Raw genomic sequence first — 109,476 nt, forward strand, 5'->3', positions numbered from 1 at the left:
ACCCAAGTAAAGGGTGAAAGAAAGGCAGAGAAAGTTCTCGGCCTGTCGGGGCGGCCAGAGCGCAGGTCCTCTCAGACAGGCCACTGGGGCTGGCAGAACTGCAGCAGAGAGCCAGACTTACCTGAGGGAGGGGCCGCTCTACCTCCCGAATATGTCCGAAGTCCTGACAGCAGCACTGTACAGTTGGTCACAGAACTGGAAAGGTAAACAGAGCACCTGGAATACTCACCACCCCCTTCATTCTTCCCTCCCTCACAGCAGTCAAACTGCCCTAACCTTTTCTTGGAGTAGAAATCGTTCTAGGGATATGAATATTTATCCAAATAATATTGAAATTCTTTCCTAAACAAGTCCATAGAAAAACAAAGAACAAGCCGGTGTAGTGGCGCATGCCACTCGGGAGGCAGAGGCAGGTGGATTTCTTGAATGTGAGGCCAGCCTGGTCTACAAAGTGAGATCCAGGACAGCCAGGGCTACATAAGAGAGAAACCCTGTCTCAAAAACCCAAAACTAAAACCAAAGAAAAGAAAAAAAAAAGTGTTCAAGCTAAGCTAAACATAAAAAGAAAAGAATAGAACAAGGTTGTGAGGTTGAGGTTCAACCACATGTGTAAGTTGATCAACAAGGTCACACTTTTGGGCTGTGGTGTATTTGCCTAGCACATGTAACACCCTGGGTTTGATCTCAGTATAGAAAGGAGGGGGGCGGGCAGTGGTGGCACACACCTGTAATCCCAGCACTTGGGAGGCAGAGGCAGGTGGATCTCTGTGAGTTCGAGGCCAGCCTGGTCTACAAAGAGAGTTCCAGGACAGCCTCCAAAGCTACAGAGAAACCCTATCTTGAAAAACCAAAAAGAAAGAAAGGAGGTGGGGGTAAAACTTTTATTTCCTACATGTTTTCTCACATGGAAAACAAAAGGAATATCATATTCATGGTGTTGTTTGGTAAGTGAAATGTGAATAGAAACATCAAGAAAAATATAAGGGCTGGACAGATATCTCACTGAGTAAGAGTGGCTTTCTGCAAATATACAAGGATCTGAATTCCCATCTCAGCACCATCTAAAAATCCAGATGTGGTCACTCAGATTGCTGTAAATCCAGTACTGTGGGACAGGAGGACCCCTGGGGGTTGCTGCCGCCTGCAGGTTCAGTGAGAGACCCTGTCTCAAAGGAATAAAATGGAGGGGGATCAAACACAATACAGACATCTTCCTCTGACTTCTGTATCTGCACACATGTGTGTATACACCACATACATACACACAATACAGACATCTTCCTCTGACTTCTACATCTGCACACATGTGTGTATACACCACATACATACACACAATACAGACATCTTCCTCTGACTTCTGTATCTGCACACATGTGTGTATACACCACATACATACACACAATACAGACATCTTCCTCTGACTTCTGTATCTGCACACATGTGTGTATACACCACATAAATACACACAAGTTAATTAATATGAAAAATATAACAGTAAAAATCTGACAAGATAGGGATCAAATTTAGCATTTTTCCATACCCTTTGACTCAGTAGTTGCGCTTTCGGAATTGACCCTAAAAAGTCAATGGGCGAGCCACAACACTGGCATTGTTTCCCATGGAGAAAATCAGAGATGTATCACACAGAACGTGTCAGTCCCATGCTCAAGACTCCTCCTCTAACAGAAACCACCCTGGCTACACAGTCCCTTGCTGAGTGGAGAAGGGCATTGAAAGGATCAGGAAAAGGGTCCTGAACCATAGGCTGACCAGCCTGGACTTTACCTGACCCAGAAAGCCTAGCTAAATGGTTGGTACTGGTTTGTTCAGCCAACCAGACTTTCTCTTTATGACCTAATCTCTCCTTTCTTTCTCTACTCGTGTATATGTTCATATGAGTCCGTACTCTTGTGGGTACACGTGTGAGTGTCTGCACATGGAGGCCGGAGCCCACTTCAGCATCATTCTTCAAGAGCTATCCACCAGATCTCCCTGGACCCTGGCTACCGGATTAAACAGGGCTTGCTGCCCAGGAAGCCCAAGGGACCCACCTGTATAGTCTCCCATGGTGAGATTACAAGTCCTGACGTTTTTATATGAGTGCTGCGGCTTGACCTCAGACCTCATGCTAGTTTAAGAACACTGTACCCATGGAGGCATCTCCCTAGCCTGAAGTACATCTTTTTAATAAATAACATAAGTTTACTAATATACAAGTAAAATACTTACCCAGGTAGTAAAATAGTTACTTGTAAGTGTGCTAATATATGATAAAGCTTATCAAGGAAGGTATTAGCAGCACTGTGCTTTTACCCATCAGCCCTTCCATCTCTTATTAAGAAGGTATTAGCAGCCCTGTGGTTTTACCCGTCAGGCCCTCCATCTCTTATTAGGAAGGTATTAGCAGCCCTGTGGTTTTACCCATCAGCCCCTCCATCTCTTATTAGCAGTGGTGGTGCTCAGCATATGCTTTTGATGGACAGCTTGGGAAATATGTGTGGGACAATGAAGTCTTCTACTCATGAAGTCCACTGTCCTGGATTTTTACACACTCTCAAATTGCCCTCTGTAGGAAATTGATGTTGGTTCTGTACTCAAATCAGAAGCTCAGTTTCTAATGAATAGACTTCTTTACATAGGTAATATAGATTTTTAAGAAACCACATGGGCTCATTAAAAGTTAATAAAAATGTGAAGTTAATATCCTGAATTTCCCTCAGCCACTTCGTTGATTTTGAAACAAGTCAGTCTGTAAAATAAAGCTCTATATAATGTTTATCTCGTGTGCTTTGGTCTCCTTCTCTTGGAGGGACAAGGGACAGGTATTCAGTATTCAATATTTAAATGTCTAACATGTTCAAAAATAGATAGATAAACACTACATAATTTTAATAACATGGAGAACTTGCTAATAGATGTTAATATTTACTCAGCTATAAGCAGTTGTCTGTGCTGAGGCACACTCCTAGGGCCATCCATGAAATATACACAGTAGATATCACACCTAGCCAAAGTAAATAGAAAAGAAGTGTCCAGTCCCCAACAGGCCTCTGTGACCTCACCAGCAGTGCCACGCATGCTCCGTGTCCCTTGAGAGTGCTCCCTAACTTGAAGCTCCTCTGCTGTCCCCTCTCCAAGTTCACCTTCTGCTTCCCGAAAATAACAGCTACCAGAAATGAGACCGCCAATGGTCAGCTGCGTCAAGCTTCTGCCCTTCAGGCTTGATGTGTGTGTGGGGGGGGGGGGCAAAATCAATATCAAATATTTTCCTCAATCACTTCTCCAAGATGTGTTTGTTTGTTTTTCAGACAGGGTCTCACTGTGTAGCCCTTGCTGGTAGAACTCTCTCTGTAGACCAAGCTGGCTTCCAATGCATGAAGATCCTCTTGCTTCTACCTCCATGTAGAGTAAAATGTCCAAGTCCACTTCCAGGTTTGAAAATCTACCAAAACCCACCAATCCCTGAGCACAAAATCCCATCAGTCCCCAGATTTGGATTGACACCTTACCAATCCCGACCCTGGAAAACTCGTCCCCACAAGAAACCCCATATAAGCCCACCTCCTGCTCAGTTCTCACAGATACCCTGCTGTGTCTCTCCCAATCAATCTCTTGTGTGAGGTTTGGTGTGCGGTGTGACTTTGTGGTACTCCTTGGTTCCTGACCGCCAGGATACCTTTCCCCTCAGAGCTGCAACACTTACACTTCTGAGTGTTATGATTAAAGATGTGTGCCTGAATGGATTCTCTCTGAAGGATTTCTCCATCAGATCAACGTTTAGGATGTAAATATGACATGTCTCCTTACAGCTTTCATGTTTGCCGTACATGATGATCCACGCCTGTAATCCCAGCACTCAGGAGGCAGAGCCAGGCGGATCTCTGTGAGTTCAAGGCCAGCCTGGGCTACAGAGCCAGATCCAGGACACCCAGGGGCTACACAGAGAAACCCTGTCTTGAAAAACCAAAAAAAAAAAAAAAAGAAAGAAAGAAAAAAAAAGAAAGCTTTCGTGTTTTAAGCCAGATAGGTTATTATTTTATAGTTAGTTAAGGGCCTAAAGATGCGGCTCAGTGGGTACAGTGCTTTCCTAGCATATACAAGGCCCTGGCTTCCATCACATAAACAGGGCATGGTGATATACATCTATAATCCTAGCATTTAGGAAGTGGAAGCTGGAAGATCAGAAGTTCAAGGTAATCTTCAGCTATGACACAAGGATTTAAGGTCAACCTGGGCTACATGAGACCCTATCTCAGAATATCAGCAACAACAAAGTATATATAATGCTGGTAAAAATACAGCAAAGTCATAAACCCAGTAACAAGGGCTGGGGTGTAGCTCAGTAGTTGAATGCTCATCTAATGTATGCAAGGCCCTGAGTATCACACGCAGCACTGAGTGACATTCAGACTAGGATAGAAAATACCTAGCTTTCTCTTTTTCTTCTATACCTGTGCTTAAATTGTCTTCAAACATTTGATACCATGTTTAAAAGAAGAAAAACCAAGGTAGGCTTGATGGCACAAGCCTTTGATACCAGCATTTGGGAGGCAGAGGCGGAAGATCTCTCTATGGTTTACATAGTAAGGTCCAGGACAGTTAGGGTACACAGTGAGACTCTGTTTCAAAATAAATGAATAAATTAAAAGAAAGGAAAAGAAGAAAAAGCAAATTTTTCATACTCTTACATACAGTTAATACGGTACTCAACACAGATCCTCTCTGGGCACCAACAAGTGTAGTCCTTGCCAGTAAGGGACCAATCAGTTCTTCATACACCCACTCAGTTACTTACGGTTTATTTCAATCCTGACAGGATCTGCTTGGGATTAGGGTTCAGTCCCACAGGATTAGAACTCAATCTCATAAGTCTGCTCCTGTGTCAAATGCCAGTAGCAAACTCCAGGCTGCGGACCAGGCTTCTGAAGAAGTGGACATAAACTGCCCGTTAGTTAACTAGGGTAAGTCATATGTTATTCCAAACTCAGGCTAACACTTTGCTTCCCTATTTATCAGAAGGGACATTCTAGGTGCCAGGGATGTGGCTCAGTTGGTGCAATGCTTGCTCAGCACACACAAAGCTTTGCATCTTGTCTCCAGTACTGCATAAACCCTGGCATGGTGGGACAGTGGTCTCGACACTCCAGAAGCAGAGCCCGGAAGATAAGATGTTCAGAGTTCTTTTTGGCTAAACACTAGTTTGAAGTCAATCTGGAATATATAAAACCCTGTCTCAAATCAATAAATATATAGGAAAATAAATAAATAAATAAATAAATAAATAAATAAATAAATAGAATGGCAATCGCAAGGAATACAGATAAAAGCCAGGAGAGAGTGGTGCACAGGGCGGGGTCTCTCTTGTGAGCTGGGAAGCATGGGAAGGCAGGCGGTCGGGCATGTTGCCGATGACATCCTAGATGTCTTTGGGCGTTCAGCTCCTTAGATGCTCCCTGAACCATGGGATCTTCTTGGAGGCTCCAACATCTTCAGCAAGATTGGTTCCCTCCTTGGACATTGGTGACCAGCTCAAGGCTGAGGACTAGGCTGAAAGCCCTCCGAACATGTTGCAGGAGTCTGTGCCGTGACATAGTATAGAAGGGGAATTCATAATGAACAGAAACTGGTTCCTTGCAGTTCCCAAAGAGGCCTTGGGTGGGGTGTTCCTGTTACATCATCTGTGGTGGAAGGGTGGGAAGAGGCCAAGAGAGGCCTGAAAAGATCTGTGAAAAGGAACTTGAGCTGCTGGTAGTGGCCATACCTAATCCCAGCACTTGGGAGGCAGAGCCAGGCGGATCTCTGTGAGTTCGAGGCCAGCCTGGTCTACAGAGCAAGATCCAGGACAGGCTCCAAAGCTACACAGAGAAACCCTGTCTTGAAAAAAACAAAAAAAAAAAAAGAAAAGAAAGAAAGAAGAAAGGACAAAGAAAGAAAGAAAGAAAGAAAGAAAGAAAGAAAGAAAGAAAGAAAGAAAGAAAAGGAAGTTGATGTAGTCATTCGATAAGCCTTCTTCCTCGATAATGTCAAGAATTCAGTCCTACTGAACCAAGGAGGAGTTCCTGCCTTTTGGGAGGATGCATTCAAACCATACCATACATCTTGGTCTTTTTGTTAGCTAGCCCCAAATCTCTGCCATGCCATTAGCATCTGTTAAGTTTCAGAACTGAAATGACTCGTAAACAACTTGTGTTGATATTGGTCACCAGCCTGTGTGACTGGGTCCTGGAGCCTGTGAGAAGTAGGGCCTGGGAAGGAAGGGCTTTGGGAGAGTGCCCTTGAAAAGGATATTGGGACCCTGCCCCAAGGTCTCCTGCCTAGGTGACCAGACCTCCTCTCCCGCATACTCATTATCATGATATTTTATCTTGCCACAGACCCAAAGGCAGCAGAGCTCTGCGTGGGGAGTGAGACCTGTAATTGTAAGCCTAATAAACCTCCTTTTAAATTGACTTTGAGGCATTTCGTCATCAAGAGGGCCTGGGGAGATGGCTCAGTGGTTAAAGCGTTGGCCAGGCAACCGTGAGAAATGGAGTTTGGATCCCCAGATCCACAAAACCGCCAGGTGGGCATGGAGACCTGTCTCTAGTTCTAGCTTCAGAACTAGAGATCCCCTGAGCAGGGTGGCTGGCGAGGTTTGGGTGAGAGGCCCTGCCTCAGAGGATTAGGGAGAGAAGTAATAAGAACTGACTCCTGGCACCAACCTCAGGCCGGCATAGCACATGCACCATGTCACCCTTCACTGGTGTGCCCACTCACACGCATGCACATGTGTGCATGCACACACTTGTACACACACAAAAATGGGGGAGAAAAGAAGGCTTGAGGATGTAACTCAATGACCAAGAGCTTACCTAGCATTTACAGGCCCTGAGTTCAATCCTTCACATCCTAAAATTTAAATTAAAAAAAAACAAATTTAAAGCCAATCAAATGCCAGGCAGAAAGAAGGTCGGACGGAGGTGAGAGAAGCAGATGTTGTTCTGGAGGAGGCTCTACAGAGGCAGGGGCGTGGACAGCAGGACAAGGACTCAGGCTCCGAGTGCTGCTGTGGAAAGGCAGACATGTGAGCCAAGAGTCAGGAGGTCATGGTGGCTGAATCGAAGGCCTGGAGATGCTGGTGAGGTGGGGCCGGGCTCAACAGGCCAAGGAAGGAGCTGAAGAAGGAAGTCAGAGAGGGACCTGGGGTCTGAAGTGTGGTGCAGTGGCCTCCTGGGTTGTGACTTTCAAGGCTGTCCACCCAGGGTTGTATTCTTACCTGGTCAGTGAAAGGCTTCTGCCTAACTCCACTCAGGTGGAAGACTGTTCCAGTATGCCGCTGCTTTGGTGTGCTGCTGCTGCTGCAGGACACCAAATCTATGCGCTCTCCACACCTGGCTGACATTCTCGGCCTCTCTTGCTTAGGAGAAGCCAAAACCTAGGTGAAGCCAGTTAGTTCCAGGCCTAGATTGTAAAGCCTTCTTCGTGTATGCATTCCAGCCTTTCCACTCTGGAAACCATACGCTGACAGGCACTATTGGTCTCAATTCATGGCTGTCAGTGGAACCAGGCATCTGTCCTGGACTCTGAGGAGAAGAGGAACCAAGCCTGCATCCCTTATGGATCTGCGTGTCCGTCTAAGACCAGGGCTACCCACCCGAGGTCACTCTCACAGCGCCTGCAGGTTTTCCAGGGCCACAAGAGGGTTGTCATAGAGAGAAATGCCACAAGGCACTATCTTATGTGTCTTACATATATGAGCCCTCACAGACACAGAGACTGTTTCCATGGTAATATTGTTTGTCTCTTATTTATTAATTTAATTATTGTATGGTGGGAGGCCCATAAGTGCCATGATACAAATGTGCAGGCCAGAGACTAACAGGAGGAAGTCGGTTCTCTTCTTCCAGCATTCAGGTCCATGGTCAACTCAAGGCAGGGGTGGCAGCAACCTTTCACCCATGTGTCTGGCTGGCCTGTGCTCGACGCTTGTTTGGAACATTGACTATGTAGATGGGTAGAAACGAGGGCTCTATACTCTTGTTTCTGTAACAGCAGCAGCCCCTCAGTGTGCTCTCTGCACCCGTGTGTGTGTGTGTGTGTGTGTGTGTGTGTGTGTGTGTGTGTGTGTGTGTGCCAGGCCCCTGTAAGGAAAGAATGAAAACAAGAAGTGGGAAGCGACAATCAGAAGTGACTTCTGTGTAGTCACCATTAATGCAAGGGAGCTTGCACGTCTCTCCATGTTTAAAAGGAGGCAGCAGGCCATTTAGGTCCCAAAGCCCAAGAATCATGCAAGTGTGGAGAACCTAAATTGTAAACACAGCCATGGGATGAGAGCATAGGATGTTAGTCTCAATGATGCAAGATGGGGTTTGTTGGGGTTTTTTGTTTGTTGGTTGGTTGGTTGGTTGGTTGGTTGGTTGGTTGGGTTTTTTGAGACAGGGTTTCTCTGTATAGTTTTGGTGCCTGTCCTGGAACTCACTCTGTAGACCAGGCTGGCCTGGAACTCACAGAGATCCGCCTGGCTCTGCCTCTTGCATGCTGGAATTAAAGGCATGCGCCACCACCACCCGGCTGCAAGATGGTTTTTAAAGGAATTCAGAAGTGACAAAATTAAAAGAAAATTCACAAATAAAATTAAGGCAATTATATTTTTCCCCTCCTTCTCAACCTGACAGTTTACCCCGCTGTCATGGCGGCAGAGGTGTGGGTTGTGGAAGATTGGACAGTTTGCAATGCCAGAATTCTAGGAGACTGAGGCAGGCAATCTCAAGCTCAGGGCCAGAACAGGATACCAGGAAGGCCCGGAAAAGAAGGAAAGGTGTGGATAGGGAAAACCGTGAAGGCAGGGCATATGGGAGTGTGGGTATGGGGGGTTCTGGGTTGGAAAGTCTAGGCTGTATTAGATGTCACCCATGTGAGAACCCCTAAGTCCTGGATGCTGAGCCAAGGTGCAAAGACTCCATTTCCAACCCCATGACTCCAGCCCTGGAGTAGATGAAACTTTTTTGGACTCTGTGAACATTGGCCTGGAAGAACTACAGTCCCCCCTACCTTCCTCGTGCAGCAAGGTATTCAGTGGGCTGATGGAAAGACAAACACACTGCTTTTGAGAATAACTGCTGGAGGAAACAGATGTCTTCTGGGTTAACAGAAATGAAGTCTGGAGGCCAAGGCCAAAGAGCAGGAAGGCTCCTTTGCCTCCAGAAGTCCTCTCAAGAAGTCACTGGATGGTGGAGGCAGAAAGATGGCTCAGTGTTTAAGAGCACTGGCTGCTCTTCTGGAGGACCTGGGTTCAATCCCAGCACCCACATGACCACTCACAACTGTCTCTAACTCCAGGGATCTGATGACCTCTTCTGCCCTCTACAAGCACTGCACACACATTGTGCACAGAAGGACATGCAGGCAAAACGCTCATACACAAAATAAAATGAGAATTAAACACTGAAAAAAGAAAGATATATTTTCAAAAGAAGTCACACAGAAGGGAGTACCCAGAAAGAGGAGGACTTCCCAGAGCCAGGATTCCCCATATGTTCCACCTGCATCAGGTTCCAGTCCAAAATCCTGAGCCAGTGTTCCCCAGATGTTCTACCCGAATCAGATTCCAGTCCAAGAGGCCTTGCAGCATTTCTGAGAACCGTATGACGAAGGAAGCATCTGCCATTGAGGGTTTTCAAGTGTATTGATCTGGTAATGTAGCAAAGGCAATCTGTATCCTGAAATAGCTCTGCTCCAAGACTCATAAACAAAACAAAACAAAAACAAAACAAAAACTAACACATCCGAAGGTCACAGCACAAGGCAAAACAGAACACTGACAAGGAGTGAGAATCGGCTACAGTTTTTCAGGCATCTCCTTTCCCTGGATTTCCACGATTTCACCCGGGACACCAGGGCCTTGGCTGAGGTACTTCAGTGCTGGGGAATGCCACAGAAACCCGCAGTGACTCACTTTCCTGGCAGAGGCAGGTCCAGCCTAGGTCAGCATTTACTGTGTGGGTGAAGGCTTTTCCTTTGTGTGGTTTTTCCCCCAAGCATTATCAGAGTATCCAAGCCGTCTGGGTGGTCTGCTGATACTGCAGTGTCCACAGCTCAGCGCAGCTGAGCACGGAAGGTTTCCTGCCATGCTCTGTCCATGGGGAGGCCTGAGACAGTGGGGCCTCTTTGCAAACCCAGCAAAGACATTTGTCGTCCACTTGTTTGTTTATTCATGTGGAGGTAATTAGGGAGTGTCTCTGTGCCAAGCATTATTCTAGGTTCTGGGACAGCAAGAGGAAAGAATAGACAGGCCAGTGAGATGGTTCAGCAGGTGCTTGCAGCCAAGGCTGCTGGCCTGAGTTTGAGCCCCAGAATCGCACATGGTGGAAGGAAAAAGCCAGCCCCCTCAATTATCCTCTAACCACACACACACACACACACACACACACACACACACACACACATAAAAAATAAGATAGAATAAGGAAGTTTTAAGTAGATGAGTAAATAAAATGGCATAGTTGCCAGGTGTTGGTGGCACATGCCTTTAATCCCAGCACTCGGGAGGCAGAGCCAGGTGGATCTCTGTGGGTTCGAGGCCAGCCTGGTCTACAAAGCTAGTTCCAGGAAAGGCGCAAAGCTACACAGAGAGACCCTGTCTTGAAAACCAAAAAACAAAACCAAACAAACAAATAAACAAAAAGGCATAGTTGCTGTTCTGTGTGAAGGTGACAATACAGAATTACACACAGAGATGCTATGAAGAAAAGATGCCTTGATCATACAATGACAGAAAACAATGGAGGGAACCCTAAGGACTATCACAGGGAGGGTTCTCTGGGGACATGACTCACCTGAACACTAGAAATTGTGTTCCTGAGGAAGGGTAAAGAGGGTGACAGTGTGTGGTAAGGTACTTTGGTGTCAATGAATGTGGCTGGAGGGAATGTGGACTTTGCTGTTTGGATGGTTTGTGTGTGTCCTGTTTAGGCACTAAAGTTGTCAGGAGTGGTAATCCGTGGAGGAGAGCAGTGTGAATTAGGTCCCAAATCTTCCTCAAATGAGAGGAAACAGGCCGGAGTGGTGTTTAGGAAAGGGCAGAACCATGTAGTAGAAGATGTAAAGGTGTTCCACACACAGGTGGGTTAACACCAGTATGCTGGGGGAAGCATGTTGAACCCTGGGAAACATCCTGAAGATAAACGGCCTCTCTAGAGAGACAGTGGCAAGAAAAGAACACCCTCAGAACACGCTCAGGGACCAGGAAAGGGCAACAGAGGGATAAGCTGGGGAGGCAGGCTCCCATTTGCCCAAAAGAGGGGCCTGCTGGCTATAGGGGAAGTGGTAGGGAGGAGGGAGGAGGAAAGTTAAGCTTGGGAAGGCCTGAGCAGAAAAGAGGCCTCAGGGCGGCAAGGCCACTGAGGGCACATCTCAGATGGACAGACGGACAACACAGATAATCTGCATATGGGCATGACTTCTCCAAGCTACGGAAGAGCAACTAGCACTCACCCACGTGGCGCCCTGGTTTCTCAGAGGCCAGTAGCCACCTCTAGTCAAGGGAGCCAGGGTCAGGTGAGGCAGCCAGTAACAGGGCTGTTGTGTTGAGTGTGCTCAGGCCCGGTGTGGGACATGAAAACCACGGGCTGTCCAAGGTCTGTTTCGTAGGACTCTGACACAGGAGGCTCACACTGCTTCAAGAGCCAGTGTGGGCCAAGACTGGCAGGACTGAGGCCATGCGGACTCAGAGGAAGGGACAGACATGCAGGAGTGGGCATCCGGGAGTAAACAAGGTTAAGACTGTGCCTTGGTGCTGTGCATGCACTCTTGAAGAGAAAGACAAAAACTTACAGAAAATTTGAGGTGCTCTTTTGAGAGTTAATGGCCATAACTGGAGCCATATTGACCCCCAAGTCAGTTACAACTGCCTGCTTGTCCACGTGTACAAGGGGATAACAGTATATGCTAATGTCTGAGATACTAGGCCTAGTACTCACTCCAAGATTCAGTGGTCCTGGGCTGCCGATACTTGTCAGTCTCTTCGGGATTAAATGAGAAGTGTGCAGAATGTTTAAGAAGTTATACGGCACCACAAATGCACGTGGGCTAGCCTGCTTCAGAAGGTAAACAGAATCTGGCCTGGTTAGTACTTGGGTGGGAGGAAGAAGTAATGTGGAATGGAACGGAAGTTACAGTGTCTGTGAGGGCAAAGTAATTCTACTGAAACCAGACTTCCTGATGAGGTATAGAGGATTCCTTCTGAAGGGCATTTCAAATGGTATCTTGATCTGAAGTATTCATTTTTAATATATCTCAGCATCCTGGTCATTACTGTAGCTCACAGGGTTCACAGCTGAGTTAGACTGTTGGTGCTCCCCCGCCCCAGTACGCTACAAAACACCTTCCATTACCTGAGAGCTAGCCAGCAGGTAGGAAGCTTCCTGGTCAGTCCCAACTTGATTTCTTCATGTCCTGTAACCAAAGTGTGTGGTGTCTTCAGCAACAAGATCTTACCTCTACTGTCAAGTTCTGGTGGGCAGCCAACACCAGTGGTAATAGTGTGGATTGTTTGGGGGTCTCCGGGATACTGTTACCCAACAACTCAAGGAGGAATGTCCCTACACCTGGCTTTTCATTTGTCAACCATGACTTCTGGGGGAAGATAACCCATGTATGGTAACTCCAATTCAACTCTTTGATGTGCATGCGTCCTTAGTGTTAGTTATCTCCCCCACCCCCCTTCTGCCTACCTGTTATCACTCTTGTGTGAATCCTAGTGTCAGATCTTCAGGTCTGTGTCTGTAACTTGGAGTAGCTGTATAATGCAGGACACTAGAAAGGGACCACTGGTGGGCCAGAGAGGAAAGATCGTGGAGGGGCAGTAGCAGGACACATGTGACATGAAGGGGAACAGAGGATAGTGAGGAGGAGGAGGTTTAGAATTAAAATTCTCCCTATTATACTGGATTACAAAAGGCCGTTTTCTCTGTTCCTGGCTCACACTGGTTTTTAACAGCTCTATAGAATGCTTACAAATGTTTAACACATGCCAGACCCTGATCCGCTGTACCCATCTGTAGTGATATTTCTACTTGGGTGGCCCTAGCATGAGGAATGATGTCCTTTGGGGAAAGTTGTGAGTCTGCAGCAGCTCTGCAAGTCAAATACAGGTCCAAACCCACCAGGCCTTGCTAATGAAATACAAGTGCTGCCCTCTGTTTTAAAAGAGAAAACCCACACTCCGTTTGGGAATCCTCTGTAAGTGGATCTAGTTTATATTTACCACTCAATCTTCTCACAAAGTGCAGATCATAAGGTGCTGTCAACAACACAACAAACCTAAAAATTTGTTGATGAAAAGCCTGTGAAGGAGAAGGTAGGAAGCTGTTCATTTATTTTATTTTTATTTTTTTCAAGACGGGGTTTCTCTGTGTAGCTTTGCGTCTTTCCTGGAACTCACTCTGTAGCCCAGGCTGGCCTGGAACTTACAGAGATCCGCCTGCCTCTGCCTCCCGAGTGCTGGAATTAAAGGTGTGCGCCACCCCCGCCCAGCTGGAAGCTGTTCAAAGTAGTTTATGGCCCATTTTACTATCCGTTCTTTTGGGCAATGAAGGAAATAACCGCTTTGAACTGAGGAGTGGCAGGAACGATTGTCAACGGGGTTAGGAAGACAAAGATCATTTCTTGGCAGCTGGTTTAAACTGTTCTACCACACAAGCATCTCACAGACTATTAACCCAGGGCCAGCATGGTAGCCTAGTCGGTAGGGCACCAGCCAAGCAGCCTGGCAGTTCCATCCCTGAACCGTACAGTGGAAGCGGAGAACCATCTCCTGGAAGTTGACCTCTGACCGTAGCATGCACACTGACATGCTCACACCCCAACACACGCACATACAATAATGGTAAAGTAAAAATTAAAAACTCCAGGCAATGCTTCTGAAATCATGTGGTGGTTTTTTGTTGTTGTTGTTGTTGTTTTTTGGGGGGGGTAGGGTTTTGTTGTTTTGTTTTATGAAAAGCATGTACATATGTTCACTCATGAGTGCCTGGTGCAGAGGTGAGACCAGAGAACCAGATCCCCTGGAATTGGACTTGTAAATGGTTGTGGCCTCCATGTGAGTGCTGGGAACTGAACCCAGGTCCTCTGTAGAGCGGGAGCACTCTTAATACTGTCATTTCTCTGGCTCAAATTGAATTGCTTTTTTGGTTGGTTGGGTCTTTTCCTTCCAGTCCCAGGGATTAAAACTAGGGCCTTGCTGGGCAGTGGTGGCACATGCCTTTAATCCAGAGGCAGAGCCAGGTGGATCTTGGTGAGTTTGAGGCTAGCCTGGTCCAGGACAGGCACCAAAATTACTCAGAGAAACCCTGTCTCAAAACAACAACAACAAAAACTAGGCCCTCGTGTAAGCTATACGCCAAGCTAAAATCATGTTCATAACTGACAATCTGAGTGACTGAATTTATGGGTTAAATCTGTACAGGACACCACTTTAATGTCATGTGACATTTATAGATATGAGGTAGATCATTGAATCTCCTCTGAGAAGGAAGATAAGAAATAATAGGATAAATGGGTAGATCATTGAATCTACCCTAAAAAGAAAAAGGGGAAGATATGAAAATGACAGAAGGTAGATTATTGACTATTATAAACAGAAAAAGAGAGAATATGGATATAATAAGATAAAAAGGGAGATTATTGATTCTACTTTAAAAAAGGAACTACTTGTTTTAAATAGGTTAAGTAATAAAATTTTTTGTCTGAATTTGTCAAATGTTAATGGACTGGATATTGTTATATATTAATGGAGTTTTTTATCTGAATCTGTAAATGTTAATGGACTAGACATCATTAATGTAATTCTTGACTGTATATATTGTATATACTTATTGGATATAGTTTTTCTTTTATTATTTATAAGCTTTTTAAAATTTTAGACAAAAAAAGGGGAAATGTGGTGATATTGTGTTCCCCAAAATATTGTGCACTAAATAAACTTATCTGTGGTCAGAGAACAGAAAAGCCACTAGATATAGAGGCCAGAAAAAGGTGGCACTACACCTTTAATCCTATCACTTGGGAGGCAGAGATCCATTTGGATCTCTGTGAGTTCAAGGCCACACTGGAAATGGCTAGGCATGGTGACTCAGGCCTTTAATCCCAGGAAGTGATGGCAGAAACCAGAAAGGTATTTAAGGCGTGAGGACCAGGAACGAGGCAGCTTAAGCTTTTAGGCTTTTGAGCAGCAGTTCAGCTAAGATCCATTTGGGTGAAGACTCACAGGTTTCCAGTCTGAGGAAACAGGATCATCTGAGGAACTGGTGAAGTGAGGAAGCTGTGGCTTATTCTGCATGTCTGATCTTCCAACATTCACCACAATACCTGGCTCCAGGTTTGTTTTTTATTAATAAGACCTGTTAAGATTGTGTAGTGCCCTGGAATTCCCAAGTTGGGTAACTGCGCCTTGTTGGTCGACCTTGACCTTGATGTCCTCCCTATGCTGATTCTCAGCCGGTCTCCACCCTCCTTAATGCTCACCAGAGGTTCTTTGTCTGTGTATCCTACATTTGGTGTAAACAGCTTAGATGCAAGAATGTAGAACATTCAGTAGCGAACTTCTGCCCTCCGGGGTTCCTCCATTGTGCTGTAAGCCTGTATTTAAGGTTTCCTCCCTTCTTCAATAAACAGCATTCAGCATCCTCTGGCATGAGTGACTCGCTGTCTCTTGTCTCTTTTTTTTGATCCACAGCCCCTCGCTCGCTCGGACATGATAAATGGATGGTGGTAGCAGCACGGGCGTTACTGCAACAAGATTTGTGCTACAGACATTTGATACAGAAACTTCACAATACAATTCCTTGGACTATTTTAAACTGAATTTCCTGTGCATATCAATAACCAAAGTCAGCTCTAGTTTATCTATTCTCTCTCTCTCTCTCTCCCTCCCTCCCTCCCCATCCATCCATCCATCCATCCAATCTATCTGTCTATCGAGACAGGATCTCATGTAATCCAGGCTGGGCTAGAGGTATCTGCCATGGCTGCCTCAGCTCTCCCTGGTTTTATTATCAACTAGAAGTATTCTTCATAGAGAAACATGGTGTAATTAAATCTTTATATATATATATATATTTCCTCATTGCCTAACACAGAGGAGGTTCTCATTCACAGTCAATTACAATTAATATAGACATTATACAATATCTAGATTAAAGACGGCAAAAAAATCATATTAAAGCCAGACTTCCAAATAACACAGACTTCACTCTGAAGAGTAATTTGATTAGTATGTTGACTTTCAATAAAATCGAGACACGGATAAACACCAATAAATCCAGAATTTATCGGCCACTGGTCTGCCAGCGGGTTTGAAACACTTCGCGGAGTAAACTCTGACCATCATCAGGCGAGAGACTGACCCCTAGTGGTGGTGAAGCACAACGTCACCGTCCAGCCAACCAGGCCCAAGGCTCTCAGCCCCATTTTCTATCTCACGCGGGCCCCAAACCACACTGCTGGAGAAAGAACATTTTAATTCAGGAAATATCTGCTACATAAACATATGCGTATGCTTTAAAGAAACAAAGCTTTAAGCCAATTTTCCCGCAACACAGTTGTTCATAATATCAAACGAAAAATCCCTTAAGATTGCACCTCCACTCCCGTGAACGAGCCTCAGGATTTGCAGGACCACGGTGGAGGGCCAGGTCGGAAGGAACTACCAGATAAGGATTTACACACCCTTCCCCCCAACACGTACCAGAACCCCAGGAACCCTGAGGCTGCAAAACATGTTTTCACTCAGCACCACCAGGAACCTGCTAAGAGCAGGAGGGATCCGAGAGGCCTCACCTTCCAACTCAGAGCAGCCGTGCCAGCAACACTCTCCATAAATGTGTGCTGCTCTCCACCTTGACTGAGAGGCTGTTGCAGTGGGCATCAGTTAATGTGAACTCAAAACTCAGCGTGCTAACAATAGACGATTGGTGTGCTCGGCCACACACGTTTGACCTCGGTATGAATACCCCAACCCTATCCCAAGATCAGCAAACGCCTTAGATGAGCAGGCGTGCTTCAAAATGCTCTTCTGGACGTGACGTGGCTACTGTGCTCTTGAACTCAGAGCTGTAACTCACCTGCCCGTAAGACTTGTACAAGATCAAGCCAGTCAAAATTCCAAAACGGATGCGCAGGAGCGGGTGGGGGGTCAGGGAGGGCGGCTCGCAAGGCCTCACCCCAGCTGAGGAGCTACTGGCGGCTGGTGGGTGCTCAGGGAGGGCCGGGAGTCATTTTTCTTTAGGGGTGTGGTTCTTGGTAGGTTGCTCTGTGCTACCTTGGATGGCTCCACAGCCCTATGCATATAGGCCGCACTAAAATGGCTTATGAAACGGCAGGAAGGCAATTAGGAAGCCGTACCTGCGGGGAGGGTCTAGGTGGAGGTGGAATGGAGAGTGCAGAGTGGTGTTAGAAATACATTGTACACATGCATGAAAGTCTAATAAAAATACATTTAAAATCTCCCAATCAGCCGGGCGGCGGTGGCGCACACCTTTAATCACAGCACTCGGGAGGCAGAGGCAGGCGGATCTCTGAGTTCGAGGCCAGCCTGGTCTACAGAGCGAGATCCAGGACAGGCACCAAAACTACACAGAGAAACCCTGTCTTGAAAAACAAAACAAAACAAAATCTCTCAATCAATGTGTAAGTTATATTTTACGCTTAACAAAATAAGGAAAGTTTAGAAAAACTTCAAGGTTGACAGGGACTCTGCCTTCAGTGCTGAGTGTTTCTCAGCACTTGTCTAGTATGTATGAAGCTGTGGGTTAAAACAGTCAAAGTGAGTCAAACTATTCACAAATACATACCCTTCTGTACATCGAAACATCTGCTTTAAGTAAAACTCCAGTGACAAGAAAAAGTTTTGCATCAGATTTCTCCAGGCTAGGTAGGATAGAGCTCAGAGTTAGGGGTGCCTGCCTAAAATGATCAAAGCCCCCAGCATGAGACAGCCTAGCTACGGGAGTCCACTAAAATTTAAAGGTAGGTTAGGTTAGGGAGCTGGGGAAGAAAGCCATAAAGTGATGCCTTACAAATGTGAGTACCTGAGTCTGATGCCTTGCAAGAGAGGTGGTATGTGTCCGGAGTCCCAGCACGGGGAGACGAGGACAGTGAGGATCCGTGGGGCTCACTGGCCACCTAGACTAGCCTATTGGCCAAACTCTAGCTTAAAAACAAAAAAACAACAAACAAAAAGATGACCCTGAGAACCACCTGAGACTTCTATGTTGATGCCGTGTGTGCCCACAAGTACACTCAAAATTTTAAAGTTAAATTTCTGCAATATACGTTATTCCTAGACAATAAGATAAAGTCACAAAACTACTCACAAGCACAAACTTCCTAAAAAAGCTTTTCCAAATTTTATTGATCAGGATCAGACAATGATACCCAGCACTCCTATGGAGGTCAAAAAACAACTTTCAGGAGCGGATTCTCTACTTCCACCACGGGGACCCCAGGGATCCAATTTTGGTTGTCAGGCTTGTTGGCAAGGGCCTGTAGGACTGAACCATCTCCCCCTCAACTCTCCTTCAAGGTCTTCTATACCAGGTTGATCCAGAACCCTCAATACAGCCAACGAGGATCCTAAATGCTGTGATTACAGGGGGTTGCCACCATGCCCAGCGTGTGATAAGTTTTAAATCTAGCCATTGGTTCCACTGCTAGAAACCTGGCACTTCCCTTTTTAAAATTTAAACTATATTATAGAAAACACTGCAAATAAAAATACATCACACACTGAGACTAACCAGACCCAGACCACATAACTCAAGTGAACTTCTGTATTTAGAATAGCCACTTAGAACAGAAATGGTGGTATTTTAAATTGGATTTTGTTCACCATGGAGTATATTTTAGGCACTTATCCACCACCAAAAATGAAAAACCCATGACAAGAGTAAGAACTAGAAAACCAAGATTTATATCCACGCGTAGCTTGTCCTCATCACCTCCAGTCCTTCATCCCCTAGTAGAAGCCTCTCTTGTTCTCTTCATTCATGTTGTGATTGCATTTTTCTTTAGAGCTGACTAGAATTCACCACTATTCTCAGATTTTCACTATCCATTCATTCATCTGTTGATGGACAAACAGGTTGACTCCAAATCTTTGCTAGAGTGAATAGGGCAGCAATGAACACGGAGGTGCAAATATCTATGGTTGAGTATGGTGTTCTATGCACCATATACACGGATATACACCAGGGGGGAAATGGTGGGGTCATAGGGTAATTCCACTTTTTATTACTCGAATCTCAAAACCGATTTCCACAATGGCTCTATTACTTTTCACCCCCACTGCAGTGAATAAGGGTTCCTTCCTCTCAACCTCCTCTCCATATCTGTTGTCACTTACTGGGAACAGTCATTCTGATTGATATCTTAAAGTAGTTTTAATTTGCATTTCCCTGACAGTTAGGGATATTGAAAGCTTCTTAAAATAGCTACTGGCTATTTGTTTCTTTCTCAAAAGACTATCCAGGCAGTTGATTTCCCCATTTGTTGATTGGCACAAAAACATGGCATCCAACTATTCCAAGGATGCTGCTAAATGAAGTTTCTACTGACCATCTACTGTGGGTGTAAATGAGCTAACAAACTCTCCTGTTTAGCAGATGCATCTGATAGTTTTAAATTTCCTATACCCTAGAAAATATACCAAATATCTCTTAGATAAGTATAATAAATTCAGTTTCTCCAATACTAAAAATAGCAATTGGAGTAAATACATGACAGTGTCAGCAGAGCCTAATGTGAGAACTCACTGTCACAGCTCACATCCCGAAATCTTTCATTCTGTGCTGAAAAAAACCGATCCAATCAGAAGCACCTGTCAGCTTGCTCTTCCATCCCACTGGTGAAAGCCAATTGCCCTTTTTTAGAACAAAGTGTTGGGAGAGAGCACCCTTCCTTCTGTGGATATCCAAGCTCTGTGGAGCTTGCTCTAAGTCTACAAAGTGTCTGCCACAGAGCAACAAGAAAGTCAACTCATGAGCTTCATTATGTTATGTGACAGCAATCACAGCCACACCATGTGTATTTACTTCATTTCCTTGGCCTTTCTCATTGGACTAGAGAACACTGCGAGTCTGTCTGTTTCCTATCAGTGCCAATGACAGGTCCATGACTCAATGTGGTGCAGCAGACTAGTGGCTCCGCCTCCTGGGACTAAGTGGACTCATGTCTCTGATTCCATTCTTTCCTAGAACAAGTCTAGGAAAGACCCCAGCCACCACATGCCACACTGCTTGGTGTTGTTCAGAAACAAGCTATCCAAGTTTCAGGGACTGTCACCTTTCAGGGGACAGCTGGCTGCTCCAGTGACTCAATGTTTCATGCAAAATTCCCCTAAAAGTCCAAGGTCCTGGTTGGACTGCCTGGAAATCTCACTAGCACTGAGTGTTAGCGACGTCACCAGATGTGATGCAGGGAGCTGCCAGATGGCACCCCACTAGCACTGTCTCCAACTGTTATAAACAAGGGCTGCAATCAGGATGAACTCAAGGGAAGGGCTTTCTCCGTAGTGCTTTCTGTGGATAAAGGCACTGAAGATGTAATTTCCACAGGAGAAGGGAGAGTTAGGTGGAGACTTCTCATGGGACACCAGCTATTACTCCCAGAGTGGAAGGGCCAGCCTTTTGGAACACAATAGATCAGCATGAAGCCTAATTAATACAGGAATGACCCTCTCTGAATGTTTGGGCAAGCTTCAGTTCTGTGTTCAGCTGATTTCTTGCTTTTCACATGAAAAGACCTACTGAGGAACAGGTTTATAACGTACTAGAATCTTTCAATCCCCCCAATAGAATGTTGTCTGAATTATAGAAATTCTGGAACAAATGTTGATAGTCTAGTTCAGCAACTTTTTTTTTTTTTTTTTTAAATGTGGCACTTGTTAAAAATGGTGCACTCCTTATAGGTATTAAACATTTAAAGGTTTTAATGTAAAAAATTATACAAATACAGATTACATTATAGTGAACAAGGCAGTATTCCACATGACAAAAATTAAAACAAATTTCTAAACTAAATGTACCGGCATTGAGGACACATGGAACTAGACATCTAATCCAGCTGCATGTAATAAAACTACCTGACCACAGCTTATGCAAAATAAATGATTTCTAAGACACCAAATGCTAACCACTCCGCTCGTCCATACCTTCATTCCCCTGATGAGTATTCTGAGAACTTTTACATGACATACAAAGAGCTGGCATGGCACTTTAGGACTGAAAACCAGAACTCAATTAAAAACATTTGCAATAATTCTGTATAAAATACACACAGTAAATATTATTAAAACAAAGATTTAAAGACAAAGACCACCATTAATAATGGTTAAAACCTCACCATAGAAAAATGCTCATCATTTGTACAGTATTGGCAGAAAACAGACAGGTTTTATTGGGGGTAGGGAAGATATGTAACTTGAATTAATCCATCTAAACTTGTTGACAAATGTGCATGGTAATTCACTGATTATCCCTCTTAAACTCTTTCCCCACAAAAACAGACTCACAGTCCAGTAAGAAGTAAGGATACATACATAAAAAGAACAACTTGAAGAAAATGTTTCTCAAAATGAAATACAAAATCTCAAGAGTCTTAAGGTAGGTCCAATGATGTGCATTTTTAAACAAACTCTCAGTGATTATTCTATATTCCAAAATGCCCCAAGGAAAACAGCACCACTTAAAAGGTCATAAACATACTGACACCAGAATTCTCTACAAGTTTATGATGCGAACACTGCCTTTTGATTTAAACTAAGTTCTAAGTATTAGGGAAACATATATACCTCTCAAACATGAAAATGCACATAAGCAATTGCTTTCTGAAGTGCATTTTACTACATTATTTGGCTGCTCCCCACCCCTACACATTTACTTATTGCAGGGGAGGGGTTTGCATGTGCCATGTATACCAACTTGTGGGATCTGGTTCTTTCCTTCAGCATTTGAGTTTCAGGCATCAAACTCAGGTCATGAGGCTTGGCAGCAAGCGCCTTTCCCTGCTGAGCCACCTCACTGGTCCCTTATTTGACCTCAATCAATGGAGGTTTTCATTGTTCTCAGCCTTAAGTTATTTGAAGAAAAGAAAATACATGACACAAACCTGGGAAAACTTACACTTCTAATAAAATGTAGCATCCCCCAAAAGATAGTTTTTAAATGCCTACATGTTTTAAATCATTATAAGCAGAACACTAGAGAGCATTCCTAAAATTAAATTTTACTGATTTGATAACTGTAGTTTATTTAGATAATTATTTTAAAGTTCTTTATATAAAAATATTTAAAATAAACAGCAGAATGATGCTAAAAATGGTATTTTTAAATAAAATGTTGCTAAATACTACTATTAATAAAAATATTGTGGAGAACTAAATAACTCTGCCCCTGAAATGCATTCTATTATGTATTACATTTGTTACCTAAGACATAAAAACTCAGGAAGAGCTAGAACGGTGATGTGAGTACATGTGTTATACTCAAGTTCTTTTACTACTGTTCTTGATTTCATTGCAGACACCATTCGCAGGTCTCAAAAGTACAAGAAATGTACTTTGAGGAAGGAATCAAAAGTAGTTCAGACATTCCACTTAGAAGATAAATTATTTTCCTGTACACTAAATAATAAAATGTGCATGTACACTCTGCCTGCCCTGACTGAATGGAGTGCTCTTCTAACTGGGTAAGAAGTGAGCGTCTCCTCGCTGTTTAAACCAAAGTCCAACCATAGGGTTCATTCCCAGTAAGAGAGAACACATCACCCCTGCTCTTTCTGCAGCTGCTTTAAATGTCTGTTTTTTCCTTTAAATGTACTGAGCAACTGTCCATTCATATGCCTTCTGGAAGGCAAGCTCAGAAGCTAACCCCTTAGTCTGAAAAAAAGAATTTTAAAACACAAAATAAATAAATCATCATGCCAGTTTTTCAAACATGGCTACTAATTTATAACCCAATTCTTAGTAAAACTAGTCAATTGTGTATCAATTTGATAACTGCTCCTTTAAATAGCAATAATTATCCAAGTAATGAGAAAATTTCTAGGAGGACTCTTAAACTCTAGGAACTCTGAAACTAGGAATACAGGATGTATTGTGAATTTCCCTCCATTACACAATCAAGCCTTCAATTGACTTAACACAAGATGACATCAACTGTGGGAGACTGATGATGTTATCCCACCATGTGTCTCAACACAACAGAGACTCTGTTTGAGAAGCTGTGGTATTTCCTTTAAGCAAAAGACAACTTCCTCACTTGTTCCTAGGCCTCTGGAGAGCAAGAATAACTGAAGTCTGACCTGACTGTCGGGAAGTTAGTTTCATTTTTTTTTTCTTAGCTCTACTTAGCTCTATGATTCCTGTCGTCTCTAACAGGATAGTGAGAGATCTGTAGGTGATGACACAGAATGTCAACTGTGACCAGGCTAACAGGTAGATCCATGCACTAAATGACGGTAAGCAAATGAGAGCTGAAAGGGAGGATCAGACACATTCTTCTGCAGACATCAAAAGAGGGTTGATATACTCAAAACCTTCAAATTCAGACTGGTCAATCTTCCTCACGATGTCACTGTTGAAAGAAAAATAAATTCATTGTCATCATAATCAGGACTCTGTCAGCCTTTAAACAGTGAGATACAAGTACAAAGAAAACACAAGGCTAAATGATCTTAACTGGAAAGAAAACAAGCCCTTAGATTAATCACGAAGTCACTTCTAGAAGAAGTCAGCCAAAGGAAAGCACAGCAGAGACAGGAGACTTGGAGCAGGGGAGGTCTGGCACTGTGGCACACCTAGCTTGACACACAGTGAGCACAGAACTGCCAACACTCCAGTACCAAAGGGACATGCCATACTGCTGAGCACAAAGTAGAGCTAGCTCTCTCCTTGAAGGAGCAGCAGATACTGGACAGCCCTAAGAGAAAGCAGTATCTGCTATATTCGTGTGTGTGTGTGTGTGTGTGTGTGTGTGTGTGTGTGTGTGTGTGTATGTGTGTGTGTGTGTGTGTACACGTGGTTGATGGCTTCCTTGGTCACTGCCCACCTTACGTTTTGAGCAGGATTTCTCACTGGACCTGGAGCTCACTGGTCTGGATGGATGGGTAACGAGCTCCAGGTCCCCAGCATCTCTGCATCTTCAGTACTAGGATTGTAGATATGTGCTGTCACACTTGGCTCTTTATGCAGGTGCTGGAGATTAGAACTCAGGTCTACATGCTTGCATGGCAAGCACTTTCCTAAGTGAGTCATCTCCCAAACCCCACTGTCTGCTAAATTTCCTACAGTGTAGGCTAAGTCCTGTTCTACCACACAATAAAGGGAGGGCAATATGGAGCTGGAGAAATCCTAATAGGTTCATCATACAAGCATGTGGAATTGGAAAGTGGTAGGTCTGGAGAAATGAAGGAACCATGGAGTTGGAGGCCGGGAACAGTAGGGTGCTAAGTGAGAGGTGCTACATCTAAGACTCTAACGATCATCTCCACTGATCAAAGATCTAGTCTGAAAAAATGAGAGAATTTCAATCAGTGAAAATGACAGAGGAAATTAGAGACACAGCAAGGAGAGGGGGAGAGAGAGAGAGAGAGAGAGAGAGAGAGAGAGAGAGAGAGAGAGAGAGGGAGGGAGGGAGGGAGGGAGGGGGAGCATGACACCCACCATCAGGGAGTGGGGCGTGGACAGCTGTTACTGGGCAGTTTCTGATTAGGGCTGAAGAACTGAGCAGCCCTTCATGAAGTACACTGAATAGGATGAACAGTAAAGGGGTGAAGGAATCAACCAGTAGGCTGGTCCTATATCCTTGGTACAATGTGAATGAGACAGGATCTAGGATTAAGACAACAGGAAGGGGTTGGGGATATAGCTCAGTGGTAGAGCACTTGCCTAGCAAGCACAAGGCCCTGGGTTCAATCCTCAACCCCCCCCCCCCCAAAAAAAAGACCATAGAAGAAGAAAAGAAAGTTCAGATCCAACTGCTAAAGGAGAAACAGGTAAAGCCGCCTGAGCGTGGGCACTGTAGAACGTGGTGGGGGAGGAAAGATATCCACAAGTATGGCTGAATCTGGCCCACAGGATGGGTGGTGGTGTGACAGGCAGACACAAGGTGTGACATAAACCGAGGGGCAGCACAGAGAAACTACAAAGGTCATCACTTTGGTTTTAGACTCCAGTTACTGAGGTGTTTTCTGACAAAGTTAAACAGATGGAGGTGCTCAGGAGCACCACGGAGGGGCAGTGAGATGCTCGGAAAGCAGCCCTCACTTATCTTCATAGAACCTTGTGAGGCAGACAACATGAGAAGGAACAGGCGCAGAGAGAAGTTAGCATTTCTACAGAGCTGCTCAGCTGGTGAGAAGGACATGGACTTGAGTGTCTCTCTACTGATTAACCCCATGCTCTTTCTGACACAGTTCTGTCAGGAGCGACTGGTACAGCTCTCCCCTAGTAGACAGTGAGCTTTTTGTGAAATCAGGCTATTTTGACCATCCATGAATGTCTAGCACTTAGCATAGCCTTTTGCTCCACAGCCATCTGCCTATTTGGTTAGTAGTCACTTAAATAACTAGCATCCACCATACAGGGCCAGCTGAAGTCTCCAAGGTACAAACTGAAGACAGCAAACAGAAGGTTGCCGGGTAGAGAACCACACAGCATCCAGGTCTCAGGATGACACTGTTCTGAATCCATACCTTTCAGACACCGGGGATGAGGACTAACCAAACAACGCTTTGAAGCCTAGAAACGAAGAGATCAGCCTGACCTGCCAAAGTTATTTTTTTTGTATGTGGAGCTGAGGATCGAACCCAGGGCCTTGTGCTTGCTAGGCAAGCGCTCTACCACTGAGCTAAATCCCCAACCCCGACCTGCCAAACTTTAAGAAGCAAGTTACTCTACAAATGTCTGGGAAGAAAAGAGAAGGCAGTTACCGCTGGCCACGCCGACCGGAGTCTGGTCGACACCGCTTCTTCCTTTACCAAGAACATGACTAGCACTTCTCAGAACAGCCGAAGACGGAAAGAATGAAGTGACAGAGAATGTGGGGCCTCACGGAGGCGGAGATCCGAGGACCAGCGAACTAAGTGTGTCTTAGGCAGGAAGAAAGTGTTGGAAAACCAAGGCAGTGAAGCAAGGGGAGCTGGAGCCTCGAAGGGCGGGACACAGGCCAGGGCTAGAAAGACAGAGGGTAGCCCTCCAGGAATGCGGGCTTTCCCAGCGGGAGGAGAGAGGCACAGTCCCGAGACACAAGTTGCCTGAGGTCATCAGCACCTGAAGTTCTGGTTCCTGCAGTCAGAGTCAAGGCTCTAAGAACAGCTGCAAAGAATGCTCGTCTGAGAGATAAGAGAAGGGCAAAGGCCCCATAGGTGAGAGAATAAATAATCTTCGGAGAGAGAGAATATCAAAATAATCTCCAATTACGCTGTTTTATTTTGAAAAGATGTGACACCAACAACTATTCTGATCCCTGCTGGCTAGACTAGAGACTCGGGTCACTTTTACAAGGACCACCCAGAAACTCAGAGAGGTGCTCATATCAGAACGGGGCAGTGTTGCCCAGTGTTAAGTACAGGCCCTGGGAGTCAGCCCGCGTTCGAATGCTGACACCTGTGTACCTCATCTGTAAAGTGAAGTCACACACTTTACAAGGCTGCTGGGAGGACGGGATCATGCACACAGAGCAAGTAGATATGACCATCGCCAGAGTGCTAAACAGCATAATGGGTCCAAATACCCAGCAATGGAATGGCTACATATAAATTATATAGTATTTTCATCAACAACTAAATAGCTTTGAGATTTAGACTTCAAAAGAAGTTTAAAAACATTCTAGTGTGTGGAATTACTTACTCATCATCTGGAGTGAGTTGGACTGGTTCATTAGTAAACTGGGAGTCAAAGTTATCCAAACCAAACTCTCCAGAAATGTTTGGTTTAAAGGGCGGCACCACCTGCTTTTGCTCCATCTAAAAGGACACACAGATGAAAGCTCAGGTCTGCATTCATGAGCACTGACTGCGCCTCTACGTTAGACGCTGTTCTCCATGTCTCACCAGGTATGCTGCTGTACAATTCCAGCAACCACGGCCACATCTTATTAATCTGAACATTGGTGTGGGCCTCCATAATATTACATACTTCTCCAGTACATTAATATTCTATCTTGTTTCTAGAGTTTTTTGTTTGTTGTCTGTTTGTTTTTCAAGACAGGGTTTTTCTGTGTAGCCCTGGCTATCCTGGAACTCACTCAGTAGACTAGGCTGGCCTCAAACTCACAGAGATCCGTCTGCCTCTGTCTCCTGAGTGCTGGGGTTAAAGCTGTATGCCACCACCGACCGGCTCTCTAAGGCTCTCTTAAAATTTTTTATAAGTACCACTGAGTAGTTTTAAGTTATTAAGCTATCATATCTTAGCTTTTCAATAACTTACTAATGTAATAAAAGTTGGTCCTTAGTTACAATAAAACCCAAGCAAGGAAAAAATTTACATACCATGTCCCAGTCCACGTTTCGGAAGAATGGGTGTCCTTGGATGTCAGCAAATCCAGTTTGAGGGTGACAACCCAATCGTTCCTTTGGGTCCTATGGCAGAAGCAGTGTTTCAAGAGGTAGATGAGTGAGCTTCCTACCTAATGATGCCTTTCTTTGAGAAACTGAAATGTCTAGCTGTTTTTAGAAAGCCCCCCACCAGAGCCAAGTGAGTCATCTAGAGTTCACAACAGGGAAAGGTTCCTCCCAGCTCTTCATCAGCTTATCAAGGCAGTAAGTGGAAATCCTGACACCAGACATAATCCCAGCACTTAGGAGGCAGAAGCAGGCGGATCTATGTGAGTTCAAGGCCAGCCTGGTCTACAAAGCGAGTTTCAGGACAGGCTTCAAAGTTACACAGAGATATCCAGTCTCAACCCCCCTCCCTCACTAACCCCCCCAAATATATATATATATATCAGTTCAAGACCATCCTCTGTTTCAAAGAATGCAAGATCAGCCTGGGCTACATGAGATTGTTTGTTAAATGGTAGTATACTATTGCTGATCTTTGCTAATGAAAGATGTGAGGAAAAATAAGGCCAGCATTTAGCTATGTCTTCCTCATGAGCCAGAGTTCAGTCATTATTAAGAAACCTCTGAGCATTACTACACTTACGTTTAGCTCAGTGTTATAGCCTATGCTCAACTACAGCAATAAACCCTATCTGTCTAAAACAATGACACAGCAATGATCTGACCTCTGACTGAGGTGGGGGCTGGACCTCACAAACCTCGGCTTTTATTCCTGCCGTGAATATATATAAGGCATTTTATTTTATACATTAGCATCTCTCTACTTCATTTCTCACTGTGTGAAACATAAGCTTTCCAGTTGAAATCTTCCCTCACATCAAACAGCCATCCAGGGATCAGAGAGATGGCTCAGTGGTTAAGAGCACACTAACTGCTCTTCCAGAGGATCCGGGTTGGATTCCCAACCCTCACATGGCAGCTCACAACCATCTCTAACTCCAGTTCCAGGAGATGTGATGCCCTCTTCTGGCTTCCTTGTGCAACAGTAGTGCATGTGATACACAGATATACATGCAGGTAAAACACGGGACACATAAAATAAAAAAAAAATAGCCTTCTAAACTAAGTGCCAATTTCCAATTTTATTAAAGTTCAATCTTATCTGCTCAAGGAGGTAAATATAACCCTTTTCTACCTTCACTTATTTGAAATAAAATTTATGAATCCCAAGTTCACAATCTTAGCTCCTAAACTCTTCTGGCATACCAACTACTATAAGCAATCAAGTGATGCTACATTTTAAGATGTCATTTCATTTCCTCTGAATTTTATCTAAATATTGAGTTCTTAATATGAAATGGATAGCGAACACTACTGACCACATGCTCAAAAAAAAAAATACATGGTGATAAATGGGTTTCATGGATAATGATACACAGAAATAGAACTGAAAATGCAATTACAGCTAATCCTAAAGACTCCATTTTTCCTCCACTAATATATTATGTATCACTTACATTAAAAGCATCAAATGCAGTATCTAGCTAGAGGCAAATTAAATTGGCCATGTGGCAAGGATAAAAACAGGTCAGTATTTGATAGTGTCTCATTGGTTATGAAATAAAATTCCATCATAACTGAAAAGTTACATAATCACATTGCCTGAGCCTCCACTCACCAGGCTGCACATCCACTTACCAAGTCTGAGCTTCCAATTACCAAGCCTGAGCCTCCATGTTCCAGGCAGAGCCTCCATGTCTCAGGCTGAGCCTCCTCTCACCAGGCTGATTTACACAGGTAAAGAAATCACATTAGATTTTACACATAATTCTTACCTTGTTGAGAAAACTCTTCAGCACACTTGCTGCTTTTACAGACAGAGAACGTGGTATGCGAATTTGCTTTTCCAAAATCACTAGAAAGATAAGAACGACAGTACAATTTTCAGCTTTTTATGCAGCCTGAATGTTTAAGTTTTTCTTTAGATTCTGAGCTATTTAAGGTGTTGCAGCAGAAAACCACTATTTACATAACGAAACACTGCATGTATTTTCCTAGTCTCTTGACCCTCCTCACAGCTGGCCCCTTACCTGAACATTTACCATTTACAAACATGTTTCACTTCTCACTGTCTAATTGTGCCCCAGTTTCTCCTCTGTAAATGGGAACAGAAACAATACCTCTTCACAGTGTTCTTACATGTGGAACACAGAATTGCACCAGGAAGTGTGAACCACCGACCAGCAGTCCTGAGAGGTCCCGCTGCTCATGCCTTCATGAGCATGAACCAGTTACTATCAGACTAAAGTCTCTGTCAAATGCACAGGCATCAAACTGTAGCTCATCAGCACTTAGAGTGCATTTTTCTAATTCCTAGTGAGCCCGAGGGGCTTTTCATAGTCTTAATGGCCCTTTGGTTCCCTATAACAGTAAAGACATCTTTGTATTCTGTGAGGGTTTTAGCTACTAAATGCAAAATTGTGTGGCCACTGTCACACTTTGTGGTAAAGGTCCCCGGGCTTGGCCTCCTGCTTCTGTTCCCTTTGACTTTTAGCACTGTGAGCACCCCGAGTCCTTAACAGCGCTCTGATATCTTCACACTCTACCTTTCTTGAACCTGGGCACTAAGCCGAGGGCTCCTGCACAAAGACTAGCCTCCCCAGGCAGTAGACTCCCTGCTTCGGCATCTATGACAGACAGGCTGAGCTGCGTTGTTAGGAGTCTGATGTGGGAAGGGAACTGTAAATGGAAGTACAGACTAGAGAAGCGGGAGGGCGCATTTAAAAATTATCCAAACTATCATAAGTCAGGAGTGCATGTCCACATTATTCTTTTTCTTACTCAGAATTATAATTTGAAAGCTGTAATTTTGCTCTGGGTTATTCACAGAGAATCTCTACAAAATACTGCAAATTACCTTGGAATAGATAATCCTCTGTATTTTGATCAGGGTTATCGGAGCTCCCAACAATATCAAATGGAGACCTTCCCGCCATCATCTCAAACATGAGCACTCCAAGAGCCCACCAGTCAACACTGAAGCCTTTGGAAAGAAATTTTAAATAATAAATCTTCTCTGTATTCAAGAAAAGCCAGCAATCAGAAATTTATCATGAGATGAAAATGTAAACATGATGAAAAGGTAAATTCTAGTTATATTATAAACAGAGTGGTAGGCACTAAGAACTACAGAAATACTTGGCCCAAGTTGAAAAGGAACATCTACGTAAGAATCCCTCCTCCCAAGAGAGGGATCTTTGTGAAAGAGGGTGAAGAGGTGCTAGACCAATACAAGGGACAACAGCTTCCAGACACAGCAGGGCAGCTATGAGCTCATGGCGCCAGTCAGACTAACTAAACCAGCCCGTAAGGCAGGCAGACACGAGGAGGCAGCACAAACTGGACATGAAGAGTGAAAAAGAGAAAGACACAAAGTTGGATGAAGGTGGATTTGGGAGAAATGGGAAATGGGAAGACATGATCAAAACATATTGTGTGAAATTCTCAAAGCACTAATAAAAATAATAAATATAGCTGTAAAAAAATTAATGGAAGCCAAATGTGACGATGCACTTTAATTCCAGCACTCGGGAGGCAGAGGCAGTCAGATCTCTGTGAGTTCAAGACCAGCCTGGTCTACATAGCAAGTTCCAGGACAGCCAGGGTTATATAGCGAGACCCTGGCTCAGGGGGAAAAAAAAAAAAAAAAAAGAATGTAATGTCTGATGCCTGACAAGCACCCAGCTTTTACTATCTTTTAGACTCCTAGGGGAAATATCCAGGAACCTGAACAATCTTCTGGAAGTTCAAGACACTGGCTTTACACAGCTGATGATTTAAAACCTATGTGGTCACTTCCTGGCTACTGTGATCTAGGCATACTATTTAAACTGTTCTGTCCATCAGCTCCCTCATTTGTAAAACGGGTCAGTAATGCTGACCTCAGGTTTATAAGGGAACTTGGAGTTAACTGTTTATAGCAGTTCTGGCCGTGCTCAGTGTTCATCACTAGTAAAGTATTTAAATGTATACTTCCCCAAATACCAAACTCTTTCTGGCTCTGGTTTCAGAATCTGAGGGTTTCCATGCAGGTTAACAGAATCAATAAAGTTTCTATTAATGAGTAATAAAATGCTATAGCACATTATAGTGTCATTGGTACCATATTAAACCACCGATACAGTAATAGCTAAAAGACCACCTATTTATTCATTACCATAGTCTTCTCCTCTTAGAATCTCAGGAGCAATGTAATTGGGGGTTCCACAGAAAGTGCTAGTCGTATCTCCAGGCCGCAATCCTTCCTTTCATAGGGGAAAAGCAGGACAAGAGGAAAGAAAAAAAGATACAAAACTATTTTACATTTACCTCTTCCATTTCATCCGTCTAAATTCAGCATGTATGTGCAATACATTAAGCCTAAACAACATCACTAGAAACAGTTACCTTATTATGAAAATTGCCACTGCTACTAAAAATCGTAAAGAAAACTTATTCACCCTAGATGCTGTTAAAGTTAGTTTAGCAAGAGGCAGGTGGATCTCTGAGACTTTGAGGCCAGCCTGGTTGACAGAGTGAGTTCCAGAACAGCCAGGCCTACACACAGAAAGCCTGCCTCAAAAAACAAAAAAACAATAAGCAAACAAAACCCCCAAACAACAACAACAACAAACTCAAAGCAAACCAAACGAAAACCTGCTTTTAAAATATTATTTGTTGGGCTGGAGAGAGGGCTCAGTTGTTAAGAGCACTGGCTGCTCTTCCAGAAGTCCTGAGTTCAATTCCCAGCAACCACATGGTGGCTCACAACCTTTTGTAATGAGATCTGGTGCCCTCTTCTGGCATGCAGACAGAACACTGTATGCATAACAAATAAACAAACAAATATAACAAAACATTTGTTAAAATTCAGTACAAAATCGAGATCACATGTCTAAAATTAATCATCTTACACAACTGTTGATATGACAATGCTCTGCTTCTTGTCACTTTTCCTGTGGAGTGTTTCTTCTGCTTTGGTGAACAATTAAAGCACAAGACACACACAAGCCAAGTAGAGAAAACACTCAATAATAAATGGAACAACCATTAAGAACTGTAACAAATATAAATTTCTGTATACCTACTAACATATTCCTTAAGAATAAAAATGAACATGTTAAGAAAATGTCATGGTCTTCAATCATGAGATCCTAACATTTCTATATCAGAAAATATATCCTACACACCAATAACTAATAAACAGAGAAAATTCTAGATTAAAAACTGAAACTAAAAAGAAGAACACTAAGCATGGTGTTATACACATAATCCCAGCCTTTGGAAGACTAAAGCAGGGGGATTATTAACTCAGGGACAACCTCAACTACATAGGCTTTGAGACCTTGTCTCAAAAGAACAAAACAAAACCCACCCAAACAAATAGGAAATACAATCAATCCAACAACCAAATATGTTACATGTGCCCATCTACACATGGTATAAATATGGTCAAATTCATTTGGAAAAGGGAAGGACAGAGAGTCATAAAAGAAAGACTCCTTGCAGGCTAGGGAGATGGCTGGAGGTAAATTCTTGCCAGGCTGGCCTTGAACTCAGGACCATCCTGTTCCAGCCTTGCAGAGGTGAATCATGTCCCTGCCTCCTCGGGCAATTGGTAATTCTAACTAATATTCAAGTAGTGACTCAAAAAAAAAAAAAAAAAAAAAAAAAGAAAAAAGAAAAGAAACCACTGTCCTAATTTGCATATTAATACTTTTCATATTTTTATTTGCTCTTGAAACTTATAAAAATCCACTATTATTGTGATTAGTTAGTTAGTTAGTGTTTTTCGAGACAGGATTTTTCTGTGTAATAGTCCTGGCTGTCCTGGAACTCACTCTGTAGCCCAGGCTGGCCTCGAACTCAGAGATCCACCTGCCTCTGCCTCCCAAGCACTGGGATTAAAGGTGTTCACCTTTTAATTTTTTTTTTTTTTAAACCAGGGGGGAAAAACACTCTAGGGGAAAAAATGGCAGAACAAAGCAGTATCCTGAATGTAAGTGAAGGATACACGATACACAGGAGTCTACTGATTAAACTTTTTCATTATTTACAAACAAAAATTTATGATAGAGAATAATTTAAGGTGTATCATAGGAAAAAAGATCTTGAGTTTTATACATAATGTGAAAACTTTATTTTCTAATACAGATGTGCAGATGTACTGTTAAAGCCTCAATACCATTTGAGTGTTTATGAATGTACGAATGTAGAATTCTGCTCTGGTGCACTCCTCCAGGTGGGTGAATGCAATGCACACTCACACACCTGGGGTGTCTTGTTGGAGCAGTGTACTAAGTAGAATAGTTCTCTGGACACATCGTGGGAAAAGATCAGACCTCCAAATGGAACAGTGCTGCCAAAGAATAAAACACCAACACAGGCATATTCTGAGACAAAGAAAAATGCTTACTTGACTTTTATCATACTTTATGTCAGAGATTTGAAGTTTAAGTATAAAAACATTATCATACTTTATGTCAGAGATTTGAAGTTTAAGTATAAAAACAGACTCCTAAGGAAGATCTGCAAGTAGGTTCTGGGTCTACTAAATGGCGAAAGATTGGAAACTGACGTGAAAGTACTGGGTCAACATAACGAGGACTGCAGGCAGTTTCTATTCCCAGTTTCTTCAAAAGCATAACAGCTTCCAAGACAAAAAGTTACAATCAATTAAAAAACTAACCCTATGTAACACCCATATCACAGATGACATGGAATTCTGTGATGGCTGAACGGCCAGGGTGTACACTCATCCTCATCAAGGTGGCGATCATTTCCCGTCTAAACATGAAGTTCCTTAACTGACAGTCACAGCTGTCTGGAAGGTCTCTCACCTTACACATGCCATAGTCAGTGAGTTTAATGTGTCCTTCAGAGTCCAGCAGTACATTGTCCAACTTCAAATCTCTATAAATGATCCCTCGCTCATGAAGATAATTTAGAGCTAGACTGATTTCTGCAGAGTAAAACCTTGAATTGAAAAAGAAGTATGATTTTGTTATGAACAGTCACCACTTGAAAACCCTAAATATACAATGAACACAAATAGCAGATTATAATATGTAATAGGCATATTGCAATCTACTATGTAAATTAACCTAGTTCAGTCTCCTCATGACTTACACAGAATAAACTAGCAACAAGGTAATTTGTTGATGGACTGTTTTTGACTAGTAGACCCGAAAGGTCAGGCAACTCTAAGGAAGAAATCCAGCTCAAACAAAGAGCTTACCTGGCATGCTCTTCAGGAAGCTTTCTTTGTCGCTGCATGTGGAACATTAGGTCCCCTCCATTGACATACTCTATGACAAAGAACAACCTGAAACAGGCAAACCGCAGAGCCACAGTCAAAGCAAGTCAGCCAGGCATTTCCAATACAACAGTGATGGCGACAGCAGAAAGGCATTCCGAATGATTCAGTCCTTGCCTAGAACTCGGTGGGAACAAGAGGTGTGGACACAAGAAAATAGCCCAGCACAGCACAACTACACCGATTCCACTCTGGGCTAAGGAGCTACTTACTAGGTGAGTCATGTTTGAATGTTACTGAGGTAAAGAAGACATTATGTCATAGATGGGAATGTGCAGGTCATCAAGGGCTGGCTAGCTACTGCTGTTTCTTAGGGGCCTCTTCTCCCTCTCCTTCTCTCTCCTTGTTTCCTATTAGTGACTGGTGTCAGATTCGTACTGCTGATTGAAGCAGGAAGTTCTTAAGTGCTCTTACAGGAATTACAGGAAGCACATGAAATGAAGCCCAGTAACATTCTGTCACCTTTTAACCTTACCTGCTTTCTGTCTGGAAACAAGAATGCAGCCCAACAAGAAAAGGGTGATTGGACGCCTGCTCGAAAACATGCTTCTCTGTCTGCACCCAGTCAATATCCTATTTCAAAGTTCAAGGAAATCTATGTCAAATGAAATGTCCAAAACTTATTGATAAATTTGTTCTTAGTAAGTCAATGATCACAAATGTTAACCAATTAGACTAAATATCAAAACCACTCACTGTCATGAAACAAAACTTATACAAAGAGAAAATATCATTAACAAAATGCCCAGTATTATGAAATAGTCTTGAACTCTTAGAAAGCTCAAGTACTTCCCTTGACAATAATATGCCTTTGTCTTGACTTTATTTTTACCTAAGGCTTGTTCTTAGAAAAGTAGACCAAAATAATAAGACAGAGATGCTGAAGTGGTGTGCTTTGGTTATGTCTGTGTATGTGTGGCACTCTGCGTTAACCCAGGGCCACCTGCACACCCGGGTTTGTCTAGAAGGAGAAAAACCATCACCACTTACCTCATCATCATTGACAAGCTCTTTTTTCACAACTTTCATTGCATAAATGCGATCTGTTTTTTTTAACCGAACCAACAGTACTTTGGCATAGCTTCCTCTCCCTATAACTCGAAGCAAATCAAAATCCTGGAGACCCAGACTTGATGATGCTTTACCACTTTCCCTGGTGTTGGTCGCCTGTTGAAGACATTTAACCAGCAAAGTTTCACCTGTAAATGTTTTGCTCAGTACTTTATATTTCTAACAAACTGTTCTAACTACCATGATTTTAAAGTGTTTTCATAACGTAAGATATTTTGAGTTCTTAACTCTTTTCTTATCTCTCCTAAAACCTTCGATCTTTAAGAGACAGGGTGAGCTTGTGAGTTAAGAAGGAGTAAGAATGGACTTGAAATCTAAGCAATGCTAAAGGACGCTTTAAAGGACCTGACACATTTTAAGGACAATTGTGTGTATCTGTTTGGTTTTCCAAACAGAATTAAAGTTAAACAGAATATCAAGATGGAAGAGTCTGCTAAGAATCTGGTAAAAGCTAGTAACTGTAACCGGAGCTGTGAGAGGATGCGCTCCAAGGTACAGGAGACCTACAGGAAGGACATGCGCATGAAGCAACACAGTTAACAGTAGATTTGGTATTAAAGGGACAGCAAAGTAACCCTTACAATTCAGTCAAACTAGAAATGTAAACTTCTGTCAATTTATGCAGATTAGTAAAGATAATCTTTTATAAGATATCTGCAAATCCAAAAAGAACACCTTCAGGGACCATGCCGATAGCTCAATACTGCAAAGTCATCAACATGTAACCACAAATGTCCCACAAGAATAAAGCAGGAATCCTCTGGTGAAAAGTGTCAAGGAAAGAAAAGGAAGCTAGGAGAGGGAAGTGGGGGGATGAAAGCACCAGATCTGACTCCTAGGCTTCTGAAGGCACCTGCACTCATGCACACATACCAACATAGACACACACATACAAATAATTAAAAACAATAAAAATTTAAAAAGAATGGCCATGGGGTTGGAGAGCTGGTTCAGAGGTTAAGAGCTCTGTCTGCTCTTCTAGAGGATCCTGGTTCAATTCCCAGCACCCACATGGCAGCTCACAGCTGTGTGTAACTCCAGTGCCAGGGGATCCGATGCCCTCTTTTGAACTCCACAGGCACCAGGCAAACATGTGGTGCACAGACATATATACATGCAAAACACTGATACACATAAAATAAATATATCTAAACCTCAAGAGCTCAGTTTAATTTAAAATGCATCTTCTCGAAAATGATCAAAGTATCAACAGCTTATATTAAATCTTAAGGCTACAAGGTATATAAACCAATAATAGCATGACAATCTTTAAAAAAAGTGTAGAAAAATCATACATGGCCACGATCTCCACTCAAAGGACTAACTTAGGACACTGACTACACCAAGCAGACAAGAATGAGGAGCAGCTAGAGTTCTCACACACTGCTGATGGGCTGTGACCATTGTCTCTTGCAGTGGAATGTACTTACTACTCATGCACCAAACTTGTTGATTTACTTATATAATTAATTCTTTGGGGAGTGAAAATTTTATTTTATTTTATTTTATGTAGTACTAGTAAGAACTGAATCCAGGACCTCACATATGCTAGGTAAGTGTTCTACAACTCTACACTTTTCCAATCTTTTCTTTCATTTTTATTTTGAAACAGGTCTTCACTAAGTTGCCTAGGCTGGCTCTGTGTTCAGTAGCCAGGCAACTCTTTAACTTACCCTCCTACCTCAGCCTCCTGAACAGCTGGGATGACATACATGCCTCCATCAGCAGGGCCAGTTGCCAAATCATATTTATAAGATTGTTTCATCCTAACTTAGCATAATAACTCCAACTGAAAGGGAAAACTGGAGTGGGACAAATAAACCAAAATGATAAAATAACTGAAGTACTGCTCTGTGTAACATGCATCTATTTTACATGAAAGAAGTCAGAGACACAAATATTGTAGGAGGCTGTTTACAGCTGGAACAAGAGCAAATCAAGGTAAAGCTAATATGAGGGGCATAGATAGTGGCTACTTTAGCAGAGGGGGAGGGGGACTGCCAGTGAACAGAAGGTTCATTCAAGACAGGCCTCTGCAGTGCTGGGGGATCTTCCTTCGGAGAGGCCATCGCACAGTGCTCACTGTGTTGAAAGTTCATCTACTCATGTCTCATCGTCTATCACTTAAAAGGCATCACAACCAAAGCAGTTATAATGAAGACAACGATAAAATGCCAACGACCGTTTCTAAAAGGAACAAAAAGGAATCCAAGAGCACCGAAGAGCAGATTAATACAGGTCCAGAAGAACAGAGGACTCATTCTTTATTACTAGGGTGTTCTTACTTTGTCTGACTCATTCAGTCTATAAACAAAACAAGGAAGATGTGGTCACAGTGGCAGGTGGGTTATAAATGTTAACCACCTTGGTAATGTAGAAATAAATATACAGCCTTAAAAAACAAAACTGAAGGAACAAGGTAGATAAAGCAAAGTGGAGACATGGGCGCAGCTGGGCTGGGCAGTGAACACATCTGGAAGGGGGACCAAGAAGGATCCTCAGATATGCAAGGAGTTCTAGGATAGCCTGGGCTACATGAGAACTTGACTCCAAAGAACAGAAAAAACAAACAAACAAAAGATAACTGACTAAATCAGAGCAAGACTCTAAGATGACATATTAAAAACATGGGACCAACAGATGCACTTCAGAACTCTGCCGGAGTAAAGCAAGGGAGTGACAAGATCATCCACTACATGTTCATAGTTACTTCAAATGGGTAGTGCATCTGGGGGGCTTTGCTACAATGAATGTTCTGTCTGCCACTTCTGTTTCAAATTTCCATGATAAAAAGGTGGAAGATAAACAAGATAAGCCTAAAATAACATACCCATCAAACACTAGAAAGAGAAAAGAAAAAAGGCAAGGACTAATCTTCCATGGCCAGAAACAAACATGTGAAAAACAGAGATTTAGGTACTATTCACACAACTGGAAGAGGCTGAAAGGGGCTATCTCCAAGACAACACACGGAACAGGTAAGACTGAAGTTTTTTTTTACCAAAAGCTTTTCTAAAACTACTTATTGTTTTAATTTATTTCTGTTTTAGAAACAAGTAAACTTCGGCTGGAGAAATGGCCCAGCAGTTAAGAGCACTTGACGCTATTATAGCAGATCCGAGTTTAGCCCCCATACCAGGCAGCACACAGCAGCCTGTAAACGCTGCTCCAATCGACTTGACACACCCTTCTGGCATCCATGACCACCTGCACATCTGTGGCATTTTCTTACAAAGATACACATAAAAATAACTATTAAATAAATTTTAAGTATTACAGAAAGGGTTTGCCACCCAGGCCTAGCACCCTAAGTTGGATCCCCAAAAGCCATATACAGGTAGAAGGAGAGTGTCAACTCCATGGAGTTGTCTTGACCCCCAAAGCACATGGCGGCATGCTATCCTATTTCTATTCATCACACACACAATAGTAATAATTGTATTTTTAAATGACAGTGAAAACATTTAATCATTTATACTTTAAGCAAAATGCAAGTCTACAAAATGCAAGTGTTTATAATGTGTTTCAAATAATATTTTCAAGTACCAAATGCTATTCCTATATATAATTTTTGCTTATCGATCTAAAGTGAAAATAAATTTTCAAATTATTTCATAATTAAAATTACTTAATTAAGCAGTTAAATCAAAATAATACTGTAAACTCACTAAATGTCTTCCTTGTATTTTACTGTTACAATATAATATGTAATCAGGTCAAATTGTTATATATCTAAAAGATTATGTCTTTCTAAAAAGCTAAGTGATGCTGTACACAGTAGGACAAATTATCTTACCTCCTTTTCTTCACCAACTTGGTCCAAACTTTCATGACTTGAAGGATTATATGGAATTACTAAAAATTCAAAACCAAATATAAAAAAGGAAAATAACCAATAATTAATTTGATAAACATTTTTCTTTTCATGTTTTTTCTTAGTTTTACATGAGTAAGTAATTAATTAAAGCTTAACATTTGTCCCAAATTATATATTAAGAATAGTGAAGGGGGCTGGAGAGGGGCTCAGCAGTTAAGAGCACTGGCTGCTCTTCCACAGGTCCTGGGTTCAGTTCCCAGCACCACACGGTGGCTCACGGCCATCTATAGTGGGATCCAATGCCCTCTTGTGGTGTAAAGTCATACATGCAGATATAGCACTCACATAAAGTAAGCAGTTAATCTTTAAAAAGTGTGGTAAAAAAGATTACTTTTTAAACATAAGAGTGGTGAAGGCGGAAAGAAAGCGCCACTTGGCAGCCAACTCCTGCTTTTTCTCTTCGCTGTGAAGAACTGTTCTCTGGAGAGGACTATAACTACTACTGCAATGCTTTGCTACAAGACAGACGGCAGGCAGGCCTGGGTTTATCTCCGTCTCATCTTAAAAATGCCTGACTATCATCACAGACATAAGAAACGACAAGGCCGGGGAGTAACAGCCCAGAGCTCACACTTTCCAAGCTTCTTTTAGGACCAAGCGACCAGTCTGACCTTCCAGAAAAATGCTTTTATGGCTTCAGAATTCCCCAAATACACGCTTAAGATTTGTTCCTGTTTAACACTTAAATCACCCCACATAGTCAGTTTGCTATGCTGTATCTCTACATTTCAAGAATAAGGATCTGAATAGAACCAAGTTGCTTCAACAGTCAACACGGCTCCAAGTTCAGCTTTGTACTTTCTCCCTGTGGAAAAGAAACTAGACTTGCTGAATTTAAAGGATCCTCAGAAAAATTTATTTGAACTAAAAAAGTCAATTGTTAGTTTACACAGTTGTTTTTCCAAATGCTAAATATGCATATGAAAATGATGTGACAAGTTTTACTATCACCAAATACGCTTAGGTACATTGTGTTTTTAAACTTAGGCTTTAAAAAAGTTACCACAGTGGAAAGGAGGCTCCTGGGGTCAGAGGGCTCAGGGTGGGGGAAATGTGGGAGAAATCAGGGGAAGGAAGTAACAAAAGTTTTATTTGAAAATGCTACAAGGAAATCTAATACTCTGTATGATATTTCAAAAAATAAAAAAAGAAATGAAGTCTAATATGAGAAATTACACTAAAAAAGCACCCCAAAGCAGTCTCCAACTGCTCCTCACCCTTACCTGTCTGTGCATGGTCCGGATGCATGGAGGACTGGTCCATTGGCAGCATTGGTTCCTACAAACATTTCCAAAGACACAGTAATTTTTTTCTTTTTAAATCCCTAAACCTCTATAAATCCAGAAACGACAGTATCAATAAGATATATCATACTAAAACTTAAATGTGAAAAACTCTAAGTGATGCAAATTACATTATTATGATACGTAACTATATAAAGCTGCACAATACTCCTATGAATGACATAATAACACATTTTTACAGAATAAAAGAAGAAAATACGCAAGTGATTTCAGGTCAGTTGGAAATAAAACTATCTACTGTGATTCCCTTCTACATTACTTTTTCTCCCCGAGCTCCCTCTGAAACCTAAGAACAATCTCCCAAGTTACTCTCTGACCTCCAGATGCTGTGGCACATATGCATATCACGTGCACAAAAGAACACTCACACGTACAATAACAATGAATAAAAAAAGAAAAACAGATAACTAAGGGGACCAGAGAGACTGCTCGGCAATGCCTCAGCTCAGTTCCCAGCAGCCACACTGGGCAGCTTATAACACTTGGAACTCCAAGGGATCTGACACCCTCTTCTGGCCTCCAAGGACAGAGTACACAGAGCAAATGCTCAAATAGACACACACACACACACACACACACACACACACACACACACACACACACACATAAATACAAATAAATATGAAAAAGATGACCAAATCATGGGAAAAACTACTTAGAAAAGGATGTACATCAATGACATCACTTTTACTAAAAGTATGTAAAAAAGAGACACACTCAAAGTAATGAACAAAATTATTAAATACTTTAAATGACTAAAAAGCAATTGTTTGCCCTACAATAAAATTCTAAGGAGAAAAACAGGTGGGAGGAAGGAGGAACCAGGAATTTGAAAAGTATAGAAGAAACATCGATCAAGAAGAGTTAGAATCCTGATTCCGAATAAAAAATTCTAACTTTTATCAGACAACTAAAATCGTGAATATTGCCTGGATGGCATTTGATATTGGCTATTTCAAGACTTCCAAAGCGTATCTTAAGTGGAATGTGAAGAACTCCTACACATTGTATTTCCCAAGATGTGGTTCTATAATACCTTCCTGCTTTAACTCTGTTAAATGAAGCATGCTACACACATACATAACAAACAAAACCCGATGCCTTACCGGTGGCAAAGAATGCCGCCCACATTCAATTGTGACAAGCTTGTGGCACTTCTTATGAACCAAAAGTTTGCAATTGATGCACTTGTATCCTTGTCGTCCAAGCCCCCAGATTCTGTCTGTGCAGATGGCACAGTGAGCACGCTGCAAAGAGGAAATTCAAGAACATTTTATCACAGCCAGGCAGTGGTGGTGCAGCACACCTTTAATCCCAGCACTCAGGATGCAGAGGCAAGTGGATCGCTGGGAGTTCCAGGCCAGCCTGGTCTACAGAGTAAGTTCCAGGACAGCCAAAGCTACACAACCTGTCTCAAAATACAAACAAAAAGACAAACAAACAAACAAAAACAAAACAAAACAAAATAGTTATTTCCCAACAGCTTGCTCATTATGCCTTCAACCTCAGCATTCATAAGGCATAGGCATAATGATCTGTAAGTTCAAAGCCAGCCTGGTCTACATAGTGCCAGGCCAGTAAAGGCTACATAGTGAGACTCTGTCTCAAAAAAGCAAAACAGGGCAAAATCAAAAGAAACAAAATTTTCTCATACATGATTTTTCTTCAAAGGCTACTGAAGATCAGTAGGGGGAAAAAAAACGAAAAACAGAAGACAGTAGGTTTCAAAGAGACATGAATATCTTCACAAAAATTTCATAGTAATGAACACAGGAAAAATGGCTAATAAGCCACACAGCCTTCCAGACTATGCAGAGGGCAAACCCTGCTTTCCTAGAGAACTCAGTGTCCAAAGTCTTGGTGATGCCAGGGTCACTGGCAATAAGAGTTTGGGGATCTTGGGCATTCATTTATATTGATGAATTCAGGAAATAATGTTAATTGTAAAAATGAAATCCATAAAAGTACAGTTAACAAAAGAAGTTAAACCAGGCACTCCCACACTCCCACACTTAGGCAGACAAAAGGGACTCCATGGGTTCTTGGCTAACTTCAGCTATACCAAGTACCAGGCCAACTGTAGCAACACAGTTAGAATCTGTGTTGAAAAAGGGGTGGGGGTGTTTCTAAACACAGGCTCACACCAACAAACTGCCTGCTCTCAAACTCCAGCTTTGTACTTACTGGCTGCACCTTAACTTCATTTTTTCTTATCTATAAAATGGAAATATAGTACCTGTTTCACAAGGCTGTTGTAAGGATTTATTTAGTGCATCAGCACAGGGAAAGTACTTAGGAAACTGCCTCGTACCTAGTAAAGCTAGCCAAGTGTTTGCTACTATTACTGCTTTCTAAATAGTGAATTAGAAAGGATATGGCTACCTTTTGTTAAATCTGCACTTTCTGAATATATGTATAGAAAAGGAAATGGAGCCGTGTAAATCAGCTTTTGTCTAATCTGTCTGAAGCCTGAGTTCCATTTGCTCACTCTTAGGGCTCTGTCCTTCTGTAATCTCCGGGGTCTTGTGCAGGCGCTGTTCTCACCGAACACCGACGGTTCAGTCCGTCCTCTGGTACTAGCTACAAATTCGGTTTCATACTCTACTTAACAATTTAAATCAAAATCAACTGAAGTATTTCTAGATGGTCTACTTCTGTTCATATAAAAACAAAACTTGATTAAGAAAAAATAATAGGGAAAAAATAGTGAATTAAAGGGCTTACACAATAAACTGATAATTTCTGCCTGCTTTGAATTATACTTAAACATAATTTCCTCTAACTCTACAAATCTGTATTTTTCAGACTCATTTGGAAGTAAGGTGCAAACATGAGGAGTTTAACCTAGGACTGACGGCATTCATTCACCTCTAATGAGAACCGTTCAAAACTGGGACCATCCGAGTGGAAGGCTGGGGTGAAGCAGGGTGCTGGGTGGTGAGAGCGAGTGCCGTCTATGCCGAGGAGGCACAGCCGCAGACCCAAGGCCTTCCTGCTTACTGACCTCCTTAGGAGACTCACGAGACTTAATAACAAACCATCTTTCTCTCACAGGAAGGGAAAACAAATATAAACAGATGTCTCAGAGCATTAGAATCCAACCGAGTTAAGTTACCCTGTTGAACCGTTTGGCTTGGAAAGTGTGGCCGTTTGCACAGTACAGCTTTCTCCACCGGCGTGCCCCTCTTCGGTAAATGGATTCTGAAGAGAGATCCAAAGTTTAAAGAGGGTAAGTTTGAATAAAAGCTACTTAACTACACCTGACTTTTCCATGACATTTATTGCTGGAAAAACCAGTTACACATACTAGAAACTGAAAATGTAAAATGGGTTCGCTAAAGTACTAGCTAGAAACACACACCAGGGCTACCAATTTGGAATAATTAGTACTGCTTTATTTTAAAGAGATTTCCCCCCTAACATCTGAGAAAAACCGAAGTTCTTGGACAAGCTAAAGAAGTAAATACTTGCATCCTTTACCTGCTTTACGAGCTACCACTTACTCTTTTGTTAAATGTTTTATATATATATATATATATATATATATATATATATATATATATATATATATATAAAATATATATTTATATAATATTATAATAAATATAATATATAGGGGTTGGGGATTTAGCTCAGTGGTAGAGTGCTTGCCTAGCTAGCAAGCGCAAGGCCCTGGGTTCGATCCTCAGCTTAAAAAAAAAACAAAAACCAAACAAAATATAATACATAGTAAATATATATATGGGATCAGATGCTCTCTACTCCTCAGGCATCTACACCGATATGAACACACACAATTAAAAATAAAATAACAAAATAGACATTGTTATTTTTCCTCATGACATTACATCAAAGAGGCACACATGGCAGAGTGACAGTGCTCACGACTGATAACCACCTTGTCACTTACAAGTAGTGACTGTGAGCATCTCTTCTTCACTGTAAAGGTGCGCTTTACTTCATGGAAGTGATGTGTAAGTGATAGTTCACAGAACTCCATCTACGATAAACTTGTCCTTTTTGGTTTGTTTTTGGTATAATACTGTATGTTGAACCCAGGACCCCACACGTTACATAAGCATTCTACCACACAGCTAGACCCTGGTCTAGCACTCCAAAAAGTTTTATATATCTATTATCCTTTTTAATTTTTTAAACATTTATTAGAGTTTTGTGTGCATGTATGTATGCATACCATGTGTGTGCCTAGTACTCTGGAAGTGAGACAGGGGAGTTGGATCACCTGGAACTGGAGTTACAGATGGTTGTGAGCCACCATGAGTGCTGGAAACCAAACCCAGATCCTCTTAAAGCTCTTAACCTTTGAGCCATGTCTCCAGCTCCTAGAAACACTTTTTTTTGGGGGGGGGGGGGGGGGTCTTTTGAAACAGGGTTCTCTATATTAACAGTCCTAGCTGTCCTGGAACTCCCTTAGACCAGGCTGGCCTCGAACTCACAGAGATCCTCCTGCCTCTGCCTTCTGAGTGCTGGGATTAAAGGTGAGTGCCATCACTATTTCTAAAACACATCGGAAGACGTTCTAAATTATCAAACCTAATCCATTTGTAATTTTGGCTATCTATCACTATGACATGCACTGTCTAGTAAGGAACATTTCTAAACTACTTTAAAGCAGAAGGAGCACTGAATTCACTATTTCAAGTTAAGGTAGAAAGTACCAGCTGCCATGCTCTTAGAGTCTTTTTTCTGCTTGCAGAGCTGGGGACACAGCCAGGGCCGTCACCACACTGGAAGCCTTGTGGCGTGACTCCTGACACTAACACAGGTGCTTCTGCCTGGGTCTACACTCTCTAGAGAGCCAGCACATTACTGGATGCTCTTATAAACGAGCTTATATATATACCCACATTTAAATAGTTTACTGCTGTCTAAGAATTTAAAGGGCCAACAGACCACAGTCATGGTTATCAATTTTCCTCTATACTCTAGTTCAACATTTACTTTCCTGGGGAAAAGGTGGTGTCAGACCTCCACCACTCATTTTAAAAGGTAAATAAGCATGCATTGTATGGGAAGCCTAGAAACGGCATTTCACCCGGAGAGCGTGTTGCCATAAACCTACAATGGATATCCACAGGCATGGAGCTCTGCACAGGGTGTGCTACAGTGTCAACTCTTTCACCATTCTGGCTCTAGGCAGAGAAGACAGCCCCTCTCCCCAGCAGCCCTGTAAAGACAGCCGGCGTGGCTTCAACTCTGGTATCGCCAGCTGACTACAAACCCAGGTCTTCACTACCGCCTGCCTGCTGTCCCGCCATTTCTTCTATCCCACCTTCCTGTGTAACACATTACATCATTCTAACTTTACAACTCTGCTTTCCTTGCTCACTAAAGAGTATTAAGTCACAAAACTAGAAGCTTAGACTTGGAAATTTCACATAAGTCAAAGCAAAACATTCGCTTCTTCTTTACTCCTAAAGTCATGGATACATGCATGCAGAAGCCATAAATGAAAAGGAGATTCTATAACAATTCCTAAGAATGTGACATCTACAACGCTACCTAGAAGGGAAGTGTCAAGGCAATTTTTCTCACATTATATAGTAAGCACAAGCAAACAAACACATGAATGTAACAAGTGGGTTATTAGATTTAGAAGTCATGCATATGTGTACACACAAGCAAGTACAGAGGTAAACAGAAAATGCTAAGTACTGTTAAATCTGGGCAAGTGATATGTAAGTATCTTTTTTTCAAAGATGTTTCAGAATTTCTACAGATTTGAAAATATCCAAAATTAAAAAACACGAAGCCACATGACTTAATTGTCCTTTTATATGCACAACAGATAATTATGTAAGATGTAGCTAGATGAATTCCATTTGGCAAAAGCAGAGCTCAGGCAGCTGCTAATATGTTCTAAATTAGACTGAGGAAACAGAATAAATCAAACAAATTAAAAGTTCTATCTCTTAAGGGAAGCATGGTGCCACACGCCTTTAATCCCAGCACTCAGGAGGCAGAGGCAGGCAGATCTGAGTGGAGGCCAGCCTGGGCTACACAGTGAGTTCCAAGATGGCCAGAGACCTTGTCTAGGAAACAAACAAAACAAAAAGTTCTGTTTCTTTTCATTTTGAGTAACTCTTTCAAATGTACAGAGTACTAAAAACACTCACTGTCTTCTCCTGGGCAAGGCATTCCAGGACGTTCTGGTACACAAGGAAATACTGAAAGAAAATTCACTAAAATTAATTAACAGCATAATCACAAAATACAAATTAAGCAGAATTAAAATTGATCCAAAATTCAAAGTGACTTATAATACTCAAGACAGAATTTTATCACATGGCCAAAATTAGTCTACTGAAGGCTCTCACTTTTACCAAGCCTATATATAAAGCAATTTCCTGTGAAAACAAATACGTCTATAGGTAACATATTAGAAGCCTGAATTACTAATTCTAGTCCCTTGTCAATAATTATTTTTTCTTCTTCTGGTCCTTAAAGAAACTACTACTTTTTAAAATCCTTGTTTTAGAGAACTTAGTTACAACAAAGAATTAAATGACAAAAATCAGAATTTTTAAAAGATGTGTATTCAATTTAGAAATGAGTGAATATCAGAAACAGTACCAAAACTCCCAAAATATTAGCTTATATTCCAGGCTATATGTTTATAAACATACCCCCGGGCAGTGGTGACGCATGCCTTTAATCCCAGCACTCGGGAGGCAGAGGCAGGTGGATCTCTGTGAGTTCGAGGCCAGTCTGGTCTACAAAGTGAGATCCAGGAAAGGTGCAAAGCTACACAGAGAAACCCTGTCTTGAAAAACCAAAAAGTCTATAAACATACCAAACAAAGCATGTTTATAATGAGGAACATCTTGTTCACTGACTGTACTTTGGTGAATTAGGGCCACAACTGAGTAAGAGCACCTGGAACAGGAAATAGTTTATCAAACCCAGGACTCTGCTAGGCAAGTACTCTAAAACTGAATTCTCTCTCTCTTTTCTCTCTCTCTCTCTAAAGATGTGATCTCACCATATAGCTTGGGCTGCCCTGGAACACAAGATCCTCCTGCCTCTGCCTCCCAAGTTGTAGGGCAACAGACAACTGCTACCTGCCTGCCTGAATTGTTCCTCTAACAGTTTAAACTAGGAAAGGGTGGTCCTTGCCCCCCCCCAACACCCCCCCCCCCCACACACACACACTTGTAAAGCTGTGCAGGAATGCCTAAGTTATGAAACAATGGGAGATTAGGAGATCACATTTTAATATCCTGGAAGACTATATACAGATAATGCATTTCTCCTAGACGATAAAAAGCAGAATCATTTTAGCTGCTCTAGCACAGGAAAAAGAAACGGAAGGACAAGTACCTAGGGATGAGGGCACACATAATAAATGACACCTACATTGTCTTTAGTCATGTTTATACTGCAGCTTTGGGAGCATCCGTGAGGGCTCTTACCATGGATCAAGAGTTCAGAATCCTTGTTCAGCTCATAAAGCCGGAAAGCTTCTTCTAATTCCAACTGAGAAGACACTGTACACGGATCTCCTAAAAACACAAAAGTACAGCTCGACCTTCACCCTCTGAGTATGATAACTGTAAGCAAATTCTATAACTAATAAGGGAGGGATATTTATAAGGACAGATGTTTAGATACTTCCTTAGACATCCCATTCTCTGAAGTAGATGACATCACATACATTTTTAGTTGTACAGAATGAAACACGGGGCCCAGACACCAAATTTTCTACACATAAAACCACTCTGTTCTGCACACAGGCACACATGCACGCACACACCAGCAAACCCATTCTGACACCTTCAGGCTGGCACAGCTCATTGGATGGGTTAACAGCCAGTCTGCGGCCTCCTCTTTGTCCCCAGTATTGTGGATAGAGCCCAGGACCAGGCCTGGCACGCACTCTAACACCAAAGTATGGAGCCAGCTTCACTCACGTTTTATTCTGTTTGGGGATGGGGTCTCGGTAAATTACTCAGGCTGGCCTCAAACACAATTCTCCTGCCTCAGTCTCCCAAATGCTGGGACAACAGGCCTACATCATCAGCCCTTGATACTAGTTTACTCAAAAGAGGAGCAAAGGCAGCCCCGCTGCGCATGGCTGGAATCTCTCCATGGAGTGACTTGTCATAGATTTCTTTCACATTACGACCTTGCTCAACTAACTCAAAGGGAGGAGACCACTAAAGCACTCTGGACTAAATCCAGCTTGAGCCACTTAAATTTTTTCTAAGACACATTTATTTGATAAGTGTCTTGCTCGCACATATGTAGGTGCACCACATGTGTGCCTGCGGCAGTCAGTAGAAGGCATCAAATCCCCTGGGACTGGAGTTCCAGACAGTTGTCCACTGCCTTGTGGGTGCTGGGACTTGAATCCAGTACTCTGCAAGAGCAGCGAGTGCTCTGGACGACCGAGCCACCTCTCCAGCCTCTACTTTTTCTTTCCTTCCTTCTATACAACATCTTTTATTCTTTGACAATGGCACACATCTAAACAATGCATCCTGATCATGTGCACTCCAAGTCCACTTCCCCCAAGGAGCCTCCAACGCTTCCAAACTCCGTTCTTCCCAGCCACCCCAACATGTCTCTCCCTCGAATGTCTTCTTTCTGTTAGGAGCCCCCTGAGACTGCTGGAATGATGACTGATCCTGCTGACTTTCTCCTGTGTATGTATTCATAGCTGCGGTGAGTTTATGGGTGCAAAGGCCGTGTCACATCCCAAAGACGGCATTCCACAGTACTCCTCCCCATCCTGAATCTCTTAATGCGGTCTTTGCACCCCTATTCTGAGATGTCCCTCCTCTGACATGCTCCCTGAGCCTTTGGTGAGAAGGATGTTACAAATATCCTACTTAGGGCTGGACACCAGCATGAGCTACTCTTAAATGTAAGTGCTGAATTTCAGTAACACACAGACGACAAGGACACACCTCTCTGACTAACCAGCCAAAGTGCTGAGTCACTCCTGGAAGTCAAGAGGTGACATACATAGGGGACAATGACATTCCTCAATGAACAAGTCACTTGGAGCAACGCTGGGGCCTGAAGTGGGCCCTCCACTATTACAGTGCTCCATCCTTTGCTTATAGGAAACTCCCTCCATCTGTCTAATCTTCAATCCCGTGCTGCAGAGAACCCAGTTTACCATCTACCTCACAGACAAGAGTGTCTCCATTCTTCTCTCAACCCAGCTGCTAAAGGTTTACCCCCTTTTATCTTCTCTGGACATTTGCAACATTAGCCCTGATTACTCACAGAGCTGTGAAAAGGAAGATTTCAACTCACTAAGTTGTAAGGAAGGTAGTCTTACACAGAAACAGAAACTGGTACAAAAGGAAGAGGAATCACATGGCCTTTTCCATCTACTGACAGACAGAAGATGGCAGTCATGGACTGCTGGTGAGGCCCGAGAGCAGAGGAAATGACTTGGGAAATGGACAATGACCAGTGGACCAACTGTGGCAGCACTGTCACTGAGGGCAATATAGAAAGCAGACCTAAAGGAACATGGCTGCAAATAAAGACATAAAGACTAGGTAGGAGGTTGAAAGCATCAAATGGTTTCTTTTAAAAAAAATAATTTATTATTTTTATCTTATGTGCATTGGCATTTTGCCTGCATGTATGTCTGTGTGACGGTGTCTGTGTGAGGGTGTCAGATGCCCTGGAACTGGAATTACAGACAGTTGTGAGCTGCCATGTGGGTGCTGGGAATTGAACCTGGGTCCTCTGGAAGAGCAGCCAGGTGCCCTCAACTGCTAAGTCATCTCCCAAAATGGTTTCTTTCAACATCCTATGTAGATATGGATACAGAGAAATGTCAAGAATGAATTTTGGGTAAAAAAATTTCCCTGTCTTGCTTGGTTGAAAATATAAAAGTTTAAAAATAAAACTGCCCCTCTCTTCCATTTCTACCTATAAGTCATACAAATAAGAAACACTCTCAGGGCAAAGATCAGATGCACGCAGCACCAAGACTTCCTAATAAATTATGTTTCTGGGGGGCTGGGTGCCGAGGACTGGGTCTCAGCTGGACCACCAGACCGAGGGAGAACGGGGTGAAGGTACTCAGGATAAGTGAAATTCGGCGAGTGACAGACAGCCACAGACACGAGAGTATGCTGTGAAGCTGCTGCAATTTTACTCAGACACGAGAGTATGCTGTGAAGCTGCTGCAATTTTACTCAGACCAAACAGTGAATTTTATACAGTTACTTGAGGAAACATGGCAATCGGCCAGTAGGGTGATAGACATAGAATCAACAATGTAGTCACACACTTTTCTCAGAATGATTAGCAGATCTCATGAGTATAGCCTTTATTTCCCCTTTTGTGGTTTCTCATCCAGACAGAGAACATTACGGCCCTAGCTGTAGTTTTCCTTCTACATAATTATTAAACCTTTGTTCTGTATCAAAATTAAACCCTTCCCATCATTGTTCTAACCATGGTCTCATTTGTGTGAGAATATTTTAACCTTTGCCTGGTGAGAAGGCACCAGGGGGATCGGGACCTAACTAACCTTTCCATGAGCTGTAACTTATGCCATTCTGTTTTCATACCATTATGATTCACCCATTGGTTCCCATGTTTATCATAAGCTCCCATAAAAGGTAGTGGTTTTAAGTAATTATTATGTCTAGGATTAAAGTTAGGGGGTTGCCACCATAGACCCTTGATGAGAAACTCTATTTGTCTCTGGATAATTCTTGTAGAAATGGCTAGTTCCTGTAACTGCTTCCTCGCAGCTGCTGTCGGCTGCGCGTGTGGATTGCCTATGAGTCGCTGAACCTTTACTTTCATTCTCTCTTCGCTAGAGTCTTCATCCTTCTGAATCATAAGTTCTTTTTGTTCTAAATCAGTCATGAATTCCCCCAAACTTTTGGGACCCTCTTGAACTGTTTGCCTAAGAGCTTGAATCATAGGTGGGGGTATTGAAGCCACTTTTGAGGAATCATAACTCTCTTTATGGGGCACATCAGGAACATTAAGAGTTAACTTCCTGGAATTAATACACAAGGAAACAGCAATAATCACAGAGGCAAAGAGAAGAAGGCAGAGTGCCAGCCAGCCTCTGCAAGCAGATCTGTGTGGTTCCGTGTAGCCTGGCACCATGATTCGGGCAGATTGATAAGGAGTCGCCGGGGCATAGACCCGAAGGCTGCGAGCCCCCCTTTCCCACCTAACTACCTCATCCAAGGCATTTTGTCACATGGGCGACACCGTCGTGGGCGTGGCAGTTAAGCATCTGGCTGGTTTAGCATTCAGGCTTTGGAGCAGCACAGTTCAGCTGAGAGCCATTGGGATGAGGACTCAGAAGCTTGCAGTCTGAGGAAACAAGACCAGCTGAGGAACTGGCGAGGTGAGGTAGCTGTGGCTTGTTCTGCTTCTCTGATTTTCCAGCGTTCACGCCAATAACTGGCCTCAGGTTTGATTTCATTAATAAGAACTTTTAAGATTCCTACTACAATACTGGATTTTGAATGTATTAGCTGTTTCCTGCAGTAAATTTCTTGTGTGCTATTACAGCTTTCCCAATTGATTCTTTTCCCAAGAACTTCTAACAGCGTGGCTGATCATTTATTGGGCACAATTTCCCTACAAGTTTGGGGCATATGGATGACATATGTGTGAAAACAGGGACACAAACAAAGACCCTTTCCTCACAGTCAGGCCTTTGTTCCTCTCATTATAGCATGGAATCTGCTTTTCTGTAATTGTTTTCTTTAGCAGACATCTGGCCAGGGACATCTCCAGACAAAAGAATTTCATCTGAGATACTTCTCAAACATCCAAGGACAGACTGCTGAAGATCAGCACTAGCGTGCCCTGAACTCACCTTTCCAACAGATAAGAGAAGCTAACCTCACTAACCTTAAATCCTTACTTTCACCCCAGTTTATTAACACAAGACCCTAACTTAAGTGATTTACTGCTTGCAATTACTGGGATGGTGATCGACCCTCTGCTAGTTACTGATATAGGTAAATATTCCCACTGACTTGCTGCAAGCCGCAAAAATATACATAGTAGGATTTCAGCTGATTATGACAAGCTAATACCTGAAAGAAGCCAAGGGCCTTCCAGAGGTCAAGCTGACGCTCAAGGAGCCTTGGTGATATTTGGCTTTTGATTATCAGTCGTTTTCTATGAATTTCTTGTGTGCTATTGTAGCTTTTCCATCATTTATTGGGCACCATTTCCCCTCTACTGAAGGAATATTTAGATAACCTTCTGTGCTGACAGCTATGCATAGCCAGAACCCCAGTTCAAGCCTCCCTGTAATTATCATCATTGGCAGCATTTGGCCAGGTCCATCCCCAGATGGAGGAAAGTACCTTATCAGTCTATAAGAACAGACTTAAGCATCCAGACTACCTGTCTGAGAAGGCCTGGCGGATGTACCAATTAAGCTTAACTTCCTCCTTTCCCAAATCTTACCTCTAGTTCCAAATCTCCCTTTAACTATCACTAGAGGTATCTAGATGTTCATAGGTTACCTAGCAACCAAGCACACCTTCCCCCACTGTAGTGGGCAGCCATTTTTCACCAATACCCCACCCTGCAGAAAAACAGCAGATAGCTTGGACAGACAGGAGCCACAGGAAAAAAGAAGACAGTTTTATTTTCTCCCATTGACCTAGCAACTTATAGAGTCTTAACATTTTCTACCAATCACGTTTAAGATTAGTTATGTACATAAGATCCCTCTTCTTAGATATTACCGGAATTTAGCCTTTAGCTAATTCATTAGTCACTTCTCTTTTGGGTTGCAAATGACAATTAACAATTACTGCCCCTCTACGTGATTTTTCCTCCGTTTGACCCTGGAAGCCTGGTGGTCACTGCCTGAGGATAATTCTTAGCTGCCTTTATGACCCTGTAGAATTCAAGTCTGGTGACCTTGCTTGACCAGGGGATTGCTCTTGCTTGGGTTTATAACTAAACTACTAAGAGACTTGGGGAGGAACATGGAGAACTTAGAGAAGAGAACAGAGAGGAATAAGGAGGATTTTGACCAGAGAGACCGTGTGGACGAGATGGAAATGAGGAAGAGCCAGATGGGGAAGTCCTAGCTGGGTAAGAACAAGCTGAGAAGGACCTAGATGAGGCAGAATTAAGAAGAGAGAATTAAGATAGAACTTAGAGGGAGCAGTACATAAATGGAGAGAAGTCAGGCAAAAAAGGAGCTAGGCACGAGAACAGAACTGGAGCTGTGTGGAGAGGATGTTATCCCCGAGGAATTAAAGCAAGCAGACTATGGAGCTCGGTGTGCTGAGATCCTATTTCCCGAAAACAGTCCTCGCCACCATTCCCAGTTCTCTCCTGAGCCCCCGGAAGTAGAATATTAGGCTGCTCCCTCTAATATTTCACAAGACCGACCCAATGAGACAACCACCAAGGCCAGGCGGATGATAGATTGTTTCTTGTGCAAATTAAGCTTAAATCCTCCTCTTTTATCCCATAGCCCAGGTGTTATCATTAGATCTAAAGGTTCCCTTTAGCAACTGACTCAGAGTGAAAGTGCTTTTGCAAACCAAAAGCTACCTGCTGTTACCCAGGTTGCCTAGTAACTGAAAATACTCCCCCACCCCCCACCCCGTCCTGCTGGAAACCAGGGCTGCCGAGGTAGCTGACAAAGGAAACAAGACAGTTTTACTTTACTCCTGCCTTATACTGACATACAAAGTCCTAACCTTTGACCTGGCCACTTCTAAGATTATAGTCTGAGCACATAAATTCCTCTTTAGATCCCCTGATTGATTTTAGCCCTTACTTGACCTTACCAGAGAACTTCCATTAGTCATTCCCCCTTTGGATTGTACATGAAAGCTGACAATTACACGTGTGAATCTTATCACCTCTCTCTATGACCCTGAAAACTTGAAGCCTCACATTGCATTGCCAAAGAATTACTGCTTGTAAGTGTATATAGCTGGTGTCCCAGTGACACTTGTAGAATTGATTTAGAATAGAGTGAATGGACTGAAAGAGCTCCACGTGTGCATATTCTTTCAGTACTCTTAAAATCAGAGTCTCAGCTAGTTGTAGAGTCCTTCCACAGACCCTGGGAAAGGGGTATCTAGGGTATCTGGGGTTGGACCCCAACAGCTCTTGTTAATTCAAATGTAACTTTTCTAGTCCAAAATCCCAAAGTCTTCTAAAATTCTTCAAAAAACAGGTCAGGTCTGTCACAGCAACAGTCCCATTCTAAAAGACCTGGGTTCTATTCCCAGTAACCACATGGCTAACAGCTGTCCGTAACTTCAGTTCCACAGGACCCAACACCCTCTTCTGGCCTGTTCAGACACTGTATGCACATGGTGCATAGAGATACATGTAAGCAAAACACATATACACATTAAACACACACTCACAACAGACACAAAGAAAAAAATGTAACACTGCAACTCATAATCATATATACTGTCAGTTAAAAATAAAAACGTAAAACTACACAGAGAACTAAAAATAAAGTAAAATAAAATCCTACCTGTCATTCCCTGCCCTGTGCAAGAGTACATGGCAATGATGGTTACAAAATTACTAGCTACCTAAAATATTTTGCTACTGAGGCCTGATAGCTCACATTAGGAGACCAAAGAAGGGGGGGTCATTGCAAGTTTCCTGCCAGCCAGGGCCACTAACAAAACCTGCCTTATTTTTAAAAAAAAGAAAAAAAAAAGCCAATTAGGGGCTGGAGAAGCGGCTCAGCAGTTAGAAGTACTTGTGGTTCTTGCAGAGGGTTAGGTCCTGGCATCCACACGACAAACCACAACCTTCTGTGACCAGTATCTCCAGGGGGATCGGATAGCCTCTTCTGGTCTCCCTAGGCACCAGGTACACATGTAGGCAGTAGATGGTGAGAAGCCTTGATTCAATGTCTTCAAACTGAGGAAGCCGTCCATTCTATCATTCTATCAGCCCTGGTCCTTAAGAGCTTCTTTTTTCTCATGGCGGCGGCTGGCGGTTTCTTTCCCCCCAGCCTTCTTTAATATTGTAACTGTAATTCTTGCTTGATAATTGTTTTGTTATCTAAAATTTTACTATATAAAAGTTAAAACCTTGCTTTTTTTAAAAAAAGGGACAATGCTGTGGGATGTTCTGTATGTCAAATGTGTTGCTCTGATTGGTTAAAATAAATAAAGTGCTGACTGGCCAGTAGCCAGGCAGGAAGGATAGGGTAGGCGGGACAAGGAGGAGGAGAACTGTGGGAAGTGGAAGGCTGGGTGGAGATACTGCCAGCCGCCGCCATGACAAGCAACATGTAAAGACACCAGTAAGCCACAAGCCACGTGGCAAAGTACAGATTAATAGAAATGGGTTAATTTAAGATAGAAGAAGTAGATAACAAGAAGCCTGCCACGGCCATACAGTTTGTAAACAGTGTAAGTTTCTGTGTGTTTACTTGGTTGGGTCTGAGCGTCTATGGGCCTGGCAGATGAGAGAGATTTGTCCTGACTGTGGGCCAGGCAGGAAAACTCTAACTACAAGCATCCTGACTAACACACATGCCCAACTGTGATAAGCCTCTGCATGTGAGGACAGGCAATGTCTCTCCTCAAGACAGTTCACAATGCTTTGTGAGTACAAGTCACTAACATCATCCTGAAGTAAAATGATCACAATCACTATGACTGCTTCTGTAACATTTTCTTTAAGGTATATTCAGTTAATAACAGGTAAGCTCTTATATTAAAATATAAAACATTTATATTAAAAAAAGACACACTAGTAAAACATTGTTTGCCTTACTTCATTTGAAGAGGGAAAGACAAAGATTGTGTACTTTGACTTAAATCTTTTCTGTTAATCTAAGTACTCAAACATGGCATTAAATTTCTGCTTTATCTTTCCCTCTTGAATTTTTTAGGGCTCTTATTCATCTTAAGGCAAATGTTCACACAGGCGCATCCCTTCTCCCAATCACTCACCTTCCTCATCTATCCATTTCATGGTGAATGGCTGTTCATTGTCAAAAGAACACATATCTCGAACCTCACTGCAGAGTCCCTCGAAGGAGATGGAAGGCTCAAAGTGTGTTATCATAATGTCTCTGCAAAAGAAAAAGTTTCATGCTTTAAAAGTTTTATGTTTAAAGCCATACTGATCTACATGAGACGGAATGCCTGATGACAGAGTTACTCTGTGTACATGGAACGTTAAAACATTACTGAAATAAGGTTACAACATGAAAACAACAGTGCGCTGTCACGGAGAACCGCCCTCGCTGCTCTAGCACTTACCGAAGGCCTTCCAACTCCACAGCCTCTCTACAAGCATGCACCTTACATCCATCTAGAATCTGCTTCAAACTCCACCCCCAGATTTTCCTACCCCAGAAAGTCTACCATTCACCCCTCAGCTTGTCTTTCTGTTACCTCGGCTCCCTTTACCTTGACTTACAAAATAACCCACCATAAATCTGTCAGTCATTCTTTGTATGGCATGATTTCTACATCTCTTACCTCATTTTCAGCTTTTCCCCAAAGAACATGTTTTCTAAAAATAGGTTTAAAGCAACTTCCTTTAGTATAGGTAACCTTCTTCTCCAATCACAGGAATTTATGTTTATTAATGAAAGTATTAATATAAAATAGTAAATGATATATATTAATTATATTAGCACTAGATGAACAATTTAAATAAATCCAGTAAGCAGCTATTCCCTGTAACTTTACACTTGTTAGGTGTTTTCTAGCAGAGGCCTGGTACTCCCTCTAGGCAGTCCTGGAGAGACCTTCAGAGCTCTAACCTCTACCCAGCAGCAACTTTCACACAACACTCTGTGGGGGACTAGGTTTTTATAAAATTAACGCAGTCCACGTCCTTCCTGCTAAAAATCCAAGTGTGTCTATCATGCGGTCAAAGTTAACGTCCCTAGGCAGGTGGGTGATCAGACACTGGCTGGAGTCACCTGGGAAGGGAGCGGCATGAGGACCAGTCTAGCTAGGCTAGTCCATGGACAGGCTGTGAGGAATTCATGGCTGAACTAACTGAGGTGAGGAACAGAGGCGGGACGGACTGTACCCTGAAGCAGTAAGCTGAAACAACTCTTTTGCCTCTAGCTTGCTTCATCAGGGTATTTTATCACAGTAACTGGAAAGAAAACTAGGACATCAGGGTCTACAGGCCCACAGGAGCTGTCCCAGGCTCCCTCCCGAGCTACTTCTCCAGAACTGGTAAGTCAGCATGTGCTTCTTCTATTCTACCCTCTGTCCAAAGTGGAGTACCATCAAACTTGGGAAAGGGAACGCAGAGACATTTCTGCACTATACTCCCAGAGGGCAATGCAGATCCGGGGACAGGATGACTACTTAACTGTCAAAACAGCTCTGACCTCAGAGTAGGGGAGAGATAGATTATTCTGGAGCCAAATATGAGTGCCACGGCCAGGGGACACAGATTAGAGCTACCCCAAATTCCATGTTCCAACATGGTGGTAATTCTCACAGCAACAGAACAAAGGAAATCTTCAATCCAATGCACTTTTCAAACACACCAGTGGAACATCAGAGGTGGCTTACAGCAAAGAGGGACCATCTCTGTTATCAGCCTTGATGATAGCTGATGATGTTCTTAGCTTTCTGGATGATGAACATCAGTTCAGTTAATATATTCCAAAACATTTCACCCATTAGACACAAGGATGTTAAGTCAGACACAGAGATGGGCAAGGAATGGCTATTTAGGGAGCGAAAACAGCCCAAGATAAACTGTTCTTGGGTTCTGGGCCTGCAACATCACCATCTCTCCAGTCACAGAAGTTTTCATTGGGTGAACAGGCTTGTAGAAGATTTGGTGGAAGGTACTGTTCTTTCCAGGAATGTTCACTCACACAATAAATAAAAGGAAATGACAATAAACAGGAACTGTGAATAGATATGGGTAGCTGAACACAGAAAGCATAGGATCTTTTTTAATTGACACAGCAGCCATGTGTTATCTGCCAAAAGAAGTGATAGCTACAGTCTTAAGGAGCTAGAGAAGGAAGCAGAGACCCAGGCAGACACAAAATCCAACGGCTCTCAGGACTTGACATTCTAAGTATTCCACATGCTCTGCCTGTCTCCTGCCATCATAACAATACGCTTCCTGGCACTCCACCTAGTATTCTGAACACTTAAAGTCTCCTTTTGTCTTCAATCCTAAGACACAGGGCATTATTTCTACTGAGAGAGGACACCAGGAGAACATGGCCCACAGAATCAACTAAGCAGGGCTCACAGAGGCTCAGAGAATCTGAAGAGACAAACACGAGCCCTGTACCAGCTTGCGCTAGGTCCTCTGCATAGACCTTACGGTTGTGTAGCTTGGTGTGCTTGTGGGACCCCCAACACGGGAGGAGGGTTTGTGCCCAGGCTTATTAGGCCTTGTTTGGTGGATCTCCCTGGGCGGCCTGCTCTTTTTTTTTTTTTTTTCCTTTTTTTTTTTTTTAAGGGAAACAGAGGTGGAGTGGATCTGGGGGAAGGACTGGGAGGAGTGGAGGGAGGAAACTGAAGTTAGGGTGTAATGTACAAGAGAAGAATAAAAAGTTTAATTTTTTTCAAATATTTTGATCATATTCTCCCTTCCCCTCAACTCCTCCTAGATCTGTGCCTTGCTCAGCCATCAGAGAAGCTTCCTCCCGCAGCAGATGGGAACAAATACAGAGACCCACAGCCAGGCATTAGGCAGAGAGACCTTGGAGCACTCAGCTCTAAATGGGATGTCTCCATCAAATCCCTCCCATCAGAGCTAGGGAATGAGGAAAGGGAGACCAAGAGTGGAGGAGCCAGAGAGGCATCAAGAGAGCAAAGCCTTATAGATACAACAGGGCTGGTGCACATTTGAACTCAGAGACTGCGGCAGCATGCACAGGACCTGCATGGGTCTGCACCAGATGGGGTCCTAGAGCTGAGAGAAGTGGACACATGCCCCATCCCTAACCCAGAAGTGAGCTCTGATAGCCACTTGCAGATGAAAAATGAGTCTGCTCCAGGGAGTCTCCCTGGGGAAACCACACTTAGGGGTAGGTCCCACACCCAACAATAGATGGCTAACACAAAACGAACTCAATGGCACTCTGGAGGTTTGAAGTCGGGGCACTGTTTTTTAATTACAGGTCCTTTGTGTATATATTATGGCTTTGGTTTGGGGTTTTTATGGGATTCCTGTATCTGCCAACACCAGTGTCTCTGCATCTATGCATTTCTTGTGCTTTTTCATATTTGCTTTATCATATTTGATTTGTTTATCTTATTATATTTTATGATTATTCTTTAGATTCTGTTTTCTTTTTCCTTTTTTCCTTTTTTTCCCCCAAGACAGGGTTTCTCTGTGTAGCTTTGGAGCCTGTCCTGGAACTCACTCTGTAGCCCAGGCTGACCTACAACTCAGAGATCCGCCTGCCTCTGCCTCTCAAATTCTGGGATTAAAGGCGTGGGCCACCACTTGGCTAGATGGCTACTTTCTAAGGAGAGACAGAAAGAGTGTGGATCTGATGGGAGCTGGGGGGGGGGGGCTGGGAGGAGTCAGGGAGGGGAAACCATAATCAAAATATACTGTATGAAAAAAATCTATTTTCAATCAGAGAAAAATAAAATGTTTTCATATACATTTTAATGTTTCCCCTCCCCCAACACTTGCCAGATCCTCCCCACCTAACGCCACGTTTTCTCAAATCAAAGCAAAACCCAAATCAAAACAAAACAAGAAAAACAATAAGATGAAATATCAAAACAAAAAGTCCACAAAAACCAGTCATGGCATACATTTTGTTTGTCCAGCTACTCCTAGGCACGGGACCTGCCCTGGAGTGTGGCTGATATATCCCATGGCAATACTTCATTGGAGAAAACGAATTTTCCCTTTCCCAAAAGTTACCCACTGCAAACAGCTTTTTGGTTAGGGCTGGGGCTTTGTGTCCACTCCCCTTCTCAGTGCTGAGACTCTGTGTGTCTCTATCAGTCCTCCTGTATATGAAAACATGAGTTCCTTGGAGTCACCCAGCACCTCTGGCTCTTACAACCTTCCCACCTCCTCTTCCACACAGATCCCTGAACCTTGAAGGAAGAGTTGATAAAGACATCCTCCCATCTTGGAACTGAGTGTTCCAAAGTCCCCTCCTCTCTGCATTTTGACACAAGACATTCTCGGTGATATTCCAAAAGTCGTGACCTTCCTATGCTTCACTTTATCTCCACGTACATATCTCCTGTGGTTACAACTGGACGTTAAGAGTCTAGATCTTGTTCTAACTTCCTTCCCCACTGGTTCATACTGCCCCATGTGCGTATCTACTAACCCACATACTTCAGATCTTGGTGACACAGTCTAATCCTGACAGCCCTCAATTTAAGGCTCAGTCTACATAGAAAGAAAGAAGCACTATCAACATCACAGTCTATTTCATTTGCCAACCACACAGTACCTTAAAATTGTAAATCTGTCTTACATTCTTCTTATTTAATTCGCATATTGCTAACACATCTACAAATAAGTAATGAACAACTAAAAGCTAAACTTCTTGGATGAGTAAATATATTCCTATTACTATTTGGGTTTTTGTTTGTTTTTGGAGACAGGGTATTTCTGTGTAACATTCCTGGCTGTCCTGAAACTTGATTTATATACCAGGTTGGCCTTAAACTCATAGAAATCCACCTGCCTCCGCCGCCTGAGTGCTGGGATTAAAGGTGTGCACCACTGCCACCACATGTTACTACTAACACAACAGGGGTCAAGTATTTTGTACTGTAAGAATGTAGGTAATTTTAAAAGTTCCTAGCCGGGCGGTGGTGGTGCACGCCTGTAATCCCAGCACTTGGGAGGCAGAGGCAGGCGGATCTGTGTGAGTTCGAGGCCAGCCTGGTCTCCAAAGCGAGTTCCAGGAAAGGCGCAAAGAGCTACACAGAGAAACCCTGTCTCGAAAAACCAAAAAGTTCCTATAGAAAATCATTTTCCATCAAATACACACCTTTGACAAAAGAATATATTTTTAAATATAAATATTCACAGAGCATTTTGTATTCTCTCTCTCTCTCTCTCTCTCTCTCTCTCTCTCTCTCTCTGTTTTTCGGAGACAGGGTTTCTCTTTGTAGCTTTGGTGCCTTTTCTGGAACTCACTCTAGACCAGGCTGGCCTCGAACTCACAGAGCTCCGCCTGGCTCTGCCTCCTGAGTGCTGGGATTATAGGTGTGGGCCACCACCTCTGGCTTTATAAGACAATGTGCACACATTTAAACAATCATATCTTATTCAAACTTTATAATTGTCAATCTAAATGTTAAGTCCCGTCTGACAGATTTTAAAAGACAAAACACAGGGTCAGGACACTATGGGAATCCTAATCCAAAGGATGCTGTAACTGATGCTGTGCTCCCAGCTGCTCTCCTCAACTCAGCACTAGCACACCCTGCAGTGATGGGAAACTGACGGTCTCTGTGGCTGTCATTAGACCATCTCCTGTATCAGCCCCTCAAAGATCTGACTCCTTGCCTACAGACACACAGATACACCCCATTCCTAGTTGCACAACTCATCCTGTGAAGGTCTGGGGATGCTGAGATTCAGTGTCAATGTCAGGGCAGCTTGATTTTTTTTTCTACCTAAGCCTGTGCTCTGTCTAGACTGTGTGTCCTCTCGAAAATTCATGGTGTAACTTAATATCTCCACTGTGGTGATAGTAATAAGAGGGGCTGTGCTGGGCATGGTGGTGCAGGCCTTTAATCTCACTAAGTAAAGGCAGGTGAATCTCTTGTGAGTTCAAGGCCAGCCTGGTCTACATATCGAGTTCCAAGCAAACCAGAGCTATATAGTGAAAACTTGCCCAAAAAAGGGGATGGGAGGAGAAGTGGGCCTTTAGGAAAAGTGATTAAGTTATGCAGGATTTCCTGGCCCTTTTCTGTGCCCTACTTCGTTGGAAAACAGAGCCAAATGAAACCATCCTGGATAGAGCAGTCAGACCTTTGACTAGACACCACATTTCTTTGTGCCATACCTTCCAGCTTCTGGACTGAGCCATGACTGCTCTCTGTAGACTGTGCTATCTAGAACATTGTTCCAGAAGCACAGATTCCTAGAGCCTCCTTCTCCCTTCTCTTCCATAACTGTTATCCTGAATAAACCTCACCCATGCTCAGACAGACCCTGAACTATGGCTTTCCATAGCAGATGCCAGACAATGTATGTCTTGTTTCTTCCAGTTTGATTTAATAAATTCCACACCTGAGAGACCTTACACACACAGGAATGAATTTATGTCTATTTGTCCATCCCAGAGACAGTAGTCCAAGATGAAGGCACTGTAGATATACTGCCTGCTCAGCCTCAACTTCTCTTTCAAAGACTTGCAACTTCTACTTGTGTCCTCAGAAAGGGCCAGTCCAGGGCCACCTCAACAAGGTACTAATCCCTTTCACCAGAGGCAAAGCAGCTTCCAGTAGACCCCCACCTCCTAAAACATGTGGATTCTGGGGGGCACAAATATCCAGACCACTGCAGTATATTACCCTAAAAACTCCACCAAGAACTTTCACAGTTGATAAACATTTTCAACAAAGTGCAAGATACAAAATTAACACACATAAATCAGTAGCTTTCCAATATACAAATGGCAAACTGACTGAAAAAGAAATACCTTCCACAATAGCCTCAAAAAATATTTGCACTCCTGTATTCACAGCAGCATTATTCATAACAACCAAGAGCTGGAAGGACACATGCATCTATCCACAGGGTGTGGGTAAGTGTGGTATACACATACACATAGTATATAACATGGACAAGCCCTGAGGACATTACGTACAGCAAAATAAACAAGTCAAGCACAATTCTAGGGCTATAGCTTGGTAGGTCTGGGTTTGTCTAGCCCACAGGATGTCTGAATCTGATCCCCAGCACTGTGTAAACCAGGCTTGGTGGTGCACACCTGTAATCTAAGCACTCAAGAGGCAAAGGCAGGAGAGTCAGAAGTTCAAGTGGGAACCTATCTTAAAATAATAGCATGCTAGGCAGCAGTCAGTGGTGCATGCCTTTAATCCCAGCACTCTGGAGGCAGAGCCAGACGGAGCTCTGTGAGTTCAAGGCCAGCCTGGTCTACAGAGTGAGATCCAGGACAGGTACCAAAATGACACAGAGAAACCCTATCTGGGGGGAGGGGGGAGTAATAGTGGTCCTTCTTCTAATGACATTAACAGAGAGCTGCTTGCCTCAAAACACTCTGTTTCAAAGTACCTTACAGGTTACTAGTCGGCCATAATGGCCAGGAAATGTAGTTCAGAATTAAATTAGAAGAGAAAAAAAGGTGTCTAAAGAATTTTTGTGGCAAAGAAAAAAACTAAAGTTATCTTCACTAAAAGAAAATTATCTTTATTGAAAAAATACTATCAGCAACAAAATACGACTTCCTAAGCTGCAGAGATGGCTCAGTGGTTAAATACTAGCTCTGGGTTCAATTTCCAGAACCCACACGGTGGTAAACAACGGTCTGTAACTCATTTCTAGGGGATCCAACACCCTTTTCTGATCTCCAAGGGCATAGTACACATGTAGTGCACAGACATGTATGTATGTAAGACATACATATAGGTAAAACACTCATACACAGAAAATAAAAATAAATCTTTAAAATGGCTTCTTCATTAAATTCCACATAGAATTAAAGTCAATAGATACAAGCACACACATACACACACACACACACACACACACACACACACACACACACAGAGTTTTCTGAAACTTTACTTGAGTTTTAAAAAAAAAGAACAGTAGAACATTAAAACTGAAACTTATTTTCTGGCTTTTGAAAGAAAATCTTGCCCTACATACAACCCAGGCTGGCTTTGGATTCTTTAACCTCCTGCCTTAGCCTCCCAAGTGAGAGGGTTATGTCTAGGGATCATGACACCTGGGGAAATATTGGTGTAATATTTAAAAAGCCCAAGTACATGTTTCCTCAAGAGACTAAGAGAAGGGGTGGTTTATCAACTGCCATTCCTTAAGTTCCAGGAGTGAAAGCATTTGAGGAATGCTTGTGAAAACACTTGTCTACTCTCCCTTTTAAACACTGCACAATTACCAGACCCCAATTACAAAACCAAGTTCAAAACGAGCCAAGGATAGCATGCACTCAGAAGGTGGAAACAGTACACACACAGGATTTTTCTGGTTTTGCTCTGTCCTTAGCATAAATTATTTTATTGATGGTCAACAGATCAGTGTTTTACCGCAGAGTCCCTAAGTGGCAAATTTAGATACAGTTTTACTTAATTTTTAAAGAAAAAAAGGGGGAGGGCATCATTAATTTTTTAGTGGGCTCCAGAAGACAACTGCTTAGTAATCCAATGATCTTGTTTTCTGAAATATAAAATCTAAAGCTTCCTCAGGGATGATTTTAAAAGTAAAGCCAAGAAGCAACACTGAGTTCTGCTATTTAAACATAAACTTTTCTTCTGAAATACACAGATTATTTAGAAAATATTTTATTTGAACCTTATTTAATTTATAATAATTGCCTGGGTAGGATTACCCACAGATGGTAGAACCACTGGACAGAGAAGAGTCATGTAATCTCACAGTTAGTAATTATTCAAAAGCCCATCGATGCCTTCCAAGTAAGGCAACAGACTAGGGGAGATGACTCATAAGACCCAAGTTCAAATCCCCAGACCCACCTAAAGCAGGTCATGATAACACATGGGAGGGGAGATGGGAACTCCTCGAAGCTGACAGGATCCAGGGTACATAGTGATCAAGAGACTCGGCCTTTCTAGGCATGGTAAAGCATGCCTTTAATCCCAGCACTTGAGAGTTCAAAACCAGCCAGGTCTACATAGTGAGTTCCAAGATGGGCTACACACACACACACACACACACACACACACACACACACACAGAGAGAGAGAGAGAGAGAGAGAGAGAGAGAGAGAGAGAGAGAGAGAAGGGGGGGCACCTGTCACCAATGAGGTTGAAGGTTACTACTGACACCCAATGTTGTCCACAGATGTACTGTGGCACTTGCCCACATATAGGCACACACACAGAAGTACATATGCACTAAATACCAGGGCTACCAATTAAAAAAAAACAACCCAAAACCCTATTGTACATAAAAGGTCCCAGAAATCCTGATACAATAATAGAGGGTGACTTCAGTACCCTAATCTCATCTTTAGAGAGGTCATCCAAATTAAAAGCAACCAATAAACTTCAGTTAAACTAGACTACAGAACAATGGACTTCACAGATGTCCAGACTAGCCCGTCCAACAGAAAAGAAACATATTCTCAGCAGTCTGCACACCTTCCCTAAAATGTACCATAATCTAGACCACAGCAAGTCTTAGAAAGGACAAAAGTATTTATCTTTTCATATCATATGGAAGAAACCAGGAATTAGTAGCAAGAGAAATTACAAAATCTACTCAATTACTTGAAGACTGAACAATATACTCTTGTATGATCAGTGAGATACCGAGGAAATCTAGGTGATGTTTAAAAATTCCTCCAATCAAATGAAACTGAAAGCACAATTTACCAGAACCTCCAGAAAACACCTAAGGCAGTCTGCAGCCATGAAAACTTACATCATAAATCAGAACAATGTGGCCCTATAGCAGCATGGTCTGTGCTGATATCCAAGGTGCCTGATACCATCGAGGACTGGGTGGGAGGCCAGGGTCTGGGCCCTCACATGAGGTCCAAGGGCCACCCTGCAGCAGGGTGATGTTGATCTGAGTGGCCTATGCTGCCATCCAGGTATATAGTGGCATTGGGCGGGACCTGGGATGCTGCTGAGGGCCATGTCTGGGTGTGTAGTTCCATTGCAGTGGGGTCTGTGTTGATGTCCTATGGCCCTAGTTACCACCAGAGCCGGCCATATGGATGTCTGGCTCTGGGCTGCCACCCGTGCCCAGGGTGTCGACTGGGACTGAGCTGCTGCCAGGGTCCATGTCTGGATCCATGGCTCTCCCACAACCAGGGTCTGTGTTGATGTCAGTGGCTCCTGTTACTACTGAGGGTGGTGCAGATGCCCAGACTACTGGAAGCCGTACTGGTACCTGAGGGTCACGCTGCCACCAGGGCCATACAAATTGGGGTAAACTGGGCTGCCACCTGGGGCCACAGTAGCATTCATACCCAGGCATGGGCTGCAGCAGTGGGCCATGTCTGGGTCCATGGCCCTACTGCATCAGGGTCTGTGCTGATATTCATGGCTCCTGGTACCATTGAAGGCCAAGTGGATGCACAAGGTCTGGGCAGTCACCTGGGTCCATGTTGTCCAAGGGCCACCTTGCAGCCAGGGTGATGCAAATCTGAGGGGCCTGTGCAGTCACCCAGGGCCACAGGCTCAAGAGGCTGATATCTAGGCTCAAGAGGCTGATGAAGACCGTGTCTGGGTTCTACCACAGCTGGGGTGTATGTTGATGTCCATGGCCCAGGTTCTCATGAAAGATCAAAAGGGTGGCTGGCTTCTGGGTAACCACCTGTAACAATGTTGGGGGTTCAAGGGCAGCTTCCAGGGCCTTGCCAATCTGAGTGGCCTGTGCTGCCCCCTGTAGCCATGAAGGGTTACTGCGCAGGGCCACCTCTTGGTCTATGGCCCCACGGCAACTGGGGTCTGTGTTGATGTCCTTTACCACTGAAGGCAATGCAAATGCCTGGGATATGGGTCAACACCTGAGGCCATTTGGTTCCCAAGGATCATGCTGCCGTAGGGGCCAAACAGATCAGTACATCCGGGGGGCCATATTGACACCCGGCCAAGCTGTAGCTAGCTGGAACCATGACTGGATCCATGGCCCTACAGCAGCCAGGGTCTGTGCCGAGGTCCGTGGTTCCAGTTACCATTGACTGCTGGGGGCTCTACTACCACCTGGGACCATGACAATCTGGGGACCATGCTGTTGCTGGATCCATGCTTATCTAAGAGGCCTACATCTGGGCCCAAACTGCTGCTGGGGCCATGTCTGGCTCTGTGGTCCTGCCACAGTTGTATTGATGTCCACTGCCTGTGCTACCACAGGGGGCCCATGTGATCCATGTATTGAACTGTGAGTTGAAGTATGAAGGCCTTGCTGAGCGGGCCCCGCCCCTCACTGGCCCAGGGAAAGTTGATCCCATCTCTTACCAGCCCTGGGATAATGGACTCCAATGACTCTGGCATGGGAAAGCTGGCCCCACCCCTCATAAGAGATCTGCCGCTCTCTCAACCCTCACCCTCACACTTGGAAAGGCTGACCCTACCCCTCACCATGAGCCTAGGAGTTGGCCCCGCCCCTCACCGGAGGGGGTGGTCCCAGCGGTCTGGACTGATCAATTAAGCAGCCACCCAGGGTTTGAGGTAGTAGTATACCCCAATACCTACCATTGCCATCTATGACTTGCTGGAGTGTGTGAAGGGACTGGGCCTGCAGAGCCATGACCTAGGGTCTATATGGCTTGAGGCAACAGTAGGGTGTCCAGGGAGTTTCTGTGGGGTCCAGTGTTGATGGTGTGCCTGTGGGGTCCAGTGTTGATGGTGTGCCCGAGGCCGAGGCCTTGAACTTGACCAACAACACATTACACAAGGAACATTTGCAAGAAAAGCTGTCTGGACAAAAGGATGTACTGCACGATCACTCCCAGGGCCACTAAGACGAATGAAGAGGTGATGGACAGGCAAAGATGGAGGAGCCAAGTGTCTGGGGGTTTTGTTTGTTTGTTTGCTTATCTGTTTCTTGTTGACTTTTTTGTTTTTTTTTTTTTGAGGCAGGGTTTCTCTGTGTAACTTTGGAGCCTGTCCTGGAACTACCTCCGTAGCCCAGGCTGGCCTCGAACTCACAGAGATCCGCCTGCCTCTGCCTCCCAAGCACTGGGATTAAAAGCATGTGCCACCACTGTCCAGCTTGTTGGTTTGTTTTAATAGAAGTTGATATTCTTATTTGCATTTTTTATTTTTATTTTTCTTGTATTTTTAAAAATCTTTATCTTATTTTTATCATTTCTTTTTTAGTTTGCCTGTGGGGGGTAAGTGTGAGGAGTGGATGTGGAGGGATGGGGAGATGGGTGAGATTGGGGTGCATGATATGAAATTCCCAAAGAACCAACTAAAAAAATAAGTTAAAAAAATCAGAACAATCTCAAATATATACCCTAATGTACTCAGGGCTTTTGAAGGGGAAAAAAACCACAGCAAACATAAAAGCAGAGAGCAATAAATAATAAAGATCCAGACATAAATTAATAAAACCCAAAAATAATACATAGAATCAACTGAACAAAAAGTTGATTCTCGGAAAAAATAAAGAGGATTGACGACCTATAGCCAAACTAACCAAAAGACTCAAATTAATAAAGCTGAGATAGAAGGAAGCATTGTTTTTTAAAGACTCCAGCAGAAATCCAGAGGATAATTAGAGAATATTTTGAAACACACACTCAAAACGTTGGAAAACCTAGAAGAAATGGCTAGCTAGACACATCTGACCTAACCAAATGAAATCAAGAAGACATAACAACTTCACCACCAGACTGGAGCAGTGATAAAAGTTCTCCACAGAGAAGGGCCTAGGACTGGACAGACTCACTGTCTCTCAAACCTCTAAGGAAGGGCTACCCTCCGCTCTTGAAGTCTGTTCAGAGTAGAGGGGGAGCCAGTGCTACCCTGATAAACACACCAGAGAAGAACACAACAATGGAAGGCTACAGACCGCTTTCCCTGATGAACACAGACACAAAAATTCCAACAAAACATATGTACACCAAACTAAGGACACATCAGGTCAGATACCATCACCAAGCTGGTTCCATGCCAAGGATGCAATATTGGTTCAACACACACAAATTATTAACTATAATACAATATATAAGTAGAATTAAGGGCAGAAATCACATGATTATCTCAATAGATGCAAAAAAGGACTTCATGTAAGTTCAACACACCTTAAAGATAAAAGCCTTAAGGAGACAAGGAACAGAAGAAACGTATCTCAACATAAAGCCTGTAAACGGGGTCTGTGAAGACGGCTCAGTGGATGTTTGCCATGAGGACCTGAATTTTAGGACCCAGCACCTACATTAAGAAAATAAACAAGGGCTAAACAGATGGTCCAGTAGTTAAGAGCACTGGCTATTCTTCCAAGAGACCCAGGTTCAATTCCCAGCACTCCACATGGCAGCTCACAAGTGTCTAGTAACTCCAGTTTCAGGGGATCCAACACCCTCATACAGACATAAAGGCAGCTAAAACACCAATGCTAATGAAATAAAAATAAATAAATATTAAAAGAAAAGACAAACAAACAAACAAAAAAAGCCAGGCAGTGGAGGTGCACACCTTTAATCCCAACACTCAGGAGGCAGAGGCAGGTGGATCTCTTGGGTTTGAGGCCAGCCTGGTCTACAGAGTGAGTTCAGGACAGCCAGGGCTACAGAGAAATACTATATTGAGAAGAAAAACAAAAAACCTGAGCATGGCAGCAAGCACCTGTAACTGCAGCGTCGTGGAGATGGGGACCAAGGAGAGAGAGGCAGGAGAGTCCAAGGGTTCGCTGTCTAGCCAAAATGGCAAGCCCCAGGTTCAGTAAGACCCAGTCTCAAAAATGAGGAGAGCAATCAAGGAAGATAATCAACATCATCAGCTCCACGTGCACATACATAGGTGAGCACACCCTCACATACGAACACTTACACATATATCTATAAGAAAAGATGGAGGGTTGTATATGACTAACCTATAGCCAATATATACTAAATGGGAGAAAACAGAGAGCATTTTCTAAAAGGAGAAGCATGACAAACACGCCCACTCTCACGGTTCCCACTCAACAGTATTCAATCTTTAAGTCAGAGCCTAAGAGGGAAGAAGTGGCCAACAGGAAAGCAGAGTCAAAATCCTATCATGATAGCATTCTCACAGCAAAGCAGGAGGACTGAAAAAACAACCAGCAGTTTTTCCATATACCAGTGAACTTGCCCAGAAATAAACCTGTAGGAAAAAAAAAAAAAATCCCATCCACAGTAGCTTTTAAATAAATACTAAATAATCCTGAGAAAAATTTAAGTGAAAGACTTTACAGCAAAAAGCGAAGGCCCTGAAGATGATGTGAGAAGATAGAAAGAAAGGCCTTCCATTTTCATGGGTTGGCAGAATTAATAAAGAGAAGATGGCTATATTACCAAAAATAATCTCCAGATTCAACAGAATTCCCACCAATTCCAGTTACATGTCTTCATACAACTAGAAATAACAACCCTGAAACTCCTATGGAAAGACAAAGTCCCCGACAGGCAAAGCAGACACTGCTAAGCAGACAGAGTGACGATGGAGAGATGGCAGAACCTGTCTGTCTCTAAGTTAATACACAGAGCCACGGTGGTGACAAAACCAGACAGCAGATGAGCAGGACACCACAGAGAAAACAAAGCAGCTCACACACCAACTGCCACCTAGTTCTTGAGAAAAGGGTCAAATCACACAGTAGGAAAGGATAGCCCCTTTAACAAGTGGTGCTGGGCCTAAGGCTCAAGAAACACCACAGGAGGAGGCAGAGAGGGGGAGATACTAAGACCCAGAGGACCAGGAGCTGCTGTAGACTGTTTCCTAGAAATGGCAGGGAAGCTCTGCCCATCACACTTGAAATGGCTGACCAAACAAGTCCTAAGGACACCAACAGACATGCTGATGTGGAGGAGGGGCACCTTGCCCCAACCCACTCAAGACAAAGAACTACAGTAGGCAATGAAGGACTGCTGAGAAGGTAAAATTAAGTCTTCCCAAGGATGAGCTCCTAACTGGTCATCCAAGCCTTGAGCCCATATACATACAAGGAACGCTAAACAGATTCCTCAGGCTCTATTTACATATTTAGGCATTTATATACACTGAGACCTGCATATGTGTGTGTGAGTGTGTGTGTGTGTGTGTGTGTGTGTGTGTGTGTGTGTGTGTAACAGCAAGGAAGAAAAACAGATCGTGGATTTAAGAAGGAGCAAGAGGTGAGGGAAACAGTAGTGGTTGGAAGGAGTAAAGAGAAGGGGGATAGATGATGTAATTATACTTTAATTTAAGAATAAAATTTTAAAAATGGTGCTGGGAAAATTGGTTTCCACATTTAGCATACAATAATATATAGTACATAGTAGAAAGCTAAAATAAGATCCCTATCTGTAATTCTGCCTAAAAATCAATTGAAAATGGAGACCAGTGAGATGGTTCAGCAAGTAAAAGGGCTTGCTGAAAGCCTGAGGGCCTGAACTCCATCCTCAGAACCCACATGGTAAAGAGAACTAACTCCTAAAAGTTGTCTGACCTCCACACATCCACCAAAGCATGTGTGCCCCCTACACACACACACACACACACACACACACACACACACACACGCAGCATAGACAAAAAATAAATGTAATCATTTTGAAATTAATTCAAAATGGATCAAATACCTTAATGGCAGACCTGAAACTCTGAAAATGCTATAGAAGAAGACTTCAAACTATAGGCAAAGGCAAGGACTTTCTGAAACAGACTCCAATAACACAGGAATAATCCCAAGAAATGATAGACAGGAATACATGAAATTAAAAACCTCCTCTTCAGCAAAGGAAACAACCGCCAGAGTAAAGAGCCCACAGAATGGGAAAAACAACTTTGCTGTTTGTTGACAACACATCAGTCAGAAGAGTAATATCTAGAATACGGAAGTAACAACAAAAATTAAACTTTAAGAAAATCACCCCATCAATAAATGGGCTAATGAACTGAACAGACAGCTCTCAGAAGAAATCAGAATGACCAATAAATTCATGGAAAGTGTGCAACATGCTCAGCCATCAGGGAAATGAAAACTACTTTGAGATCCCAGGCACCCCAGTCAGCATGGCCACCATCAAGAAAACAAGCACAGGGTGGGAGAGATGCTCAGTGGTGAAAAGCACTTGTTGATCTTGCAGAGGTCCTGGGTTTGGGTCTCAGCACCCACATGGTGGCTCACAACCATCCTCAACTCCAGTTCCAGGGGATCTGACAACCTCTTCCGACCTCCATGGGCTCATGCAGGCAAAACACTCACACACATAAAATACAAATAAATAAATTAACTAGCAATCAGCAGGCAGAGGAAGGTGGATCTCTGTGAATTCAAAGCCAGCCTGAGCTACAGAGCAAGTTCCAGGACAGCCACAGATACCTGTCTCAAAAAACAAAACAAAACAACAACAACAAATTAATTAATTAAAAAAACAAAACAGGCAACAACAACACACTCTGTCAGGGTGTGGGAAAAGAAGCCAGCTTTTACACTGCCAGTGACTGACTGTCCACTGGTGTGCTACCATGGATATCCATGGTGTGCTCCTCAACAACTCAAAAGCAAACTACCACAAGTGGGTAAAGGAGTGTAAATCAGCACACCACAGGAAGCAGCACATACATGTTCACTAGTGCAATACTTACAATAGTTGTGAGTCAGAAAAGGAAGGGAAAAAGGGAGGGAGGGAGGGAACCAGCCCGGTGTCCACTGTCTTAGTGTTCTATTGCTGTGAAGAGACACCATGGTCATGGCAACTCTTATAAAGAAAACATTTAATTGGGGCTGGCTTACAGTTTCAGAGGTTTAGTCCATCAGCATCATGGTGGAAAGCAAGACAACATGTAGGCAGACATGGTGCTGGAGGAGGAGCTGAGAATTCTATATCCTAATCCACAGGCAGCAGGAAGAAATGGATATTGGGCCTGGTTTGAGCTTTTGAAACCCCAAAGCCCACCCCCAGTGACACACTTCCTCCAACAAAGCCACACCAACCTTTCAAGTAGTGCCACACCCTAATGACAGAACATTTAAATATTTGAACCTATGGGGCCAATTTTATTTAAACCACAACATCTATCAACAGATGAATGAATAAAGAAAACATGGTACATAGACAAAATGGAATTTTACTCAGCCATACAGAAAAAGGAAGACATAACACCTGCAGGAAAACAGAACTAGAAATCACTGTTGAGCGACTTAAATACCTCATCACTTCTCTCATATGAAGATTGTTTTTCAATTTATTTATGTCTATGGAGCTGTGTGTATCATGAAAGTAGGGAGCGGACCATGAGAGAGAAGGCAGTGACTTGGGGAGGGGACAGGAGGGGAGGGGAGGGGAGAGCAGGGGAGGGGAGGGGACAGCAGAGGAGGGGAGGGGACAGCAGCAGAGGGGAGGGGAGGGGACAGCAGCGGAGGGGAGGGGAGAGCAGGGGAGGGGAGGGGGCAGCAGGGAAGGGGAGGGGACAGCAGGGGAGGGGAGGGGAGAGCAGGGGAGGGGACAGCAGGGGAGGGGACAGGAGAAGAGGGGACAGCAGGGGAGGGGAGGGGACAGCAGGGGAGGGGAGGGGACGGCAGGGGAGGGGAGGGAACAGCAGGGGAGGGGAGGGGACAGCAGGGGAGGGGACAGCAGGGGAGGGGAGAGCAGGGGAGGGGAGGGGACAGCAGGGGAGGGGACAGCAGGGAAGGGGAGGGGACAGCAGGGGAGGGGAGGGGACAGCAGGGGAGGGGAGGGGACAGCAGGGGAGGGGAGGGGACAGGAGAGGAGGGGACAGCAAGGAAGGGGAGGGGACAGCAGGGGAGGGGAGGGGACAGCAGGGGAGTGAGGGGACAGCAGAGGAGGGGAGGGGACAGCAGGGAAGGGGAGGGGACAGCAGGGGAGGGGAGGGGACAGCAGGGGAGGGGAGGGGACAGCAAGGGAGGGGAGGGGACAGCAAGGGAGGGGAGGGGAGAGCAGGGGAGTGAGGGGACAGCAGCAAAGGAGAAGGGGAACGGCAGAGGGCAGTGGGGGAAGCAATGAGGAAGAATGACATATTTATAGAAAAATGCCATAATGGGTCAATTCTATTAAATCTTAATTTTAAAAATTAAGCAAAAAATCTGGAGAAAAGGCTTGGTGGTTAAGAGTACCAAGTACTCTTTTCTAAAGGTCCAGGATTCAGTTTCTAGCACCCACATGGTGGCTTACAACCTCTAACTCCAATGCCAGGGGGTCTAACAAACTCTCCTGACTTCCACGGGCACCAGACATGAACATGAGACATATATATACATAGAGGCATACATCATGCACATAAAATAAAAATAAATAAATCTTAAAACTAAATAGCCAGGCGGTGGTAGCGCATGCCTTTAATCCCGGCACTTGGGAGGCAGAGGCAGGTGGATCTTTGTGAGTTCAAGGTCAGCCTGGTCTACAGAGTGAGATCCAGGAAAGGCGCAAAACTACAGAGAAACCCTGTCTCAAAAAAACAAAACAAAACAAAAACCTAAATAAAAATTAAGTAAAAGTCACAAAGCAATTTCCATTTTTCATAATCAAGACAGAAAATTAACACAAAAGCAACAACAGTGAAATTTAAAAATAGACAAAAAACCACCAAGTCAATAAGCACATAAAGGGGAGAATTCTTTGAAAGTTACGCCCAACTTTGTATTGGTGTTTACTAAGCCTCAATCTTACCTATGAAGTGGAAATAATGACAAACCTCCCTGAGCACTGTTGAGGACATCAAAAAGTAAGTACAACATAACTACAATTCCTGAAACTGTCATGTTAAGATTTTTAAAGTAGCTGATGAAATTTCTCACCACTAATTATATTTCATTAAGAGAAAAGCATTGCTCTAATCCAACACTGTCACAGCCAAATAGTTAAGAAAAATAAGATGAAGAAGAGCAGCAAAACTGTCAGTCAGATGAATGACATCATCCTCCAGACTCCAGGATAGGTAACCAAGAAACAGTTATTAATAAATGGGCTCCTGAGTATTGAGATTAAAAGTATGCGCCGCCGCCACCACCAGCTGGCTGGTAGTGCACCTGTTTAATTCAGCAGATCTCTATGAGTGTGAGGCCAGCCTGGTCTACACAGTGGGTTCCAGGCCAGCCAGGCTGCACAGTGAGACCCTGTCTTTAAAAAAAAACAACAAAAAAAGCAGTGACATAAAGCTGAGCACAATGGCATGCCCTGTAATTCTGGTTGCTAGGGAAGTTGAGGCAAGAGAATTACTTGAGGCTACAAACACTACACCAGTCAAGGCAATGCAGAAAACTCCAATTAAAATAAAAAAGGATACAATACGCCTATGAGAAAGAATACGGTTTGAATCGGAAATGTCCCTCACAGGTTCACTGTTTGAATGTTTAGTATGTAGCTGCAGGCAGTTTTGTAAGGTTCTGCAAGAGTAAGTAGGTCACAGTAAGGCCAGTGCTTCTTGGTCCACTGTAATGTCAACAGCTGTCCTTTGCCTCAACCATCTGCCACCATGATGTCTTACTCAAGTACATGGGGCCAAGAAATGATGTGCTGAAGCCTCTGAGACCCTGAGCCAACACAACTCCTTCCTTGTTTCCGTCAGATTATTATGAGAGCACCCTGAGACCCTGAGCCAACACAACTCCTTCCTGAAGTTGTATCCATCAGATTATTATGAGAGCACCCTGAGACCCTGAGCCGACATAACTCCTTCCTGAAGTTGTATCCATCAGATTATTATGAAAGCACCCTGAGACCCTGAGCCGACACAACTCCTTGCTGAAGTTGTATCCATCAGATTATTATGAGAGCACCCGAGACCCTGAGCCAACATAACTCCTTCCTGAAGTTGTTTCCGTCATATCATTATGAGAGCACCCTGAGACCCTAAGCCAACATAACTCCTTGCTGAAGTTGTATCCATCAATTATGAGAGCACCCCTGAGACCCTGAGCCAACACAACTCCTTGCTGAAGTTGTATCCATCAGATTATTATAAGAGCACCCTGAGACCCTGAGCCGACATAACTCCTTCCTGAAGTTGTATCCATCAGATTATTATTAGAGCACCCTGAGACCCTGAGCCAACACAACTCCTCACTGAAGTTGTATCCATCAGATTATTATGAAAGCACCCTGAGACCCTGAGCCGACACAACTCCTTGCTGAAGTTGTTTCCATCAGATTATTATGAGAGCACCCCTGAGAGCATGAGCCAACATAACTCCTTCCTGAAGTTGTATCCATCAGATTATTATGAGAGGACCCCTGAGAGCATGAGTTGACACAACTCCTTCCTTAAGATATTTGTCACAGCAATGAAAAATAAGAGGAAATAAAAGTTCTCATTTGTGAAAGCAAGAAATCCTTGGTAAAATGCACAATATTCAACCAAAACAAAAACCCTGGGAATAGAAGATTAAATAAATAAGACTTCCCAAAGCACATCAAACTATATCCTGTAATAATCAAGTTGTGGCATGTACTAAGCAGATCTCTCCCCAAATCAATGGCACAGAATAGACAGTTATCTATGCACATTGTGAGAAATACAGTATGTAACAGTTACTTCAAACCAGTAGTGAAAGACCTTGCTGTGGATATCTATATACTGTGAATGTGTTACTCTGATTGGTTAATAAATAAACTGCTGATTGGCCAGTAGCCAGGCAGGAAGTACAGGCAGGACAAAGAGAGAGGACAATTCTGAGAAGTGGGAGACTGAGTCAGGAGACGCTGCCAGCTGCCGCCATGAGAAGTAAAATGTAAAGTAAAGTACCAGTAAGCCACGAACCACGTGGCAACTTATAGATTAATAAAAATGGGTTAATTTAAGATATAAGAACTAGATAGCAAGACGCCTGCCACAGCCATACAGTTTATAAGTAATATAAGTCTCTGTGTGTTTATTTGGGTCTGAGTGGCTGCAGGCATGGGCGAGACTGGAGATAACTCCAGCTACAAGACCTCTTTCAAAAAATGTTAGTAGAATTTTAAAACATAAGTTGTATCACAAACCTACTGATGACTATACCCCAAAATATAATATTGAGAAGGTGATTACTTAAAACGTGCACAATACAATGAGAAGTGCATCTACTTAAGACAACAAACCAAGAAACCACATATGGGGGGGAGAGATAGATTTAATTACACAAAACTAAAAATCTTCAGATAAACAACAGACTGAGAAATGCCTAGCAACTTTAACAGACAAAATGCCAATGTTCCATCAACAAATTAGAAGGGAAAACAGGTTGGAAAACCAGCTAAGTTGGTGAAATGGTTGCCTGGCATGCAAGAGACCCTAGGTTAGAGCACCAGCATGGTGTAAAACCAGAGTGTGGTGGCACACACCTGTTATTCCACCTCTAGGGAGATACAGGCAGGAAAATCACAAGCTCAAGGCCACTCACTCTCTGCTACAGAGTAAGCTAGGTGCCAGGTTGGGCTACATGGGACACTGTGTAAGAAAAGAAGGGGCCAAGGCAAGGAGAGAGCTATGAAGGGAGAGAGGAAGGGAGGGAGGGAGAGAGGAAGGAAGGAAGGAAGGAAGGAAGGAAGGAAGGAAGGGAGGAAGGGAGAAAGGAAGGAAGGAAGGAGAGAAAACACTCAAACACTTTGTAATTCCGGCACTCAGGTGGCACAGCCTGGAGGATGGGGAGTTCAAGGCCAGCCTGGGTTATTGGTGAGTCTGAGGCCAGCCAATTACCCAGAGACTATCAAGGAGGGAGGAGCAGGGACTGGGAAGAATGTTCTACACAGCGGCTCCCTCCAGTTCCTTCTTCAGCCCTTCAGTGTGCATGTGCTTCTCGGGCCTCACCCATCTCTCTAACTCCTCAGCTTCGGTCCTCAAGGCCAACAAGCCACTCATCCATCTCAGTGTTACCAAGGTCAAGACTTCGGAGCGCTCTCTTCTCTCTGGCTGAGCTACGGGCCAACTACCCCATGGATCTGGATCCCACTCCACCATTCCCACCTCTTTTTTTTTTTTGAGACAGGGTCTGACACATTCCATTCCAAGCTATGATTATGTAGCCCAGGATGACTTTGAGAAGTCCTAATCCCTCTGCTTACTAAATACTGGGATTACAGGCAAGCACAACCACATTTGGTTTAATGTATTGAACCCAGGTCTTTGTGCGCACTAGGCAAGAACTCCACCAGCTGAACTACATCCTCAGCTCAAATGTTGAAAAGTACACAGCTAAAATAATTTTGCAATACTCTTAAAAACAAGACCTGATGGGACTTGTTCACAGTAAGGGGAAAAAATGCAAACAGCTCTACATTCCAAATGTGCAGAGTCAATCCTGAGCTGTGGACATAGCTCAGTAGGAGGGCGGCTCCAAGAACAGGTATGATCCCCTGCACTGCCGAAAACAGTTAATATGCACTGAAGGAATCCTCTGCACTGTAATCACCGGCCAACAACAATGGCTTAAAAGGTGCTTTTTACAAGCTTTCTGCCAAACTCCTGTACACACACAACGTAAAGAAATGAGTAGCCCAGACATTACCTGGTTAAATTCTATTCCACAAGTACCTTTATATAAGGATAAGCACACAATGGCAATCTATCACTAACCAAAAAAACCTGTTTCTCTTCCTCCAACAGCACTATGTAACAATTGGAAAGGGCCACTGACTGAAGAGTTCCCATGCTGGGGGAAGGGGTGCAGACCATGAGACAGGCGCTCTTAGTCGGTCTCCAGTCAAACCAGATGGTCAATGCTTTAAAAATTAGAAAAATCTCCTACTTTTAAAAACCAGGAAAAAGTCAAATTGCATGCCTCTTCTACCTATGAGGATATGCTTTCCCCCCCAAAAAATCAAACCTAACAAAGCCAGTACACCGGGTCCGTGTGTGAAAGGAGAGGGTGGTTCTCTCACTGCAGACACTCATGGAGTCAGCCTTCACTGGAAAGCCACACTGCTAGGACGAAGCAGAGTGAAGGTGCACAGCATGCTCTTTCAAAGAAGCCAAGGAAAAGAAAGCTTTCTGGTTGCTGACAAAATGTCACGTAGCCAGGCATCCAAAGTGAAGACAGTCTCCCGCTCCCACCCTCCGACTTCTACCTCCTAAGTGGTAGGTCACAAAGACCTATACAGGGCATGTCTATGCAGTGCTGGGGATGGACCCGATGGCCTCAGGCACAGTAGACAAGCACTCCACCTGGGTAGTTTATCCCCAGACCCCCAAAACACTTTCAAATGCAAACCCTCCTTTATTTCCCAATATAAGGGAAAGGAGTCTACTTTCTAATCAAGTATGGGATTTGCTATCCAACTTATTTATTAACTATCCTTGCTAGTGACTCATTTTGGCCTCATGGATGTTAATAAGCAGCTGTCTGTACTATAACCACCAGTTTAGTTTATTGTTAATAAACATATAATCTTAATGGCTGACTCAGAGAACAGAAAATGGTACAGTTTAGAGTACTGAGGTTGTCCTTAGAGGAAGCTTGGGGAAAAAGTAGTATTAGGATGTTTCTATTGATTTCAAAGCACTAAAGACATGCAGTTAGTTGTGTCTTTAGTAAAATTTCCTAAATTTTAAAAGATAATATTAATTAGAATGACTTCAAGAAATTTTAATCAGAAAAAACATATATGCATATTCTCGTTCTCTTTTTTAGTAATTGGAGTGCTAAATAAAGAAAACCCCTACAGAACACCTGTGTTTCTAGAGTTCAACACACTGATTCTTTCCAAAGAAATTTTGGAAATTATTTACATGATGTGCCTATTTGCACTTGTCAAACTAATAAAAGTATGGGGAAAATGAAAAAGCTTCAATCCCTTGCTCTTTCACTGAGTCACTGGAGGTGAAGGATAGTAAGTAAAAACTAAAAACAATAGCTAAACAACCAAAACCTGAGAGACACAGAAGACAGGAGACGGAAGGTATATAGCTAAAAATTATAGGCTGGACGGTAGTGGTGCACACCTTGAATCTCAGCACTCGGGAGGCAGAGCCAGGCGAATCTCTGTGAGTTCGAGGCCAGCCTGGGCTACAGAGCGAGATCCAGGACAGGCACCAAAGCTACACAAAAAAACCTTGTCTTAAAGAACCAAAAAAGAAAATTAAATACACTATAATTTTCATCTTTCAGTGGAAGTAATCAATAAGTACTATCTAAAGATGGTACCTCAAGAAACATAAATGCAACTTTTCTGAGATTTATTTCTATTTATGTATATGTGTGTGAGTCACATGTATAGGGGTGCCATAGTGGCCAGAAGAGGGTATGGGGTCCCATGGAACTAGTTACAGGAAGTTGTGAGCCACCTGACCCAGGTACTTCAAACCCAATTTGGGTCCTCTGGAAGAACAGCAAGTGTTCTTAGTGGCTGAGCCATCTCCAGCCCCACACCTGCAACCTTCAGAACAGCAAGTGCAACCTTCAGAAGCAGCACAAATTAACCATCAACAGGAGCCTGTGGAGACTGGAGAGTGAAAAGCCACACTTTATTTTACACCTGTACACAATATGTGCTTTCCTATTATGTGCATGGATTCATATTGACTCGTCTGTTAACCTATCAATAATCAGTTCCTTTAAAATTCCCTCTATTTCATCCACTACACCTAAATAGCCATGAACTGTCAGCTTTGAAAATGGAACCCACTGTAAAGCAGTGGTTTCTCAACCTGTGGGTCACAATTCCTTTGGAGGTCAAAGGGCCCTTTCTCAGGGGTCATATAAGACCATCGGAAAACATAGATAATTACATTATAATGGATAACAATAGCAAAATTACTGTTGCGAAGTAGCAATGAAAATAATTTTATGGTTGGGGATCACCACAGGAGGATTGAAGGGACACTCATTAGGAAGGGCAAGAACCAGTGTTCTAAAGGATCTCTCAAATCATCAAAAGCTGTGTGGTTTGCTCATGGAAGGAGGGCTGTAAGTCTTTCAATCCTGCAAGTTTGTTCACGGCTAAAATGAACCAAAATGGCTAAAGCAGTTATTACAACAACTATCAACTTTTTTAAAAGTTCAAGGAAAAAGTAAAGAAAAATGTGTTTGGGGGGATTGTTTTAAAGTCAAAACCTCTCTTACCTGTGCTTTAAGTAAAAGCAACAATGTCTACTGTAAGTCCTACAAATTAGTCCTGAAGTCAGTCACGGAGGCTGGATAATAGCAAGCCTAAGGCCTTGGGCATTAAGACATGTGGAGCTCCAGTTCTCTTTGAAACGAAAGCAGGAAAGCAATCTGGAGGTCTGATATCTGCACTGATCCCCTCAGGAATGTAAAAGCACGCATAGCACTTTTAACCTTGTGGTACTTGAAGTTTTTAAAAACAATTTATTTCTGCCTAGACAAGCAGTTGGGTTTTCTGTTAATCCCCACCCTCCAGTCTCTACGCTCACGTTGGCCTGTCACCTCCTAAATGATCTCCAGCCACAAGCCGAATTCGAAGGAAGGGAAGAACTTTACAAGTCATGGTAGAAAATTATTTAACACAATGATCTCAGGACTGGATTACTTTTGGCAGCCACTTTAGTTTAGACGTTTGGTAATCAGGTAGTAAAGATCACAGGATTTAAAGCTCTGTCGTCTCACCTTTCCGTATCTCGCCCTAACTAAGGGCTTCCAAAACGTGGATCAGCACCTTTGCCACTTAACTCTGACCATATCTAAGGAGCCAGTGCACATCCTTTAAAAAAGCAACGACTTTAGTATTAAGTTTAACTACTATACTGGCTACACGACCGTAGTCCAGACTCACTTCATCAACTCTCCCACGGCGAAGGACAGATATAAATCTGATTTACAAGACCGGCGGCTTCAGGCCTGTCGGTGATGAAAAGAGCCAGCTAACTGGAGCAGCCCAGGCTTCCGAACCCACCGCAGTGGGTGAACAGAAGGTCCCCGCGGAACCCTCAATCCACCCAGTCCCGAAACAGTCGCAGATCTCTCCGTCAGCTGATTTGTTCTCTCCTTCGGGTGCACCTACTCTTCGCCGCCGACTCCTCGGCGACCTACACTCACCCGTCCCGGGTGCCACCAACCGCGCCCCTCGCCGCCCCCGCGACCGCTCGGGCCCCGCCGCCAGGACCCTTGCCGCCCGCCCGAGCCGAGCCCGCCCACGCCCCGCGCGGCCACTCACCCGCGGTAGTAGGCTTTCACCCGGACCTGGTGGGAATGGTCCCCGCCGCCGCCGCCCGCGACCGTGTGGGACATGGTGCCGCTGTCCCTCTGGGTCGGCATCTCCTCACTCCCCCGCCTCGCCGCCGGAGGCCGAGGGGGCCGGGGCAGGGCCGGACGCTGCGACGGACTTGGCCGCCCGAGTCCGTGGGGATCCCGTGGCCGCCCGCCTCGCCGACCCGCCGCCTCGCCCGCGGCGCTGAGCGAAGGGTCGCCTCGCCGCCACAGCCCGAACCCCGACGCTCCTCCCGCCGCGCCGCACAACACGCCTCCCGCCGCGGCCCCTCCCACCACGCTCGCTCCCAAGGCCGCATTCCGCGGCAGGGCAGGCGCAGGAGCAGCGGAGCCCCGGCGCTCCCATCCTCACGGGGGGAGGAGAAGGTAGCAGAGGGAACGGGATCCGCCGGCCTACCCCAAGACGCTCTGAAATGGGGGAACTCTTAGAAATTCTCATGTAAAATTCTAAAATGCAGCCTGTAAACGAAAATTTTCCCATAAAAGAACCTACGAGTCACACATGTTCAGGGCTGATCCCCCCACTCTTGTACTTGGTCGCGTCCGCGGCTAGCCTGCTGTGCTTCCTGGATGGATTTGCTGCGCGGGTTTCTGGGATTTGGAGTCCCGGTGGGATTCTGGGACTTGTTTCTTAAGTATAGGGAGCCGCGTTTTCTGACTCTTATCTCGTGTTTCCCGAGATTGTAGAAGTGGAAATCCTGAAAACAGCTTGAGTATCTGAGGGCATTGGAAACTTGGCTTCTTCACGATTTAGATTCTGTTTTCAGGTAAATTCTTCATGCCAATTTCATCGGTCACTGAAATTAAACAGTCCCATTTTGGGGAACAAAATTTGATAACCTGCTCAAGACACTCTTTTTATTTTTATTTTTCGAAACAGAGTTTCTCTGTGTACCTTTGACTGTCCTGGAACTAGCTCTGTAGACCAGGCTGGCCTCGAACTCACAGAGATCCGCCTGCCTCTGCCCCCTGAGTGCTGGGATTACAGGCGTGCGCCACCACCGCCCAGCTCATTCCTATATGGGGAGAATATAATAACATAGGTAGCAAAAGTATTAATGAATGCAATGAAAGAAGAAACTCAACTGGGAGATATCACAGAAGAGACGTCTCAGGACCCTATACCCAGGCCCCCTATATACTGCCATTCTATGGACTCAAGTGCCCAGTGACTACTTAACTAGCTTCTCATTGGTGTTTGTTTTACTGACTCTAGCTAACAGAGAATTAGAAATAATCAGTCCTTGCAACTTACTTACAGACTTCAAGTCTTGGCTGTGTCACTTAACTTACTACACTTAAAGTAGCTTGAATCCAGCCAATCGGCCAGCCTGAACAGCAACACAAGCAAAAAGTTGAAATAACCAAAGTTACGGCTTTCTTTATAATCATAAATTAGGCTTGAGTGCTTAACTCATCAGAGCTACTATGTATGACACTTAGCTTGGTATGGCATTATCCAATAGCCACAAATTTGGAGTATATGAAAGAAAGTTCCCACTAAATAACATACCTTTTTTTGACAGAGAGAAACCTGAATCATCATGTTAAATATGGATCGTTTGCTATCAACTGTACATTATAGCTAAAATAAGACGGTCAATTTCTTAATTATGGTCTTATTTGTGTGCACCACGTGTGCCTGGTTCCTGCAGAGGCCAGAAGACGGCGTCAGATTCCCTGGAACTGGAGCTACGGATGGTCCTGAGCACTAGGAATCCAACCCAGGTTCCCAGGAAGAGAAGTCAGTGTCTATAACTACCGAGCCATCTCTCCAGCCCAAGATGGTCAAATTTTAACTGGATTACTGAAAAAATTTTATGCTTTGTAATAAATTTGGAAATATATAATGCTCTAGAAAAATTAACTATGACATATAAGAAGTAAATATTTATAAAGAAATAGAAGATAATTCACAGAAAATTATTATTATTTTTTTTTTAGTCCTTCATCCTTAGGACTTTTGAAAACTCTGTCATGGTTGGCTTCATAACATGGTTTCTAAAAGTGGCCACTGTTAGCTGGACAGTGGTGGCACATACCTTTCATCCCAGCACCAAGGAGGCAGAGGCAGGCTGATCTCTGTGAATTCGAGGCCAGCCTGATCTACAAAGCAAGTTCCAGGACAGCCAGAGCCGTTACGCAGAGAAACTTTATCTCCAAAAACAAGAAAAGATAGCCATTGTTACTCAAGGATTTTAGTACTTATTGTGTGGAATCCGTAACTATAATCCATATAAATACCACCACACCAAAAACATCTTTTTTTTTTTTTAAGGTGGTAGCTTAAAAAAAAAATCATTACAGAAGCTGAAGAAACAGCCCAGTGGTTAAGAGCACTGGGTTCGATTCCCAGATGGCAGCTATGGTCTGTAACTCTAGTTCCAAGGGATCTTCTGGCCTTTGTGGGTACCAGACACAGACATGCTACATAAACACACATGCAGACAAAACAGACATGTCCATAAAATAAAATTAAACTTTAAAAAAATATTGAGTTGCTTTTATTTGGGGTGGGGCACATGTTGAGATCCTAGGACAACTTCTAGAGGAGTTGGTTCTCTCCTTCCACCATACGAGTCTTGGGGATTAAACTTGGGTTGTCGACCCCAACAGCAGCTGTCTTTACCAGTTGAGCTATCTTGTCTGCCCAAGATAAGAGCTTTTAGAGCAGGTGCCATATGCCTGTGGGCCTGGATACTGCAGAGGATGAGGTAGAAGGATCATTTGAAACCATAAAAAGACCAACTTAGAGGACATGGAGATGGGAAAAGGGTAGAGAGGCAGGGATTAGGAGAGCAGGAAAAATGCTTCCAAGGTGATGATCACAAAGAGCATAACATTCAAATTTTGAAATTTTACTGAGCTATACTTTACATACCCTACAAGCCACACATTTAAAGCACATAATTCAGTTTTTCAGTATGTTCACAAAGGTAGGCAATGATCACCACTATCTAAATCGGAAATATTTTCATCACTCCCCAAAGAAAAGCGTACCCACTGGCATTGACCATTCTCCTCAGCCTCTCACGACCACTAATACCTTTTGTGCAGCTGTGGATTTTCCTATCCGGTATATTTTTACACAAAAGGAATCATATACTATGTAGCTTTTTGTGTCTTTCACTTGGCTTAATATTTTTGAGGCTCATTTACATTGCATCAAGTATCTGTTCTTCATTTATATGGTTAAGTAATATTCAACAACAAGGGTGTACTACATAAACACTTATATGAACATCTCTATATTATCTTGTCATTTTCTTGATGCTATCATTGTTTTTAATATTGATGAAATCATAATAAGTACCTATTCTGTTGTTACTGTTGCTTATGTTTTCTATGTGGCTGCACTTTTTTTTTCCTTTGGATTTTTTCAAGACAGGGTTTCTCTGTGTAGCTTTGCGCCTTTTTCCTGGAACTCACTTGGTAGCCCAGGCTGGCCTCGAACTCACAGAGATCTGCCTAGCTCTGCCTCCTGAGTGCTGGGATTAAAGGTGTGCGCCACCACTGCCCGACTATGGCTGCACTTTTTAATTCTGTTGGGTGACTCCCTAAGAAGACTCCCTAGTCACGTGATCACTATGTTTAATGTCTTGAGGGAATGTCAAGCTATGTTGCAGAGTGTACAGTTTTACATCCCCACACCTGTAATAATGGTTCCAATTCTCCAAACCTTTCCTCGCCCTGGTTATTTCCTTCCCTTTTATTGCATTTTATTTATATGAGTGTGTGTGTGTGTCACATGGAATGGAGTATGGAAGTCAAAGAACAACTCCCTGGAGTTGGTTCTCTCCATCTTCTTTGTGGATCCCGGGACTGAACTGGAGCCCTCCAGCTTGGCAATAAGCATCTTCAGTAGGTGAAGCATCTTAGCGGCCTTTCACTTCCCTTCTTTATTATAACTAGTGTAGTGGCTGTGAAGTAGCATCTCGCTACGATTTTGAAATGCATCAATAGGCTGGTGGTGGCAGCGTGGGCGGCGGTGGCGGCGGCGCACGCCTTTAATCTCTGCACTCAAGAGGCACAGAGGCAGGAGGATCTCTGTGAGTTTTGAGGCCAGCCTGGGCTACAGAGCGACAGCCAGAGCTACACAGAGAAACCCAGTCTCGGAAAAAAAAAAATTAATATAATAATGTTGAGTATCTTTTCATGCTTTTCTTGCCCACTTATATATCTTCTTGGGTTCATTCAGATCCTGTAGCCATTTCAAAATCAGATTATCTCTGATTGTAGCAGATTGTAAGATTTTAAAAAATATATTCTACAAATTTTTCCTTTATTGGGTGATTTTCAAATGTTAAATTCAATGCAATTCTCTCATTGTATAAAAGAATTTTTTATTGCATGCAGTATCTCTTCATTTTTTGATGGAATCACAACATAAAACATTTAATGCTGAATAGTCATAGTTACCTATCCATTATTATTGTTGCTTCTATGTGTTTATAAATTTTTATTTATTTTTGTGCACAAATGTGTGTGAGTGTGGGAGCACTCTCACCACAGCTTGTGTGGAGACCAGAGGACAGCTCTTAGAAACTACTTCATTGGGGTGGAATCTTTCTTATTTTTGCTGCTGAGCCTCCTACTCCAGGCTGCGGCCTTTGAGCTTCCAGATGATTCTTCTTTCTCCACTTCCCATCCTACTGTAGGAGTCCTAGGTTACAGATATATGCCGCTGCATCCCTCTGGTTCCGGAGATCAAACTCAGACTACCAGGCCTCAAAGTACGCACTTTTACTCACTGAGCCATCTTACCAACCCAGATTTATTCTTTTCTTTAAAGAGGTGCATAGCTTACATTTGACATGGTAATTGTAGCACTATTAGGAGGTGTGGCCTTGTCAGAGTGGGTGTGGCCTTGTTGGAGTAGGTGTGGCCTTGTCAGAGTAGGTGTGGCCTTGTTGGAGTAGGTGTGGCCTTGTTGGAGTAGGTATGGCCTTGCTGGAGGAAGTGTGTTACTGTGAGGGCGAGCTTTGAGGGTCTTACATGTTCAAGCTACACCCATTGTGGCACACAGTCTCCTGCTGCTGCCTGCAGATCAAGATGTAGGACTCTCTGCTCCTTCTCCAGCACCATGTCTGCCTGCATACTGCTGTGCTTTTCTCCATGATAACGGACTAAACCTCTGAACTGTAAGCCAGCCCCAATTAAATGTTTTCCTTTATAAAAGTTGCTGTGGTTGCCAGGCAGTGGTAGCACATGCCTTTAATCCCAGGCAGATCTCTTTGAATTTGAGTTCTACAGAGCTAGTTCTTGGACAGTCAGGGCTATTACACAGAGAAAACTTATCTCAAAAAACAAAACAAACAAATCAAACAAACAAAAAAAGTGGGTTACACAATTAATTTGTGATAAACCTAAGCTCTTTAGCAAGACTTTGTCTCAAAAGTTCAGGGTCATCTTGGGCTATATAGCAAGTTTATGGCCAATTTGGAACCCTGCCTAACAAAACAAAACAGAAGTGTTTATAATCTACATTCCTTGATTTATGCTACTACTCATGTTTGGGCTAGTTTTTGTGTATGATATAGTCCAAGTTTCTTTTAAAAACTATTTTTTTCTGTCTACAGATATTCACTGTTCCACCACCAATCCCTGAAAAGACCATTAATTCTCCAGTTAGTTGTCTTGCACCCTTGTCAAAAATCCACGGGCCAGAATACTATGAGAGATTAATTCTGGAATTTGGATTCTATCCCATTAATTGATATGACTATCCTTATTGGGGACTCTCATTGTGTTATAGTTATGGAGTAGCTTTTTTTTTTTTTTTTTTTTTTTGAGACAAGGTGTCTTCATATAGCCCATGCTGCCTTAGAACCAGCTATGTAGATCAGCTGGCCTCAAATTCACTGAGGTCTCCCTGCCTCTGCCTCCTGAATACTGTGATTAAAGTCTTGCACAATGCCTGGCTGCAATACCTTGTTTTTTGTTTTTTTGAGGCAGGATTTCTCTGTGTAACAGCTCTAACTGTTCTGAAACTCTCTCTGTAGGCCAGGCTGGCCTTGAACTCACAGAGATCTGCCTGCCTCTGCCTCCCACATGCTGGGATTAAAGGTGTAGATTACCACCACCTGGTTTAGTAACTTTTTAAAGTAAATTTAAATGCACTTTATTTTTAGACAACCTACATGATATGTTTTTTTTTTATTTTTATTTTATTAAAAAAACAATGCCTCCACTCCAAATAAATCACAGTCAAAATAAAAGCTCAAGATGGCATAGGTCTCATTTGTCCTAAATCCTGGTGTTGTGTGGATGGTAAGCAGCAGCAGTTATGGAGACAGGTGATAGATCCAGTTTGTTAACATGTTTCCATCTCTAAGCCATCCTTAAAGGAAATCATGGATAGAGTCACACCATCTTCATGGTAGTCCAGGAGGGCAGCTGTGCCATCTGGACTCATGTTTTCACCAATTAAAAACTGTTAGTTCTTAAAATCATCAAGGGTATGCTTTATTTGCTCTGCAGCCCCTTGGAGTGATTTCCTGTGACCTGTGCTATTCTTTTGTTCCCGAATGTGGAGCTGGTTTCTTGTAAGTGATGGTTCACGACACCGTTACTCTGTGCTTGCAGAACCTTCTCCCTCCCCTTCAGCAGAAGCATCTCCACCAATGAGTGAGTCATGGCTGTTACCCTCTGTTCTACTGACCATATGGCCCTCCACCTCCAGGCACAGCCAGATCTTGGAGATATCAGAGAACAGCTCACATGGCTGATGAGGTCCCAGGAGGTGATCGTGATGGTGGCTGGTGACAGGGCGCTAGCCCAGCAGCACAGAGAGCACAGTGCAGTGGAGGAGGGCAGGAAAGGCCGACTCGGGCGCCCCACAACCTCATGTCTATGGTGACATTTAAAACAATAAATGAAGCTGGAAATGGTGTCACATCCTAGCCCCTGTGAGGGGAGGCAACATAATCCAGGCCATCCTCAACAACAGTGAGTTCCAGGCCAGCCTAGGACACATAAGGAGGCCATGTGGACCATGGACAGTAGCACGCTCCCTGGCTGTAGCTCGAACCACAGATACCAATATGTCCTCCAGGGGCAGCATGGACCATGGAGGTCTTTCGAGGAGGCCCAATCCAGAAAATGAACCATTCTCCATCTTGGACATCCTGTCATTGCTCAGAGCCAGGGCAATGGTGCTGCTGGACAGGGCTTTCCAGGGAAGAGCCCACGTGAGCCCCAGGCTGCTACACACCCTGCTGGCCCTACTTGGCAACAACATGCTCCCTGGTCTGCCTCAGCCTTCTCCCACACCTGTTGTGAAGGCCTAGACTTAACTTTACAGGCTCAGGAATATGCTATGATAACTCGAACAGATACAGAGCAGTATCCTCCTGCAGACATCCTGTCTGCTGTTTAGACAGGAAAGGAAAGCTTTAACAGGATCCTGTCTGAAGTTTATGACCCTTGGAGACATCTAGATGATCCTGCTGAGCAGTCCAGATAATCCTGTTCAGCAGGTTGTGGTTCCCCACCAAAAGTCTAGACCAATAGTTTCAAAAAATCACCTTGCCCCTTTTACCCAATCCCAAGTTGCCAATTCCCGGCTTGTGGTTTTCCCTATAAAAACTCTCCACACCTGGGCTGGTGGCCACCACTGCATTTCCTTCCATCTGCTCTACGGAGGCCCAGGTTGAACCTGAATAAAAGGACCCTTGTGTGCTTGCATGGAAACCGGCTCCTTGGTGGTCTCTGGGGTTTTGTGAAACAGGCACAACAGTGCTGTTGCATCTCTAATTCCCCCTCTCTCCACCACCCACGGGCCACTCCTTTCCTTCCGCTTCCCACCTGTCCATCACATATTTGTTTGTCCAAGTGGCATTGGAAACTGCAGTGTGTCACATAGTATATACTTTTTTCCCCAAACAGCTTTACATGCAAATACTCATTGCAAAGAGTCATTGGTCTGGTTCAAGGTTTCTGGCTTCTGAATACTATCAATATTGGACCATCAAGGACACTCATCTTGGATATCCTGCTGTTACCCAGAGTCAGGGTGATCTTATCTAGGCAGGGCAGTGGGGCAGGATCCTTAGGAGCTCTAGGCTCTTGCACACCTCCCTGTCCTTGGTGCCGGCTGTCCTGAGGCTCATGGGGCACCACCACTGTGCTTGCAGCCTGCGGGCCACCTGAGGCCAGTGTCATACCATTTGCCGCTCTCTAGTTCCTGCACCAAGCACCCAGCTCGGCTCTGCCATCTTTCCCTCCAATTTCATGAATCCACTGTTTAAAAGCATCTTCCCATGAGACCTGCCTTTTTTAGTTGTCTCAGAGACGCTTCAGTCTCTGCAGACTCCTCCTCCTGGAGCCACCATGGTCTCACCCCAGGGCTGCTCCTCAGTCCCAGGGTGGCCGCCAGCCGATGCTGCCATCTTGGATCTGTCCTCTCCCTTTAACATAGACGTTTAAGTTCATGACTTGAGATGGTTCTATTTTTTGTTTGTGTTTGTTAGTTTTTCGAGACAGGGTTTCCCCGTGTAGCTTTGCGCCCTTCCTGGATCTCGCTCTGTAGACCAGGCTGGCCTCAAACTCACATAGATCCGCCTGCCTCTGCCTTCTGAGTGCTGGGATTAAGGGTGTGCGCCCTGCCGAGATTATTCTTGATTTTTCTAATATAAATGCTCACAGCAAAGGAAATTCTTCAACTGTACCGTACATTTTAGTATAGTTTTGTTTCCATCCATCACATAATATTCCCTCTTTTTCTTGTGATTTCTTCTTTTTAGGAGAACATTGTTTACCCTTCACTTTTGTGACTATGCCAAGTTTCCTCCTGGTGCTGGTGTTATTTGAATCCTACTGTGGTCAAAGGACATGCTTTTAGTTATTACAATCTTTTCAGCTTTACTGCAGCTTGTTTTATAGGTAGCATGAGGTTTGTCTGGGAGATTATTCCATGCACTTGAGGCGAATGTGTATTCAGCTGTTGAAAGGTAGAGTTTTCTACACTCCCAAACTACTTTAGAATTTTTGCTAATGCCCTGGGGCAAAAACTGTTGTACAGTGTTGTTTATGATCTTTCCTTCCCACCCCTTCCCTCCTCTCCTAGGGTTCTGCTATGCAGCCCATATTGACCCTCACACCTTAGCCTGCCAAATGCTGGTATTACAGATACGAAACACTATAGTGGATAGCCATCCCAGCTTTGGCCTGGAAGTTCTAACCCCCATTGAGGCTTCGGTAATGGTCACACCTACAAGGCGGGGCTGAGGGAGGAAGCTGAAGACCCAGGATCGAGAGGAGAGGTCTCGCTTGGTTCTGGGACCCTGGAGCTGGAGGTAGATGGAGCAGAGTTCTCCAGAGAACACCGCCGGACTGCGCCATATCTTTGCCAGACCCTACAACCTATCCCTTCATTTGTAAGTTACCCCACAAAATAAACCTCCCTTTTAACTACATGGAGTGGCCTTAATAATTTCACCAATAGAACACCAGGATTACTTTTTATACATTTAGAGTTTTCCCTGTGGTTGTGGGGAGAATGCCCATAGGGTTTCCTTTATATGCATTCATGAAGTACTCTGACAGTGGTTTTATATGTAATGCGGTTCAAAATGGATAATGTAATATACAAACAGATAAACGGAACACAGGAATGTAATTTTCAGTAACAAACTAAGGGAAAATATTGAGGCAACTCTTTTGTTGTTGTTGCTGTTGTTGTTAACCTCTTTAATTAAAGAAAATAAGAGTCAGTAGAAGAGAGCTTTTTGTTGCTTGGTTGTTTGTTTTTGAGACACTATCTCACTATGTAATCTCAGCTGGCCTGAAACTTACTATGTAGACCAGGCTGGCTTCAAATTCACAGAGATTCTCCTTTTAAGTCCTGGCATTAAAGGTGTCGATCACTGGGCCCAGCAATAGAAGCGTTGTAAGGACCTAGTTTAAGCTGAAGCGTATCTTTTTTTTTTTTAATGATTTATTTATTTATTATGTATACAGTGTTGTCCCTGCAAGTATCTTTGCATGCCAGAAGAGGGCACCGTATCTCATTACAGATGGTTGTGAGCCACCATGTGGTTGCTGGGAATTGAACTCAGGACCTCTGGAAGAACAATCAGTGCTCTTAACCTCTGAGCCATCTCTCCAGCCTGCTGAATCATATCTTAAGGATATAATTATCTTATCCTTATAAGGATAAAGATTATAAGCCTAATCATATCTTAAGAAACCTTCCTTTCGGGCTGGAGAGATGGCTCAGCCGTTAAAGGCTAGGCTCACAACCAAAAATATAAGAAACCTTCCTTTTTTAAACAGAGTTACTTTCAAGAAGATGGCTCATCCCTGATGGACTTTATTCGCTCTGATGAGCCCCACCAGTGTACCCTTAGCTGAGCTCATGTGGAAATGTGTTTGTTCTGCACTAGATTTTCAGTATCTGCTTCCCAAATGACACAATAAAGGAAGCCCCCCAGCCCATTTTCTGTTGCCTAAGTTTACAACGGTCTTTAACAACATCCTCAACTTTGTGCCAGAGATAGAGTACAGTGATAGAGCATTTGCCTACAGTGTGTGAGGCTCTGAGCTCATCTCCCTGTACTGAGGGAAGAGATCAGTGCCCTCAACTCTGCAGAAGCCTGCCACTCTCTGCAGTTTCATTGAACCTGTGACAACATCATTAAAAGGAGAGAAAACTATTCAGACTGGAAATCATGGTCATTTGGAGAGTTTTGTTGCCTTATAGAGATAAGCATTGGCTCTTGGGCCCAGTTATACTTGCCTCTGGCTGAGTATAATACCTGTAACAAAAGAAAATCAAATTTGTGCTAAAAATCCGTAGGCTTAAGAGACTTGAAAGTATTATTTGCAAATGTTCTCTCATTTTACAGTCATCAGAGAGCCTGGCCCATTGTGAAACAGGAAATAGTCTGTGGGAGAGTGGTGAATGAGGGGACAAGCAACAGGCACAGATTCTGTGAGGTCACACCTTCGTATCACACTGTTTTACTTAAGCATGCAGATGGGGGTGTGTGTGCATGATTGTGTGTGCATGTTTGTCATGCATATGTAGAGTACAGAAGCCAGCCTCACTCAGGAACCATGCACCATGTTTTTTGAGACAAGATCTCTAATTGGAACCTGGAGCTCACCAATTAGGCTAAGTTGTCTGGCCAGTGAACCCAAGAAGATACTCTCTCTCCAACTCCCTGGCCCTGGGATTCTAAGTAGAGCTAGCTTCGTGGCACCACACCTAGCTCTTTACAAAAATTCTAGGGACTGAATGCAGGTCCTTATGCCTGTTGGTAGGCACTTTACCAAGTGAGCTATCAAACCAGTCTGCTACTTAACTGGTGTAGAGTGATCAGGAGAGAAGACTGCTTGGACATGGGTGAAGTCAATAGAAAGTCTTTACTAGCTGGCAGGCAACCACACTGGTTGTTTGGGATGCCAGTGTAGCCCAAGTCTTTCTCAAATAGAGATTTTAAGCACAAAAACCATGTTCTGGGTTGACATGATTCAGTTAATAAGAACAGTTAGCCAGAATCAGAACTACAGAAGCTAAAAAGCAAAGTTGGTACATTTAGGGACTTTCCCAGAACTATATGGACTTTCATAGATGAGGCCTTTGTTTAAGTTTTGGCAAGTAGTACTATATGCTGAGTTTTACAGCCTGAATGACACTTCCATCATAGAATCAGTTGTGCTAACGTCTGGGGCCCCAGTCATATTTAGGAAGCAGAGGCAGGAGGATTTCTGTGAGTTCGAGGCCAGCCTGGTCACATAGGGAGCTGCAGGACAGCCGGGACCACAAGAGAGACCCTGTCTCAAAACAAGCAAACAAACAAGCAAAAGTCATGAGCGAAACTGACCAAGACGCTTTACTGGAGTGTGATAATTACGCTAATACATTTAATTTTATTAAGTTAGCATAGACAACTAATTCAACTTTCATGTCTCCTTTTCTTGATTCTCCCCCACCATGAACCCTTCCAGACTCCCCTGACATGACCAACTCCGTCTCAGATAATTTCTGACTTCTTTCATTCCAGCCACACAGACTTCTTTACACATGGTTTTCCAATCTCCTGCCCCCCCACACTAATTATATAGCACTCAAGCCTTAATATATTTTCACTTTGAAATACTTTTAATTTATGTAATATTAAAAATATTTTGTCTCTTGACAATCATAAAAAATAAAGTTGATTTATTGATTCCAAAACATATATGCATGCACACACACACACACACACACACACACACACAGAGGCATACATACACAAAATAAAATAAAATAAAAATAAAATCCAATAAAAAATTATAAACACTTATCTAACAAAGACAATCAAATATGTGGTCTAAGAAAGCTCAACTAATTAGCTTTTGTGGGCTTAAATTGGTGCCAGGCATTAATGCATTCTCTTCTCTTTCAAGCAAAGTATAGTCCAGATGTACTATTAGGATACGAGCTAATAAAAAGAAAAATGCAAAATAGTGCCTGTTACAAGCATTTATCTTCTTTGAGAACAAACAACACATTTGTTTCTGGTTAGACTAAATGGACAAAGTTGTCTCCAAATGACTTGGCGGAGCTGGTGAGATAGCTCAGTGGTTAGGAGTGTTTGCCACTCCTACAGTAGCCCCAAGTTTAAACCCGATACCCACCTCTGGTAAGTCACAACTCCCTTAACTCCAGCTTCCAGGGATCTGACATCTTCTTCTAGACTCTGAGGACACAGTGTTTATATACATATACTCACATTCACACACACAATTAAAAATTTTAAAAAAAATGTAGATGACATGATTAAAGAGCTTCTGTCAAAATATAGGAATTTCTTCTGAAAGTTTTTTTTTTTCTGTTGAATTGGAGTCCTGGGAACTGAACTTGGAACCTTTCACATGCTAAGGCCACGCTGAACTGATAAATTACAACCTCAGGGCCCATAGACATCTCACTGCTTAATGTTATTTAATGATGTCTGCACAAGTACGTTGTGAGTAACAGTTAACCTTCCAATCCAGAGAAGCGGAGCTTTCCTTAAAGTTGGCATATTGCACTGAAAATATAAACACTTTCTAACAATGCCTCTGAACTGGCAGCATCTACCCAGCCCGCCATGACCTCCTTTGGGAGGGACTCCGTTCTCTCCCAGTCAAAGCTGCTGGACTTTCCCTGTTTCCCAGAAGCCACCTCTGCTTGCTTCCTGTTGGACTCCAGTATTTCTGCATTGATTTTCTTCTGATCTTGATTGGGACTAAACCATACCCTCTTTGGGGCCACAGATAAACCAGGGGAAAGACGGAGCTCCCAGTCTGGGGTGATTACCAGCTGTCTGTCACATACACAATGCCAGTTCAAGCCACCAAGTTCATCGGCACACTCTGCTGTTCACCATGTGACTGCTACTGAATGGCTTCCTACTCCAGAAACTAACCAACTAGGAGGGAGCCTGGAATTGAACCAACCTGGAGCGGAGCTCTGCACTCAGCCCTTTGAAGCGAGCTGCTGTTTTGTTTAGGTGCCTCACAGAGCAGGAATGTTACTTTGTAAAGTCCTGTTGACACCTAGAAAAAATTACTAGGCCTCCGGTTAGTGGTTGTGTTTAGTCCGCTCCTGGATCTCGCAGCCCCCCAAATTAACTGCTGCTGTGCATGTGGCTAGAGGCTACACCTATCTTGAATTATGCTGTGAACGCTGTGGATACCATGTGGACTACTGAAAGAGAGGGATGTAGAGGAGTCTCATGAGCCTTCAAAGAAAAGAAAAAGATTGGTTTGAAGGCTGTGCTCTCCCGCAAACAATGTCCATGCTGGACTGGAGAGCTGTGCTTGCCTAATATACGTGAAGTCCTGGGTTGGATCCTCTCTGAATTTATTTTTGGGTTGCTGTGATAAAACACTCTGACAAAATCAGCCTAGGAGAGAGGGGGTTTATTCTGGCTCACAGTTTCAGGTTGCAGTCCACTGTTTTGGGGAAGTCGCAGCAGCAAGCCATGCTGCAACCACAGTCAGGAAGCAGAGTGAGCATGCTTGTGCTCTGCTTTCTCCCTACTCTGTGCTGGCCCCAGCCTTTGAAAAGGTGCTGCCATATTGAAGCTTTGTCTTCCTGCCAAAATTAACCCAGTTAGGAAAAACCCTCGCAGGCATGCACACCGGCCAGTCCAGCCTAGATAATCCCCTGTTGGAACTCCCACCTAAGTGCTTCCAGATCCTGCCAAGTTGACACGGAGTTTAACCATTGCAGATCCCCAGCACCAAGTAAACCAAGTATGGTGGTGCACCCCTGTAATCTTAGCACTTGGAAAGTAGAGACAGGAGGGTCAGAAGTTAAAGGTCATCCTTGGCTACACAGGAAGTTTGAGGCCATTCTGACTGCGTAGAACTTGATTTCAAAAACAAAATGGGGTGGATGGGCAGGAGAGACTGCTCAGTGGTTGACAGAACTGGCTACTCTGGTAGAGGACCTGTGTTTGGTTCCCAGCACCCACACCAGGCAGTTCACAACTGCTTGTGGGCACCTGAATGTGCCTGGTATACACGCATACATACATACATACAAGTACATACCAATACACATAAAATAAAAAAATCCTTACGAAAAAAGTGGCATGCTGAAAAATATAAACAAGACTATCAAAACACACAGAGAGGAAAAACAGAAACAGCAAACAGAAGAATGACGAGGAGACTCCACATACATGTGAACATATGCTGTGGGCTGCAAGAATGTATCATAAGAACTCAGCTGGTTATGGCAAAGTCACTACCTGGAGAGATCAAGGAATTCCTCCAGAGGAAGCCAAATTCCAAGGAGCTTTTGGTGTTATTTGGCTTGTTATATATCAGCTGTCTTCTGTTATGAAAAGTATGTGTACCTTCATAGTTTTCCCAGTTGACTTTTCCCTAAGAAGGGCTAACAGTATGGACTGATCACTCTCTGGACATACACATTCCAGGTATTTGGAGAACAGCCTCAGGAAAGGCTTCCTCTGGAATCAGATATCTCCCTTAGCCACTTTCAAGGACTAGCAGTAATAACAGTCCACATGCAAGTCTCCTGGTTTAAGGTAAATTTCACAAGTAATTCCACCTAGGTCAGGTGAATGTTAAGTAATAGCTTTACACAATTTAGCTCTGACCCTCCTTTCTTACAGTCTTACTAACTTTATAGACCTTTAACTCCTTACCTAATCACTTCTAGGACTATTTAGATAACCTTCTGCACTGACAGCTATGCTCAGCCAGAACCCCAGTTCAAGCCTCCCTGTAATTATCATCATTGGCAGCATCCTGCCAGGCCCATCCCCAGATGGAGGAAAGTACCTTATCAGAGACACCTCTGTACTCTCTAAGAGCAGACTTAAGCATCCAGGCTACCCATTTGAGAAGGCCTAGCGGATGTACTAATTAAGCTTAATTTCCTCCTTTCCCAAATCTTACCTCTAGTTCCAGATCTCCCTTTAACTATCACCAGAGGCATCTAGCTGTACACAGGTTGCCTAGTGACCAAGCACACTTTCCCCCACCCTGCAGAAAAACAGCAGATAGCTTGGACAGATAGGAGCCACAAGAAAAAAGAAGGCAGTTTTATTTTCTCCCACTGACCTAGCAACTTATAGATTCTTAACATTTCCGGTTTTTGTTTTTTTGTTTTTTCCCAAGACAGGGTTTCTTTGTGTAGCTTTGTGCCTTTCCTGGAACTCACTTTGGAGACCAGGCTGGCCTCGAACTCACAGAGATCCGCCTGGCTCTGCCTCCCGAGTGCTGGGATTAAACGAGTGCGCCACCACTGCCCGGCTAAATTTTTTTGTCTTTTTTTTTTTTTTTTTTTTCCAGAGTGAGGACCGAACCCAGGGCCTTGCGCTTGCTAGGCAAGCACTCTACCACTGAGCTAAATCCCCAACCCCTAAATACAAATCTATTTTTATTCGATTTTTTGGTTTGTTTTTTCAAGACAGGGTTTCTCTGTGTAGCTTTGTGCCTTTCCTGAATCTCACTCCATAGACCAGGCTGGCCTCAAACTCACAAAGATCAGCTTGCCTCTGCCTCCCAAGTGCTGGGATTAAAGGCGTGTGCCACCAACGCCTGGCTGATTCTTAACATTTTCTACCAATCACATTTAAGATTATAGTTGTGCACATAAGATCCCTCTTCTTAGATATTACCCGAATTTAGCCTTTAGCTAATTCATTAGTCACTTTCCTTTTGGGTTGCAAATGATAATTAACAATTACTGCCCCTCTATGTGATTTTTATACCCCTCCATTTGAACCTGGAAGCCTGACAGTCATTGCCTGAGGAAATTCAGGCCTGGTGACCTGGGTGGAGGGGAGGATTGTGATTGTTTGGATATATAACTGTACAGCTAGAGACAGATGATGGAATTAAGTGAATGGACCAAAGAGCTTTGTGTGCATAGATTGATTTGCCAACCTTAAGAATAGATTCTCAGCTGGTTGATAGATTCTTCCCCGGACCCTGGATAAGAGACTCTTAGGGGGTGGACCCCAATAGACCTTGATAAACATACATGCACACACTCACATGAACATGTAGAGATTCAAACAAGAAAGAGAAGGCATGGATAAGAATGGTTTCTAAAATCTGCTTTGTTGAGGTAACTTGATCAGAAAACCCACTACATATGAAAGATTTATTAGAGGGAATGGACTTGCTTTTCCAGAAGGCCCATGGGATATATCCTGAGCTGAACGCATTTTGCTTGCCAGTATTTGGTGTGAAAATCATCTCATATCTTCTTTATATAAAACTTGGGGTATCATTTGCAAAGGAAGTTACTGGAGTGAATATGAATAAGCTAGGCCTGTGATACAGGAGGCAAGGCTTCTTGGAAGTATGTTCAGGTTACCAACTATCCTGTATATGATGGATGCATACACATGGACTTACTGATGTGGTGGTGGATTCCTGTTGATAGCTGAAAACCAAAACTCATGTGGGGAAACCATCATTACTGTGATCGTTCTGAATACTTCCAAACAGCTTTGGATGTCTGCAGTTATCAAGAGAACCATTCAGGACTGGTGAGCTGGCTGAGCGGGTTAAGGCATGTGCTGGCACACCTGACAACCCAAACTCAGAGTCTGGGATCCCCGTGGTAGAAGGAGAGAACTGACCACCACCGTTGCTTTCTGATGCCACACAGAGGCAACCACACACAGCACAAATAAATAAGATACATGTGATTTTAGATTTCACAAATAGAACTACTTAGTACATCACAAAAATTAAAGTGGAAACATGAAGTGATTTGTACTGACAAATGGTAAAGTAAACCACTGTTTGTGTAACTTCCACATGAAACTCAACCTCAGTAGGCCAGGGAAGAAGGTGGCAGGCAGTACTGAATGAAGCAAGTCTGGATTTTCTGTTTTTCCTGTTGCTAATCCCACTGTCGAAAATAAGACCACCACCACAGCTTAAAGCTGAAATTAAAACAAGCTTTCATTAAATACTGGCCAGGTGGATGGGCTCTGGCCAGGTCCACACTCAGGTTCCCAGGAAATGACCCCAAGTCACCTTTTGCAGGAACTTAAAAAGACAAAATCCATAATTCACATTTCCCACAAGTCCATTCAGGGGCAAGCATACATCCCTATATATTTCCCACCTATACACCTCCTGCCTACATCCAATCAGGGGCAAGGGTACATACATCCTGACATATTTCCTGCCCATATATCTCCCACCTACATGTGATCAAGGCAATCCCATGCAGATGGGTCAAATGAACTTGTTTAGGGGAACGGAAACATGTGGCTTGCTATCTCCCATAAACAACAGCCTCCAGCATTTCAGGAACTCTGTCTTTGGGCAAGGGGCTTGCAGATCAGAGGCATTTTTGTTTCATGGATCTCTTAGGCATAGTAATTAAAACTTGATTGACTCTCACACTATAATTTAAAATTTTTTCTGTATTATATTTTTTATTGTATGTGTTTGTGTGCATGTGGAAGTCAGAGGACAGGTTGTGGGAGTCAGTTCTCTCCTCCCACCTTGAGGATCCTGGAAATCCAACTCAGGTGGTCAGACTCGGCTGTGACCTTTCACCAGGCCTTTCTGTGCTAATTTAAAATGCTGACAAGCACAGATAGTTGACAGTCTTTTTCCTGTAGGCAAATCCCATTGTGAGGGGAGAGTTTTACCCATCTGCATATGGTGTGTGAGAGGGGCACCTGTGCACATACATGCAGATAAAAGGACAGCCTCAAGAGTTGTTCCTCAGGGTAGGTAATGTCTACCCTTTCTTCCGGGAGAAAGGTTTCACTGAACAGGAACTTGCCAGTAGACTAGGCTTGCTGTTTAATCAATGCTGGGGACCTATGTCTCTGCCTCCCCAGAACTGGAATTACAAATGTGTACCACCATGCCTGGTTTTCTGATATGGGTTCTGGGGATCAAACTCAGTTCGCAAGACACTACCTTATTGTCTGAGCCACCTCCCAGCCTATTGTTTGGAATCTTTCAAACAGAATCATGGGATAGTTAGATTACTAGCTAGAAGTTATTTTGTATTATCTATGTCACTTCTCCAACATCATTATCCATGTAAGTCAGATGTGGTTTAGAGTGTTTAGAATTGGGTCTCAGAGTCTCCATTTCAAACCAGTTTCAAGTGATGTTAATTTTGCGGATCCATATATTACAGTTTGAGGAATTAAAAAAGATCTAGATTGGGGCTGGAGAGATGGCTCAGTGGTGAAGAGCACTGGATGCTCTTCCAGAGGACCCAGGTTCAATTCCCAGGACCACATGTCAGCTCACAACTGTCTGTAACTCCAGTTCCAGAGGATCTGGCACCCTCACACAGACAGACATACAGGCAAAACAACAATGCACACGAAAAAAATCTACGTTAACTCTCTCATGTAATAAATAATGTCCAGAACGGTGAAATGACTGATTTTATAACATAGTGGGGTTTTCCATTCTTTGATACAACTTAAAAACAGTTAAATGTGTAACTTATCTACATGGTTTTGATCACAGAAACTAAAGAAGTAGAAGTAAAGCAGGGCATGGTGGTGCACACCTTTAGTTTCAGCGCTTGCAGGCAAGGCAGGTGGATCTCTGAGTTTGAGGCCAGCCTGGTTGACAGAGTGAGTTCCAGAACAGCCAGGGCTGCAAAGAGAAACCCTGTCTCAAAAGGAAAAGAAAAGTAAAGATTGCATAAAATTTGAAATAGAAACTTTCTGGTAGATGAAGAAAGTCCTAGAATTTCCAGAAATTCTTAGTTTTACTTTTTGCATTTTTTTTTCATACTGGTGATCTAACTACATGCTAGCAGCTTGTGCTGAGTTACTTGCTATTAAAGGATCATTAGCCCATACTAACTTGTTCTTTTCACAATCAGTAGGCTCACCATCTGCATGACAGTGTACACATACTGAGTGTCATTTCTTGATCTACCTTTTTTCTTATCCAGTCAGCTTTTATTTAATCTCTTCAAAAAATTATTAGGAGGGGTTAGCTGGCTGGTTCAGCAGTTAAGCTGAATGCTTAAGTCAGCTAAGGGCAGTAGCAGTTAAGAGCACTGACTGCTCTTCCAGAGGAGTCAGCTTTGATTCCTACCACCCACATAACGGTTTATCTGTAACTCCAGTTCCAGGGGATCTGATGAATTCTGGCCTCCAAGGACATGGGGCACAAACTTATGCTGTTCTGGGATCCAACCAAGGGCCTCCTGTGTGCTGGGCAAGCACTCTACCAAACTGATCTACCTCCTCAGCAACATTTAGTCTGGGTTTTATATTTTAACCCAGTTAAACAGCTCCAAAAACTCATTATGTTCAGACTAGATTATTCCACCTCCTTCTATCACATAACTAGGAAGCAAGCTTGAACTAGAAAGGGAACAGTGTATCTCCCTTCACTCTTAATAATTTGGGACTACAATTCAAACCTCTCTTAAAAGTGAGTTTTCTGACTTTTAGAGGGAATTCTGTTTTTATTTGTTTAAAGATTTTTTAACGTGTTTAATAATAATATTAAGAAACACTTTACACATATTCTTTATTAGACTATTGGTCTCTCTGCTGTTTCTAGAAAGAATCGCTGCCCCTCTTGAGGCTCTTACTTAAAGCGACTTAAGGTTTCTCTTTTCCATCTAAGTACTAACAAGCCTGACCCCGCTGCTGCGCTGCTTTCGAGAGCAGAAAATAGGCCTGTTCAAGGTGGGATGGCGGCACAATTTAGGAGCCCTTCCTACAGTAGGGTGGGAAAAGGGTGGAATTTGAGGCTGACAGCCTTCCTTCCTTCTTCCTCCCTCCCTCCCTCCCTCCCTCCCTCCCTCCCTCCCTCCCTCCCTTCCTTCCTTCCTTTCTTCCTTTCCTGTGCTAGAGATTAACTCAGGGCCTCCCTTGTGCTGTGTTTATCACTGATTTGTATCCCTAATTGAATTTCATATTTTAAAAAAGGAATTGTTTAAATGCATACATAATATCATGAAATATCTATTGCAGGCAGATCTCTTTGAGTTTGAGGCCAGACTGGTCTACATAGTGAATGTCTAAGAAAAAAAAAAGAAGGAAAAGAAAGTGTTACTGGCTGTCCTGGAACTCACTTTGGAGACCAGGCTGGCCTGGACCTCACTGAGATCTGCCTGCCTCTGCCTCCCAAGTGTTGGAATTAAAGGCAAACTTTCTTTTCTTTTAATAAACTGAGCAATAATGTTTCTGCCCGCAGGTGGGTGCAGTCCCTTTGGAAAGGCCACACGTCAAACAACAGTTAAGATTGTGTGCCGGTCCCAAGCCACAGACCAACAGCAAGCAAACTGTTGATCTTGTGAAGGACAGGTAAGGGCTGTAGAAACTGAGAGGTAATTATACATGGCTGGGTCAGAGAACTAAAAAACAAACAACCAACAAACCAAACCCTCTGATAAGTTATCTCAGAGGAAACAGATGCAGTCCTCTTTCATTTGGAAAAGACTTTCATCAAGACTAAACTAAAAATGCCTTATCAGGTGCTAACTGAAAGAGCCCTGTTACAAAGCAATGGTCCAGACCTGAGTTCAAAGACAGCCAGCACCCCCCTTTTCACAGCCTAAGGGCTGCTATTTAGCTGTCAAGCCTGCTTTTCCTCAGCAGAAAATACAGGACTAATGCTCTCCAGGACCGGTGGAGGAGTCTAAAATTCTAAGACTCCGAGCCCTGAGCTGGAAACCTTTGATTTGAAAAATTATTTGACTTTCAGCTTCATATTTAAAACCTTACCGTGCACCGAGCATGGTCTAACTTCAGCATTTATTGGTTGACATAGAAATCATGAATCAGCTTTTCACCCATTAGATACATTTATTGAAGGCTTATTTTATATATATATATATATATATATATATATATATATATATATATATATATATATATATATATATATATATATATATATATATATAGTTCTGTGGTAGACATTAAGGTAGGAAAATAAACTTTACACTTAAGTAGCGCACAGCAGCAGAGCTCTGTCAATATTTACTTAAAAGCATGTGATAAAGTTCAAGGTAAGTCAATGGGGAAAAGAATAGTTTCATTGTTGCTTTTAAACAAGAGATTCTGGGACAATTAGCTATCCATCCACACACAAAGGAAGCGGGACCTCTTCCTCAGCTGTTTATAGATGTAAAGCAGGTCAAAGACCCAGATGTAAGAGTTCAAATCATAAAACACTTAGGAGAAAATGTAGTTAGTCTTTATGATCTTGAAGTTGAGAATGATTTCTTATACATGGTTCCAAAACCACAAACAACAAAAGAAAAAAAAGGGCCGGGCGTGGTGAAGCACACCTTGAATCCCAGCAGAGGCAGGTGTATTTCTGTAACCTCCAGACCACTTAGGTTTACACAGAGGATTTTTTTTTTTTTAAAGATGAATTTGACTTCATAGAATCAAACATGCTGAGCTAGTAGGTGGATCTCTATGAGTTCAGGGCCAGCCTGGTCTACAAGGCTAGTTCCAGGACAGCCAAGGCTACACAAAGAAACCCTGTTTTAAAAACCAACCAACCAACCAAACAAACAATCAAACAAAAGGAATTAAACATCTGAACTTCAGAGTACATCTCTGACACAAGCCATCGGACAGAATTCAGATCCCTAGAAACCGTATAAATTCTGGGTGGGCCTGGCAGACCACCTGTAATTCTAGCTTTGGAAGTCTGCTTGCTCATATACATACAACCTTCCCAAACTATCACACAATAATAACAACAGAAACCAAAATGTTCTTCAAATGATGAGTGGATAAACAAAAATGTAGTATACCCACATAGTATCATTCCATGGCAAAAAGGAAGGAGTCGCTGGCACACACAAACTTACACCAATCTTGAAAACTACGTAAAAGAGACCTTAGATACTAAGCTACATATTATATGATTCTTTTTATATTAAATGTCCAGAATAGGCAATCCACAGAGACAGAAAGCAGGTTAGTTATCTGGAGTAGCAGGAAAGGTGGAGAAAGGAACGATACATGATCAGCATGGGATGGTTACTTGAGGGGTGACAGAAATCTTTTGAGAGCTGGGCAGTGGTGGTGCACACCTTTAATCTCAGTACTTGGGAGGCAGAGGCAGGTGGATCTCTGTGAGTTCGAGGCCAGCCTGGGCTACAGAGTGAGTTCCGGGAAAGGTGCATAGCTACACAGAGAAATCCTGTCTCGAAAAAACCAAAAAAAAAAAAAAGAGAGAGAGAGAGAAAAAAAGATTTTTTTTGAAATTACAAAATGCTAATGATTAAACAATAATGTGTATATCTTTACATACACACACCTGAGTATATACTTTAAATAAATTTTACGTTATGTGAATTATATCTCAATTTAAAAAACACTTGGCGAGTACTCTGAGTATCGAATACTATAGAAACAGCTGAATCTTTCTGGGGGTGACTGTGAGAACTGACAGAAGAAATGGTATGCAGAATCTGACAAACAATCCCAAATGGAGACAGTAGGGAAGTGAGACAAAACCTGCCCTTGAGTGCTGGGGAGATGGCTCAGTGGGTAAAGGTGTTTGTTACACTAAGTTTGATCCATGGCCCCTCAGTGCTAGAAGAGAACTGACACCTGAGGGTTATCCTCTGCCCCCCAAGTGCAGACTCTAGCACGTGTGAGCCCACACTTGCATTTATCATGTGTGTGTGTGTGTGTGTGTGTGTGTGTGTGTGCGCGCGCGCACCTGCGCGCACACATAATTAGTAAAATAAATTTCACTCCAAGCATGCCGGTTCTACTATTGAGTAACTATGTGGCCTGGTTCAGGTGACTTAATCTTACTAACATGACTCTCCACTTCTGCAAGATGAAGACTAAGATCTACTTCATGGATTGTTGTGTGCTTTGGATGGTATAGCACATGCAGAGCCGTCAATCGGCATTCAATGCATGCTGCCTCTCTCCCTCCTCAGTTCTCCTTACTGCTATTTTTGGTGACTACAAAGGCAGAGCAGGGGAAATACTTTCTTTGTGTCTGAATGGTGAGGAATTGGAAGAGGCTGAAGTCTAAAGGCAGCAAGAAGATGTTTTTGAATAAAAAGGCTTTTTTAAAAAGAAGGTCCTTTAGGATTTAGTCCTGAGAGATTCAGAAATCAGGGGACATTTGAGGGAGGAATAGAGAGTGAAGGCATTGATTCTTTAGATGAGCACAGAATGGACCAAGATATTGCTATGTGATCTCATTAGAGGATGTGGTTTCTTGACCTCATTGAGTATAGGCCAGTGTCCGGCATCTTAAAGGATACATATGCTAGCTGAAGATGACCTTGACTTTCTGGTCCTCTTACCTTTACCTCCTGAGTGCTGAGAATGACATGCCCAGCTAACCTTTTCCAAATACCAAATTACCTGAAAAATATTCTCTTTCCTTTACAAAGAGTACATTGCTTCTGGGCTCTTACAATACTATGTCAAGGCCTAAAATTTGTTAAAGAATGAATGAATAATCTGGTGTGTAAATCAGCTTTTGTAACTATAACAAAATAGCTGAGATAAATAATTTATAAAGGAGGAAATGGCTCTGATTTCATAGGTTTTAGAGGGACATGTGATTTTTTTTTTTGTTTGTTTCTCAAGATACCTATGTAGCTCTGGCTGTCCTGGAACTCACTCTGTAGACCAGGCTGTAGCCTGGAACTCAGAGATCCACCTGCCTCTGCCTCCGAGTGCTGGGATTAAAGGCCTGTGCCACCACCGCCCAGTGGGAAGGTGCTTTTAGGCCTATGGTAATGTGGAATATCATAGCAGAAGTGTGTGGTGAAGGTCCTGGCTAGGAGAGAGTGAGAAGAGAGAGAGAGAGAGAGAGAGAGAGAGAGAGAGAGAGAGAGAGAGAGAGAGATGGAAATGGAGTATTCAAGCATGCATATCGCAAGTCGGTGGTGAGAATTCAAGGCTCTGACTGAGGAGTAGGATGGAAAGACACTGGAGAATTTTAGCAGGACAGTGCTGCACTGTGGTTTACATTTCTTCTTGGAGCTACTGCATGAACAACAGAACATAGAAGAGCAAGAATTGAAGCAGGGTGACCTGCCAGTGCATACTGCTGTGGTCTGGGAGAAATCTAGGCTGGTTTTCTCTCTGTTGCTGTGCTAAACCACCCTGACAAAAATCAACTTAATGAAGAAATGGGTTAATTTTAGTTTACAATTCCAGGTTGCAGTCTGTCATTATGGACAAGTCACACCTATCCACAGCTGAGAGCTGAGAGAGGTTAATACACACCTGCTTGCTTGAGTCGACTTAGTGGCTCCACTCACACAGTTCAGGAGCACTTGCCTGGGGAATGACGCTACCCGAAGTGAGCTGGGTCTTTCCATATCAATTAATTTAATTAGCCCAACAGCCTACAGACACACCTAAAGTAGACAATTCCTTACTGAAGCTCTCTTCCCATGATTTAGGTTGCATCAAGTAGATAATTATGGCTAACTATCACAGCTGGTAACATGGAGGTGGTATACAATGGCAACTGATTTGTATTTTGGTAAATTCATTTGTGCCCCTGGTGGTGGGGACAGAGATGAGCATATCATTTGAAGGTGGAGATGAGCAGATTTCAGGGGTTCACAAATGATGGTCTGATAGAAAAAGGACTCAGATTGGCTTCATCCTAAACCTCACTTCTCAAACTCTTCTGGGATGCCGGGTGATAAACACACACTGTACATAAAGGCTGAGTAGAAACTGGGCCTATCGAGCGCTTCTTGGGTACTTAACCTACTTGTGCTGAGGTCTTGTGGCAGATGGCAAAATGCCTCTGTAGGGGTGTGGGAGGTCACAGTCCAAACTTTGCAGTTACCATGGGTTCTTGCTGCAGATGTCACATGACATCTAAGTGCTCCTGCAGCTTTATGCTCTGTGCTGTCACTATTCAGCACCAGGGAGACACGGCCCACAGTGATAGGACTGGCAAGCGTGTGACTACAGGCTGACCATTTGCAAGAGTGGCTGAGAGGCAGCAGGTCACAGAGACATTTTCTGTTTCTATAGTATTCAATTTAGTAAGCGTTTGGTTATAGCACAGTACTTTCAGTAAGAGAAAGCAAGTCCATATGCTTTTATTCTGACTTATATGATGAAATTTTATGCCTCTTTCATCCAAATACATGGCTGTGCATTTCTCTAACTAGTATATGGAACTTTCCAAAGAGTCTTAATGAGTTTCAGTAGGCCTGAGACAGAATACAAAATAATCTTTAAAAATTGCTAACAGACTTGACAAAGAGGAGCAGGGACATTGTAAGGCCCACAGGAAATGCTGTTCTCCCTTCTGAGGTAAAGTGTATTTTTGTTCAACCACGTCATCCTTTAAGATGGGTTTATAGTAATATTGCATTTCTCAGTTATTGTATGTGATGGGTATTCTTGGTTGTCAACTGGCTAAAGCTGGAATTAACTAAAACTCTCATGGCTGGGTACACCTGTGAGGGATTTTTTTCTTAACTGAGTCATTTGAACGGGGAAGACCCACTTTTTTTGTTTTTGTTTTTGTATTTGTATTTTGTTTTTGTTTTTGTTTTTTGAGACAGTGTTTCTCTGTGTAGCTTTGCGCCTTTTCCTGGAACTCACTTGGTAGCCCAGGCCGGCCTTGAACTCACAGAGATCCTCCTGGCTCTGCCTCCCGAGTGCTGGGATTAAAGGCATGCACCACCACCACCCGGCTTGTTTTTGCTTTTTTGAGACAGGGTTTCTCTGTGTAGCTCTGGCTGTCCTGGAACTCGCTCTGTAGACCAGGCTGGCTTCCAACTCATAGAGATGTACCTGCCAGTGCCTCCTGAGTGCTGGAATTAAAGGTGTGCAAAGGCACCTGCCACCACCGCCCAGCTGGGAAGACCCGTTTTAATCTGGATCTTTTGTGCTGGGAAGACCCACCTCTAATTTGAGCCACTCCTTCTGCTGTAGCCTATATAAAAGACATGGGGGAAGGA

At 43.3% G+C, this 109,476-nt stretch overlaps 1 protein-coding gene and 1 pseudogene across 1 annotated transcript; both read right to left on the reverse strand.

Annotated features, from left to right (window-relative positions):
• Positions 1-23,369: 23,369 nt before the first annotated feature.
• On the reverse strand, positions 23,370-83,334 carry Prkci (protein kinase C iota). Its single transcript, XM_036190829.1, has 18 exons — positions 83,020-83,334; positions 57,076-57,197; positions 48,574-48,663; positions 47,278-47,328; positions 44,256-44,341; positions 42,247-42,387; positions 41,060-41,114; positions 39,756-39,814; positions 35,879-36,055; positions 35,364-35,461; positions 34,811-34,897; positions 34,413-34,548; positions 31,751-31,838; positions 30,452-30,577; positions 29,370-29,449; positions 27,523-27,612; positions 26,882-26,997; positions 23,370-23,606 (listed from the first exon to the last, which is right to left on the reverse strand). Exons 1-18 carry the CDS (start codon positions 83,118-83,120, stop codon positions 23,519-23,521), a joined length of 1,791 nt encoding a protein of 596 aa, XP_036046722.1. The 5' UTR covers positions 83,121-83,334; the 3' UTR covers positions 23,370-23,518.
• Positions 83,335-89,385: 6,051 nt separating this feature from the next.
• LOC118585312 lies at positions 89,386-89,736 on the reverse strand (annotated as a pseudogene).
• Between the last annotated feature and the right edge of the window lie 19,740 nt (positions 89,737-109,476).

Source organism: Onychomys torridus, chromosome 6 (assembly GCF_903995425.1).
Source record: "Onychomys torridus chromosome 6, mOncTor1.1, whole genome shotgun sequence".
Taxonomy (NCBI): Eukaryota; Metazoa; Chordata; class Mammalia; order Rodentia; family Cricetidae; genus Onychomys; species Onychomys torridus.

Coding starts and splice junctions, on each gene's coding strand:
- Prkci (XM_036190829.1), bottom strand. CDS start 83,120: ATGCCGACCCAGAGGGACAGCGGCACCATGTCCCACACGGTCGCGGGC. Junction 42,388..44,255: donor AAGCCAAACGGTTCAACAGG/GTAACTTAACTC, acceptor TCCTCTTTGCAG/CGTGCTCACTGTGCCATCTG. Junction 27,613..29,369: donor TGAAGAGTTTTCTCAACAAG/GTAAGAATTATG, acceptor CTTCTGCCATAG/GACCCAAAGGAACGATTGGG.